Genomic DNA, 144,179 nt, shown 5'->3' with positions numbered 1-144,179 from the left:
AAATTTTCTCGATTATTTTTGGTATGGCTTTACAAAAATTTTACCATCAGCATTTCAATCAATAAAATATTTACATTGAATTATATTTATTTGCTGTAATAATTAAAAAAAAAAACATATAGTTTAGGCTTTTATAATAATAAAAAAAATATATACTTGAACTAAATGTATGCACAGTATAGAAAAAAAAGTAGTTTGTTTAGGCTTTTATAATATAAAAAAGATTTTAAATTAAATTTAAACTATGCACAGTATAGAAAAAAAAAAGTAAAAAACACATTAGAATTAGAATAATAAAAATAAATATACAATGCTCTGATAAAATTTCTATTTTTTATGCAGCAAATTTAAATGTAGCTCTTTTTTTATTATGTGCGACGAACAATTCACAATCAACACCAAATACAAAGATCTTGCCGATGTTTTACAAAAAAAAAAAAACCAAAAAGAGAAATGTCACAATCCTAAGCTCATTGAATTCTAAATACAAGATACAAGCAAAATCAAAACATGTCACACGTTTCCAATTAAAAAATTATTTTCCTCTAGATTTAAACATTAAACACATTATCATTTGGAAGCTTAAACCACTTCTAGAAAATATACAAATATGTATGTATTAATATATACTAATAAAGTTTATATATGAAGTGTGTGTGTGTGTGTTCGTGTATGTGTATTTTTTTTGTGTTTACATGTATGTACGTCTGTAGACATATAGTATTTTTTAAATTTTAAATAAATTACTACCAACCTTTTATTCCAATATATTTAAATCATTTAAGCTGTATCACCATCATACAAATATGTATATTATATATGTATATATATATATATTTATAAATAATAAAATCGGTCAGTAATTATGCTCTCCCTCTTTTTCAACACAATTGTTTAAATGAAAAATTAGACAGACTTTTACGATATATATTTATGCGTATCCTTCGGTTAACATTTCTAATTTGAAAATATAGAATTAAAAATTTAGAAGTACAAATATAATATTTTATATGCTGGCGGTCATCACAATGTGCAAGCCTAAAGTATAATACGATTTTTTTATTAAACAACTTTTGATGGATTTAAAATTAAGTTCCTTGTATTAAAATAACTCACTAAAGTTGTAATATACCATATTAGATTTTGATTATTTCACCTTATCATGACCGCCGCTGTACCTAGTCTTACCGCATATACATGCACATTACGTATAGAGACAACTCTCAACGTAGCCTAGGAATACATTCCGTGAATCCGACGAGAGAGACACATTCATAAAACATTTTTTTTTTTTTAAAAGAAAATTGACACGTCTGATCCCAGACCGTCCTGCATCGGCGCGCGAGCGGTAAGACCAAATACACGCACACACAATATTTCCAAATACAACGTAATATTCGTAACAATAGAATTTCAAAAGGTAAAAATAAAAAACACTTAGGATTAAGAAATGAGAACATAATTAAAATCTAATAAGATCACCTAAACAATTGGTATACTATCAAATCCAATGAAAAACTAACTTTTTTTTATTTTTTTTTTCCAAGTCAAAAGGTAAGAAGTAATCATAATACACACATATATATACACGCACACATATACGTCACGGAGAGATGCGAAAACACACGTGCGAAAACCTCGGGGAATGTGCACATTCACCGGCACACGCAAACACCTCTAAAACATCCAGCAGCTAAATGAAGCCGTCACCCGACAAAAATCTCCCCTTATAAAATATCAATAACTTTAACACTTTAAGCCCCACCCTCCCCTCAAAATATCAATATTTGACGTTAAATACAAACAAATATCAATTATAATAATAAGCAGATAACAATACTTGTCAATTTTACATTAATAATTAAAAAAAAAAAAACTAAACGCAGTTATTTACATTTTGCATACGAGATGCGTGCATCTAAGTATCATATCCACTACGGAAACATTCATCGACCGATTACGGCCGACAAACATCATACATTAATATAATAATATATAGTCACCTTGTGTATGGTATGTATGTATGTATGTATGTATGTATGTATGTATGTATGTATGTATGTATGTATGTATGTGTGTGTGTGTGTGTCTGCTCACATTTCCCATGACGTATATGTGTGTACGTTCTCGTACGTATATATATATATATATATATATCTTATAAGGACATTTTAGCGTGAATATAGTAGATGATAGTCAAGAATGAAAGTAAGTACGTTCAGTTAAAAAACTTGCCAAACAAGAAGCTAAAAATAGCGATAAGCACGGCTGCAGCGATGTATGTCATAGGCACGGGTCCACTTGTGTCGGGAGATCCCAGTTGATACGCCGGCGGTGAATAAGAATGACGCTCGCTATCTTTGCCTGATTTCTGGCGCAACCGAGATATTTCTTCCTGAAAACACATTTCGCAAATTCTATTCAACGTACACGTTACAAGTTTGTCATCGATTTCGTCGATCGTACATCACATGTATATATATGAAAACAACAACAAAAAAAAAAATGCATATTCGTAGTAGTATGAACTCTCACATCGCACGAAAGACATTACACGTCACATTCACACTCTTCCAATGATCGATCAATCTAATATACATATAATTTCGAAACAGACTTTTTATACTGTAAGGAGCATCAAAAACGAATGAAAGGTTGAATATTATTTTTTTTCGATTCAAATAAATTTAATAAAAAAACAAATGAATATTTACTATTAGTTTCGCCATGTTTAAGCTGTTTATATATTACAAATACCGAGCGAAGCCGGGTAAACACTTGTTACATGTATAAAAAAAAATATATATATATATCGATACGCTTTATAAAGAGGCAACATTTCGCATTTCGCAGCAAAAATTACAACGTGTGTGCATACCTGAAGGAAGAAACACAATTAAACATTGAAAATTACGACCAATTTATATTACGCTGAAATATACAATGTAAACGCCACAGCAGCAATTTTATCAACAGGATAAATATATCTCACACGACAACAAAACTAAGATAAACGTATGAACGGAATGGGATACCTTTAGTCCTATATTTTCTTGCCGTAGTTTACTCTCCTCCTCCCGCAACTGTTTGACTTCCGCGGCCACTTTTTGCAACTCTCCACCGTTTCCCATCAACGTCGGCTGAAATCATTCACGTATTCAATTGAAAATCCGAACCACCGCGTCAAATATAAATAATTATTCGTACAGCAAATTCAAGAAATATAAACGGGGATATTTTGCATCGGGCAAAGCTAAATGCAAAGCGTCTCCCGACGGCAGACTATAATTGGATCGAAGTCGTCACGACACCATATGATCGGCAGATCCAGGAGTGTACGTTGGCCGAGTCCAATATTTACATGTGTATACTTTCATATGGGTTCTGGATCCGATATCGTGACAACCTCGATCAGATGAAAATGTCACGAGTTGCTGTCATTACCTTGGAAGTTGTTTTGTTATTATCCACAATCTTCTTGATTTTTTCGTCGGCGGCTGTAGTGTCAACATTATCAGGAGTCGGACCCTAAAAATTCGAATAGAATTTAATATATACAATATTATCTTCTTGTTTGTATGTAGAATAATACAAAATATATTATAATATCATTCATATTTAACCAACAGCATAGCTTAGTGGTAGCGTTAATGATAACCACCGAGAGGTTGTCAAGTTCAATCCTGTGCAATGAAAAGAATTTATTCAGAGTATTGTCTGTAGTGCTGCTGGTCAGACTACAAGTCGATCGTTTCCCATTAGAGTTTGCCAAATTATCTGATTTCATTGTTGAAACAGTTCCTCGAATTGGCAAAAAGCATCCTACCCACTATGTCACCACTATTTGAATATGATTTCAAAAAATTTATACATGTACAAGTTTAATACAATAGACGTCGTTCGAAACCAACCAGATAACGGCATCATGGGAAAATATTAAATTGGGTCCATCGGCTATTCTACCTTTTCCAAAGTATAAATAAGAAAAAAAATTCTGACTCAATTGAAGCTTTTCAAATAACACACAAAGGAATATAAAAAAATATAAAAGCTTGTAGTATTAGTTTGAAAACAGTAGCTTTTACCACTGTTTAATTGAGTTGCAAAGAGATGGTAAAAAGCCATTTATGGATATCTAGCTGTTATCGCTTCGATGTGCCACAACATTCCGATATAAATTTTAATGGGTTCGTTAATGATTAAACTCCTCTAGCTTCCTGTTGGAAACAGCAGCTTACTTCAACAAGATTCAAAATCAGATAACAAATTTTTGACAAACTGGAATTTCATTGAACTAACAGAGTGAAGAAGCTAATAAAAAGAAGACCACCATCTATACATCTTCAAAGAAAACTTTCAACCACTTCACATCTCGGATACCATACATTTTCGACCCTGCTCTTGATGACCCTGGGCTTTCTCCATTACACGTGTACTATATAACCTATCGACAATCTCAGACAAATGTGGCAAAACAAACATATACTAAAAAAAAAGACAAAAGAAAATTTTTTTTCACAAAATATATCAAACCTGAGTTTCATTTCCTGGGAGGCAAGGTTGTTCGAAGACACACTTTAGCTTATAATTCATAATCTTATCCGGGGCAATGCATTTCCACTGCAAAACAAAACGACACATTAGCATTTGGTTGAAGGAAACAACAAAAAAAAAACCCAGAACAAAATTAAAACATAAGCTCACTAATTCATCAGGCGTCATGATCCTTTCCCCTTCCGGCTCGACCATAAATTGAACCATAAACTTATGTTTGTGTTTTTCGGCTGCATTGAAAATGAATGGCTGCAGTACCACTATAGAATAAAAACAAACAAAAAATAATAATCAACACACTTCCAAACGTATCATCGAATTATTAAATCATCAATCCGTACCCTGTACTTCTATTTTGCTCTTAGCCGCTAAGACTCCGGAATTGGGACGGACGCAATACTTCTTCGGGGCTGTTGTCTTTAACTTAAAGTGAATCTTTTTGTCTGAATCGTTTATTAGCTTTATAAACGACACCACTGGTAAATTGAAGGGACCTGAAAACAAAAAAAACCAAACGTTTTGTTATATTTTTTAACAATCAATCTAATAGCAACCGTTTTCAGTTTACACTGCTTGAAAATCAACGATAATTGACTATAATAGAATCAATCAACTGACTCATACCTTGATATTATACTCAATGATAACCGTCAACGAGACGCAATTGAGATGTACACACAGCTTATTAAATAAAATGATGTATGCAGACGTCAATGGGCGCCATTTAAATCAAATAATATACAATGTGTATTACATAACTTGGTTACTTCTTTGTCGAGAACAGTGCAAACATTTGAGATTCATCTTATAGTCTTGCTTTTCAAAAAAAATCATCAATACCGAGACGATTTTTATATTCGTAGTACTATTCGATATATACACACGTAATATTATGGCGTTCGACTCTACAGTCATTATGTAACATTGATAATGACCGGAATCGACTTGAAACCATTATTTCATTTAACCGGCCTTTTATACATTGCATACAATCATGATAATCGCTGCAATGAACGTTCGGATGAAATTCTCAAATCACAAAGAGACACCGAGACAATTGCGGATGATTCACATTATCTTGATTTTGAGTGTGGCTGATAGTCGCCGACAAAATGAACACCGTTGAAATATTTTTGGAAAAGACAGAACAAGGTAGAAAGTACCTCTATAAGTCAACAAATCAACAAACCCAGACAGACACTGCTTACAACTTTTTTCAATATCAATCAATATTTGAACTGTGGACGAGGTCAAATGTTACAAGCTAATTTTATCGATTTTTTTTCTTAAAGTGCAACACTCGAGAGGTGAAATTTTGGCAGAAGTTTTGTTAAGCTGACCTCTTGAAGTGATGAAAATAAACCAAGTCATAATGACAAACTCTCACTAGAGCTGAAGAGCGCGTTCCAGACAAAGGTCGTGTCCAGCATTCCAAACATTCAGGAAATCAGCATATAAGAAATGATCTTGAGCTATAGAAGCTTCTATACATCACATTTTTAAAAATCAGAAGAATCAGCTGCTGAGGAATCACCTATACTGTCATCAGTAAAGATAGGCTTCTGACCACGGCAGTGTCCTTTGCGGGCGGGGCAACTTGCCAACGGGCCTTGTCCTTGTATTGGTTTTATGAATTTAATAATATCTAAAGACTAGCAGAAATACAATAAACAACGTTCTCTTCTTCCACTATCAAACTAAGCAAGTGCTCGGGATATGATTTTTAGATTTAATTAGTCAGAGGGAGAATTTGTGTCCTCAAAGTTCATAGAAAATAATCAAGCCTAATATTAGATGTCCATTGATTTGGTACTAATAATTACAACCAACATAATCATCCCATCTTGTTTAAAAAAGAATTCTTATTTTATAAATTACTAGCTGAACCCGGCATGCATTGCAATGCCACAATAACGCAAATGTACAATGAATGATCAATGTTTTAAAGACAATAAGCAACCAACACAGCACAGCAACTGTAGACATATGTACTTGTAATCAAAGTCCCGAAATGAAATAAATGAAAGATCCAAGTATCGTAATTTATATAATATTGCAAAAAATAACACTTCGAATGGAATAAGAAAGCATAAAAATAAATTTAAAAAAAACTTATATTGCTCATTTTATACATATGTATATAGTACTAAGACGAATCAAGCAGCATGTATACAAAACCCCACTATAGCATATGTTAAAATCAATACAATCTTTTAATTACAGCTCAACTCGATTCAAGCCTTAAAAAATACATAAACCAGAAAACGTAGCCAGAATGTATTCAGATTCCTTTTTTTATTTAAGAATGTGAAAGATGATGTGCTCAATTTACTAGACCCTTTTCCAAAAAGTATCTGATCCGACTATATGAACAGAAACTGACGAGGAACTAAAGTCAGCTACCTGAAAAGATTGTCAATGATCAAACTGAAGTAAAGTTGCAAGTACATGTGCACTCTGACTTAGTCTACAACTGGCCGATCTGTTACGGTGTGAAGATCTTCCTCGAAGTGAGAATCCCTATGAATACAAAACGAAGACAGTAAACTTGAATGAGAACACATCCAAGTTTCGAAATTGACGAGAGGCATTTCACTACTTGTCTACCTTGGCTAATCTGCATCTTAAAGCTCCATTTACACCAGACGAGTATTTGGCCGAGCACTCGTCCAATCTGAGCACAAAGCACAGTACTTGGCCAAGTGTTCAATCGGTCAGTATTAATACTCGGTCAGTAAAACAGTAAAAACATTGAGCTTTTTTTCTTAAACCAGTCACTAAAGGCCAAACTTGTACATATACATGCGTGCTATATAGAGTTCATTATCATTGAAATTCATAATCAAACTGCGGTTGGTTAGCCAATTGTGCGTGGCGGTTACAACAATTAAATCAGATAAATAACCAAACTCTGATAGCAATTAGTTTCAATGCCACAAGCAACACCACAGAAACTCAAACAGCTTACGATTATTTTAAATTAACGTCCAATCAAGCACAGATTCAGAAGGTGGGCATAATATTGACCACCCCTCAAGTATGTGAAAGAAATATTTGCAAATGAATAATTTAAACTTTAAATTTATTGATATTTTGTTCCCGAGTTCTCATTGAGCAGCTCAAAGAGAACATTTGCTCAGAAGTTCAAACGCTAGAGCCTTCAAAATGGATTAATGTTATGAAATACAGGCGGCAACATTTAAAAAGCGCCATCTACTATACCTATTCAATATGCATTTTGTGGGATATCATTAATTAAAATAAATTATCATACTATTATTTCTCAAAATCTTTAATTTTACATCTGACTCATTCTGTAGATAAATGGTCGCGACCCAAAATTAGCATATTTAATGAGTCCAATTGGCATTTTGTATAGTCGAGATAAATTGTTCTCGAGATAATATATATACATACTCCACATAATTGAAACAAATTATAATTATGTATATGCATAGTGTGTACAAGCGCCATTTAATTTAGATTTTCATGAAGATTTTGCTAATACTAATAAGCCAGAAGAGTGTTTCATTGAAACACAAAGTGATGCCACACTTTTAGAAAACGCAGTCATTGTATGCATTCTGGTTGAAATTAAAAAACGAAAAACCAATATTAGTAACATCGTGCATACGTGAGTCAGGGTTTTCAGCTCCAAGAGCCAGGCCTCATCGGTCGACTTGGTCCTCGACTCGGGAGACCAAAAGCGACCAAGAATCCTCTCAATATATGACGATACAGTGACACGTGCCAATAGTTTTTCTGCTGTAGAGCTTTCAATATGTGACTATACGGTCACACTTGTTCATAGTTTTTGCCGCTAGCAACTAATCGAGTGTAGCACCCTTCAATACATTTTAAGGGATAATATTGGTCGCTCAAGCAATAAAATCCCCAAAACCAGACCAGACCAGACATCGCTGGTCAGCCGATTTTATTGCTTGGAAGACTGATGAGTTGCCTGGTGTGGCATGCTTCATATAACTGCATACGTTCGATCTGGTCATGCAACTAGTCGGCCGACCAAGTCGCCCGGTGTGACCCAGCTGTTGCAGTGTATAATGAAACAGACTGCATTCATTAGATCTGGTCGCGCATCTAGTCGGCAAACCAAGCCACACTGGATGACTTGACTTTAAGACCGTGGCCACACTGGTAAGGCGATGACGATGCGATTGCGATTTTACTATGGTCGTCTTTACTAATGTGCGAAAAAATATTTATTCACGTCACCAGTCGCTTTACCAGTGCGGCCACGGCTTTACAATGCATAATGAAGGCCAAATTTCGAAGGCCATCGACTTCAGCCCGAAAAAGGTGTGGCCTGTTTAATACCACACCAAGATTTGATGGTCTCTCAAAACTTAGCATTAATGATATCAAATGTTGTTATTAACACTGTAGTTCTTATTGTTAAAATAAAATAAATGTTTGTTTGTACTTGTCATTTTATTCATATTGTATTGGGTCACAAAACCAAAACGGGGCCACTTTAAATACACCCCACACCGGCAAAAAATGCGTGCTCACGTAAAATGCGTGTTTACGTAAAATGCGTACTTACGTAAAAAAAAAAATATGGTTATTTTTTTTCGCAAGCATCTCATGTTCATTCACATCTTGAGTACATTAGAAATTATATCGTGGCTGATTTAAAAAGAATTTGTCGGTGATACTCCAAATTATCCAGCATGTATCGAAGAAATGTGACTTCACATCTGAAGTGATCGGCAGTATTTGAAGTATCGGTGTGTAAAAATATGGTCTAATCCACGTGACAGAATGAAACCGATTTCAAAAAATTTCTGGTTTCACAACGCCAAAATGAATTTTCTAAAGGTGCTGTTTAGTGCAGGGTGATTCTAACGTTTAGCCACCAAAACTATGAGGTCGTGTCTCAAAAAGGTTAAGAAATGCTGCTGTAAATGTGTATATATATATATGTATATAATAAGTTTCGTATTCATTCTTCGAAATCGTCTTGAAAATTTTTTGTATCTGTCGCTAGGTGTAACTTAGTCTCTAGCAGCGCACGCTAGTGCCTCAAATTGTATATTAGCATAGTGGCTATGCCATGGTGTGAGGTATTGGACCTTTTTTAAAATGGCAATATTATGAGACAGGTGGAGACGACGTCATATGACGATTGTTGACGGTTCAATATGACGTGGCCGCGATGCGTCACATCTTCGCAAAGTCGGATCGGCGCATTGAAAGATCAGGGCCAAGACACGCAGCACGCGGACAGATGCGCCAACATGGATTGCCGACGAAAAAAAGATGGCGGTCAGTCTGGCGTCGAACTCGACGGCCAGGAGACCCAAATAGCGGTTCGGCATGTCACACTGTCGGACATGTGTGCGCACACGTCAATCGGCTGCGTGCGCAATGCGACGAAGAAAAATCGAACGCGGGCGGGGCCCCGTGGGCGTGCGGAGGCAGGGGAGGGGGCGCGGGGCGCAGTCTCGGGGGGCGCGGATCTGCATTGCGATGGCGAAACGCGGGGGGAGGGGGCGCGGGGACGGAGGGGCGGCGGCCTAGGGCCCGAGGCCGCAGCTGCCGCGCCCCGCGCCAAAGGTGACAGACAGTAGGGGAGGGGGGTTTTCGCGCAAAATACCTTCGAACTTGAGCTCGGCGTGCGGCTCGATGATGAGCACGGCCTGCTCGGGCTTAGCCATGACGCGGAGACAAGATGTAGAAGTGGATACGGCGCGACCTCTGATCGGTGCGTACTAACTAGACGGCGATACGGACAAGCGACTGCCCGATCGTTCCAGCGACTGCTGTTTTTTTCCAGCCAGCACTCTTTGGAGCCGTCCGAGCCACGTCGCCGCCGATCGAACACAGGTGGCGCCGCGATCGCGGTTGCGGAACTGGGTTCGTCCGACCAGTGTTGCCATGTGCGAATGAGGACACACGATGCGAAAGTAATATTGGGCGTTTCTAATTTTGGGATGCGACTCAACTCATGCGTGCTCAAGCAATTTTGCACGTTTTTTCCAGCGAAATGGCGCCGTCCACATAAAAGATATCAACTAACGCGGTCTTCGTCACGGGCCCGAATATGAAACGCCCGAAAACGCAAATATCGGAAGGCAAAGATCAAAAATCGAAAGATCAAAAAAAAGGGTGCATGGTAAACGGTACATACTCACCTAATTTGCGCGATCAGGATACAACAGGAACAAGAGGAACAGGCTTTTCCTCCCGTAGTAATGTGCGCGCGCAGAATACGGGAGGAAAAGCCTGTTCCTCTTGTTCTTGTTGCTTCCTGCTCGCGCAAATTAAGTGAGTATGTACCGTTTATCATGCACTCCTTTTTTTATCTTTCGATTTTCGATCGTTGCCTTCCAATATTTGCGTTTTCGGGCGTTTCACATTCGGGCCCGTGAGGTACACCCCAACTTACGATATTTACTAGGTCTAGTAAATACCGTGAATCGAACGTATGAGAGCATGGCTACGTCCACACTACCGATATCTACACCCGATATTCTCGAATTTTCCATATCCAGTTCCCATATTGCAACTTGTGGTTGCTATTTAGGAACTGGTTATGGAAAAATTCGCAAATATCGGGTGTAGATATCGGTAGTGTGGATGTAGCCAATGATGTTATTTTTATTATAATAATAGTGTTGTGCCCGATGAAATATCATCGCATGGGTTATAGCATATCAAGTTAATAAATAATAAAAAATTAAAAGAAATGTGTCGATACTTTTTTCGATCCGCACGTGGTCGTATTTTTTACATACCTCTTATTTCAAATGTCTTCTGAATATATTTATAATTGTACCCAGTGCAGTTCCCAAATAACCACCACAGGTGGCTATGTGGTAATTGGATACAGAAAATATTGTAAGTAATATTGTTGGTGTCGACAGCCCCAATGGGAAGGGGAAAGAGGGGGCGAGACAGCAATATTAATGAACTCTGAACTTTCATTTTTATCGTCTTTTCGTTTGTGATTGTGATTGTGGTAGCGTTGCGATTGTGATTGTGATTGCGGTTGCGATTGTCACGTCGATCGGGTCGGATTTTGGATTTTCTCACAGACACATGGAAAAATTGAATTCTTTAAACTTGGAGCTACAGGTAAAAGACAAACATGTAGCTAAAATGATAGCTTCTGTTAATTCATTTAAAGCAAAACTGGTTTGTGGATATCACATCTGCAGATGAAGTCTCTCGTGCATTTTCCAAATATGTATGAAGGAAATGGCATATGACAGTGAATTCATCAAGTTCTTCAAGAACAGTTTGAAAAGAGATTTCAGCAGTTTACTATCACTAAGCCAATAACACACTATTTTAATTCGACATTAGGACTAACGAAGGAAAGCAAAGAAGGCAAAGGTCCCGATTCTGGAGAAAATCATAACAGTAATATAAAAAAATATATTGAAAACCGATCGCAAATAACGAATCTATACTCGCTGGATATCCTACATTGAAATTTGTATCATTTCAGTATAGTTATTTTTTATCAAAAAATAAACTTTCTTTAAAATATTTTGCCTTTGATGCAACCTAAAAGTATTTAAATTTATTTATAATATATAGATTTGACATTTAAAAAATTGGTCTGGGGCGCATACTTTTTCCTTAATTATTATTTATATATAATGAACGAAGTTCTTGCATAATTTCCCCTACAAAATAGTCCATAATGATTGTTTTGAATAAATAAATAAGTTAAATTTATTATATTTATTGTTTTGTGTAATTATGTATTAATAAATAAATAAAAAAATTTCATCTCATTTAATTAAAAATCACGCAAAGGAAGAGGGAGAGGGCTTTTGCATATTTTTACTTTATATACGTATGCACGTAGAAACGATAGATAAAGCTTTGTGATTGTGCGAGAATTCGAACTCGAGATTTTGACTGATTCGAACTCAGAATCCTAAAAATGTGAGTGTGCATGTGTGTGTCCGTTAGTATGTGTGGCTGTTTGTTTTGGGGATTTTTCAAAAAATTTCATTTACAATTTCGTAAAATACTAATTTTGTTTTATTATGAATAAAATATAAAAAATGCGAATAGCATACAATTTTTTCTGTGGACAACTAAAATATTCTCATGGATCACTAGTGGTCCAATATTTTAGAGAATCGCGGACCACCGGTTGGCAGACATTGAACAACATCAGGGCTTCCAAACCTTTTCTATGGCTACGTCCACACTACGGTAAATGTACTACTAGTCATATGCAAACCAGTCACAGGACAACCGTTCGCTCTTTGATCGGTCATACGTGATCACCCGTCACACTAAAACTGGTGACAATTTTAAATTGGTCACAAAAAACTGGTCACACCCAAAAATTTGACCAATTTTTAATTTTTGGGTGTGACCAGTTTTTTCGTGACCAATTTTTGGGTGTAACCAGTTTTAGTGTGACGGGTGATCACGTGTGACAGATCTAGAGCGACCGGTTGTCCTGTGACCGGTTCACATTTGACTAGTAATCACCGAACCCCACACTACTGATATCTACACCCGATATTTACGAAATTTGCCATAACCAGTTCCTAAATAGCAACCACAGGTTACAATATGGGAACTGGATATGGAATATTTCGTAAATATCGGGTGTAGATATCGGTAGTGTGGACGGTAATTGGATTATTCGTCACATTGGGGTGGTCACAGAGACAATTTTTGCCATGAAAATCGCGAATACACAATATTTGGCACTCAAGTTCTCGTTACTATGATAGTTATCGTTAGTATGATGGACTTTTCGGCTGCCAGATGTTCCGTTATAGAGATTTTAGTGACTTTGTGACGAGTAATTTGTGACCAGTAATCACCGAACCAGTGTGGACGTAGCCTATGACACTCGCTGCGGCCAAATACACGTATTCAAATATTATTAAATATCACAATTTATTTATTTTCTTTTTGGGAAAGTAATGCAACTGGGATAGGTTGATTGGAACAAATCAAATTGTGTCATTTCTGTTGTATGAATGAAAATATTTCAGGCGAGATTGCTCGTACAGGATTTCGATGATGCAATCGTACGCCTTGTGTTTTTTTGGTGTTTAGGATGAAGTTAACGCCCTCGATTTGGGATCTTTGAATTTGTGCCTTTTTTCATGAGATTTTTATTATTACCGACTAGACATATGAACTTCGCATGTTGATACGGACAAACGAGTCCGTAACATTATTTTAGATTTGATAATAATAAAAATCTCAAAAAAAAAGCATATGCTGAGCATTATTTAGGCAATTTTCTGTGCGACAGGAGATCCGTGCGCGCGCGACAGAAGATCCGTGCGCAAAGTGACGGTTATCCTGGTAGCGGTTCACATTTGGGATGAAACCCGTTTCCCATCAGAAACGTCACCGGTAAACACAGTTGTCTTCACAGTGTGCAATCAGCATGATCACATCCGAACCTGCCGCGGGTGGGTTTGTAGTTTATGGTTCACGCTCGCGCACACACTCGACAAGCAGAGTTGGTTAACCTGTCCGGTTTTGTGTGCGGGGTGATCGTGATTGGTGAGTTAGTGTCCCGCCGGGGGGTGGGCATGGCGGTGGCGGGTGGTGCGGTGCGGGCGGCGTAGCGGGGGCGCGAGGCGCGGCCAGGGGGCTGAGCCGTCGCCATGGAGTCGCCGCCGTCCTTCTCGACGCATTCGGAGACTCCCGCGCTCAGCGATGACAGCGGCCTGATAGTCACCAGTGGCTCCTTCTCCAGCGACTCTGTCAGTGGCCTGCTCCACATCCCTTCAGAAGTAAGACCATCCCTCGTCTGCCAACTCCTCATCCGTTGCCTTCTCGCTCCATCGCTCCCACACATCGTCTTCGATTCTCACACCGCTTTTAAATGTCCTCCGTGCGCGATCTTCAAAAGAAATCTCGCTATAATCACTTTGAACTCTTCGCGGAATCTGTCAAAAGTGACAGATGTGTAAAAATTTTACAATGCTACTATTGCACCACATTCTTTCACCCCTGTTTGTGCAATAGACAAAGTTTCAAATTATTAGACGCAGTTTGGCTCAATGGAACCAACCCACAAAGTTTTCAAAATTTATGAGGAAATTTTGCAAATTATTCATAATGTATTTTGAATGATTTTTTTTATTTATAAATTTTATTTTTTCAGTTTATAGGTCTGATTTGAAAATGAATAAAACATATTTAATATTGTTTTTTTTAGGGTTTTTTTTATTTATTATTAAACCATTAAACCATATAATCATATAAAATATTAAGTATTTCGTTATGAAACTTATGATTCACTATATTTTCACTACATACCTGGTTGATATAATGGAAAGATTAAAGAGAATAAAATGAAAATGAACAACCCATAGCCAGAAGAACACAAAAAAAGTTCTCGAACAGTACCTAAGAGATTCTAAAAGGGTACAAGGGAGATGGATTGATGAAATCAGAAAATGTATGGACTGAGATGGATGAGAGTTGCCCAAAGCGTGTTGGAGAAGTTTTCCTCCAGCAACAGACGGTGAATGATAGTAAATGATGATGATACATATACCACAAAGTGAAATTGTCCTGTAAAAGATTATCTCTCGGGTAGTCTCAAACAGAAAATAAATATTGATTTTGGTAGGTAGGTTGAATTTTGAATGGTGTCAATTCTATATGGAATTGTCTCGACAATTAGATATCAAGTTGGATAAAATCATCAAACCATTTGTATTTTACAATCATCTAGACGTAGCGAGTAGCAGTAAACATGCTCAATACATAAACACCAAGAAAATCAATTTTATTCTTTTACAACAGTGAATAGTAATGCTATAATGTACAAGACATTATATGACTTATTTTATTTATATATGTACGGTTGGAATTGAACGAGAATCTAATGTATGGGCTTTGGTTGAGAAAGAGGATGTTATGGGAATGATGAAAGTAGCAGAGATGAAAACGTCAGTAGCAATTAGACTTGATTGAAAACCGAATGTGTTCGGTCTTCATCTCATCCGCCACATCCCAACTGTGGTCCTGGACAGCGTTATCTGCGAAGATTCACACCACATATAATATGCTTAAAGTCACACTCAGAAATTTACGATAAATATCAACATAAATGTTGAGTTTAAAATTAAATATTATTAGGCTTGCCATAATATAACAATTTTGAGAATTGAATCAAAAAAGAAAGTAACTTCTCTATATCAAGTATATGATTGAAAAAGTTAAATAGTGGAGTAATTGCCAAAAAACGATTCTGTCTATTAACTAGAAGTTATTTTCCAGGTTAAATAACCAGGGCAAAATAACAAACTGGCTGGAACCATACCTTAAAATTAAGATAGTCCCGGTCAAATTTGAACGTGTGGTATGTCAAAATATAATAGACTCAAATTTAAGCTAATTCTAGATGATTTTGCTGGGTTGAGTGACGAGCTAATGCAAATGTTTATTCATTTCATTCACACCAGAGTACGACCTCCACTATTGCCTCATGCAGATGATATAACGATCACTTCTCGAGGATCTACCACGGATTTCAAATCTTCATACCAAATCACTTGTAAGAGATTCATAATTCTTGAAAGTATATCCAAAACTAAGGTTTCTGTATCTTGTTAGATCTATGTAACATATAGGACTTGAAAATGTAAGATAATTTTATGAAAACAAGGACAAATGATGCGAATCCTCCCCTATCATGGGCAAGCCGAAAAAATTTCTCAAGTCCGAGTCCATGACCTGATGTTCTGGAGCCAAAAAACCGAATCACAATTTTGAAAACTCATCTAAAATGGAAGAGTGATTTGAATAATTGTGAAAAGTATAAGATTGAATTGGAATTTTAATCCCAAAAAAAAAGATTTTTCATACATAATTATTTATTTATACTTGGGAATGGCGGCTTAGCCGATGGAACCAATTTTACATTTTCCCAAGATGCCATTATCAGGTGGCCCCTGATCGACATCTATGATATTAAACTTGTACAAATACAAATTTATAAATTTTGAAATAATATTCAAATAGTGGTGACACAGTGGATAGGATGGTTTTTGTCTATTTGATAGGGAACCGATTCAGCAATGAAATTAGATGAATTGGCAAACTCCGGTAGGAAACGATCAATTTGAGATTACAAATATCCAAGTCTGACCAGCAGCACTACAGATAATACTCGGAATGAACTGTTTTCAATCGAGGTGAACCCACGGGTTCCATGATGTTCCATTATCGATATTTTTGTGAGTCGCACAAAATCGCTTTTTTCGGAATAATCCGTTTACCATAAAAGTCAAGTGACCCGTGATCCCAATTCATTTGAAAATTCATTTTTAATGTACTTGGATCACGTATTTTTATTAAAAAACATATAAAATATGATTCAAACATTTGAAAACGGATTGAAAATAAATTATATTATTAGTCAATGCTTTTGGTTTGTTGATTCAATTGGCGTCTTCATATTTTACCTCTTGTGACCTGACTTAGAGGTCGAGACCCATAGATTGGAATCCTGCGATCTCGGTTATCAGATATAATATCATTGTTGCTGAAGTTGTAAAAATAAATAACTTGATGGGGTGATTGAGCCACTGGTTTTATATAAATAAAAATAAACATATCTTTAGTATTATTTATTTGTTTTTTAAACCTATAAACATACATGATATATACATATACACAATTTTAATTTAGATTCTGGAGGCCGATAACTTTTTATTGTGACTCGAATACATATTCGAATTCGTTAAATATTAATTTAAATGTTTTTTGTCGTTTATTTCGCCACCCCATATTCGTTTGACGTTTTGGGTGTAAATTATTGATTTTAAAATGACAAAATTTGGCCTCTTCCAGTTCTTATGTCTTCGATGTTTCTATTTCTATTGCTATGTATCCCGAAAGATTCCTCCGAAAATTCACTGTTGAGGAAGCACTCAACCAGTATTGTTCTTCCGCTTGGTGAAAAAGCTCTCAACTATTCAACAATTTGTCCACAGCTTCTGATCTTCTGTTTAGGCTGTTGATTGAGGTACTCGGTGCAGATTTCTCTCATGTAGTTGCTCCGATCAACGATTGTGTTTCTATTCATAGACAATTCCTCTTTGCAAAACTTAATCAATATCAATTCCTTAGCCCAGCAATAGAAGAAGCTAATGGCTGTTACAAACGACAGACGACCAGCAAATATTATATTATGTGTACCGGAACAAATTATCGTTTTTTTTAGTCGGTGAACTTCAACTAAACTTTTTTTTAGTCGGTGAACTAGTGTGTAAACATACAATTTACAATGAATCAATTTGTACCAAGCGGAAAATTTGATGTTATATAATTTTTTGAAGAAGGAGAAGCAACAAGTGCTCCTAAAAATATTTGTATTGTACTGGGGAATTTTTTGACGTTTGCAAGTGTCAGAGATGGTTTTAGAAATTTTGATTTGATGAATAGCCCTGGAAGTGGAAGACAAACTAAAGTGGATGATATCATACTGGCTGCCCAAATTGAAATAATCCAACTTATCAACCGGCTTATTGAAAATAATCCAACTCTATCAATTGAAAATATTGCGAAAAGTCTCGGATACTCATGGTCGAGTGTTCAGGATCGTCTTAAAAAAATCGACAAGGTGTGGAGACAGGAAATGGATACCGCACGAGCTAAGCGAATAAAACCTGAGCGATCGAGTTAAAAAAATTTACGAATGGAATCAGAAACGCCGTTCCTGCAAAATCTGATATATATTATAATCGAGGACGAAAAAAAAAATGGCTATCAGAAGGTCAAGTAGCAAACCCCACACCCGAGCCTCGCCTCTCAACAAAAAACTTAGAATATTTTAATTCCAAGCCCGTCGATTTTTGTTTAAAAAAAAGGCATTCAAATGCTACCAGAAATATGGAAAAACGTTGTTTCAAATAATGGAAAATATATTTTGTAACTATATATGAAAAATAAAAAAATATGAGTATTTATATACAATTTCATTTAAAAAACGACATTCTTTTCCAGTACCCCTATTACTTGAACCAAAGTAGATCTTCATTTCGTGATTACTTTTACAGGACATTCTGTTTGGCAGTATTTCTTTCTTTTGTACAGTAGAAAGCAGAGTGAATTAATAAATCAGCTTTTCTCAACCTTTTTTGGACCTGCCTCCCCCCCCGTATTTTCACGAAAAAAATTATATATATAATACATAAGCGGCTTTACAATTGTCTTCCACCTTACACATAAATTATTTAGTTTACTTTAAAAATTACTGTTTCAGTTCCGATTCCGATTCATTATTACTATTCATATTGTAACTTTATTTTAAATTATGTATCAATCCGAAAGTGCCCGTTATAATTTCAACAAGGCTAAAACTAGTATATATGTATAAACTTTATTTTATAATTACAAATTTGAACATATGTACGTACGTAATATATTTTTTGAACACAATGAATTGAAAATAAGTTTTAAATTGAAATTAATAAATTTTGTATTATAATATAATATTAAGAGACTCGTGTAAACGCCTTCCCAACCTTATTTAAAAATATATTTGGCACATAATTTTTCGATCAGGGGCGTCATTTGGGGCGGGGGGCTAGGGGAGGCAGCTGCCCCCACTAGATTTGAATGAGACTATCCACATTGTTTAATGTATTATTATGAATTAAAATACTAGAATACTAAACCAACAAACCAAATCTATTAATAGAAATTTTAAAATTATTTTACTATTAATTTTATTGATAAAAATATAGAAATAAAAAAATGATGAAAATAAATAGTTCATATACACTCTTTATTTTATTATAATACACCCCCCCCCCCCCCTAGAAAGTCATTCCTTACTGGTCAAAAATTTTGCACCCGCCTGGGAAAAGCTGAAATGACGCCCCTGTATGTGATAAATTCTTGATATTTGCCAACCATTGAAGCAGCCCCATCGATTGCACAAACTATTATATGTATTTTTCGAAATGCAAACGTATGTTCAGTTTGATGACAAATAAATCTAATAATCTAATAATTTAAATATAATGTTTTTATAATTTTATTCTGACTGTGCCTCCCCTAGAGCTCGTTTTGCCTCTACAAAAGAAAAATTTTGGTTTATACCTCCCTTGAAAGGGTCTGGGCCTCCCAAGGGGGGCCATGTGGACCTAGGTTGAGAAACGCTGAATTAAATAATTATTAAATGTGAAAATAATCAAATTACTGATTTTTTTTTTAATATTATTAAAAAAATTACTGGATAACAGGAAAGTACCCACTTTTATACAGTCCACTAAATTTCTGGTAAAATCCAGAAGAGAAAAGAGTGTTACAGCCTCTACCGAGTCCATTGAGATTTCTCTTGAGACTGTTTCATCTCGTTTGGCTTCCTGTCTCGATCGTATGTAAAGCATTTCATTCATGTAAACATATTCCATCGCACGTCTTTTATATATGTATGTTTTATTCCGCATAATCATATGTAAAAATCGCCTTTGAAAAGGGGAATCGTAATGAGTATATAAAATATTTATAAGCTGAATTGGCGACGTTTTCGTTCACCTATCTGTCAACATAACATAAATCACCGCGAGACAGACACACATGAATAAATGACAAATTGGCTAGTCTAAACCATGTTTATTTACATATGAAAATTTTGCAAAATATACGTCAATGCTTACAGGACGTGTTGGAGGTGTTTTGAATGTCACCGATTTGATTAATTTTCAGCGACACGTTCCTCCATGTTGTTCTGTAGAAGTTTGCGCCGAAGCGAAAAGTTTTGAAACGTCGGTGTTTATTTTTAAAGACTTGTTGATAGTATCTAAGGAAATTGTACAGGCCGTGCGCTAGTTTAGGCGTGCAAATATCTAGTATTGGCGTGGATATATTTATTGCTTACGCTTTACATATGTTGTTAATATAGATTGAATAGCGTCAGTCAGAACTCTCCATTCTATGTATGTAGTTATAATGCTGAATTGTTTAGTTGAGCTTTTTTTTGTTTTAGTCCCGTCTCATTTTTTATTTATAAACATTGTATACGTATATAAAATATATAAACATGTGGCCAGATTGAGCATATACATATGTACATATGTATAAATCATTTATCATTTTTGTAACAATGTATACAAAATGCAATCACACCACAAACTAATGACAATGGCCCAAAGTTATTTATGTACATAATATGTATGTATATTTTATTTCTGACTAATTCAATTTTTTCATTTGTGTATATCTAATCCTTTGAGTGCTGACGTCTTTTCTGTTGAAAGCCCGCACGCTGAAAATTTCGCCAACATTTACAACTAGAATTATTTAGAAATCCGATAGAAAGCAGGTATAAAATTGTAGCTAATCCAAACAAACCCTAGATAACCACTGCTGAGGATTTCGAGTTTTGTAAAGGTGTGTTTTCTTCTTTCTCTAATATATCTTGCAACAATATAAAATAAACAAAAGACGTCTATTAATGAATGTATTTGTCAATAACTAGTTCCATCTTCTTCATTGTTGTTAAAATGTAATGCTCATAATCTAAATTCCAAGTCGCAATCTAAAATATTCAGCAGTTGGGGATTTCCATCGGGTAATTCTGCTAAGGTTGTAAATTCAGATATTCCGGTGTAAGCGAGTCTTTATAAACGTGAACAAATGAATGACAAGGATTACACGACCCATGTTCAATGCATTTTTTTTAATGCTACCTTTAAAAGGGCTGTACACCCAAAACCTTAATTTTGTTGCCGTTCCTTTTTTCGATATATATATATTGAGTGAATGCGACAGTTGCGCTTCGACCAGATGAAACGTATTTTAAATTGACAAAATCGAGGTTTCGTATTCTCCTATTTGCTCCTCCGAAACTGGACCAATTTTTAAAAAAATTTCATCATCGGTATGAGAAAGATATTTTCTGTGCAACTATGCGCCTATTTTTTTTTAAATCGACCGTTAAATAAGCACGCTGGACTCTTTTCGTGGGTGTAAAAAAGAGGCGATTTTATTGATGTTTGGCGGCTATAAAAAATAACTAATCAAAAAAATAAAACGATAGATGCAACCCAATCCATAGCATATTAAAAAATAATTTCTCTAGTGCCATAATTGAGGAAGGGAGAAGTGTAATACGTTTGTATGGACAAGGCGCTGGTGTCCATCCTTCTACATGCAAAATTTACAACGCTTATCGGCGTTTTGAAAGCCTATGAAAGTTGTCAGCAAAACGCCGATCCGCGTTGGTCAGTACTCAAAGGGTTAAAGATACAAACAATTTTTATTTGAAATTTTAATTAATACGGATAAAAATTGTTTGTATTTTGTCGAATAATACGATTTTCAATTCCCCAAATTGACTTTTATTGATATTTTTTAATAAACCAAAATACGTATGAAATTAGGATGAAGTGCATTTTTACGCAATTTTTAACTTTACCTGTACGCCAGCGATTTTCAAATTGGTTGAAAAGATTTGACTTGCATAATTTGAAGTCACTTTGATTTGACAGGGATTGATTTGACCCTGCATGCACATGCTTGACACGTGTCATGATGCACGGGAGTTGATGGACGTTTCAGAAATTTCGGTATAATTGATTAAGTGGCAGCCCCAAGTTTGACGATAGGGAGGTGTCAGCCGATGCTTATAACCAGGGCCCGGCCCCCAAGAGGCTTCAGGTCATATATTATAAAATTTAAATTATGTCGAATTTTGCACTAATTGATAACATAAATAAAATTGTCTTACGTATGTGTAATGAAAAACTTAAAAGGCTTTGAATTTTCTTGTCGGTCGATTTATTATTATTTTTATAACCAAGTTCGTCTTATAAAATCATTTTAAATATTGTAAGTTTTATTATAATTTTAATCACATTAAATATTATAAGTTTTGGAAGATCTACGGGACTCGCCCGTGAGACGCTGGCGTACTAGACAAGTCATTGTGCGACTCACGAGTGAGTCGCTGGCGTGCAAAGGGCTAAATTCAAAATGTCATTTTGAATCAGGAAAAAGATCTTCGATCAATGTGTTTTGCTAGCAATGATGTATGGATATGAAGCTTGGACATTGAACGCTAAAATTGTACAGTCTATGGAAAGCTGTAGGTTTGGCATAACGAGGAAATGGAATGCGTGGATGAGAAGTATAAGAAAGCTATAGTTGATTGAGTTGAGATATAGTATTGATTGAAAAATGTTAGAAAATTGAACGAAAGGCAGACAAAAAAAACAGGGGATGTTACCTGAGAGAATGTAGAAGGGTGAAAGAAAGACCGCAATGAAGATGGGTGGATGAAATTAGAAAAATATGTAGGGTGGGATGAATAAGAGTTGCGTAAAAGAGACGAATGAAAGCTTGTTGGAGAGGACTTCATCCAGAAAAGCAGGAAACGGAATACGTCAGTGAAAAATATGTCGAGGGTAGTTTGTACATATAGTGGAGGAAGTGCCAAGATTGAAATGGTAATAGGCGGGTCACGTAGGTATAAGAATAGATGCATGAAACGAAAAAAGTTCTAGAGTGGTACCTGAGAGATTTTAAATTGTTGAAAGGAAGATGTATGGATGAAATTAGGAAAATGTGTAGGGTGAGACGAGAGAGATGAGAGTTTCGCAAAACAGACAAAGAATATTAACAAATATATTTCATTGATCTGATATAATATGGTTATTAACCCGCCCGCGGCAATAAATATAGCGAACAAGCCCTATACGCGGCACCTTTTTCGCGAATTTGGCAATCGAGTTTTCGACCTTAAATACAGATTTTAATATTTACTCAAGTAACCAGATATGTTAATTAACACATAAAGTATTATTTTAAACAATAAAATACAAAATATATCTCGTAGTTTTGGATTAATTGTCAAATAATCATTCTTCATAATTGTATGAAGACGTGACGTCACTTTAATGAGGTTTCAGTATGGTTCCATAAAAAACTAATTTTTGACTGGTATATATTAATTTTAATCAAATTGAATAGATGGCATTCAACTCTCAGTAATATATTCAACCAATTTTGAACCTCACAACAGTTGAAATAGGCGCATATAAGCTTCAAAATCCCATGCAAAGTTCAGAAATTCTATGGAAGACAGCCGCGCTACAGACTTGTCGCCCAAAGCTTCTATAGAAGACGGCTGCGGGCAAACGGTTAAAACTAAATGTAATACAAAGAAATATTTGAAATCGAATAAATTTTTTGCAAAAAAGTGCAACTGATTCATCCCAAACATACACACTCAGACAAAATATTTATTTTTCTAAATCAATATTACTTGTATGATATAATTTTAAAATAAATATAATATTTCCTATTATAACAGACGTGTTTATTTTATATTACATAATACCACCGATATTGACTTACATACATGCATACATAGACTGTTAATATATGTAATAAGTGAATGTTGAATTTCGCCGAAAGTCCGAATTTTCAAAGGGATTGAATTTTGAATTTAAAAAGAATATTTTGCATGATATAAATATCCATGAATTTTTTTCCAGCCAATTTATTTTATTTTATTAGAGTGTCACAACACTCTAATAAAATAAAATAAATTGGCACATTCTAACAGGAGATGGTCAATTTTGATTTATTAACCATCCAGATAATGCTGGCAGCGTTAGTCTTCTTTTTCATAGCCCAGAACCAGATTCGTCCAACGCAAATTTTAAGATAATCAGTAACAAGCTTATGGATTCGTTGAAAAACTTCAATGTTTTAATTTATAATCGAATCCATTATAAAATATTTCTGTTCTGTAAGTTGGACAAGTATGGTTTTGATCCACTTGGGTATACATATGTTTTAGTTCTGAGGTGGTAAGTGTTTCAATCGGTGGGTTTTTGTTTTTCTCGCGTTAGATCGATTTTTCCTTTATTTTTTTTCTGTCTGCTAAACTTCCGTTTAAAATGTTGCAAGTTCAAATCTGCGATTCAATTTATTTATGAGTTTTATCAGCATAAATGCATGTAATTCGATGTGGCTGAATATTTTTGCATCGTAAGGATAAAAAATACGTTTAGTGGTCGTCTTATTACAGAACACGAACACTGGTGTTTAATACAAAGAACGCGATAACACATACTCACATTATTGTCATTATAAATACCAAGCTGCAGCTCTTACTGCTTTTAGTTCAGCTCGGCTTTGCGACAGATACACGTTTACATCTTCGAATTTTCAATGTTTCTTCACCTTTTTCGTTCCTCGACACCTCGATTTCGCAAGGTTTCTGTACTTAAAATACAATATTACTCAAATAACATTTAAAACTTTTATATTTATATATTCGATATGTACTCTGTATGATGCTAATTTTATTTTTCATTCTTGGTTATGTAGACGTTCCTCGAGAGTACGCTCTTCGCACTTCTTCTTTCGCCAATCGATCCATAGTATAGATATGGCTTCGGATTGTTGAATATCAGAACGTTAATGATTTTGGAAACATTTGTTTCTAATATACATTTTCCCCATTGATATTTTATTGATACTGTTAACTTATTATTTACCATCTTCGTTATCATTTTCATCTATGTTCATTGTGGACCTTGTCATTATGATTCACCTTTTGATCTCTCCTTTGCCCCTTGTCATAAACCAACCTAAGGACATAGATATATTAATATAACTTGTTTAATTACCCGGATATGTATAGGTTTATATGTATTAATATATATATTTTATTTTCAGCTTCAAGAAAGCGATTGCGATGAAAAATCTCTGTTGCAGTACGATTTTCAAGATGCTACGGAACACATGTGTGGTGATAATTTCAACACTGTTAAAAAAGGTCCAACTAAAGTACTGACATCTACGATTGAGCCGCCGCTTCAATTTCAAGTAATATTTATATTCAAATTTTGTTTTATTCTTTAACATTGCATACGGTGTATTTTTTAATTTATTTCGTAATTTTATAATTCCAGGATAGTCCGAAACAGCAAAAGCAATCGACGACGTCCGACGACTCTAAAGTGTGGACGAAGTGCAGAGCTTTTCCTGAACAGAATAATTTTTCCTTGTCTTCATTCCGCGATGCGGCCAGTGGATGCACGAAAAAGTGCTGCGATAAGATCTCAGAGTGGCGTCACAGTATACACCGGCCTCGTCTTCTGCAATTGAGTCCGTGCCACGGCAACGTCCGACCCTCTTCGAGGGGTTCGCTCCAGACGTCGCGCCTTTCAAGCAGCCACAACTCCTTGACCACGCAGACCGAAGCCGACATATCGAACTTCATCACGCAAGCGATCTCTCATGATACATTGTCGACGGGCACGTCAGACATCGCCGACATGTACAACGTGCCATTCGACAGCGACATTTACACCATACCGATAGACTCAGTCCGACCGTCTCACAAGATGAAATTCCAAAGAAACCGGCTGCAGAACTCCTTCCACCACACGGGTCAAGTTTTGTATCCGAAAGCTGTAAACAACTTGCCTTTACCACCTAGGATACCGCTTAATAATATTAACAAGAATCTGCACGCATCCAAATCGGATAAGGTAAATGACGCAAAGCGTCATAGCTTGCCGGGTACCAGCTGGAACAACCAACTGCCAGTTGCTGAAGAACCCACACACGTGATGTTTTCGGACATTAAATCTTTCGTGCGCAGCTTGGACACGGACATGGGTGAGACTAAGAATAAGATTGTGCATCCGACGGCGAGGAGCGCAAAGACAATAGCCAGTCCAAAGGATAGTCATAATGTTAATAATAATAATGTAAGTTTTAATTCTCTTGAGGAAAACTTAGATATATTTTGTAATGAGAGTATGGAAAGCAATAATAATAACCTGCGAAAGAACAAGAAGCACATATTCACAATCAAACACAGCAAAAAGTATAAGGAATCTAAAGAGGCTGACGAGGGCAAATCGGACGACGCGTCCAAGCAGACATCCGTCAAGAAGTCGCCAGTGAAGAGTCTGTCTCTGAACTTCAAACAGACTATATGCAACCTGTTCCGATTGAAGCGGATCAACTCAGTCGAGGGCAGCGACGATGAGAACACCGGGTGCAGCCAGGAGAACGGCGCCAATTCTCAGCCGACAACAGTGACGAAGCGAGCTCTGCCCTCGGTGCCGCAGACTCCTCACTCCGACTCGAAGCTGAAGCACGTCGCCGATGACGGAATGGACTTTCCGACTTCCATTCAGATAGTGAAAGACGTGAGTATTCATCGGATGTAAATCGTCTGTCTCTTCGGCGTCGAGCTCTGATCCTTTACGTCTTTACAGCACGGCTGGTATTGGGGGCCCATTTCGGTGGATGCTTCCGAAAAGCTTTTGATGTCAGAACCGGACGGATCCTTCATCTTGCGCGACAGCAGCGACGATCACTATATATTTACGATATCTTTTAAGCTCAACGGCGGAGTGCGTCACGTACGCATCGAACACGATCAAGGTATGGCTCTTTATTCAATTCGAAAATACTATGACTAATTTGGCGTGGTTTTGCGTAATGGAACTGAACCTTGTGAGTCATTTTTTAACATCTGCAAGGCTTAAAACACAGACTCCTAACCCTTTTCCTGAGTGGTGACCGCTTTTTATAAAATCCAAGTGACCTGTGACTCCAATACAATTGAAAATACATTTTTACTGAATACGTAATGCTATTTAAACAACCAAACATGGATTAAAAAAATGAAAATTATATGATAGTCAATATTTTTTTATTTTGTTGATTGAATAATTGCAAGACCCCACAGAAGACCTTTTGCGACCCCATTTGGGGTCGGGACTTGTAGATTGAGAAACTGTGGTTTTAAGTATTCAGCAGTTTATTTGTCTTATTGCTAGCGCGTGTCAAGCGACTGAAAATCACGTTTACGAACCATTAAGCTTCACTTGCATATGAAATATTACAAAATGCATTTCATATTACAAAAAAAAAAGATGTGGATGTTTTGACATTTCTCATGAGGGCTATTTGATGCGATTTGCCGTTTTGATAGAATGACATTTTACATCTGCTCTTTAAGATGTCAGTTTAGAAAGCATGCGGTTAATTGGACTCAAGCCTCCAGATGATGTGACTTTACAGCGATTATGGCGACTACTTTCATACACTTATAATAATCAGTTGGTGTTTTGAGTCTGATGTGACATGTAAGCAAATCTGTAATTGAAAGTGAATTGTTGTACTATCTTAACGGCTAAAACCTACAATGAAATTTAATGTGTTTATTTATTCATTTAATACGAGTATTGCAGTTTTGTTTGTTTGCTTAATCCAAGTATGATGAAATTTTTATTATATTGTGTAATTATATATAGTGCATTTAATTCAAATTATATTTTAGCGATGGATATTATGTTATTTTTAAATGTAAAAAAATCATTGGAAATCATGCCGTATATACATACATATATTGCAAAATAATGCCAAGCGAACATTCTTCCTACGACTTTCATCAAATTTTGTACAGTACATATCCAAACTGTTGGAAGAAAAATATTACAGAAATAATCCTAAGAAAAATGGTTGATTATATGTAATACATATGTATACGATGTGTTGACATTTTCTAGTAGATATCACTTGATGAACATTATCAAAATAAAATTACTATGTAGTTTTATTTTACTTTTCAATCAAATTGTTCATTCTCAAGATAATAATCATTTAATTGTTTCAGTCCCATCTGCACTTTGCAAATGTCAACATGCAAATCATCAACAAATATGAATTGCTTGCTGGTTCTAATCTAGTGTACTAGTTTGCTCTTCTACACGGGATGTTTATATCAAGTGTACCTTATACCCACAATTATAACGCATAAATTACTGGATTAAATTGTGTATTTGTTTTGTCTTTTGCGCGTAGAATATGTACAAATATACTAATGTGTAGTCGTATATACTGTATAATAAAATGTCTGAGATGTGAAACCTGTCTCCGAGGAGTAACGTAAAATCAATTGATTGGTGATGAATTTCAGGAAAGTTCTGTTTCGGCAGCTGCACAATTTTCAAAGCTCGCACCATCGTCGAGTTCATCGAGAACGCCGTAGAGACCTCGCGCAGTGGACGCTATCTGTTCTTTCTTAACCTTAGGCCTGTCTTGGGGCCTGTCCGAGTACAACTTTTATATCCCGTGTCCAGATTTATGAGGGTGCAAAGCTTACAACACACTTGCAGGTAAGATTCTTTCTATTCACTATTTGTTTCATTTTTAGTTGCAACCAATGCGGAGCTACAGTGTAGTTGAGATTGTTTACAAGTTGAGATGAGACTCGGATGATTGAAACGTCAGATCGACCGTCCCCAGTTTGAGTGTATCAAAAGATCATTGTTGAGATGGCGCTATAAAAAAATCCTACCCATCCATCAATCATAACCCACATCCACTGTCCATTATTTCAGTTGCAGAAGGCAACAGGGAGCCATTGGAAGAATGCCTTACTTCCCAGGGTCAAAAATGGCAAATGATATAATTGTTTGAAATGGTGAAGCTTTCTACGCTCGCAATCAAGTTTGCAACAAAAACAAAATGGAGATTTATACCATCGTATGTATTTTTCATTTCACAATAGGGAGAAAATAGAAATAGTCATAGCGTATTTCGAGGTTCGCGGGCTTTCAACGAATAGGAATTGAGTTTTAGAATTTGCCTACTGCAAAGATTGCTGATATGATGAATATGTTACAGTCCATGTATTCACTCCAGCTCGTTCATGAACGTACTAGTTTGTTCATACACGAATTATTGGTTTTAGTTGAAAAATGCTAACAGTCAAAATCTATCTTAAAACAGACTCACTGGATGTCGTATGAAACTTTAAGCTGTCAGAGCGTCAAGTATATAAAAGGGAAATCTTATGAAAATCAATATTAATTTTGCTATAATTCCTGTTCCGGCTAGTATTAAAAAATACTGCAACCTGTGGTAAGCATACATATGTATGTACATACAAACGATTGAGAATACTTAATTAATCCTTTGAACCACTATAGAAGTCATGCGTAGAATGGCGTTGTTACTCACTGTAAATAAAATACTTCAAGTGTGATTTACTATTTGAAAAAATACTTTGGGTGTCAATTGACATATTTGGTCACTTGAATAAATCTTACAATATGTACATATGTATATATTTATGGTCGAAAACCTGATCTACAAATTTGTAATAAAAGTACGGCGAAAGTTGCCGTAGGAAAAGGGTTAAACTTACATATGCCTAATAGTTTGTACATGAATTAGTTCATTCGTCAATTTTTTTCTTTTGTGTAAACTAAAAGCGCAAACACACTGAATCGTACGGTATAGATGGGCTCGTGGTTTCCAGCTGTAATGGGCGTTTCTTCGGGTTATTGTTTATTTGTAGAATCTTGTTATTTTGACAAGTTTCTCATACATTTCTTCAAAAATAGGAATCACCGTTATCGATCACAGTCAAACCTTCAGTCAATATGAGAATAACATCACTGAAAACACTCCAGGGGTCTGGTTTTGCCTTGGATGCGCATAACGATTCTTTGTATCTGGGCAGATTAACAAACTAGTATATTCATGAATGAACGAAATGTACACTTACGTAGACTGTAGCACATACATGTTTATATTCGGTCTACCTCAGGGCACCGAAAGTGAAAAGGTCGAAAAAGCAAATATCGGAAGGCAAAGTTCGAAAATCGAAAGATCTTAAGTCGAAAGATCAAAAAAAAAGGGTGCATGGTAAACGGTACTTTGTATATATAATATGTATATGAGTGGCATGCGGTGAAATTATCTCTCTTTTTGTCATACAGCCTTGTTTAATGTGCGCGCGCAGGATACGGGAGGAAAAGCCTGGTCCTCTTGTTCCTGTTGTATCCTGCTCGCGCAAATTAAGTAAGGATGTACGACGGGGGGAGAGAGACTTTTACCGCACGCCACTGATATATATATATATATATATATATATATATATATATATATATATATATATATATATATATATATATATATATATATATATATATATATATATATATATATATATATATATATATATATATATATATATATATATATATATATATTATATATATATAATATAGTTAGTATATATATATATATATATATATATATATATATATATATATATATATATATATATATATATATATATATATATATATATATATATATATATATATATATATATTATATATATATAATATAGTTATATATATATATATATACTAACCGTTTTTCATATGTAAGCATGATAAACGAATATTTTCGACTTTTTCACGGTCACCCGTTTATATTGTACATATATATATAGATAAGTTCAAAGACAATTCTCGGTTTTGTATGTCGGATTCGAGTTGAATTTATCGTCATTGTTGATGTTTTTCTATTTATTTACCATTTTGTATGTGTTGTTTTCAGATTTATGATTTTGAAACACGTTCGCCGCGATCTCATCGACGAGCTTCCTCTTCCCAGGCGTCTTATTGACTACCTTAGTACACCGCAATATTACTCTGAAATGCTAACCGACTCCTAACATCATCGGAGGTACACACCACTGCCGACCGTGCGTCGTGACGTCACTGATATCTGAATTGTACCGAAACAGGGTTTTACAGTATTTTTCGACTATTTTCTATATTTTTTTTAATTTATTCGTGCTCTCATGGTCCGTTCACATTGGCGGAAACTCCATCGTCGGCGATCTCAGCTCATCACGCGTGTCTATTTTTACGAATATTGATAGTTATAAATGTATATAAATATGCAGTGGTGTCAACTGGAAAGCTTCCGTAAACCTAATGTTAAACTTTTCGCTTGCCTGAAAAGTGCTCTTGGATAACACTGAGCAACAACAAAAAAATATTATCGTAGCGGAGACTAACCAATCCTTACCGAATTTCACCCACTAGAGTCAAATGTGACAATGATTTTTGTTGGTTTGCTCTCGTCTATGAGATATTGGCTTATTGTAATCTTTTTTAAATTGATTGTGATTTTTTATTGCTTTAAAATACTTCTAATTAATTATCTAACAAATTTTAAAAATTAAAAATGTACTTTTTACACATACATATATTAATACATTGAGCACCCCAACACTAAAATTCCTATAAAATTCTTAAGATTTAGGGACAACTCGTTATATAAAGTGATTTAATGCCGTCACGCATGCGAAATCATGCGCCGGGCTGAATGTGTTAATGTATTATACTAATTCGTGCGGTAAATGATTATTATTTGAGTTAAAAAATGCTTTTGTAGATGACCGTGTATGTATGATGAAAGAGCGAGTTGAAGAATGGACAATGCATCATTCGGTCTCACTCGCTCACATTTTATATTGTACTTTAAAATCATTTACCGCTCGATATGGTACGCTTACATAAAATAAAACATATTAAACATTATATATTGAAAACCAATCCTTATATACATAGTGAAATATAGAACTGGCCTAAAGAATCCATAATAGCTCGAGAAAAAAATGTATAAAAACATTTTCATGTCTTCGTATCCATACTTGTCGATAGTATTTTCGAAAAATGATTTTCGTGACTTTTCTTTGTAAACCCTCTGTTACGGAAATCGGATGACACCACTGCGTCTACATATATATATATATATATATATATATATATATATATATATATATATATATATATATATATATATATATATATATATATATATATATATATTATAATATAATGCGAATGTTTGTATTTGTGTGTTTGTCGATGTGAACGATTCATGACGCTTAATATATTTTGTTGTGAATTTTATCTAAAGTTATAGCAGTTTACATATTTAAAACTGTGATAGAGTTTAGTTTGTACACATTTGAATGTGCAAGTATGATACAATCATTACTTATCAAATAATGTTCAATTGTTGAATCGTTTGGTAGCTTTTTATTTTTTATTTTTTACTTTTACCTCTTTAGATGTGTTTTGTTGAATGGATTTATATTATTATGTATATATATATACGTAGTAGATGCATAATTTTTGTGATGAATAAATATTGTCAATGTTGTATCTTTGATACATGTATTTTTTATTATTATTTTCAATTTATATACATAGTAGCAGTTTTTGAACTTTTATGACCGCGGCCCACTTTTTCCATGCGTGTCAAATGTTTTCGTCCGCATGGAATATTTCAGTCGTATAATAATAAAAAGAAAGATGTGCTGCATTTGAAATTTTTTGTAAGGAATGCGCCAAGCTGTCGGCCGGTTGGTTATTGACCGTCGAGATTTTGAAATGTTTAAGTGAGAATTTTGTACTTATAATCGACACTTTTTACTGTGTTAGTTCGAGTGGTCAATATAATTATAAACTGGCCGACGACTGGTCTTTCCCTCGATAGGTTTATTAATTAAGTTTTATTTAAATATATCATTAAAGTATTCACTTCAATGAAAATGTATTAGACAATCCATGTATACATGTCGGTGCTACTCACGTGTAAGTCTTTTTTATTAATTTTTAGCGAAAGTATCCAACTTTGTTAGAGCTAAAATTCTTTTATATACATATATACATATGTTAGTGTGTAAATTCACTTGAATACATTACACCATACGATAGGTTTTAGTTATATTTTGATATCCTGAAGCTTAAATTTTTTTAAATTTATATTTATATTCACTGATCATGAAAATGATTTTTTTAGGTATATAAATAAAAAGATAAAAATAAAATTTTTATCGAAAGATAATGTAGTTTTTCATTTATTTGTTATTTATTATTAAAATTTCCTATTTTTTGATTAATTTTATTATACATACATACATGTTAAAATTAATAAATGTTTTTTTAATTTTTTTTTATATAAGCTTAACAATTTTTTTAATCAAATATATATGCAATAAATGTTAAAACTGTGTGGTATTTTTTTATTTATTTATTAAAAAGTATTAACAAATGTTATCGCAAGCAGAGCTGAACACTTTTGCTAGTATTTTGTAAAGATATTTTGTTAAATACGGTAGCACTGATCTATAACACTGTTTTGTATGGAAAATATGCGCATTGATATATTAAAATTCAAGAAAAGTATTATAATTTTTTTTAATTAAGATAAAATACGGGTTTGCTACAAATGGTTGCTCACCACGCGGGCCACATGCTCATTTCGATTGCATTTTGACTGTTTGAATTTCAGCAAGTACGAAAGACGAGATAATCATGGGGTTGCGCAGATCACATATCGATGTACATTAATGATTGGCAATTCTTAAAATTGAGTTGGATCTTTCTGGCAAGTTTAAAATGGCAAAAGCCGAGACAAGAGTATTAAATGAGCATGCGGCCACGTGGTTTGCAACCATTTGTAGAGGAGCGGTAAAATACATGTACTCTACATATTTTATAAGATGTATTTTGAATTTTTGAATAAGATTTAAAAAAAAAATGTATGTGGGCTGCGGACCGCACTTTGGAAAAACTTGCACCTCTTTAATTTGTATTATTTTTTTTTATCTGTTTACGATTTCATAATGAAATTCGTTGTACTTTTTTAAGGCTGTTGGCAATATTGTATTAGCCGAGAAAATTTTGCACATGATTTGGTTTTTCTCTATTTATTTTTTTAATACATGTATAAATATATATACATATATATGGTTAGCTAGGCAGCTGTCTTTATTTTTCATATCTTTACTTTACAAGGCTGTAAATATTAATATACATATATATATATATATATATATATATATTTTATTTTTTTTAATTATTTTTTATTATTATTTATATGATTTGAAGCAGGCGTTTAAATAAGTGAGACGTGATTGTGTTTTGTGTCAAATGTGCTGAAGCACATGCGTGTATGATCCTTTGGGTGCTGCAAGCGAGCGTATACTTAAACGTAGGACATTACTTTTGCTCAACCCTGGAATGGTCGCGCCGTTGAGTCTATTTTGATTATCAATCACACACACACACACCCTCTACGCTAGTCATTTCATAAATAGTTTATTTATTATGAGCGGTGGTTCACATTTTTATATCCATACTATGATTTGTTTATTATTTTATAATTTAAATATAAATATTTACTTAAAAATATATTCTTTTGTTGGAAATGTTATACAATATACTATATAATATTAGTATTAAAATCGTTGACTTCAAATTTTTGGTATTATAAAGTATTTTTACGATTTGTTTAAGTTAGTTAATTAAAATTTATTGTTATTATGTGTATTTATACGCTTGTAAGTATTTACGTAAAACTCTTCGGGAAAAAAAATACCGTCCATTTTTATCCTGTTTTTTCAGTTATATAGAGACGTGTTTAAATAGACCAATTTCGTGATTAGTCCACGGTTAAAATACTTGCAAATAAAAATAAAAATTAAACATCGAGAGTGACAGATCAAAATGTAGGGGTGTTTATTGTGAAAAAAAAATTGCTTAAATCTGTGTAATTATGTAAAATAAAAGTCAAGCGATCTTCTATATACACATGTAGTATGCATACGTATATATGTAATAAGTATTTCGGTTCGAAATAACGAAATATCAGCTTGACGGCTCTCTAATGTTTCGCTTGTATATTTATAAACGCGCTGTGTAATAGTTTTTTATCTAATATAATCGAATACAATCGCATAAATTCGACAAATGGATTGATTTCATTACAATTTCGATCCATTTCGTTATATGCCAAAAAGTGGATTTATATTATCATAGGAATTTTAACCCAAGTACAACTGGATGTGTTCGCTAGTCTATTACTATTATATTATAACACGTTTTGAGATGATCGATATTCCGTGGTACATTTTGATGTGTGGTCGTTTTTAGATGTTTTCTTCGATATGAATTTTTTAATGTACATAATAAATTGTGTAAAAATCCGAATATACGTCGTGATTTCAGTGTTAGTGTAATACGCCTATCTATCGATTTTGCACCGTTGAATGATTTCCATTCGTGTGGCGAAAATTTCAAACTTTATTAATTATTTATGTAATGATGGATTCTATTCAAACATCGGTTAAAAATGAATCAATTTTGTCGAACATGAATTTCAATCAATAAAATGAGATGAAAATGATAATGATGTTGCAGAACATGATAGAAAAATACCTCAATACAAAAATACAAATACTCTAATCTTCTATTTTTAAAGATTTTATTTATATACAAATGTTAGTCTCGATTTATATGGAAATTTTTCAACATTGATCTATCGTGCAAATCGGGGGATAGGCGTACTGACAAATTTTGTAGTGTTCATGTAGAAGTTGTACAAATTTACTATTATATGTATTTAAAGGTGAGTGTTTGTTTATTGTTCGCTATATAAAGCTATAGTTTTCAATTTAGAACCACCGATTTTGGTATAGTATTTCTCGTTATACTAACTTACATAGGCTAAATTATGAAATTTTCTGAAAAAGTTCAATTGGAAAAGACTTGTTTTCCAACAATCATTTGCTCGAGCAACGCTGGGCAGTTCGGCTAGTATTTTTATAAATTAAATGTGTAATATATGTCTTTGGAATATCCATTCAATCAAATTGACGGAGACTTTGTGTTGCTATTATACAATTATACAAACGTTTTAGCTTAAAAATCATAGTGCTCCAATTTAAATGTAATATATGTATAATAATTGCAATAATGATACTTTTGAATTCTAAAATTTGTTATAAGTACGATTAAATGCTTTATCTTATAGTGAATATAGTATTAAATTAGTAAATAACAAATTAATGTATAGTGAATTGTCATAAAGATTTTCAACTGTGGTCTGTCACTCTTTTTATCGGTTATTAAACTCAATTTTATATTAAAACTGTACTACATATTATACTTTTGGTTCGGGTTTTGTCAAATTGGTGTCGCTGCTATTCAAATTGCGTCTGCGAATGTACGAGAACAATCTACCGGGTTCTCCATCCGATCGTTTGGTATACGGCTCGCTTTAACTATATAATCTTTCTAATAAATCAATGAACTGATAGCTGTGGAAAATAGCAAATCGAGACAGGGCATGTTTAATATCTGAAAATTGACTGATGGTGTTTTTAAAACGCGATAACGGAATCTCTCATCGGCATAATATGTATTTAAAAAAATATAGCATTTTGTATAGATACAAAAAAAAAAAATATATATATATATATATAAATAATAGTGTATTTTACGAAGTGATAGAATTTTGTCAGTACGCTTTTCACTTGTAATCGCTTCCGCTGGACCGGCTGGAGCGATTACTAAAATACTAGTTAACTTAATCGTAGAACTGTACAAAGATGCGAAAGTGCAACTAGGGTTAAATTCTCCTGTCCCCGCGGTCGCCGTTCTGCAATCTACAAATCAGTTGTTAATTTTACTAAAGCTACGTCAACACGGGGCAGTGTCGCCCGTTCGGTGGCTCCAAAACCAATGTCTAGCATTCTCAAATCACAAATGGTACTTGTGAAATCTCAAATAGTACTTAAAATCTTTAACTGTAGCCCAAAAAAGATGCTTAAAATTGAAAAATTCATAACTTCAATGATATTTTTTAAACTGAAACGATCCATTACATTATAGACTACGTACATGTTGATTAAAATCCGATACTGTCGATACTTCAAAACATCCAATAGTAAGTTAAAGCCTTCATTGAGTAAAAGACCTGTACTTTGATTACATATCAATTCTATATTCGCATTCAAAAGCCGCATTTTGATAATTCAAATGTGTCAGATTCCCGCCGAATGTTCACACTGCTCGTGTTAACGTAGCTAAATCAACGTTGTTCCGTTGAATGCGGAATTCAAATACAAATAATAATGGTGCATATCAAAATACAACCATCACATGCAGTTGTTGTATCTTCATGTACTCAATACGCAGAAGGTTTAACGTGTCTTATTATGCATTAAAAATATTTATTGTATGTATTTGCTATTGTAATAATATACATAGAACGTATTATTGTATTTGTATGGAGACGTACTGTTTACTTTATATAGTTTTTTTTTTTTTTAAGGAGATTATGTTATATTTCCATTGTATAATATTTCCTATTCGGGTTTGATTGGTAGAAATAGTACGAAGAATGAATGCGAAGATTAATCGATTTGCAATGATAACTAAGGCAGGCCTGCTTCTAGAACTGTGCTTATAAAGCAAATCGTTACCCTTAACTCGTAAACCTTGTAAATTCATTTTTGGTCGAAAACAATACTCTTATATTATATTTGACACGTGTGAGAATGTCTTCGGCGTGTGATGAATTTAACATGTAATTGATAAAAATTTAGAATAATCGTCTTCAAAAGTCTTCGGAATCGATTTATGAAATGACGTTTTTAAATGTATGAATCGATAAGTTTGTAAAATTAATGTGAAATAGTTACATGCAAGGTTTCCAAGTTAGGGTCGATATAAAAAAAGTTAGACTCACCCTAGCAGACTATCCAAGGCCTTAAATTATAAGTAGGACCAAATTGAATATATGTAAATCAACATAACACCAAACAAAGAGTCCAATTGACAGTTCTGCAAACGGGCCTGCTTTGGTTGAATTTGGTGTATGTAGTATTGAAACGTTTGTAATACGGAAACAGTATGTTTGGATTGAAGATATGAGAGATGTAGCAGAGCTAATGAAAATGTGACGGATGAAAAGATGTACTCGAGTGGAAGGAGATCGAAGAGAGGCCGTGGACGGTGAAAGGCTGATGAATACTTATTTGTAGATAAGTTCGTTCGTATGTATTATCCATTGTGTATTGCCGACGAGGTATATATATATATATATATATATGTGTGTGTATATACTCGTCGATTTGTCTGCATTGAATTGTTAAACCAAAAATATTCTATTTAATGTGTATTTAGAATATTTGCAGGTGGGGCATCGATAATTTGACCGCTTGAAGGACCGAAATAGTATTAAGCAGTTTGGTTTTAATTTTGGATCATAGTATGCGGTTGGAATTATCGACGTTCGACTTGTTCATATGTACATGTATTTGTTTTTTACATGTGAGTGAGTAGGCGAAACAATTGGTTTTCTTGTAATGAAATCTTCAAATATTTGTTTATATTATATAACATCAAAACAGGCAAAAATAGTAAAAAAATTAAATAAAAAAAAACCACTTGTCTTTTATTTCTGTATTATTTATTACTAGCTGTATTACCCGGCTTCGCTCAGTGTTTATAATATAAACCGCTTAAACATGACTAAGCTAATTTAATTAAAAAAAAAACAAATTTTAAAATTTAAAAAAAAAAAAAAAAAATTAAAAAAAAAAAAATCAAAAAAAATTTAAAAAAAAAAATCAAAAAAAAAATTTAAAAAAATCAAAAAAAAAAAATCAAATTTTTTTTTGCCTTCTAGGGCTTCGCCCTCGGCGCCCCCCTGAGCCTTTGCCTTCTAGGGCTTCGCCCCTCCACGCCCCCATGAGCAATTGCCGTTTAGGGCTTCGCCCCCATGATCAGTTGCCTTTTAGGGCTTCGCCCCTCCGCACCCCGATGATTTAATGCCGTCTAGGGCTTCGCCCCCCTTAGTTAATGCCTTTTAGGGCTTCGCCCCTCCGCGCCCCCATGATCATAATGCCGTCTAGGGCTTCGCCCCCATGATTAAATGCCCTCTAGGGCTTCGCCCCCATGATCAGTTGTCGTTTAGGGCTTCGCCTCATAAGGCTGCGCCCCATGGGGCTTCGCCCCATGAGGCTGCCCCCCCTTGTGCCCCGTTCGGGGCGCCATGGGGCTGCGCCCCCTTTGGGGCCCAAAGAGGCTGCGCCCCCTTCGAAGCCCCATGGGGCTGCGCCCCCTTTGGGGCCCAATGAGGCTGCGCCCCCTTCGGGGCCCCATGGGGCTGCGCCCCCTTCGGAGCCCCATGGGGCTGCGCCCCCTTCGGGGCCCCATGCGGCTAAGCTCCATAAGGCGGCACCCCATAAGGCGGCGCCCCATAAGGCAGCGCCCCATAAGACTGCGCCCCCTTAAGGCTACGCCCCATGAGACTGCACCCCCTGCGCCCCCTTCGGGGCCCCATGAGGCTGCGTCCCTAAGGCTGCGCCCCATAAGACAGCGCCCCATAAGGCTGCGCCCCATAAGGCGGTGCCCCATAAGGCATCGCCCCATAAGGCTGCGCCCCATAAGACAGCGCCCCATAAGGCTACGCACCATGAGGCTGCGCTCCCCTTCGGGGCCCCATGGGGCTACGCCCCATGAGGCTGCGCCCCCTTTGGGGCCCCATGGGGCTGCGCCCCATGAGGCTTCGCCCCCTTGTGCCCCCTTCGGGGCCCCATGCGGCTAAGCTCTATAAGACTGCGCCCCATAAGGCTGCGGCCGATAAGGCTGTGCCCCATAAAGCTGCGCCCCCCCGGGCCCCCTTCAGGGCCCCACGGGGCTGCGCCCCTTGTGGCGCCCCTGGCGGGGCCCCATGAAGCTACTCGCTTTGCGCCCCCGCGGGGGTGAATCCATTGAATCGAAAAAAACAAATCGGCGCCCATGGATCGAAAAAAAATCTACGATCTACGGTCACCGATCTACGGACGACGACGACGACGACCAAGGATACATACAAAGTCTCTTTCCAAATTATAGATTAGACTAGCTGTATTACCCGGCTTCGCTCAGTGTTTATAATATAAACCGCTTAAACATGACTAAGCTAATTTAATTAAAAAAAAAAAAAAATTTTAAATTTTAAAAAAAAATTTAAAAAAAAAATTAAAAAAAAAAATAAAAAAAAAATAAAAAAAATCAAAAAAAAAATCAAAAAAAAATTTTTAAAAAATCAAAAAAAAAATCAAATTTTTTTTTTGCCTTCTAGGGCTTCGTCCTCGGCACCCCCCTGAGCCTTTGCCTTCTAGGGCTTCGCCCCTCCACGCCCCATGAGCAATTGCCGTTTAGGGCTTCGCCCCCATGATCAGTTGCCTTTTAGGGCTTCGCCCCTCCGCGCCCCCATGATTCAAAGCCGTCTAGGGCTTCGCCCCCCTTAGTTAATGCCTTTTAGGGCTTCGCCCCCCTTAGTTAATGCCTTTTAGGGCTTCGCCCCTCCGCACCCCCATGATTAAATGTCGTCTAGGGCTTCGCCCCCCCTAGTTAATGCCTTTTAGGGCTTCGCCCCCCGCGCCCCCAAGATTAATTGCCGTTTAGGGCTTCACCCCCTTAGCTAATGCCTTTTAGGGCTTCGCCCCTCCGCGCCCCCATTATTAAATGCCGTTTAGGGCTTCGCCCCCCATAATTAATGCCTTTTGGGGCTTCGCCCCTCCGCACCCTCATGATTATATGCCGCCTAGGGCTTCGCCCCCCTTAGTTAATGCCTATTAGGGCTTCGCCCCTCCGCGCCCCCATGATTAAATGCCGTCAAGGGCTTCGCCCACATGATCAGTTGCCGTTTAGGGCTTCGCCTCATAAGGCTGCGCCCCATGGGGCTTCGCCCCATGAGGCTGCGCCCCCTTCGGGGCCCCATGCGGCTAAGCTCCATAAGGCGGCGCCCCATAAGGCGGCGCCCCATAAGGCAGCGCCCCATAAGGCAGCGCCCCATAAGGCAGCGCCCCATAAGGCGGCGCCCCATATGGCGGCGCCCCATAAGACAGCGCCCCATAAGGCTGCGCCCCATAAGGCGGCGCCCCATGAGGCTGCGCCCCCCTGCGCCCCCTTTGGGGCCCAATGAGGCTGCACCCCCTTCGGGGCCCCATGAGGCTGCGCCCCCTTCGGGGCCGCATGCGGCTAAGCTCCATAAGGCGGCGCCCCATAAGACTGCGCCCCATAAGACAGCGCCCCATAAGGCTACGCCCCATGAGGCTGCGCCCCCCTGCGCCCCCTTCGGGGCCCCATGAGGCTCCGCCCCCCTGCGCCCCCTTCGGGGCCCCATGAGGCTGCACCGCCTTTGGGGCCCCATGGGGCTGCGCCCCATGAGGCTGCGCCCCCTTGCGCCCCCTTCGGGGCCCCATGTGGCTAAGCTCCATAAGGCGGCGCCCCATAAGGCGGCGCCCCATAAGGCTGCGCCCCATAAGACAGCGCCCCATAAGGTTGCGCCCCATAAGGCTGCGGCCGATAAGGCTGTGCCCCATAAAGCTGCGCCCCCTTTTGAGCCCCATGGGGCTGCGCCCCATGAGGCTGCGCCCTCCGGGCCCCTTCGGGGCCCCACGGGGCTGTGCCCCTTTTGGCGCCATTGGCGGGGCCCCATGAAGCTACTCGCGAAACGAATAAAACAAATCGGCGCCCATGGATCGAAAAAAAAAAAATCGAATCACGTGTTCGATGACGTCACCGATCTACGGACGACGACGAAGACGACGACGACCAAGGATATTTACATACAAAGTCTCTTTCCAAATTATAGATTAGAAGAGAGAATACACACATTTGTATATAAAAAACGTTGAAATTTGAAACATTTATTTAAGAAATTAAACATACATAAATGGTACATATATGATTTAAACAATGTTGACGAAAAACGCAGACTCATTTTTCAGCATTAGTTGGTGGTACTTCGATGTTCAAGATCTAAACAAATGAAACAATTGTTATGAATTAATATAAATATATAAAAACAAAAGAATACCGGCAAAGTTGCCAATATAATAATTAGGTTTAAAACAAAATACAGTGTTGAAATTTTAACCTGCCAAACATATGTACATATACTATTCGAATTTCGAATTCTTCGAACAATGCCATATGTTTTGAATCAATTTCTGTTTGAAAAATGGGGTCTATCTGAAGGTTACTAAGGTGAATATATAACCAAGCAAAGTTGAATATTTTAATAACTTTAAGATCACGACGAATGCATTAACTTATGGGCCATAAACACATACACCGTGTTTTTAATAAAATTTCCTTCAAAGGTCAATACAGCTTGTGTTTATAAATCCTCAAACTTCATACAAAAAAAAGTATTATTTAACAGATTTAGTTTCAAACTCCCATCCATAAATACCAGCTTATCTTTATCCAAAATATCGAAAAATATACATATTTCTAAGTTTGACGTTTTTTCCAAGGAATTTTTCGATAATATTTCAAAATAATACTATTTAGAAAAGATTTCAAATCCTCAGATACATACTCGTCTCTCGACGCTCCGTGAGAACGGACGTGCCGAAGACGTACTCTCTGTGCGAGCGCTCATAATACAGCGATACGCCATACCGTCAAAAAACCCACACCTTTTAACATACACCACAAACACCCCCCACAAAACGAACACATGTTGGCACCATGCGAGGATCCAACCTGAAAAAGCGAATTAAGAAGACACTGATAACTACAACCGAAGCTCCTCAACCAGGCTGTTCTCAGACCGCTCAGATGGAGACCGAGTGGCAGTTTCCAAAACATACGGCAAAGAACGTGAAAGATGTTGCTCCTGAATTTAAAATTCAGGAGAAAAACAAATTTGAAGGGCTCTTGGAAGTTTCCGATGTCCCCAGAAGCGGTGGAAGAATCCCGCCCATCATCATGACAGCTACTGGCACTCACGGCAGCATGATCGAGTCGATCAAGAAGTTTATAAAAGACTTCACAATGACTTACATTGGTCAAAATAATGTCAAGATACAATGTAAAAGTCTTGAAGACTTTAAAAAACTTCGGGATGGATTGACACCAGACCGACAATTCCATACCTTTTCCAGGAAGGAGGAAAAGGAAATAAAAAGTGTCGTGCGTGGCTTGCCGAAATTGCCGGAAGCTGATATTAAAGATGACATCATCAGACAGGGATTCCCTGTAACCAAAGTCATACAGATGAAGACGAAGGAGCCTAGGAGCAACGCCACCGAGCTATACTTGGTGTTCTTCGAGCCATCGGTATCGGCAAAGAAGATTAAAGAAATCCGGTACATCTGTTACACAAAGGTCAGTGTCGTTAAATATACTAGTAATTCACAAAATATTACTCAATGTTTCAGATGCCAAGAATATGGACACGCTGCGAAAAACTGCAATCGGCAGGCCAAGTGCGTCAAATGTGCCGGCACTCACCTCACCGCACAATGCAATCAAGGAATAGTTACCCCTGCTGTCTGCTCAGGCTGTTCAGGATCTCACCCCGCTAACTTCAAAGACTGTCCAAAAAGACAGAGCTATCTGAAAATGCTGGAATCGAGGAAGAATCGAGCATCAATTGTCAAAGCCAACCCTTGGAAACTCCCAGTGGCGCAGCCACAAAATATCCCGGTCGTTAACGATCATAACTTCCCAAAGCTACCGACCATTAAAACTCCTTCACCAAATATCCCAAATATCCCTAAAAAACCCCACCAACCAACCAATCCCAACATTCAACCAACAACAGACCTAACTTCCATGGCGTCTATGACGAAGATGTTGAAGATCCTCCAGGAGATTCGTGCCAAGGCCAGCGGTTGCACCGACAAACTAGAGCTGGCACTCATGCTTGTCGAATATCTCGATGTCTTTGATTAACGGGAGGCGACTGAACATTCTAGCTTGGAATGCTCGTGGACTTAAGAATAAGATTGACGAACTAGAGTCGGCGATCGGTGAGTACTGTGTTGACATAGTTTTAATCTCCGAGACCTTCTTAAAACCTCATATCCGTATTAACCTACCTAACTTTAACTGCTATCGCGAAGACCGAGAACAGCATGGAGGGGGAGTTGCCATTTTTATAAAATCGTCAATTAAACATTGTCGCGTAATAACTCCGCCAATAAAAAATTTAGAACTAACCGCCATCGAACTAACAATTAACAACACCCGTCACATAGTAGCATCCGCTTACAATCCTCCCCAAAAACGATTATTGGCATCCGATCTTAACAAAATATTTAACATTGGTAGTTCGGTAGTGGTAGTTGGTGACTTTAATGCCAAACATCCGTTATGGAGTTGCGTAAACACTGACCAACAAGGCACAACTCTTTTTAAATACATTCAACTAACAGATACAATCTTACTTCATCCGGATACATACACACACTATCCCACAAATAACTCACAACCATCCACACTAGATCTTGTCCTCGTCAAGAACTGCCCAAAAATATCGACACCAAATGCCCTTCAAACCCTGTCGTCTGATCATCTCCCGATAATCTTCTCAATCGACGGGAAACCCGAGGAAATCATCAAGCATAGTTGGGATTACGGGAGAGCTAACTGGCGAGAGTTCAAGTCGTACATAAATGACCAAACCAAATTAACTTCTACCACACTCACAAACAAAACCGAAATCGACAGCTCCATAATACACCTAACGGAATCAATAACTCGATCCAAACACCTTCACATACCTAAGACACAATACATTGAACACAAATTAGAGATAACTGACTTTGTTGCAAATCTAATTAAAAGTAAAAATAAACTCCGTAAAATTTGGCAAACATCAAAAAATCCAGCATTGAAAACATTAATTAATAAGCTCACATATCAAATTAAAATTAGAATCAAAGAAATCAAAAATGAAGCTTGGTCTAAAAAATTAGAAAAATTGAGCTCAGTTGATGGCTCTCTATGGAAATTAGCTAAAGCGATTCGCAGGACAAAACACTCGATTCCTCCATTAGATGATGCAGGAATCTCAGTGACGCGTGATTGCGACAAAGCAGAACTATTATCAAAATCCTTCCAAAGACATCACACACTCACACAGCATTACAATCACATACCAACGCATAATAAAGTCAACCGGTCCATTAAAATCATCACAAAAACTCCCACTAACAGTACTAAAAATATAAAATTGGTGCATCCGTGTGAAATCCAAAATATAATACGTAATTTAAAAAATAAAAAGGCACCTGGGCGAGATTCAATAGATAACATCACAATCAAATAACTTCCATTTAAAGCTTTAGTCTCACTATCTAAAATATTCAACGCATGTTTACTCACCGGGTATTTCCCAGAATACTGGAAAACAGCCAACGTAATTCCCATACTTAAGCCCGATAAAAGCTCAAAAAACCCGGCCAATTATCGACCCATTAGCTTACTTTGCACGCTTTCAAAAATTCTGGAAAAAATAATCTACACACGTTTACTTAATGTCGTAAATAAGAAATTAATAAATGAACAATTTGGATTTCGCACTGGACATTCCACGACCCAACAACTAACAAGACTAACTGAACACGTGACGAAGAACTTTAATATGAAGAGAAGTACCGGAATGGTATGTCTCGACATAGAAAAGGCCTTCGACACGGTTTGGCACGATGGACTCATTCATAAGCTCCTTATTAACAAAATACCAAACTACCTAATTCTCATCATCAAATCGTACTTAACTCGTAGAAAGCTAGTGGTTAGCGTAAATAATGAATTATCGTCTCCAAAAATAATCGCAGCTGGCGTTCCGCAGGGGAGCTTGCTTGCCCCACTCTTGTTCTCCATATATATAAATGACATACCTATTCCAAAAAACTGTCACATAGCCCTATATGCAGATGATACAGCTTGCTTCACAAGTAGCAAAAAACCAGACACTATTCTTAAAAATCTTGAATTTGCAATTAAAACAATGACTGAACACTTCACTAAGTGGAAAATTCAAATTAATCAAACCAAAACAGACGCCATATTCTTTAGTGTTAGAAAACATAAGCCAAGTTCAGATCTGAAAATCCCCTCTGGAGAAAGTCTGAAATGGCAGCCAGTAATAAAATATTTAGGAGTAACGTTTGATAAAAGAATGCGATGGGCACCTCACATTGAGGCAGCGAAATGCAAGGCGATGCGGGGTATATCCTCAATATATCCAATATTTAATCGCCATAGTTCTCTATCAACGCTAAATAAAATAAAATTATATCGCGCGCTCATATTACCATTATTAACCTATGCTTCACCTGTATGGAATAACGCCTCGAATACTAACCTTTCCAAGCTCCAAGTAATACAAAATAAATCCCTTAAAATAATTTATAATACACCCATATATACTAACCTGAAAAAACTGCATGCTATATATAATATTCCGTTTGTTACAGACATTACTAACAAACTAACCAGTAGATTCTATGAAAGAATCACTAATAACCATACTAACACACTTGTGAAGAGTCTCGGTGATTACAATAAAATGTCTATACCCTTCAGGTATAAACACAGATTACCTAAACACAATCTGCTTTAGGTCATCGACTTTAGATAGTCTTTAATTAATATTATGTATTAGATGTATTATGAACATTTATAAGGATTGTAAATAGGTTTTTGAGCTCTTTTTCCTATTATGCTTTAGATTAACATTAGAATAATATAATACTGTGATTACTAACCAAATTAAATTAAAATTGTAAAATAGAAAATGATCAGTAGATCAGTAGCTATTAAAATAGATATAAGATGTATTGTGAACATAATTTCGTAATAATAAAAAGCATTTAAAAATAAAAAAAAAATCAAATCCTCAGATACCGAAATTCACTAATTTTTCTTGCGTAGCATACATATGTACTTCTCAAATTTAATTCTTCATTCATTTGAAAACAATGATCAATGATATTATATACATACATACATGGAAATATTTTGAAATGTATATAAAATTTTATACAAAATTGGATACAACAATCACCACTGCTTGAGAAATACTGATCTGACAATTTATTTATACGGTCGAAGACAACTGTAAAGCAGCTGTATTCCAATTTTTAATTTAAATGATAGAAAGGTTTAAGAGCTATGTTTAATTTACAAAACTTATTATTTTTATGGTTACTTTTCAAAAAATACACGGACTCTCACAGTTTCCGGAAAATTCGGGCAGTCTATAATAAATTGATATGTTATAATATTTAAAATTTTACTCAATACCAACATATGTACATACTTTGGTGACATTATCTTAAAAACTCAATGTAATTTGCTATGTACACAACGCAAGCTATGTAATTTGGTTAAATTTTATTGGTGAATGTTCATTTTCAAAGTACTCATATGGTCTAATCTTTTTAAGCCAAATAGGAATATTAAGTAAATACATTCAGATCAGATCAGATTTCCCAGTTTTTAGAACTTTCTAGAAATTACATGAATCATTCGAGATTTCTTTGCGGGGCAAACATAAAAGTGGCAATATTCTGAACCACAGGACTTAATTTGGAGACTCTTGTTCAAATTCTTCCATCCCACTTAATATAGTGGATCCCAACCTTCAAAATGTCCTCGTTGGAGATGTGATCAGCCGGTCCGTCTTGGATGAAATGTTTCAATATCTTCCCGTCCTTGCCGACGATCAGTGCGCCGCCATTTTGTAAGCCGTCACCTTTGAGATCACCGCTGACATCTGATCAAAATAAAATCATGTAATACCTAGATAATATGATATGTACATTGAATTGAATGTCAATTACTCATGGTCTTCGATTTGGAGATTGCGTTCCTTGTTTGAGTCCATATCATGCTCATTGCCACGTTTATGTATGAGAATCTTTTGAATCCTAGATTTTTATAAGCATCCTTATCGGAAAGGTATAGATCTAAAATAATGAGAAAATTTAAAACCGGGTGATTTCGGTAAATCCATATAACAAAATAAAATTGAGAATTACCTCCGTCGAAGAACTTTCCCTCTTTGAATTCTTCAGCACCGATATCCTCCGCACCAATTCCGATTAGTTTGACATTGTTCTGTGTCAATGTTTTAGATATTTCTGATACCTAAAATGTTTCAATCAGGATTATTTATTGTAATTAAACATATAAACAAAACGTGTATGACGAACCTCTTTTGCCCACATGCGACAGAAGACACAGCCCCATCGTCTGAAAAAAATTACAACGCATGCATTGTCCTTGCATAAGTTTCCGAGAGTGGCCGGCTGAAATTAAAGGAAACTAATTAGTTTGGAATTTTTATCTTTAAGATATCTCAATAATCTAAATATATGAATATAAATAATTATTTTATTGTAAGAATTGTTAAGTTATAAATTGATATCAATTTATTTAAACCCAAAATCTAGATTATTATAATGAATGTATCGGAAACTATTTTTCAAGATAATCTACATACGTTGACATTCAAGTGATCTTGAGATTTTTTAAATGAATTCTAAAATCATTCGTTGAATAATTCTGTCGCCAATTCAAATCTGTCAGTTTGATAGACGCTGAACTGTCTACGTGAATTTTCCTCTCGAAAATTACCTTAAGTTCAAATAGAGATAAAGGTCAAATGTACAGAGTATGATTCGATACCATTCATTGAAGCTTTTGCATATACTTTGCCGTTTATTGATCAGATATTCAATTGGCAGGCTTAATGATTGAAAGGTTTGGTGAATGAAATTTTATTAAAAAATAACTTTTGAAACACTCCCGACATCGGAATCACATTCCTTTACCAAAGCCTTTTGCCAAATTTTGAGTTGTTCGATATACACATATGTATATAAAATCTGTTCCTCTGTACAATCCTAAACAACTTTTTGCTAATTTATCCTATCTAGACCAAACCTTGCATATTTAAATTCAATTGTTTAACTCTCTTTGGGATTAGTCAATGCAGAATTAGATCCAAAAATGGATTTTTGTAATTTGAAGTTTAAAAAGGTCTAAAATGTAATATGTATGTAATTGAGTTTTGTTCCTTCTATAATCTATAAGTATTATACATATGTATGTACTTGGGAAAAAAAAATAAAACGTAAAAAAAGTAGTTCACGAGTAGCTGTTCGATATTTAATAGAAGATTATTTAATTATTTATTGTGTAGAAAGGTAAATATAAAAAATAGGTGCTTATAACTTGGATAAAGTTTCCTGAAAATTAACGTGATGTGAGGCTACAAGGACAGAAAAAGAAAAAAAACTTTTTATATCTATTCTATGTAATATATATAATTTGGAAAGAGACTTTGTATATATGTATCCTTGATTAGTTCGTAGATCCGTGACGTTATCGAACAAATGATTCGATTTTTATTTTTCGATTCATGGGCGCTGATTCGTCTTCGCGCCGGGGGCGTAGCCCTAGACGGCAAATGCTCAGGGGGGCACAGAGGGGGAAGCCCTAGACGGCGAATGCTCAGGGGGGAGCAGAGGGCGTAGCCCTTAATGGAAAATGCTCATGGGGGCGCAGAGGACGAAGCCCTAGACGGCAAATGCTCAGGAGGGCAAAGCCCTAGACGGCGAATGCTCAGGGGGCGCAGAGGGCGAATGCTCGGGGGGCGTAGCTAAAGGTGGCGCAGACGCCGGGGGCGTACATATAATTTTTTATAAGCGACTTACTATATATGTTTGTTTGTTCGTGACAGTCAATTTAATAAAAAAAACAAATCATTATTCAAATAAATTTATATAAAATAAAACTATTCAAATAAATTTAATAAAATGTTAACTATTAGATTAGTCACGTTTAAGCGGTTTAGTTTACAAATACCGAGCGTAGCCGGGTAATACAGCTAGTATTATAATATATAAGTATTATTTTTATTCCAAATTTTAATTTTTTGCTCAATTGCAGATAAGTACAAAATTGGCATAATTATAATATATATGGCATAGCCAGCAGCATAGCTTGGTGGTTGCGTTGAAGCTAAACACTGAGAGGTTCCCGGGTTTGAATCCCTGGGTTGACCTCGATCGCAAAATAATTTATTCAGATGCATTTCTGTAGTGCTGCTGGTGAGACTTGAATATTTATGACTCCATGTCGATCATTTCTTATCAGAGTTTGCCGATTTATCTGATTTCATTGTTGAAATGGTTCCTTATCAAATTGGCAAAAACCATCAAATCCACTATATGAATATAATTTCAAATTTATATACATATGTTTAAGTTTAATACCATAGATGGCAATCGGGGTAACGGCATCATGCAAAAATATACATTCTGATAAGGAATACAGGACTGAAAAAATTGAAATGCTTGAAATTTTACTTCTAAGTGTGGAACACGATTAAGAATATTTAAAAATACATGAAAGCAATATGTATATATGTAGTAAGATCAGATATTGCAAGTTAGTGTTAAATAAAAAATTAAAATAAAATAAAATTTAACAAAAAATAAACGTTTCAATATAAATACGAGGTACAAGGTCAACTGAAAAAATAATCAATAACTGTGTAATTTAAAATTCAAAGGCAACTTAATTCCGCCCTCAAAAATAGTTCAATAAATAATTTAGCCTCGCATGTATCTACACAAATTGTTTGGTTATGAAGTACATATATTAATGGCTTTACAGCCTTGACTGAATACATCATTGATTAATTTTCAATGTCAAAAAAATAATTAAATATGTAAAATATTAACTGCACTCTCACTACAATGTATGTAATACTAGAGGGAAATAAACATTTGACCAATTATCGCAACATTATCGCCACGCAAATAAACAATTATGCCATTTATAAATATGACAACTGTGAAGATACAATGTACAACAATGTGATGTTACACAAGGCCCGATTTGTTATCTTTCAGTGCTCAGTATTTGGAAACTCGAATTAGTTACTAACTTGGTATTTGTTAAACATCGAAAATTACTGCTAGTACGTAGTCATTGGTTATATAACAAAAAATATAATTATTTTGAATATAATTACGGTTACATCATTATTGTTGTTGGGTCAAATTTTGTTGATATGAAAGTATCAGTGGCTTCTATCTCGTTGTGGATCAAACTGCATTGTGTACAGATTTTGATGTTTACCATATTGGTTCGGAGAAGAGGTCCAACCAGTCTACATGTTAAGGCTTTTAAATTGCTATAAAAGAAATTGCCAGTGCATATATTCGAAAAGATCCGTCTGGTGCGATCTCTGGTGATTCCCATTGCATTGTATGGAGTCGAGATTAAAAAAAAAGACAGCGACATGTTATATGCCTTCGAGGCGGATGCTGCGTATTTCGTGGACTGAAAGAAGCATGAAAATCTGCATCCTGAAGAGCTAACAGCTTAAGTGAAACTTTCTTCACAACATGTAGAAGAAGGTTTCTTTCTTACTTCGCCCATATTACCAGGAATAATGTGGAGACTAAAGCAGCTGGTAGTCACTGGAACACTCTAGAGGACAGTCTTCCATAAGATGGTCAGACCAAATTAAAGAAATGACGGGACCGTCCCTAAACGCTACTTTCAACTCGGCACAAGACTGGAAGAAGTGGAGGCGGATCGCTCACCATATTGCAGATGTTAGAAATGACTATGACGCTTTGCATTAAGCAGACGAGAAAGAAGAGTAATATCGGAGAAAAAAAAGAAAGAGAAAGTTCACCCACAAGATAAATCGACTCAAAAAGTTTATAATGGTTGAATCATACAGCAAGAACTAGAGAATTTTTCAAGGATTTCTTCGTCTCTGTGGTGAGTCATATGGTTTGATTTGAAGGAGTCATTTTAAGACGATACATATTGTTGGGAATACATGCGTTCAATAGAATGACGTATAGTTTTGATCAAGAAAATCCTGCTAGTCTTTAATTTCAGGTTTGTCAGGAGTATCAAAGTAAGTTGAGAATGTATCAAGGGACAAAAGAACCAGAAAGAGGTGAAAATTAGATTAGCTCAATTTTTAAAAGGCTGGAATTCTGGTAGGAGCAGGTCTTTGTAGCAACCAATTTTTGGAAGAATTTGATTAGTCAATATATTGGTTAAAAAGATTGTTGTATGAAGCGACTTGATGTATCATCCACTGGTTCGAAAGAAATCTTTTCAATATTCTGCACATCTTTCATCCAAGTTTTCCTTAGTCCATTGCTCCGTTGTGGATTAGCCTGTTTTCTTCTATTGTACATGCTCTTGGGTACTATTTAAACACTTTTTTTGTCTTTTTGTCTACCTACATGTACCATTACTTGTCACTTTAATTTTTTTATCTACTTTCCTATCCCTATATACTTTTTTCTGTACCATTCTAGCATTTGAAATTTTTAAAAATAATTGAAAAAATTTATATTAGTTAAATTTGGAAATTTTCTCAAAATCTTACTAAATGGTTTTTTTTATTGGGATTTGACGGGCAATTTTACGAAGTTGGCGTTATTTTTGTTTAGTTTAGTCTAAAGCAGTGGTTCTTAGCCTTGTTGGAGGTACTGACCCCCACCAGTTTCATATGATCATTCACCGAACCCTTCTTAATTGGAATCTTTCTTAATTGGCACCCGAATCATATGAGTCGGGTGTGTGTCTTGACTACCGCCGAACCCCTGAGACTGACTCACCGAACCCTTGGAGTCCGATCGAACCCAGGTTAGAACCACAGGTCTAAAGTCCAAACGTATAATTGAATCTAAAAATTTGAGTCAAGCATTATGATTCTAGTTTCAAGAAAATACAACTATCCTTCTCATAGTAAGAGTTGATGCGATTACGTTTTAATTTAAGTCCATTCAAGTTTAAAAATTAGCATATTAAATTGTATTTTTTTGTAATTTTACAATCTGAAAAAGTACATCAATAAAAATTACACAACAAACGCGCTGCAATATATAATATAAACTCATCGAATTTGTAAAAATTTCGAGACGAATCTCTACATAGAAAACGCAACATGTTGCAACAGTTCGCGGATGCCGGCTATGTAAGACCAAAGACTCCTACCTGCGCCGTGGCCATACTCTTCAAGTGATACGCGTTCAAATCCATGGCTTTCGAAGATCCAGACGAGGCCAGCGAACGAGACAATACCCCTACGACAGTCGGCGATAGACTGAACCTCGCCCCACGACAAACGCGACTCACGTAAGTCAACATCGCACCCAAACTATGACGTCACACCACTTAAGTATGTTTCGTGCTTATCTAAGAATCTGAACCCATGAATCTTATATCCTAGCAGACATGTGCCTAAGCAACTCTATCACCTAAAAGTGACGTCATTATAAGCATAAGCATATTATAGGCATTTTGACAGTTCGGCGCCTGACGTTTCGTATCGACAAATCTGCCAACACACGAGTCCATTGCTTGTAGTGAAAACTACGCTAATTCGAAATTTTTATACTATAATTCGAAGTTTTAAATTTCAATCAGTGGGGTAGCGAAGGAGGGGGGGGGGGGTTCCGGGGGGTCTGGACCCCCCTCTTGGCGGAGCGCAGTCGGCGGCAAAATATCTCACAAATTATCACAAATCCATGACAGATTTTTAGGACATAAACATATACTTGAAAATTTCCAATGTTTGCTTCCCGATGGAAAACGCTCTCAACCATCAAGTGTTTTAAAAAATAAGATAAAGACTTTGGGGGAAATTTACAACCAAGATATATTTTGTGGGCCTTGCATTCTAACTGGAGAGTTGGAAATGTGGTGGCAATATATATATGGAGGATGAACGAATGAGACGACTGGCATGTTAATGCACGTGTTTATTATATGACAGCTGAAGACAGAGTGAGTAGTAGCTCTCCGAACCCAGCCGAGTTGGTTCCCACTCGCAGGAAGGCAACCAAACTCGACCATGTCGTATAAGCGAGCCGCCACATATACATAAGTACTAGTGAAAATCGACCAAAAAACGCACTAGCTGCAATTGCAATTTGCAATCCTTCAATATTCCCCAATATTTACATAATTCTAAAAATTCTAGCAACACTTCCGGTGACAACAGCCACAAGTGAACGGAGCTTTTCCACACGACGACGACTGAAAACATATTTAAGAAATACGATGTCGGAAAATCGACTAAATGGACTTGCTTTATTAAATATTCATAGGGATATAAATATTAGATATGTTTACAATAAAGACGCGAAGATTGGATCTGTGAATTTCGTACTTTTTTAAAGTATTCATAATTTTTATTTTATTTGAATTTTGTTCATACCATATTTTTATTACAAATTTACTCTATTTGTATATGTTGTGATTTTATATTAATTAAATTATGGAGGATGAACGAATGAGACGACTGGCATGTTAATGCACGTGTTTATTATATGACAGCTGAAGACAGAGTGAGTAGTGGCTCTCCGAACCCAGCCGGGTTGGTCCCCACTCGCAGGAAGGCAACCAAACTCGACCATGTCGTATAAGCGAGCCGCCACATCACTCCCCCCCCAGCATCAGCGATACCAAAATTACAAAGAAACAAATTTTACAATAGAAAAAAAAATTATTGTTACACAAAGAAAGAGAAAAAAATTATTGAGTGGGGAGAAAAAAAATTGTTGACGTGGGTCATCCGCTGTGTAGGTGTACCGCCCTGAATGGTCGGTACATTCGAGGGCGGTAACGTCGCGAGCAGGACGGTGGCTGGTCCGATGGTCGCGCGATGCGATGCTGCGCCGGCGCCGCTCTTCCGAGGCTGATGTCGGTTGGTGGGGCGGCAGGGGCATCGATGTGGTTGATGATACTCCGAGCTGGACTGTGAGTCGTTGTGGCTCGTGGAGGTGTTGTAGCGCTACCGCCCGTCTCGGCGTGACGACGCTCGTGGGGACGGACGGGGCCTAGATGATGATGATGATGGTTGATGGTGCTGAGGTGGTGTATGTCTTGTGGTGCTGGATGACCGTTCTATGTGTAGTGGATCGCGCATGACTCCACATCCAGCTGTCAAGATCGTCGTCTCATTCGCTCCCCCATTTTTTTAAAGCACCTGTCATCGACGTTGTGGCTGGACTCCAGTCGATAGGTAGGTAGGTAGGTAGCCGTGTCTGCTCGTTTATTGTCACCCGCGGGCCGCGACGCGTGTTGATGGCGATGGGGGCGCGGCGGGTAGCTTCCCCGCCTGGCTCGGCGAGGCAGGGATGAGCGGCATGTTGAAATTGATCGAGGCTGCGTGACTCGATGTCGGGGGTCACCAGTATGGAGGATGAACGAATGAAACGACTGGCATGTTAATGCACGTGTTTATTATATGACAGCTGAAGACAGAGTGAGTAGTGGCTCTCCGAACCCAGCCGGGTTGGTCCCCACTCGCAGGAAGGCAACCAAACTCGACCATGTCGTATAAGCGAGCCGCCACAAAATATAAATTATCTTGCCTTTTTTCCTGTCAAAACCCCCCCCTTGACAAAATCCTGGCTACGCTTTCAATGGGTAAGAAAAACATCAATCGTCAAGCAAATTGGTTTTCTATTTGATAAATAAAAACTATGTGATATAATATGTCTTTTGTAACCCATTTTCACTACTAACAAATAGCAATACATACATAGATATATTGATTTATCGGCAATTGATTATTTTAATCCAAATGGCCAAAATCTGCTGTGTTTTCCTTATCTAGAATTAATAATATCCGTACCATTATATAACACAAATATCATGTAGGTGACACTCAACCTTTTTGCCCATAATTGAAATGTGAATTTTCCAGGAGCCGGATAATTTTATCTAAAATGGAAAATGCACCTCGATAACTGCACCCCTACTTTGCCGTAATTTATCTTTTACTATGCACCATAAGCTTTATGTGGATGAACGAATGAGACGACTGGCATGTTGATGAACGTGATTTTATTATGAGAGCCAGAGACGAAGTGGTGATAGCGCTCCGAACACGGCCGAGTTGGTCCCAGCTCGCAGGATGGTAACCGAAACTCGACCATGTCGTAGAGCCGCCACAACTTATTTTGTCTCTTTCAAATGTACTACACGGGGGATTTTTTTAAAATTAAATTCGTAAAATTGTTATCAGTTGAAGAGAAACATTCGTCATTTAAATTGCAAAACGAATTTGGTTTCAAGAAGCTACCATGTTTTGACGAAAATCTCACCGCCTTGGTCTAATAATGTGTCTCTTGAATCCTTAGTGAAATGTGCATATTTTTTATTTAATTTGTGCCTGCTGAGAGTTTTATGTGGGTAAATGGAAAGTGATGCCGTACATTTTAAATTCCATGCCTTCCTAAATACCTTTTTATGTATTAAATTATGTAGTTACTTTTAGTAGAAGGCAATATTCATTGTTTTTGTGAATGAAATTAAGTAATGAAATCCAAACGAATCATATGTACATATGTATAGTACGTGGACTAGACCTCTATCAAATATTGTATGTATCGGCGTTTGGACAAACATCGATATGATTTATCCCAAGTGGTCCAAGCTTTGCTTTAAATGTATAGGTACATACAACAAAGCACTGCCAATGCTGAAGTGTATTTCTGGATCGACGCAGCAAGCGAAACCCAGAATAGACCAAAACACCAAACTGAATAGACATGACGGTTAAGCGTCGAAGCGAAAACATATAGAAAAAAAATCAACACAGTCAATTTCGTGAGGATTGAGTCATCAACGCTAAGCTGAAAGGTATTTATCGATACCACTAATCGCAGAATTAATTGCAAACTCAATTCCGACGGATAGCCTGCACTATCACTGACAAACGAGCCTTTGCTTTTCCGCGGCATGTTTATGTGTACGTTTGATCGATATTATATAAAGTGATCAGCCATGGTCGATAAATATTATATTATACACGTATCTTATCGCAAGGTCGTAAATAATTTTGTCGGATATTAAATAGGTGGTTTCAATGAAATTATTTTAAAAATACATACTAAGTACCTATCTATCATAAACACAGTGTTTCGGTAAGACGTATGGGGTTTGTTTTTTAAATAAAATTACATTATTTTTTATCCCATTGCAAAGTAGAGACATGTTATGTGTAAAATAGCGCATCATCCCAAATGGTTACCTCGGTCCTTTTCTAGAAGATTTTTGATTATTTTTTCAGTTCTGTTTCAGAAATAGCGGTGAAAATTGGCATAATCATTGCTGATTTTGATAATCATTGCTGTATCCCAAATAGTTGGTCAACATGTCTTGCACTCCTTCGATGAAACAAAATGATAAAACAATACTATTCAATGATTTATGTACGTAAATGGTAATAGGAGTATATATGTATGTACATAGATGACAACTGCTAAGAAAAAAGTGCAAAATTTTTCCAATTCAAACCCCACATTTCTTGCTGAAATACACTTTTTGTGTTAAGTGCCGTATGCTCGCGTAAACGTGGCTTAAGACTTTCGTATGCTGTTTTCTATTCTGTAATTATGGTCGTAATGGGTCACTATATAATGATATTGTTCGTCTAATTCCATTTATTTTATTTAAATTTTATTACATTTTAGGTTCAATCAACAAAGAAAAATTATTGTACACATTTGTGATTAATAATAAAATAAATATCATACTTGAACACAATTCAAAAGTAAAACTGGCGCACCAATTTTGGATACCGTATACACCTTCCTGTTCAGGTAATAATTATATTAACAACTCACTGTTGCCAAAAAGACTAAAACGCTCTTTCAAGCATCTAAAAAAATGTTCAGATGAATAATAGATATGTACTATATGACTGTACCGTGTGTTTATTTCAGAGATGCAAACCATACACAACAATGTCGGTTCAGATTCTGGTTTGTAGAATGATAAGGAATTTCATAATTTAAATAAAATAATACTGGGTCGAAGTCGTTTGAAATTAGATTTGATTTAAGCCATACAGAGGCAACAAAAGTACACTACTAAATATGTTGTGGATGGCTTATTTAATGCAGTGGTGTAACTACTAATAGGTACAATATGAATATATTACCGCCGTATAAATCTTCTATCGTTCCCGGACCATTTTTTTGGAATGCGACTGTTTATTAATATTTCAAGTCATTAAATAATTTAAGTCAATAACGAATTTTGGTCATTGACGGAGGTCGAGGACCCACAAAATTGTCAAATTAGTAATTTATTTAAAATTCAAATTGATTTATTTATTAAAAATTCCATATTGATTCATTTATTTTCAACCTCAATATTTTGTATTCGATATCGATTACGGTAGGTGCGGGTTTCAATCGATTTACTAATACTTTGTAAGTCAAATTTTCATTCTTATCAGGTTAGTACGGACCGACACGCCTAGATAGACCCCAAATGTGATAGGCGTGTTTTCGTGTCGTTTTTAATTCGTACGGTCTTATTATTTCAACAAATTTTTCCTACATTTCTTCAAATATGGGGACTCACCGTTGTCGATCATTTTATGTCACTTATGTCAATACAAGGATAAAATATCACCGAAAACACTCCAGGGAATGAGTTTAGCAAATGATCGCGATGACATAGATTAGTTGCGCTAACGTTCTTTTGCTTTTGCAACTATCTTAAAAAAAGAACGTGCCGCGTACCAGTCCGTGTGTTTCCATCATCCCCTACTAATACTTAATCCATTTGTAAAATGACACACTTTTTATGGAAAGAAAAGAGTACCTATGTATACATTAATGAGAAAATTATATACTTTATAATCGGGTAGAGTTCATTTTTGCAAAACTTTTAGTTACGCCACTGTTTCAACGTTGACTTTGTCCACACAAAACATAGTAACAATATACTATTATATTATGCATATATTAAGAATCGTGGCTGTTATTTTGTATTTGAATGTATTTCCAACGTATTTTTCTCGGATATGATGATAGATCTTCATTTTTCGTTTGCATCTCTGACATTTTTACACCGGATGTTTTGATGAAACGTCATGATTTCAGGATCCAAGTCCAGTACTGGCGGAGATGATGAGGGTGCACCATTCAGCAAAGAGGAAATTGAACAGCAAAAAGTTGAATACCAAACACAGGTTCAAAAGGTAATAACCCCCCCCCCCCCCACCCCCAGCTTTGCAAGTTTGCATACATCGATATGCGCAATGCGGATTTATTTAAGTTTCAGCTTAATAATGTCATACATAAATACAGATTAGCAAGCACTGTCTAATATACCTGGCGTCGCTTGAATATTTATTCAGGCGACGTATTTAATTTCACTGGGAAATTATAATTACTCTGAGGTTTCATTGAATTCATATCTGATTACGCACTCGCTAGGCTTATTTTCACCTCGGAAATTAGTCAGATTATTGAAATTATAATTTTTGAAAGTCGAATGATTATTTTATCGCCACAATTAATTTATTATTATATATTTATATCAACGCAAACTTTTTTTGCGCTCGAGTAGTTTTCTAATGCCACTATTTTGTATCTATGTATAATAATAAAGAATACAGAAAAATAACAAAAACAATAGAAAATCGTTTTCTATTATAGAGGTCATGAGCCACTGTGCAATTAACTGCAACTAAAATGCACGCCAAATGTTTTCAATACCAAAATCATAAACTGTCACCCCCTAGTGCGGCGGTTCCTAACCTTTTTTGACCCACGTACCACTTGGTAGTATATGTATATGGCGCTAAATTGTACCACCATATAAAAATTATTGTATTTCGTGAAATTTGTTTTTGCAAGTGTAATTATTATATATAGTATTTGCATGGTAAGGAATGTGAAGACAGGATACACGCAATATGTACATATATCTGTTTTGGGAAAAAAAATTGTGGAAAAAAGTTATTTGAGGACTCACAATTATAATATGCTCAAAGTTTAATATATTTATTTAATATTTTGTCATACTTCTTTTATTGATAAATGGTTTTAATAAAAACTATTTATCGCTAATAAGCTCTATGTTAGAAAGCTGTTCATATTCTTCACTAATACTTAGCCAAAAATTAATAACCTTATTTATTTCGAATTCAGTTTTTAAATGCTATAATTTGAAAGTTCAGTCAAGTTCTCCTTTTCCTTGGTAGCTGTTCATTATCAAAGGTGTTTGAAATCCAATTGACGATGACTAATTAAAATAATTTGTATTAATGATATAAAAATATTCTATTTTTATGATTGTAAATCATTCATTCCTGCATGTCCGCCATTACTGATCTTTTTTCGTGTACCACCAACCATCAACCGTGTACCACCAAGTGGTACGCGTACCACAGGTTGGGAAACGCTACCCTAGTGCATCTCACTTGAATGCTCATATTTACAACCACGAAAGAGAGAGAGAGAGAGAGAGAGAGAGAGCTACTAAATATCAGCTTCAAATAAAATGAACAATGAAGTATGGCACGCTCGGCCTATGAAGTATATTAATAAATAATACATTATTTTTTTCTTCATAAAAATTATAAATGTTAGAATTGCTCAAAAGAAATATGGAATGACCTCTCTATTAAGAAAAAAAACGAAAATCCGTCTGGTGCGATCTCTGGTGCTTCCCTTTTCATTATATGGAGTCGAGACATGGACCCTGAAAAATAGAGAAAGGGATTCTAGATTCTTTCGAAAAGTAGTTGGTGCTGAAGACGGACAAAACTTTCGTCAATATGTAGAAAAAAAGTTGTTTCATACTTTGGCCATATGGTCAGGAAGAATGTAGAGTTTGGAGAGGCTGCTAGTCACCGGAACGCTGCAGGGAAAGCGAGCGAGAGTACGTTCCCCAAGAAATGTTCTGACCCCCCCCCCCCCCCCCAGGCACATATATTACAAGAATGATAAAAAAAACGTTGTAAAAAGCGTAATCTTAACAAATTAAATTTAAGATCCTTCTTTTTATTAACTAGTAATTCCTTTATTTTTTTCCAGTTTATTTAGTTATTTTAATATTAAATGAAATTAATAACATATTGCGAAAGAAGATTGAAAAAAAAAAGATTTTCTCAATCTCGCTTTTCTTGCTTTTTTAACCATGGATGTGGATCTATGATAAAATTGAGATTCGAGCAATTTGCAGTTTCATAACTGCAAATTTTTGAACAATGAAAGGTCAATAAGCAGCTATCGAAAAACGAAAAAAAGGTCTCTTTGGGACGCCGGGACGAAATGCTTGAAACTGGGAAAAACCCGGAATACCGGGACGCCTGGCAGCCTTATCAAAGGGTGAAATTAAACGGGAAAGAACAGCACGTCGTGTGCTTGACTCCCCGATGTGGGTGTTCTCCTACATTTCTTCAAATATGGGATACAACGCTATTGATAACTGTCAAGCGTGGATTATTACAAGGATAAAATTTTACCGAAAACACTCCCGGGGGTGATTTTGGGACGGTGTGTGCAGGGCGTGCCATGAATATGTGCAGGGCATGCTACATTTTTTCCGCACGTTTAAAAGTACCTAAAAAAAACCATGTGCCGCGTTCCTTCCTGTGTGATCTCGCCTTAATGTATATATGTATATGTTACACCGAATCCGTGAAATGCTCTATTACACGCATTTGGCAAGAGAATTGCCGAATGCGTGAAAAATGCAAGCACGTTGCCCAGTTCGCGGATTCGGCAAATTCTTTGCCGAATGCGTGTATCTGGCAAGAATTTGTCTGCTCAAAGCGTAGAGTCGGCAGATAGACAGCAGCGCTCTGGTGTTGTTTTTTAGAACAGGACAGCGTGGACAAGTGTCACAGTGACAGCTGAATAAGGATGTTTAATTTACGTATTATTATGTATAATATGACTACATACATATGTTTCGATCATCTCATATGACTTATACATAAATTAATGTTATTTTTAAACATTTTGATCAATATTTTATACCTTGTGAAGAAATCAGTATTATATTATAAATATTTAATTTCATTACCCATTAAAAAATTTAACAATTTTTTCAACTTTTCCCACCGTCACAGATAGAATTTGCTCAAATTTAAATTTGGCGTATTTCATAGGAGTTGTTACAGTGTAAAGAATTGAATAAGGATGTTTAATTTACATATTAGTATGTATAATATGACTACATACATATGTTTCGATCATCTCATATGCCTTATACATAAATTAATGCTATTTTTATACATTTTGATCAATATTTTAACAGTCGGAGTTTTATACCTTGTGAAGAATCAGTATTATATTATAAATATTTAATTTCATTACACATGTCCCAGAACATAGCTCTAGGCTACACCGACCAGACCAATTGTACATATGAAAATGTGAGCGACTAAGAAATTACCCGGTGTGAAACGCTGTATCTAACTGCATACGTTTCTCCGGAGTCCAGAGATGCATTTGTCTTGAGGACCAAAACAGCCCTGCATGTATCCCATTAATTATATATTAGAGTATTGTAATGATATTACTTTGGAAAAAATATGATTTATTAAATATATTTCGAATTGACATACGACGGGCTGAAAACCAGACTGGTACAAGTGACATTTTTAAAAAAATATGGTTTATGTGCTAAAATAATAAATTGAGCATATATGTGAGCATATGGAGGTGGAGAAGCTGTGGCACGTCGGTCGTTAATCACTTGAAACGCGTGACACTCTCGTTATTTAGCTTTGTCAAAGAAAAAACGAACCAAACATTGATTTGTTAAGTAATAAGCGGGATGACCGACAAGTGCTGCATGTTAAATTCATATCGTCGTGTCGTTTCATTCGACGAGGGGCCTTCGACTGTCACACGTCTGTACTAAATCCATTTCTTTTACCGTTAATTATTTTCTAACTGCTTGGTTCAATCATCGGCGGGTCATTTGATCATTAACAAAAGTGTACTAAAAATCCTTCTCTAACATGCCAAACATACCGATCGAGCGCAATATACTATGTCGACCTTTCCATAGCAGAGTTCAGGTATGCATACCTACACATGTATATGTACGTATGTAAATTGTGCTACCGATTAAACGGTAGATTTGAATATTTTTTTATTTATATATGTATTATAATATTGATATTTAGATTGGGTTTTGTTGGTTGTTGTGTATGTAAAGTTCGTTTCATGGTTTTTTGCAGCAGGGAGAAAAATACGAGGTTCCAATTGGTCGGATAAGATGTTCTGATTAGTGGTTCACTGTGCTTTTCAACCAATAGGAATCGAGATTTAGAATTTTCCAACTGCAAAGACTGCTGAAATGAAATATAGTGTAAACGAATTATTTCGCACATTGCGATCGCGCGCACTACAATATCTGGCGCTCGAATTCTCGTTAGTGCAATATTTCGCTGTGTGTGTGTTGATGGAGATTTTGGTTGCCAGATGATCCGTGATCGAGATTTTAGTGAAGTGCGTGAGGTCGCTTTTTGCGGAATAATCAGCGAGCCGAAATACAGAGATGGTGAAATCCGGGAATTTTGACATGACTGTATTAGGAAATTAAATTCTTAATACGAAATTCAACATTATATTTAATTTATTTTCACTCAAAATTCCCGAGAAAAAATCTAGTTGTATATGTGATTGTGTAGTGAAACCTCGATTTAAAAATAATTGATAACTGAACCCCCCACTTGCTATCAGTATAAATTCTTAAAATTATAAGGCGACGGTGTCAATTGCCTTGTGATGGATACCTTACGTTAATTTTAATTTATACTAAAATTCATAAATTACGTTTCTTGATCTGAGAAATTCCCATTTTTGTGTTAATACTAATTCAATCTAGTGTAATAATTTATCCAATCCAATTAAATTTAGTCTAGTAATTTGACTTTTTAATGTTTCATATTATATTTACATAGATATTGAAATGGTAATAGGCCGGTTAAACGGAGCCTGCAAATTTCCAGCTGCCCAGCGGTGACGAATTCTTCGAGAAAATTCGCCATTCAAGTAGTCAAGTACTTCCATATGTATGTTACACCGAATCCATGAAATTGTCTATTACAAGCATTCGGCAAGAGAATTGCCGAATGCGTGAAAAATGCACGCACGTTGCCCAGTTCACGGATTCCGTAAATTCTTTGCCGAATGCGTGAACTGGACAGCGTGTTATATTATAAACAAGTGTCAAAGTGACAGCTGAATAAGGATGTTTAATTTAAATATTATTATGTATAATATGACTACATACATATGTTTCACTGTTAAAATATTGATCAAAATGTATAAAAATGGCATTAATTTATGTATATGTCATATGAGATGATCGAAACATATGTATAAGTCATATGAGATGATCGAAACATATGTATGTAGTCATATTATACATAATAATATGTAAATTAAACTAAATTAAACATCCTCATTCAGCTGTCACTTTGACACTTGTCCACGCTGTCCAGTTCTAAAAAACAACACCGGAGCGCTGCTGTCTATTTGCCGACTCCATGCTTTGAGCAGACAAATTCTTGCCGAATACACGAATTCGCCAAAGAATTTGCCAAATCCGTGAACTGGGCAACATGCTTGCATTTTTCACGCATTCGGCAATTCTCTTGCCGAATGCGTGTAATAGACAATTTCACGGATTCGGTGTAACATGTACATGTACTTGAATTAAATTTTCTCGCGGGCTCACATTTTCTTTCGGCTCCTATGCATATACAGTGGCGGACTGGGACTGAAATTAGTGCATGCCAGGAGTCAAAGGGGGCCCACCCAGGGTTAAAAAAATTTGTCCCCCCCCCCCCCATATAACAAAATTTTCTTCTTTCCATCACGCTAAAAATCAAGGGTAAAAAATAAATAAAATTTAAAAAAAATGGGAATAAACAAATTTAGGTACAAGAAAAATGGCAAAAGCAAAATAGATCCATAAATTACATTGTATATTTCGTTTTAACCCTTGTCCTAGGTAAATAGAATGCATCATAAAAGAATGCGGCATAAAAGCGGCTTTTACTTTTGGTAGAAAACAATCAGAGACGTCATTTCAGCTTTTTCTTGGGGGGGCAGACAAAGATTGGTCAAATTTAATTTTTTTGTACACCTTATTGAGTTATAAAATATGAAAAAAATAAGCTTATTTTTAAAAAAATATTATGTAAAAAGCCAAAAAAGCGCCGCAGGCGAAAATCTTTTTCCAAAAATCTTCACATGGTCAACAAAAATCGACCATCAAACTGTGTCACTAAAAATCAATTAACTTAATTTCTACCGACTATCTATGTACATACTTTAACTATGCACATAATGTACGTTATATTATAACAATAAATAAATAAATAAATTGGGATTATGCGATAATTCGAACTCAGAATCGACCACTGATCACATTTACATAATATAGAAAAATGTGTGTGGCTTTGTGTGCATGTTTCTGTAGTGTATGTTTCTGTGTGTCTTTTTATTATTTTATATATGTATATTAGTGCTTCCAATCCCGGAAGGTTACTTCAGCACCGGGATTGCGGTCCTGGGAATTTCCGATCCCGGGATCCCGGTGCTATCACCGGGATTTCAAATGTATAAGAAAAAAAAGTTCAATTGCATGTTTTCATATTTCAAAAACGTTCAATTGCATTTTGCAAACTCTCCCGATGTTTCACGCAAAAAATACTCCCATATTGGCGTACTAATTTTGGGAGTTTGGCTACATTCTTTAAATTTTCGGTTCGCATCCACACCCATCCACACCCCTGAACGTATCAAGCTGAAAATTTATATTTGTATTCTTTATGTACTAAATTTGATAAGGTTTTGGTCGGAAAGCAATTTTATTAAATAACTAAAACTTTTTCGGACCGAATTCGTTACACATGAAGTTTAAATCCATCTCATTCGTTGTTTAGGGAGAGAATGGACGTCTGCAAATAAAATAAAAATACGAGAAATAAAATCATTTGTTATTGAACCGATTCAGTAAAATATTAATTTAAAACCTTTCCTGAAAACAAAAAATATACGAACTTTCGGAAAAATAAACGTGATACATCTGTTTTTGAGACAAAATAAAGTAAAGGGGACCTTGCTAACGATTTGCTCCATAGGATGAAAAATTTCTAAGAATTTTACCCGAGGCATACCACTTAAAAACCAAAATATACTTGCTTCAAAATAATAAAATATTTTTTTTTTCAAAGCATATAGCAGCGATTATTTTATTAGTTTACCCAAAAGTAACATACATAAGAAATAAACGTATCATTCATAGATTCGTAGTATATCATTAATCATTAAATTCATAATATTTTCTAAATTCACACTATTCCTTAATTTAGGGGGGCGAGTGCCTCCCTATGCCCCCCCCCCAAATTACGTCCCTGAAAACAATGCATTATATTTTCAATTAATGTTAATCGAAAATCTGGATTTTGGGGAGGGGGCCCCTATCGTATATTTCTTTATACATGGACGTGTCTACATAGATTAGGAATAGATTTTATATTCGGAAACTGTTTAAAATTGTGTATTTAAATCTTACTATATCGTTGAAGTATAATCAAATGTTATTTTGAAAGTATGAAGTAAATTTAAATCGAAGGTTGATGATGAATCGTCCTATCAAAATTGTTTTAAGCAATTCAGTTTATATTATTCACGGAAATTTGTTTATTCCCATTTTTATTTCAGTAGGTAGTTGTTACATAGGTATATACATAAACTTGAGGTTGGAAATGGGCCCAGGAAAAGGGCCCACGCAAATATTGAAACTTACATTTCGAGCCTAATAAAAAAAGTTAACCGATCCTTGGTCTGTTAAAGCATGTATTAGTTGTTTGTGTATATCGTAAGAAATTTGTTTTGTTGAAATACCCAAACTTTAGGTCCCAAAGTGCAATATCCTATAAATTTTTACACATGTGAAATAGTTAAAAAGTTATTTAATTTTACTGAGGGCCCATATTTTCCAAGATAGTGGGGCCCACATGCCATCGGGCATGTTCGCTTGTATGGCCAGTCCGCCACTGTGCATATATGTATGTATGTATGTATATATAATATGTATGTATGTATGTATGTATTTATTATGTAAATCTACCATCGTAACTCGTAAGCTCTGGTGTTACCAAACATGTCTACTGCTTTAATGTTTGTCGACTTAGTGCGTCATACCTTTCATTGATTTTTTCCACAGATTTGCAAAATTTTATATAATTGCTGAAACTCTTTATTTCAATCGTAAGTTGCATATACACATTAGTGAAGTTCGACGAGGATGGGGACTCATGCTAATTTGCTATATGCGCTATAATTATATGGTTGTATTATTTTAAAAATGAATAAAACCATATAAAGTCATAAAAAATGTACTCATATAAATTTATAGATTATAAGTTTGAAATCATATTCAAATAGTTGACACGTAGTAATTAGGATGTTTTTTTTTAATTTGACAAGGAACTGTTTCAACAATGAAATCAGATTAATTGGCAAATTCTGATAGTAAACGATGGACTTGGATTCACAAACATAAAGTTTAACTAGCAGCACTGCATAAATTCTCTTCAATCGAGGTCAATCCAGGGCTTGAATCCAAGAACCTCTCGAGGGTTAGCTTTAACGCAACCACCGCGTAACATTGGGGGCTTAATTTTTTTTTTCATATACATACATATGTATATATTCCAGGAAAACCTATCCCAGATAAACCGCAATGCGCTTTCCTCGCCAATTATACCAATTGTAGTTGCTTATAAACCCGAATTTGTTTATATTATAATATGTATGTTGAAAACCATTATCCATATGTATATTATTATATGTGTGTGTAGATTTGAAATGAAACGCAAAAAAATACTGACAATTGTTGCAGCACGGAAAAATTTAATTCGTTTCGCTGCGGAAAATGGTGGAAAAATTGAGAAAAATCATTTTAAGAGTTTCGTATAACAAAAACGGAAAAGACAAAAGAGCTGTTGAATTATGTAATTTCAAGGTTTTAAGTATGACAGCGTGTGCCGATGATCCGTTGAAAATTCATTAAAATTTTGACGATTTCTAAAATTGGTAAAACCGTAACGTTTCACGCTAATTTAAAAAACATGCTTGGCGATTATTATTTCAGGCGAAAGTCGATCAAGCCCAACAGTACATAAAGGACAAGGAGTTGGACAGGGGTTTATTGTATCAGAGGCAAATAGAGAAAGTTCAAGGCGAAAAGGAAAAACAGGTATAGTACTTATAATCAATCACGTGTCGGGTGACTCGACCTTTATCAAATTACAAAGTAATCTTTTGTCTGGCGGGTGAAGGTAAAACGGATAAAAGAATAATTGTGTTTTAATAACTAACTAACTAACATTAATAATATACGCAGCATCTTATTATATAAAATAAATTAACTGAATTTGGGAACAATATATAAGTACATAACTACATACATATAATATAAACAGCTAATGGCGTACGAGCTATTATTACTCAGATTTTTCTTCTTATGAACTTATATGTACAAATGTCAGTGTAAATGCGATTTAATACGATGCATACTCAAGCTTAAGTTCTATGAATATTTATTAAACTTCAAAAATAATAAAGCATGTTTGCTAAGCTGTCAGCAACTAGTGGAGTTTGGAGTAGGTTTATGGCTAAAATATTAGATGGAAAGTAGAAGAGGGAGGGAATACCCAAGAGAATGTAGAAAAACTTAATTGCAAATAAGAATACGGTGTAGATTTGAATGGATGAATATAATTTGAAGTACAGACTAGTTCTTGGGACAAGGATGTTGATAAATATGTACATAATGTAATGAAGAGGGTTGTAGCATATTGTATAGCATTTATATTAAAGTAAATAATGATGATTTCGTTTTTTAAACATAGGATTCGGATAAAAATAAAATCTCGACGATGCACGCGGCGTGGTCCCATCAAAGTACTCAAGATCGACCCAGGAGACCGTCAGGAACCACAGCCGGAATGGTTTTTCCGAGCTGTGGTGATCGCTCCATGTTGGAGGTATGTTGTAGTGATTACTAGTGGTGATAGTTACTATTTTTTTGGCTTTAATTGAATGATTTTCTCAACACGAACAGATGACGGTGAACTTTCAAGCATCAGCTCGTCCTAATCGCGGTCCTCTTAAATTAGGAAGAAGCATTGAAGTTCCTGAAGAGTCTTCTGAAGATACGATACCTATGAGTGACTTTGAAAGGGTTTCCGGTAAGATTTAAAAAAAAAATCTATACGATACACTGAACTTATGTAGATGAAACATGAACCCAGAACTATTTCTCATCTGGTTCAAATTTTGTCGCTAAACTATGCATTAAATCTTCTAATAATGAAGGAATTGATTCTATAATAAACCTCACTCAAAAAAAAAAAACATGTGAAATTGCGCACATGCACTAAACAAAAATACTATTATAATTTCCAGTGTTTTTCAATTTTAAAAATGTAAAAACAATTGATTTAAATTGACTGAAAAACAGCAAAATATTTTAGTATTTTTATATGTATGATCAATTTTCTACACGCTCTTCTTTCGTGTTAATAATTCTTTGTGCCGATTTTTCGTGTCCAATTTTATATCGGGTTGACATGATACGAGTGCACTAATTTGGTCACTTGAACGTTACTCGTAATGTGGCAACGTTCGAGTGACCAAATTGGCGTACTCGGTGAGTATACTCGTAACGTGTCAACCCGGTATTATTCGACTACCAAATAAATGAAAAGGGAGAACCGTAGAACCGTCTCACCAGATCGGAAAAATTGTCGGTTGTTGATATATTCTCAATATATATACATTTGGCAGCTTTTAAACGTATATTCGGTAGCTTTTAAACGTATATTCGGTAGCTTTTAAACGTATATATGTAAGTATGTATGTATGTAATTACTAGAAACATTTTTTTTGGGCATTTTACTATTAATGCTTAATAGATGCTAAAATTCGGAATAGATGCTAATAGATGCTAAATTCGTAAAATATGCGAATAGATGCTAAAATAACAAACAAAAGTGAAATTTGCATAAAATTTATAAAATTAATAGACAATTTAGAAGGGTCTTTCTATCCCTTTGCCCATTTATTATGTGAAGAAATTGAGGGGATGAAACAGAGCTTGCAGTTTACCATAGACGGTGTTTTTCCTGTCAAAACCAAGCAACTGCTTTTGTCTACTACTGTATACAAAAGAAGACAGTTGGAGCTGTGTATCCAAAAGGCTGCTCAAAAAAGCGTCTTAAAACTCGCACTCAAGACTAAATGAGACAAATCTATTCCTCCGAACATTGAGTAAACTATTCAATCCATCTGTGGCAGGTACAAAATCTAATATTAATATTAATGAAACAGTTTTGTTTTTTAGAAACCTGCCATTGTTTAATGTATTAACAGAAGCTCAATGTTTGGAAAGATATCAGCACATTTTAGACAATTAATAGAGAATATAAAAAGTGAATCCACGCCGGATATATTGATATTATTGATGACAACAAAAATTAAATATTAGAGTTTGGTTGTGCAGCTCTAAAATGTATTTGGTGTCTCGTCAATAGTGTGGACGCTGAAAGGTATTTTAGTAAATACAATATAATTGTTATCGATCGTCGCACGAATCTCACAAAAGAATCTGTAGAAATATGCTCCATCTCGAGTTTTAATAAATTTTAATTGGTATTATATCTTTATATTCATATTTTTTGTCTTTGTATTTTTATATTCATTTTTTTTCATTGTAATTTTAATTCCAAAACATTTTTATCATTTAAAATTAAACTCTTCATAAAAATAGATGCTAAAATTGAACATTTTTAATGCCCTATAACGCTAAAATGCAAAATGAAAATGCTTAAAATTGACAAAAATAGATGCCCAAAATACGTGTCTCTAGTAATTACTAATAAGTAAATCATGCTGCTGCACAGTGTGGACGTATGCAGACCAGTCTAGACATTCACGATTTTAATATTTTTTGAAAAACTATCATCGTTTTTTATAGTTAAATACCTATACTTTGATGTACTGTTAATAAAATTTGATTTAGTCGTGTCAAATTTGATCAAATAGATATGTAACGAAATAGATATATGCTATGTAGGTGCGATTGTAATTTCCAGGTTGGAGGTCAATTGTGGTCTAATATTACTCAAAAATTTATACTATATTCTAATATGTTTAAATTCTGATTATAAATAAATTCTGCTAAAAATATAAACTGTTTTTGTATAAATTTTGATTAGAATACCACCCACGAGTTTGATATTTCTTGTAAAAATTAAAAATTTCACGAGAGTTTTTAAAGTAGACCTCTGCTCGACTTCACTATAATGTTAATCAATTTTTATTAAAGTTGAATTATTCAACTGTAAGAAACTGCAAAAATTTACTGCCACATATTGCCAGTCTTATTTTTTTACGTTAAACTTTTATCTTTATTTTGTCAATTGTTACACGGATAAATAAATTTTGACCTATTTGTGTATCATCATTATTGATACGTAACTTTTCTGATATAATTTTTCCCACTGAATACTAATATGATAATTAGAAATATGTATATCAATCGTACTGTTTTGTAATGAAAAATGCAATTTCCCCTTTTTGAAATTGCACAGAATAGGAGTTCGTAAGTTTAAAGAAACCGATTTCGTTATATCACCCATTTTTTTAAAAATGGGAAATCCCTGATGCATTCAACTCTGATATTTTTTTTGCAAATATTTGAAAGTGTGTATACCAATTTATGTAGTTAGCGGACTTAAAGTGAAAACGCTATAACATATATATTATTGTACATTTTTTTATGAGTTTATTTTTTTTATTCTTAATTATATATTACTTTATGAATATTGGTCAAAGTTGAAAAAAAAATGAAAAACTGAATTCTGTATGGAATAACTTCCATACAGAATTCAGTTTTTTTAACACTTCCGGTTCATAGATTTGTATTAAAATCTAATCATATCTGAAGCTTTATATTAATGCAATTTTCAGTTTATTATGTGCTATATATAGTTTTTGATTTATGTACATATATCGTTTTTAAAATAAAAACGAGCGCGTGTCTAGACATATCTGCAAACAGCCACACCGTAGCGGCGTGAGATAAAATACTGCATAGTTCCATTTCGCTGTACTAATGAAGCTTTCCCTTTCAGACAAGGAAAGTTCGCTGAAAGATTTTCCGACCGTGTTGCCGAACCTAAGCATTGAGAAAACGTGAGTGCACTGAATTATTAAAATTATTGTGTTTCCAGGAAAAACCGCACTGACATAGTTTTCCCTCGCAAAATTTGTCGAATCGCAGATTTTGCGCTACTGCGCCACGACGCAGACGCTGTAGTACTATGTTGCAAAAGTCCACATTCAACCCTCAAACGGTCAAACGCACAATACTGCATAGTAATATAAATATTACACAGTTGAAAACAATCGACTTACATACAGAAAAACCATCAATACACCCGTAACAAAATAAGGAAAAATATTCATAGAAAATATCGCATTCATACATATGTTATGTTATATAAAATACATCCCTTCATTTCATGTTTATGTATATCATCATTTATAATGATAGTGTAAAAATCAAACTACATACATAAATACAAACAACGGAATATACATACATAAGTTACAGTAACTCTCAATTGAAAAGGTAGACCTCGAATGAAAAGAATGTATGTACTTGTTGTATGATTTTAACTATTTTTGCGGTGCTTCTGGTCAGATTTGAAAAATTGCGACTTTGCCAAGTTGATAGTTGGGTTTATTGTGCTTCAATTCATTGATTTACTATTTCATCTTCATGAAATTTCCCTCTAAAGTAAAAATAAAAGATGAAACCGATGATGACGCCCGTCAAAATGTCATCTACTGGTTCAAGAAACAGTGACAGAGTTTTTAAAGGTCGGATGTCAACGAATAATATCCGCAGATGACATAAAAGATGAACACGATTCTATGAATAAGATTCCATACTTCTCGGGACGCTGTAAGGCGCAGACACACTGAATCGTACGGCACGGCTTGTCTAAGTAGACTCCAGCTGTGATGGGCGCATCCTCGTATCATTGTTAATTCGTGCGATCTTATTATTTAGACGAGTTTCACCTACATTTATTCAAATATGGGAGTCACAGTTATCAATCGCTTTCAAACCCATGTCATATAACAATAAAATATCACAGAAAACACTGCAGAGATGAGCTCTGGCCTGGCATAGATCAGGCGTGCTAGAGTCATTACTGAAAGGTAATTAATTACCTACAGTTGTATACAGATTTTACACTCCAAATCGAACATTTTACAAATAAAATTGAACATTTTACACTTCAAATTGAACGCTTTACAAATCCAATAAAACATTTTACAAATCAAATTAAACAGTTAAATAATTTATTCATCGGCTATTTATTTACGCACATAATAATTTAATACATAAATATAATTAAGGATTATTCTTAATGAAAAAGAATTAGTTAAATATATAACATAAATTTGTCACACTAAAATAATTAAAAATAGTATTCTTTTCATACATACTGCAAATAAATCTTGATGAATTACAATTTGCATGTAGTATGTCTACATACATAATTAAGGTGATTTTTAAAATTTAATTATACGTGCAAATTTTCACATTGACGGTATCTTATGTACGTATTTCTTAATTTTTTTTTTTTTTACAAAATACTTTAAAATGTTTAATTTGATTTGTAAAGTGTTCAATTTGATTTGTAAAATGTTCAATTTGGAGTGTGAAACCTGTATACTTATTTTGACCTGGGAATTGTGATTCTGAAAGTTCGTTGGTTCGTTGGTTATGGTGGAAATAAAAAACATGTTTATTGAAAAATACGCCAAACCCATTCAGAAACAGGATACTGTGAAGTAACTCTGGCCCAGATACAGGGAATTTTCATGTTTCGTAGAAATTTGTGATTTTTTGTTGGTAAAAATTTACATTTATTTCTAACTGAAACGTTTCCAGGAAAATAAATACATACGTAATACTGAGAAAAGCCATTTTCATATTCACATTCATAATAAGCCCATAAGAATACATTCAATCCCCCACAATGAGCTTTGTCAAAAGCTTTTCATTAATTTATCGTACATTCTGCTTTCGAAAAATATGCGCTTCGGTCGTTTTCGTCATTTTTATATTAGTCATGGAGATATTTTTTTCAACAAATAAAATGTATGAAATTGAAAAAAATCGATACAACCGATATTTATTTTTATAATACTGGTGGCACCGGAGACCGATTCCGGTAGCACTATATATATGTATTGCAATTTACCATCACATTTCATTTACCGGTAAACGATGAACCATTTTTCCCACTTCCGGTATACCGGTATTTACCGGTCAATAACATACCGGTATTTACTTCTCCTAAGGCGTTAGCCTGAATAAAATCATAAATAATCTAATATATAATTTCGAAAAAGACTGCATGCATATAAGTATGTAAGAAAATATGTAATGTTGGTTGGGAACTGTTGGGAAAGTTTTTAGATTCGCCATGTTTAAGCTGTTTATATTATAAATACTGAGCGAAGCCGGGTAAAACAACTAGTTAAAAATAAAAATAAACCGATCAAGCTTGAGATTTACGTAAAATGTACATGTAAAATGTACAAAATCGCATTCACCCCTCCACTCGACCCGCGATGGCCAATTACATTTTGTGTCAGTTTCGCATTGCATTTTGGTCAAGAAATACAACTTTCTTCGTGCGTATAGCGGTCGGTAGAATTTGACTTTTATTTTTTATTAGTTTTGAGTCCGTGTTTCGTATTTTGAAATATTAAGATTAATAAAATTTCAATATAAAATACGTAAGTTGTTGATATTATTAATTCACTCGTGAAATACGTATATCCAATATATAATTTCAAAAGAGTTCCTTTTACAGTTCCGTATTCGGATTATATTTTCAGTTCTGGACCTGGATTGCTTTTATAGTTCCGGAATATGGGACTAAAACAGGAATCCAGTTCCGGATTCCTGTTTCAGTACCGGAATAAAAAAAAACAAATTAATGTTTACTATTACATAGATTAGCTGCACATGTATGTTTAACCCTTTGGCTGCTACGAGGTTTTTCAATGTCCAAGCGAAAAATGCTAACATTTGTAATTATTTTGAAAAAAAATAAATATAATATTTTTTTTTACATACTTACTTCGCCGAACGCGCGTAATTTTTGTAATACTTTATATACATTTTTAAGAAGCAGTTGTGGACTCGTGCTCTCTCTTTCTGTCTTGCTTTTACATGCGTGCGTGCGAAAGAGATACCTACATATATACACTAAATAAGTTTTGACGATTGTTTTCCGACGCATTATTTTTTTCAATAATCTATTTTTAGACATCGATGTATCCTTACAACATGCGATACATTTGAAACAGGTAGCGGTCTTTCTCTCTTTCTTTCTTGGTTTTAATTGTGAACGTGTGAGCGAGACACACAAGGATGCGAAGTTTCTAATAATCAAATAATTTTTCAACATGTATCATAAACATTTTGTAAGCATTTCAGTTGCATTTGATTGATTGCACTAATGCATGACGTCTCGTGACCTATATAATTGAAAGCGGATTTCTATTGTTTTTTGCCATTTATTTTAACTCTGCAAAATGATATCGGACAGTGAAAGTGACGAAAGCGAAATAATAGCTCCTTGCCGAGGAACTCGACAAATCAGCAGCTCTACTGATTCTGAAAATGAATTTATCGACAATAATCAACTCCCAAGTAATAACTCCTTATATGACTTTGACAACGAACCCGAAATTTACTTTGATGATGAACCCGAAATTGAAGAGCTTTTATTTAAAAAATTGATAAATATTTATAAAGCTTGATTGAAAAATAAATATAAATACGTATATGTTTCGTGCCACTGATGCGCTGGCGGCTCAAAGAAAGTAATGAAATACGACAATTAATGACGACAACAACGATCGTCGTAGCAATCTTCGCCGATTTCAAAACAACGATTTATCGTTGTTCTAGCAGTCAAAGGGTTAAGCGGTTTTTATTATAAATACCGCGCGAAGCCGGGTAAAACCACTAGTATTTTATATATTTTAGACGATAAAAGCTTTTGTCGACGTCATGTTATGGACAGAAAAACTTACAGTAATATTATTAAAGACCTTGCAATTAATTATATTGTAATAATATTATATAATTAAATAATAAATAATTAAAAGAAAATAAAAAATTATTTCACGTCCAATAAAATACATACATTAAGTCCAATCGTAATAGTTAATTTTTTTTTTAATGATTTATCATATTTATTGATTTGCCAATCATATTTATTAACTAGTCTGATCGCATTAATTACGATTTGGTTGGTCTGTGTTGCCACTCTTAAGCAAGCATTAACGTTGCCGCTTTTACAAATGCATCTTTTTGGACATTTAAAACAGAAAATAAACAATTTCCAAACTACCTAATTTACCAAAATACGCCATTTGCATCGATTTTTAATGCAAAAATATGACTACATATATGCACTTAATTCGCGATAAAATAATTAACGGTAATTGCTTTTCCAAATTATCCAAATATCCAAATTTTGCTGATTTATCGGTAAACCGATAATTCAGCTACAGCTAATAAATGCTACTGGTCCAAAACGATCGTGCGATTATTAGAGTTTGCCAATTTAATTATTGTTGAAACGATTCCTCACAAATTAGCTACCTACCTTTTATATGTCACCAAGTATGTAGTTAATTTTATCAATTATCTGGTCAACTTTTTATTTATCCCCATATTAATTTGTATTGAAAAAGTCCAACTAAAATTTATTAAATCCTTACGCTACCGTTTTCTTACCTACGCCCATACTACTTACTGTTCCCGATATTTTAAAAATCTTATCCATTAACAATCTTTCTGTCAGGCGACGACTCACCGATGCTCCATTCTTTTTTAAGCTCCTTAATGGTTTGCTTGATTGTTCCGATTTACTGAGTAAGGTTAGTTTCAGGATCCCAGTTAGATATTCTAAGCACGTTGCACTCTTTTCACTTAATCCTTTCAAAACCAATTCCCTAAAATATTCCCATCTACAGCGTGTTTAACGTATGCTTAAGAGGGCTGCACAGCAGCGCCTTGTCCATACAAACGTACTATACTTCTCCCTTCCTCAATTATGGCACTAGAGAAATTATTTTTTAATATGCTATGGATATCCACCATTGGGGTGCATCTATCGCTTTATTTTTTTGATTAATTATTTTTTATAGGAGCTAAGAGCCGCCAAACATCTATAAAATCGCCTCTTTTTTACACCCACGAAACAAGTCCAGCGTGCTTATTTAACGGTCGATTTAAAAAAAAAATACGCCGATAGATGCACAAAAAGTATCTTTCTCATACCGATGATGAATTTTTTTAAAAATTGCTCCTGTTTTGGAGGAGAAAATAGGAGAATACGAAACCTCGATTTTGTCAATTTAAAATACGTTTTATCTGATCGAAGCGCAACTGTCGCATTTACTCAATATATATATTGATATATATTATCGCATTCACTCAATATATACATACACTCAATATATATATATCGAAGAAAGGAACGGTAACAAAATTAAGGTTTCGGGTGTACAGCCCTCTTAACGGGGACCTGAATGAGGTTGATCTATTCGGTATTTCCTTACATTAAATCAGGAGAGCCTCGATTGATTGATCCATTTCTGTTTCTATTTCTATTGTATATTCTTTATCCAATTATATTTTATCACTTTATTTTTAACTATGCATTGTCCTATTTAGTCATATTTTAGTTTTTATTCTTTTCTTTTTCATTTGTTTGTCTATATGTACTAGATATATTATGTATTTTGTGAAAATCTAAAATTGGGTTCAGATGTTATTTTGTTATATGTATTCTTTATTTTTTTGAATGTCTACATCTCAGGCCTGTTGATTTTTCGATAATTAAATAAATTTGATGGCATAAAACTACTACTTATTCTTTGATAGAAAGTTCAAGTTAGGTTAAATTGTTTTTAATGACAAGTTATGTTTGCAAAATTTCAAGAAAGCTTTTCCATACTCCGTTTACACATTTTGTTAAAAATGTTTTGACTGTCCACGAGGAGACGTCCTGATTTTTTAATAATTAAATAGGGGGTATATTCGGGTGGGTCTTGGGACGCTTCAGGGTTGTGCAAGGGCTGGACTGTGCGCATCGGCTTCCCACCACTCGGTGACCGTCCGTCGCACAGTTAGCGCGCCCACACACCCCTCGACTCTCCACGCACGTGCTCCACGACCCCACGACCCCATAGAAAAACATCATAAAGAGTAACCCCACCCCACCCCCCCCACTTAAATCGAACCCTCAGATGATCGCCCTCACCCCGCCGCCGTATTCACCGAGCCGAGAGACAGCCCTGCGCGGCGGCCCTTGACCAGGTGAGTCAACGCCACCCCAAACCCCACCCACCCCCCACCCCACCCCCCACCCCACCCCCCAACCCACCCCCCACCCACCCCCCAACCCACCCCACCCACCACCCCACCCCCTACCCACTTATCACCCTCTTATCACGGTCGATCACCATCGTCGAGTGGTCTTTGTGCGGTTATTGTATTATGTAAGGGCGCGCGTACGCGGACACTATTCGCAAAAATCAATATGGGCGTGCGGGTTGGTGCGGTGCACTTCCCGGCACTTTGTCGACCCACCCCCCCTCCCCCCACCCCCTTCCGCCCGGTTATTTCCTTTGTGAGGGCGCGGGAAAACCAGCTTTTCCGGTTTTCCCGTAGACCACGTGCGCGTCGTTACGAGACGCGCAACCGTAACGTGAAAGTTATTGTAGTGTTATTGTCTCGCGATGACGTATCACGGCTCGCGATAGTAAAATAAGTCATTTTTTGCCTTTTTTGATTCTGAATAAATGTGCAACTTATAGGATTTTTTTACAATCATTAATTGATGTACACACATACATGTATGTATGTTTTTTGTACATTTTAAACCTGCCTAATGTAATATTAACCGTAAAAACTATTTGTAATCGGGTTTTGTTTATTTATGTTCATACATATATACATTCATATTTATGTGTATACATATATATTTTGTTTTTTATTATTATTTATATTGAAGTCGTAAAATTTTTGATTATTATGAACTTTTAAAATCAAAACTTTGCCGATTCGCAAAAAAATGTATTTAATTTTTCGTGTTGTTCTTCGGTGGTTCTTAACGTTTTTCAGTTTACCAGAGATTCTACTAACGTGGGTGAAAACTCGTCTGCTACGAGCGAAAAATCGTATCAATGATTAAATCAACGTATTGAACGGATTTATCGTTTGTGTATTTGTCCACAATGGTTTGAAAAAAACTGTACTGTTTTTTTCGTTATGTTCTTCGGTGGTTCTTAACGTCTATCAGTTTACTAGAGTTCCTACATACCTAAGCGGGTGAATACCCGTCTCCTACGAGCGTAAAATCGTATCAATAAGATGTACAACGTATTTATCGTTTATGTCTTTGTTTGCAAAAATACATAGTTGCGGGTGTTTCAAGGATTAAAAATGTTTTGGTCAAAGCTTGCAAACCCTTGAACAGAGAGCTTCTAATATCTGCATATAGAACAATTCTACGGTTTCATTTAAAATTATACTTAATTTGCTAAGTAAAAATTTTAGGTTCATACAACCGATAGCACAAAGGAAAGTCGTATATAGGGAAGGAGTGAAGATTTTGCTAACCTATACCAATCATTATAACTGCATCCATCATAATGAAGTGTGTATTAAAAAAATTCGCCGATGGAGCATTGTTTAGCATTTTGAATCCTTATTTTGGCACATCGAGTATGGCCGCCATAAATTTCGCGATTGGTATGTACATAAAGCATCCCCGTCCATAGTTATGTACATATGTACATGCATATTGCAACGATGCGCGCGATATGTCTCGCTCCCCCTCCCCTAATTCAATTCCTGGCGATCAATGACAGGATGTGAAATTCCCTTGTTGTCTGGATTGAACTACCAGTTTTAATGAACTTTGGTTTAAAGCTGGTGAAAATCTTAAAACGGTTGATTTCCCAAATTTTCGCAGCGGCTCCAACGCACCAACTTTAACAATCAATATGCGTCGTTTCCATTCAAACTATCGACATATTCAATGCAAGCTAATTTCTAATCAGGGCAGAGCTGGGTGCTTTCGCTAATTCTTAAATGCACTTTATTTAACTTTTTTTTTTACGATTTACAATATAAAATTTTACTTCTTATTAGGGCTGTGGAGTCGCTTCAAAATTTACCGACTCCGACTCCAACTTCGCTTTGACTTTATCATGTGATACGCCTCCGAGTCTAACTCGGACTTAATTGATTTTAGTACGATCGACTTTTCTTTCCAACGTATAAAATTATTAGTTGTTAAAATAATAGCGTTTTTCAAGATATAAAAAAAATCAAAAGTATTAAAAAAAATCAATGAAAATTGTAACCTAATTTATTGAATTATTAGTAATTAAATAAGTATAAATAAAAAGTATATTCATAGTGTATGTGTAGGAATTTCAAACATAAACAAACCAATTTATATGAAAGTACATAGACATATGTCGCAAGTTCGTATTGCTCATACAATGTTGTACAATTCATTGAAAAAAAACCGATGTACATATCTCATAATCTTAAAAATGGCACTTAGATATTTTTTTTTATTTTCGGTACACAATTATGTACTTACCTTGTAAACCCTTGAACAGAGAGCTTCTAATATCTGCATATAGAACAATTCTACGGTTTCATTTAAAATTATACTTAATTTGCTAAGTACAAATTTTAGGTTCATAGAACCAATAGCACAAAGGAAAGTCGTAGACAGGGAAGGGGTGAAGATTTTGCTAACCTATACCAATCATTATAACTGCATCCATCATAATGAAGTTTGTATTAAAAAAATTCGCCGATGGAGCATTGTTTAGCATTTTGAATCCTTATTTTTGCACATCGAGTATGGCCGCCATAAATTTCGCGATTGGTATGTACATAAAGCATCCCCGTCCATAGTTATGTATGTACATACATATTGCAACGATGCGCGCGATATGTCTCGCTCCCCCTCCCCTAATTCAATTCCTGGCGATCAATGACAGGATGTGAAATTCCCTTATTGTCTGGATTGAACTACCAGTTGTAATGAACTTCGGTTTAAAGCTGGCGAAAATCTCAAAACGGTTGATTTACCAACTTTTCGCAGCGGCTCCAACGCACCAACTTTAACAATCAATATGCTGTCGTTTCCATTCAAACTATCGACATATTCAATGCATGCCAATTTATAATCAAGGCAGAGCTGGGTGCTTTCGCTAATTCATAAAGGCACTTTTTTTACATTTTTTTTACGATTTACAATATACAATTGTACTTCTTATTAGGGCTGAGGAATCGCTTCAAAATTTACCGACTCCGGCTCCAACTTCGACTTTGACTTTATCTTGTAATACGACTCCGAGTCTAACTCGGACTTAAGCGATTTTAGTACGATCGACTTTTCTTTCCAACGTATAAAATTATTAGTTGTAAAAATAATAGCGTTTTTCAAGATATAAAAAAAATCACTGAAAATAGTAACCTAATTTATTTAATTACACTGAGCAACAAAAAATCACGTTTTTGAGTTACCAGAGCGGAGACTAGCCAATCTTTACTAAGTTTGACCCACTGAATTCGAATATGATATTGATTTTTGTTGGTGGGCGATCGTTTACGAGATATGAGCGTTCAAAAAAATCCGCGATCTTCACAGTTTTTTGGCTTTTGCGGTCTTTAACTCAAAATTTAGGATTGTTACGCTCAAACTGAGTATTGTAATCAATAGTCAGATATTTTTTCTATTAATTGTTATATTTCATTGCTTTAAAATACTTCTAATTAATTGTCTAGCGAATTTTTAAAGTCAAAAATATATTTTTTTTACGGATTTTTTTTCCGTGCTATTTTTCATTTATTTGGCAAATTTTTTATTTCACCACGTTTATAATTTAAATTGCAATTACCGCTTTAGTTAATACGTTTAGATAAAAAAAAATATTGAGGTAGAAAACCAATCCTTATAAACGTGGTGAAATAAAAAATTTGCCAAATAAATGAAAAATAGCACGGAAAAAAATCCATAAAAAAAATATATTTTTGACTTTTAAAATTCGCTAGACAATTAATTAGAAGTATTTTAAAGCAATAAAATATAACAATTAATAGGAAAAATATCTGACTATTGATTACAATACTCAATTTGAGCGTAACAATCCTAAATTTTGAGTTAAAGACCGCAAAAGCCAAAAAACTGTGAAAATCGCGGATTTTTTTAAACGCTCAGATCTCGTAAACGATCGCCCACCAACAAAAATCAATATCATATTCGAATTCAGTGGGTCAAACTTAGTAAAGATTGGCTAGTCTCCGCTCTGGTATTTTTTTTGTTGCTCAGTGTTATTAGTAATGAAATAAGTATAAATAAAAAATATATTCATAGTGTATGTGTAGGAATTTCAAACATAAACAAACCAATTTATATGAAAGTATGTACATAGACATATATATTGATATTAAAACTACGTCTGCAAGTATTAGTGAATCTTCTATGGAAACGGTCGCAGTGACGTCGATGTTTGCCTCTTCTCCTACATCTGCCTGCTCAAATGGTCCTGATAGTCGTGATTCTGTTGTGACTGTGTTGGCTTATTCTTCTGCTTCCTCTTCCGTTTCGTCTCCATTGGCTCAACCTCCGTTGGCTCAATCAAAACTGCCATTTCTTGTCTCAAAGAAAGTCACGCGCCAAACTGGGAGACCGAAAATTGGTAATTTATTACCAAAATGCACGAGGTCTCAGGACAAAGCTGGCTGCGTTTAATTCAGCCGTTTCTACTACATATTTGTGATGATATGGTAGCACTAACGGAAACATGGTTGACTTCATCATTTTTTGATGCTGAACTTTTTGATTCTTCCTGGAGGCTGCATCGTCGCGATAGAGTAGATCGACGTGGTGGTGGTGTATTATTTGCTTGTCGTGATTGGTTTCGGTCAGTCCGGATGATAAATTTTGAAACTCTATCTGGTGAGGACTTATGGAATTCATAACTTGAAAATCATAATCGAGAAAGAATATTACGAAATACAAAAACCTTGTAAACATTCAAGACGATAAACGATATATAATAATAATAATTATTATTTTTAGTTGTTTGTGTATATATATGTTTTGTTTTTGTTATGTCTAATTTATTATTTTGTTTCTTGTCTTTTCTGTTATATTTTTGACCATTGTGGCGCATTAGGAATTCCTGTAATGCTACAACGGTCCAAACTTTAAATAAATAAATAAATAAATAAATAATAATATATCGCAAGTTTGTATTGCTCATACAATGTTGTACAATTCATTGAAAAAAAAACGATGTATCTCATAATCTTAAAAATGGCACTTAGATCATTTATTATTTACGGTATTCAATTATGTACATACATTTAAAAAAAGGAGAGTAAAAATAAGAATAAAAAAAAATATGAGACGGAGGAAACAAATACGTGTAAGCAAATATCGAAATACGTGGAATTCACGATTTTTATAAATACATTATTAAATTTCTATTTATGAGGGGATTTATTTCAGTAAAATTGGAAATTCTACTTGACACAACCGTAATATTATTTATTAAAGAAAATAATAAAAAAAGTCGGGGCCGGTTAATTTTTAACGACTTCGACTCTGATTTCGCTGAATTTGCGCCAAGTTCAAGGTCGCGTGTTCCAATAGGCACAAAAGTCGATATTACCCACCGTTGTGTTACACAAGATGCACGAAAACTTTGCCGCATTATCTCTATGCGAAAATTCCATTATCATACATACATATCTATGCATGTATTCATATTTTACTAAAAAATATATATTTCTTCATTTTTCTTTAAACATATGAATTGGCATGAAAAGCTCATTTCTATTTCATTCCCTGGAATTAGAATGCCACGATGATGGATCTAGCAGCGGATACACATTTCAGTCACTCGTTAAAAGCTTGCAAGTAACTTGCATGTACCATTCGGTCAAAATGTGGTTGAATCTTATGTTACTGTTTTACAAATATACAAATTAAGTAACTAGAATGTATAGGTATGGTATAAATGCGAGTAAGGGGGGAAATGTTTATATGTAGTTATGAACTGCGCTTATACGTGCACCCAACCGAAAAACTTGCAACATCATACTAAGAAATAAGTTCACGTGAAAGAGCTATAAATTGGTTTAAAATCTTCAAATGAGAGATACATACGTCCCACAGTATCTCTAGTAAGCATATTCTAGCTATTCGTTCAAAGCAATCGAGCTTTCGATTCGAGCTTTGGCGAGCATCGCGAGTGGCTAACTTAAAATTATGCTTTTTTGGGGTTCTATTTATCTCAATTTAAAATTTAAGCCCGGTGTAAATATCAATGGATTCGTAATGATTCCGCAATAATATTAGACATTCCGTATGCAGAAACTTTTTGTTTGTTTAATATACATATGTATGTACATATGTTTAATTGTTTATTACTTGGCCATAGCAAACTAAAGGTGATCATTGATATTCATAGCTATAGGTAGAAACAAGTCACTAGCAATTGTGATGTCGCGCCTGTTTCTCGACGATTAGCAACTTTTCCGCCAACAGATAAGCTTGGTTTTCACAACAAAATCAGTCGGGTGATCCTAGTTGTGTCGTCACCGAAATATTAACAAAAACTCTTTTAACGCATACATATGTATAATTTGCGACAGTAAATTTAGTTTTTCTATTAATACAATCCCAAAAATCGCATTTGATCAAACAATGCTTCGGTCTCTGAAACGAAACTAACAAATGTGTCGTAACAGAGATCGTACGAGAAACTTGTCTATGATTACAACTTTTTTTCGGCAATGAACTTCACGATCTTTTATGTATAAATTTTGTTTTTTCATAAATATGATCGCAGTTGACATAATAATGCTTCGGTCTCAGAAACGACATTGTCAGATTTGTCTCTTTATCCACATATATGTATATCAAATGACGTAGCAAAGATCATACGAGAAACTTGCCTATCAAGAAATTTCCACACGAATGCTCACCTTAAAAGCTAAAAATCATTCTGCACCGATACCTCAAATGTATATCAATGAGTGCCATGCCAATTATAATTGGATAATGTACACAAATTGTTAGGATTTGTTCATTTAGCGTCAAAGATTTGTTATTATATATTAAACCGAAGTCGGGAAGGCTTCGAACATACCAGAAAAAATAATATCGAACATTGATCGTTCTTGTATAACTTTATACACTCGTATATAAGATAAAAGACTCAGGCGATGCCGGTTATACCTATAGCTGGGTATTTATTACATGTGTATACTTATGTCATACGTGGGATTATACAGTATACATATGTAGATATGTCCCTCGTTTTTACGACAAGTACGTACAGCTGTATCGATTTTGAAGCGCCACGTCGCGTCAGTCTGTGATTTGATTTCGGTTCGTGTAATTTTTTTTCACATCCGCATCTGCACCGGAAAAGCGCGTTTGTTTTTTTATATAGTTGAATCGATTTTTTGATTTTGTGCCCGCCGTTCTGCAGCAAAACTCAGACGTGCTAAAAAACAGGGGTGGACAGAGTCAGTCGTCTGGCTGGAAGCTTCGGAATCGGACGAGCGTCGGAACGGTTGCATACATATTTACTTTTGTACATATACAATATGTATGTTTTAGTGCATTCATTCCGCAATAGATCATGGGTGAGAAGCAATTTTGTATTACCATCTTCTTTGCGCGATCGTTCTGCAATTTGACTCAATTGAGTTAGTGGTGCTGTTTGTTCCCATTTTCATATTCGAATATTAATGTACCGTCGCATTTTTATTACTATATCTATGTACATATGTACAATAGATGACGTATCAATTTGTGGCTGTGGGAAAATTTGACGGTTTCTAATAGGTTTCTACCTTTTTTTATTCATTTATCTCCTAAACCGCTCAACGGATCTGTATGCTCTATATGGATCTATATGTGATTTTTATGTTCAATTCATATGAATTACAATGATTTTTTACTAACCTCTTATACGTTTCACATGGTTTTTTAAAGCACTGCTGTGATTTATTGAGTCTTGTAGACTTAATACGTCAAATCATGATATTCGGGCAAGTTAATTGATTTAATTTAATCTATCATTGCACACTCGTCTTTACATATGCGAGTGTTTTATACAGACCAAGAAATGACAATTACAATTATAAACATAAAATCGAATCCGTGATCACTTTGTTCGAAAGCACTATATGCTAACCACTAGTTGCTACTGTTTATCTTATATTTGGTATTTTTTTTCGGATTTGATTATATTTTAAATAGACAAATTTCCATGGAAGTATCGCTTATCAGACTGAGCGACTCATTTAAGTTTGCAATGGGTGAATTTGTAATTTTTTGATATGATGTAACATTTTCAAAATTTTCATTGTTCAATCCAGCCAATTGACAAAATAAAAAAAATTCAAATCGATTTTCCAAAAAACTCCTTTTTATGTCCTTTAATTTGTTTATGTCCTTTGTCTTCAATATTATTTCAAAATTACTTTGTTGACAAAGAACTTAGTTGAACTTAGCGAAAAATAGTTGGGTGATTTATATATCGTTTTGGCATACTACCATGTGAATATCGTAGTTAGAGATCTCTACGAACGACACATACGTATCTTTTATTTTATTGTCTTTCCAAAATTTTGATTTCATATTTAATATATGCAGCACGAATAAAGCTGTCGGCCATTTTGAGACGACATCAAATATTCGAATCGCATCCAGACAGACGCATGGCTGTTGAGTCGCATCCGGGGGTTGCATTTAGCTCTATTGATCGAATCTGCTGTCGTTAGGGATTGCATTTATGTACATACATATAAATATCATATGTATAATAAACCCGTCTACCGATGTACTTTATTAACACGCTCCGCTATACATACATACACTTTGCGGCTTTCGTTTATCGACAAAAATGTATACATATGTAGGTCAAGATTTTGGATAAAATAACGTACTTGATCTACACCCGTCGTGAATCTTTGATACATACACCCATCGTAAATCATTGATACATACCTGTCATCAGTGGCGGACTGGGACTGAAATCAGTGCATGCCAGTAGTCAAAGGGGGCCCACCCAGGGTTAAAAAAAATTGTCCCCCCCCCCCATATAACAAATTTTTCTTCTTTCCATCACGCTACAAATCAAGGGCAAAAAATAAATAAAATTTTCAAAAATGGGAATAAACAAATTTAGGCACAAGAAAAATGGCAAAGGCAAAATAGATCCATAAATTACATTGTATATTTTGTTTTAACCCTTTTCCTAGGTAAATAGAATGCATCATAAAAGAATGCGGCATAAAAGCGGCTTTTACTTTCTAAGAATGTTACCCAAGGCATACCAATTAAAAACCAAAATATACTTGCTTCAAAATAATAAAATCTTTTTTTTTCAAAGCACATAGCAGCGATTATTTTATTAATTACCCCAAAGTAACATATGTACATAAGAAATAAACGCAGCATTCATAGATCCATAGTATCTCATTAATCATTAAATTCATAATATTTTCTAAATTCACACTATTCTTTAATTTAGGGGGGCGAGTGCCCCCCCAAATTACGTCCCTGAAAACTAAAAATGCATGATATTTTCGATTAATGTTAATCAAAAATCGGGATTTTGGGGAGGGGGCCTATGTACTATGTTTCTATATAAACATGGATATGTCTAGATTAGGAATAGATTTTATATTCGGAAACTGTTTAAAATTGTGTATTTAAATATTACTATATCGTCGAAGTATAATCAAATGCTATTTTGAAAGTATGTATGAAGTAAATTTAAATCGCTGGTTGATGATGAATCGTCCTATCAAAATTGTTTTAAGCAATTCAGTTTATATTATTCACGGATATTTGTTTATTCCCATTTTTATTTCAGTAGGTAGTTGTTACATAGGTATTGGTGTATGCATAATCTTGAGGTTGGAAATGGGCCCGGTAAAAAGGCCCACGCAAATGTTAAAATTTACATTTCGAGCCTTGTAAAAAAAGTTAACCGATCCTTGGGCTGTTAAAGCAGGTATTAGTTGTTTTTGTATATCGTAAGAAATTTGTTTTGTTGAAATACCCAGACTCTAGGTCCCAAAGTGCGATATCCTATAAATTTTTACACACGTGAAATAGTTTAAAGTTATTTAATTTTACTGAGGGCCCATATTTTCTAACTGATAGTGTGGCCCACATGCCATCGGGCATGAAGCTTGTATGGCCAGTCCGCCACTGCCTGTCATGAATCATTGATACATAAAACTGCGTTCTTCTTTCAACTTTGAAGCTATAAATCATCGTGTATCTATTACATCTGAATTAATATACTCTTGATCATACCGACCACGTGGTTTTTGAACTTCACTCTTCAAGTAATCCCAAAGAAAGTAATCTAAAGTTAAATTACACGATGCACAGTGTGGCCGTTTGTAAATCTGGTCACATTTTTTTTTAAAAACGCTATATTTCAAAAACTGTAGCACATAATAAGCTGAAAATCTACTTTCGATGAATTAATATAAGGGTTCAGATATTTGGAGATTTCAATTCAAAGGCATGAACCGGAACTGTAGTTACTTACTTCTTTCTGCACATAATTGAGTTTGCATTGCATTTTGCATAGAAAAGTATACGATTGGTAAATATTTAATTATCAATTCGTAACACCGCCGTTTCGGAGAACTCCTTCAATGTAGTTGCATTGAGAACATCATAGCTGCACCGATTCCAGAAATCAGACACACGACGATCCAGCCGCAACTTTAACAACTTCAACAACATAGCCGCTACGAGAACTTCCACAACTCTAGCCAAGCCCCATAAGTATACACATAGTTTCTTCACCACGATATTACCCAATTAAAATGGATTACGAAGACGACGATGACGATGACGTCGTCTCTTATCATGACGATGAGGAATATACCGCTGATAGACATTCGAATTATTCGGTTAGTGTTGGGAGTGACAGTGACAGTGACAATATTATGGATTTTGAAAGTGACTCTGACGAAAACAGTGAAATTATTCCTCTGAGAGCCCATGCTCAGATATTACGACCGAAATATTAACAAAAACTCTTTAAACGCAATGAACTTTGTGTGAACTTTTGATAGTAAATTTAGTTTTTTCATCAATACGATCTCAAAATTGCATTTTATTATATATTATAATATTTCAGTTTCGGAGACAAAATTAACAGATTTGTCATACTATCCAAAGCAGAGATCGTACGAGAAATGAAAAAAGTCTTTATTTATAACTACTTTCATTATACTACATACATATGTATGTATAATTTGCCACAGTAAATTTAGTTTTTCCATTAAATGTAATCCCAAAAATCGCATTTGATCAAATAATGCTTCGGTCTCTGAAACGAAACTAACAAATGTGTCGTAACAGAGATCATACGAGAAACTTGTCTATGATTACAATTCTTTTTCGACAAAGAACTTCACGATCTTTTATGTATAAATTTTGTTTTTTCATAAATATGATCGCAGTTGACATAATAATGCTTCGGTCTCAGAAACGACATTTTCAGATTTGTCTCTCTATCTACATACAAATGTACATATGTCAAATGTCGTAGCAAAGATCATACAGTCGCAAAGATCGCGTCAGTCTGTGATTTGATTTCGGTTCGTGTAATTTTTTTTTCACATCCGCATCTGCACCGGAAAAGCGCGTTTATTTTTTTATATAGTTGAATCGATTTTTTGATTGTGTGCCCGCCGTTTTGCAGCAAAACTCAGACGTGCTAAAAAACAGGGGTGGACAGAGTCAGTCGGCTGCCTGGAAGCTTCGGAATCGGACGAGCGTCGGAACGGTTGCATACATATTTACTTTTGTACATATACAATATGTATGTTTTAGTGCATTCATTCCGCAATAGATCATGGGTGAGAAGCAATTTTGTATTACCATCTTCTTTGCGCGATCGTTCTGCAATTTGACTCAATTGAGTTAGTGGTGCTGTTTGTTCCCATTTTCATATTCGAATATTAATATACCGTCGCATTTTTATTACTATATATATCTATGTACATACAACAGATGACGTATCAATTTGTGGCTGTGGGAAAATTTAACTGATTTTTATCTAGTCTCGATCCCTGATCGCGATTTCGTGGTTTTTAAAAACGTGCGTGTATTTTGGAGATAATTCAAACTTTGTTAATGCCATGACCTGAAATTTTATTTCAAAATTTCAGGTTGAACGCAAGTGGTTCCTACCATTATAGGTTTCTACCTTTTTTTATTCATTTATCTCCTAAACCGCTCAACCGATCTGTATGCTCCGTATGATATGTGATTTTTATGTTCAATTCATATGAATTACAATGATTTTTTACTAACCTCTTATACGTTTCACATGTTTTTTTTTTAAGCACTGCTGTGATTTATTGAGTGTTGTAGACTTAATACGTCAAATCATGATATTTGGGCAAGTTAATTGATTTAATTTAATCGATCATTGCACACTCGTCTTTACATATGCGAGTGTATTATACAGACCAAGAAATTACAATTACAATTATAAACATAAAATCGAATCCGTGATCACTTTGTTCGAAAGCACTATATGCTAACCACTAGTTGCTAGTGTTTATCTTATATTCGGTATTTTTTTTCGGTTTTGATTATATTTTAAATAGAAAAATTTCCTTGGAAGAAGCAATTTCTTGAAATATTAAAATAACATCAAATATCTATGGGAACTTGGTGCAAAAGAGTGATTTTGAATTTTCGCTTATCAGACTGAGTGACTCATTTAAGTTTGCAATGGGTGAATTTGTAATTTTTTGATATGATGTAACATTTTCAAAATTTTCATTGTTCAATCCAGCCAATTGACAAAATAAAAAAAATTCAAATCGATTTTCCAAAAAACTCTTTTTTATGTACTTTAATTTGTTTATGTCCTTTGTCTTCAATATTATTTCAAAATTACTTTGTTGACAAAGAACTTGTGCGAAAAATAGTTGGGTGATTTATATATCGTTTTGGCATACTACCATGTGAATATCGTAGTTAGAGATCTCTACGAACGACACATACGTATCTTTTATTTTATTGTCTGTCATAATTTTGATTTCATATTTAATATATGCAGCACGAATAAAGCTGTCGGCCATTTTGAGACGACATCAAATATTCGAATCGCATCCAGACAGACGCATGGCTGTTCCGTTGCATCCGGGGGTTGCATTTAGCTCTATCGATCGAATCTGCTGTCGTCAGGGCTTGCATCTACATACATATAAATATCATAAAATAGTATACACCTGCAAATGGCTGCCGCGCAAAACCCGTCTACCGATGTACATACTATAATAACACGCTCCGTTATTACATATAGAAATACATACACTTTGCAAGTTGCAGTATCGTTCGCGTGGCTATTGCGGCTTTCGTTTATTGACAAAAATGTATATATATGTAGGTCAAGATTTTGGATAAAATAACGTAATTGATCTACACCTGTCGTGAATCTTTGATACACACTTCTTCTTCTTCTAATGCCGAATCCGTATTCGGACGTAGACAACTACCATGGGCAGACATCGTTTATGGCCCGTGCGAATTCTTCCCTATCATGGGCAAGCCGAAATAACTTTTCGAGACCGAGTCCCATCCATGACCTGATGTTCTGGAGCCAAGAGAGCTTTTTTCTCCCAAGCCACCGTTTGCCTTCTATTTTCCCTTCTATGATTGTTTGTAGAAGGCGATATTTGGGGCCGCGAATAATGTGGCCAAAGTATTCCATCTTACGACTCTTCAACGTGTCAAGAAACTCTCTCTTTTTACTTACCTCTTATTATGAAGAAGCTGGAGGATTGTTTCGTTTTTTACATGCTCCTTCCACGAGATAAAAAATAAAAAAAATTCAAATCGATTTTCCAAAAAACTCCATGTCCTTTAATTTGTTTATGTCCTTTGTCTTCAATATTATTTCAAAATTACTTTGTTGACAAAGAACTTGTGCGAAAAACAGTTGGGTGATTTATATATCGTATATTTATATATAGTTGAATCGATTTTTTGATTGTGTGCCCGCCGTTCTGCAGCAAAACTCAGACGTGCTAAAAAACAGGGGTGGACAGAGTCAGTCGGCTGCCTGGAAGCTTCGGAATCGGACGAGCGTCGGAACGGTTGCATACATATTTACTTTTGTACATATACAATATGTATGTTTTAGTGCATTCATCACGCAATAGATCATGGGTGAGAAGCAATTTTGTATTACCATCTTCTTTCGTTCTGCAATTTGACTCAATTGAGTTAGTGGTGCAGCTTTGTTCCCATTTTCATATTCAAATATTAGTATACCGTCGCATTTTTATTACTATATCTACATATGTACATACAACAGATGACGTATCAATTTGTGGCTGTGGGAAAATTTGACTGATTTTTATCTAGTCTCGATCCCTAGTGCGTGTATTTTGGAGATAATTCAAACTTTGTTAATGCCATCACTTACGGTGAAATTTTATTTCAAAATTTCAGGTTGAACGCAAGTGGTTCCTACCATTATAGGTTTCTACCTTTTTTTATTCATTTATCTCCTTAACCGCTCAACCGATCTGTATGCTCCGTATGATATATGATTTTTATGTTCAATTCATATGAATTACAATGATTTTTTACTAACCTCTTATACGTTTCACATGGTTTTTTATAGCACTGCTGGATTTATTGAGTCTTGTAGACTTACATAATACGTCAAATCATGATATTTGGGCAAGTTAATTGATTTAATTTAATCGATCATTGCACACTCGTCTTTACATATGCGAATGTATTATACAGACCAAGAAATGATAATTACAATTATAAACATAAAATCGAATCCGTGATCACTTCGTTCGAAAGCACTATATGCTAACCACTAGTTGCTACTGTTTATCTTATATTCGGTATTTTTTTTTCGGTGTTGATTATATTTTAAATAGAAAAATTTCCTTGGAAGTAGCAATTTCTTGAAATATTAAAATAACATCAAATATCTATGGGAACTTGGTGCAAAAGAGTGATTTTGAATTTTCGCTTATCAGACTGAGCGACTCATTTAAGTTTGCAATGGGTGAATTTGTAATTTTTTGATATGATGTAACATTTTCAAAATTTTCATTGTTCAATCCAGCCAATTGACAAAATAAAAAAAATTCAAATCGATTTTCCAAAAAACTCTTTTTTATGTCCTTTAATTTGTTTATGTCCTTTGTCTTCAATATTATTTCAAAATTACTTTGTTGACAAAGAACTTGTGCGAAAAATAGTTGGGTGATTTATATATCGTTTCGGCACACTACCATGTGAATATCGTAGTTAGAGATCTCTACGAACGACACATACGTATCTTTTATGTTATTGTCTGTCATAATTTTGATTTCATATTTAATATATGCAGCACGAATAAAGCTGTCGGCCATTTTGAGACGACATCAAATATTCGAATCGCATCCAGACAGACGCATGGCTGTTCCGTTGCATCCGGGGGTTGCATTTAGCTCTATCGATCGAATCTGCTGTCGTCAGGGCTTGCATCTACATACATATAAATATCATAAAATAGTATACACCTGCAAATGGCTGCCGCGCAAAACCCGTCTACCGATTTACATACTATAATAACACGCTCCGTTATTACATATAGAAATACATACACTTTGCAAGTTGCAGTATCGTTCGCGTGGCTATTGCGGCTTTCGTTTATTGACAAAAATGTATATATATGTAGGTCAAGATTTTGGATAAAATAACGTAATTGATCTACACCTGTCCGGAATCTTTGATACACACTTCTTCTTCTTCTAATGCCGAATTCGTATTCGGACGTAGACGACTACCATGGGCAAACATCGTTTATGGCCCGTGCGAATTCTTCCCTATCATGGGCAAGCCGAAATAACTTTTCGAGACCGAGTCCCATCCATGACCTGATGTTCCGGAGCCAAGAGAGCTTTTTTCTCCCAAGCCACCGTTTGCCTTCTATTTTCCCTTCTATGATTGTTTGTAGAAGGCGATATTTGGGGCCGCGAATTATGTGGCCAAAGTATTCCATCTTACGGCGCTTCACCGTGTCAAGAAGCTCTCTCTTTTTATTTACCTCTTATTATGAAGAAGCTGGAGGATTGTTTCGTTTCTTACATGCTCCTTCCACGAGATCTCTAGCATCCTCCGGTAACACCACATTTCAAAGGACTCGATCCTGTTCATAGATGCCACTAACTGCGTCCACGTTTCGCATCCGTACAGCAAAACTGACCAAACATAGGAGTGCAGGACGCTTAAGCGCAATTTCATAGACAACCTTCAACAACACAAAACATTTTTCATGCTGCCGAAGGCATTTCTTGGTATTTCGATCCTTCTTCTTATCTCCATTTCGGAACTGACGTCCGTATTGATCATTGCTCCTAGGTATTTGTATTGTTCGACCTGTTCAATCATTTGTCCGCGCACACTCAGGTTTAATGAATCCGTTTTTTCTTTACATATGACCATTGATTTTGTCTTGTTGATATTAATAGACAGACCCCATTTTTGACATGAATGATCAATTGCGATCAATAACGATTGCAGGTCTTCGGCACTCTCAGTCAATGTTGCCGTATCATTAGCGAAACGGATATTATTTATAATTTCGCCGCCTATTTTTACTCCTATTCGACTATCGACTGCCTGGTTCAACACCATTTCCGAATACAGATTGAAGAGCATGGGCGACAATACACATCCCTGCCGTACCCCTCGACTAATTTCTACTTTTTCAGTTTCCAAGTCTTCAACCTTCACGACAGCAGATTGGTTCCAATATATGTAGGTTCTTCAAAAGGGCGATATCCTTTGCATCTATCCCAGTTTGGTTTAGTGCATGGATTAATTTGTCATGTTCCACTCTATCAAATGCCTTTTCAAAGTCGATGAAACAGAAGTATATCCTCTTTTTGAAATCCCTACACTTTTGTAGGAGTACGTTCATGCAGAACAACGCTTCTCTTGTTCCCAATCCTCTTCTGAAACCAAATTGCGAATCGCTTATCATACTTTCGCACTTACGCCTTATTCTCTCTTGGATGATTTTGAGAAGTATTTTAAGGGTGTGGCTCATTAAACTTATCAATCTATAGTCATTGCAGCCGGTTGGCTTATTTTTTTTTGCTAAGGGGATAAATATTGACTGTAACCATTCTTGCGGGATTTTACCAGTTTCATATATTTGATTGAAAAGTTTCGTCAGTATTCAAATGCCTTCTTCATCCAATAATTTTAATAATTCTACAGGAATAGAATCCTTTCCTGAAGCTTTTTTATTTTTGGCCTTTTTGGTCTCTATTTCATGGCATTTTTCTTCCAAGTCCTTCTCTTTCAAGGACTTGGAATCAAGCGGTGGATATCTTTATATCGAGCGTTGTCTGTATTTTTAAATGTTCTTCGGCGGTCCATTAAGTCTAGAATTTCTTCCGTCATCCATTCATGTTTTTTTGTTAAATTGGTATCTTTGACTAATATTTCCTTACTAGGTTCATCGATAGCCTTTTTAATTTTATACCAATTGTCATCTACTGTGTCTTCTGTCATTGTATTGTAGTCTACGTTTTTCATTCCGTTGTTAATATTACGAGAAAGGTTTTTAGACGTCTCTGGTATATTAAGTAGTTCAAGATTTAAGCGCTTATTGGATTCCTTTTTTTATGTATATTTTTTAGGCGCAACTTTATTTTTGCTCCCAATAAGCAATGATCTGAATTAGCATCCGCTCCAGGGTTCGTTTTCACCGCATGTATAGCGTTGCGAAACCTTTTATTTATAATAATATAATCAATTTGGTTACGAATTATCCTGTCATTGTAACCGTCTTGTGGTGACTTCCAAGTATATAATCTCTGTTTAGGAAGATCGAACCACGTATTCGTTACGATAAGATTGTTTTCTTGGCAAAATGCTATTAAACGGTCTCCTCTTTCATTCCTTTCACCCAAGCCAAATTTCCCAGTGACATCTGTTTGGATGTTTTCTACCTCCGCATTGAAGTCACCCAATATACATAAAATTTCCTGTTTTTTAATATGAGTTATTGCCACTTTCAAATTTTCATAGAATTTTTCAATTTGTTCTTCGTTAGCGTCGGCTGTAGGCGCATATACTTGTATTATATTTAGGTTTATTGGATGTGCTTCTATCTGTAATAGCATCACTCTTTCAGATATTGGAATTTTGTAATTTCAATATTTGTAATTTTAGTCTTGACATTTATTTTAAGACATTGTGTAACTTCCCTTGTCACTAGTTGCTACTGTTTATCTTATATTTGGTATTTTTTATTCGGTGTTGATTATATTTTAAATAGACAAATTTCCTTGGAAGTAACAATTTCTTTAATTATTAAAATAAGATCAAATATCTATGGGAACTTGGTGCAAAAGACTGATTTTGAATTATCGCTTATCAGACTGAACGACTCATTTAAGTTTGCAATGGGTAAATTTGTAATTTTTTGATATGATGTAACATTTTCAAAATTTTCATTGTTCAATCCAGCCAATTGATTGATTTTCCAAAAAACTCCATTTTATGTCCTTTAATTTGTTTATGTCCTTTGTCTTCAATATTATTTCAAAATTACTTTGTTGACAAAGAACTTGTGCGAAAAACAGTTGGGTGATTTATATATCGTATATTTATATATAGTTAAATCGATTTTTTGATTTTGTGCCCGCCGTTTTGCTGCAAAACACAGACGCGCTGAAAAACAGGGGTGGACAGAGTCAGTCGTCTGGCTGGAAGCTTCGGAATCGGACGAGCGTCGGAACGGTTGCATACATATTTACTTTTGTACATATACAATATGTATGTTTTAGTGCATTCATTCCGCAATAGATCATGGGTGAGAAGCAATTTTGTATTACCATCTTATTTGCGCGATCGTTCTGCAATTTGACTCAATTGAGTTAGTGGTGCAGCTTTGTTCCCATTTTCATATTCGAATATTAATATACCGTCGCATTTTTATTACTCTATCTATGTACACATGTACAATAGATGACGTATCAATTTGTGGCTGTGGGAAAATTTGACGGTTTCTAATAGGTTTCTACCTTTTTTTATTCATTTATCTCCTAAACCGCTCAACGGATCTGTATGCTCCGTACGATATGTGATTTTTATGTTCAATTCATATGAATTACAATGATTTCTTACTAACCTCTTATACGTTTCACATGGTTTTTAAAGCACTGCTGTGATTTATTGAGTCTTGTAGACTTAATACGTCAAATCATGATATTTGGGCAAGTTAATTGATTTAATTTAATCTATCATTGCACACTCGTCTTTACATATGCGAGTGTATTATACAGACCAAGAAATGACAATTACAATTATAAACATAAAATCGAATCCGTGATCACTTTGTTCGAAAGCACTATATGCTAACCACTAGTTGCTACTGTTTATCTTATATTTGGTATTTTTTTTCGGTGTTGATTATATTTTAAATAGACAAATTTCCATGGAAGTAGCAATTTCTTGAAATATTAAAATAACATCAAATATCTATGGGAACTTGGTGCAAAAGAGTGATTTTGAATTTTCGCTTATCAGACTGAGCGACTCATTTAAGTTTGCAATGGGTGAATTTGTAATTTTTTGATATGATGTAACATTTTCAAAATTTTCATTGTTCAATCCAGCCAATTGACAAAATAAAAAAAGTGCAAATCGATTTTCCAAAAAACTCTTTTTAATGTCCTTTAATTTGTTTATGTCCTTTGTCTTCAATATTATTTCAAAACTACTTTGTTGACAAAGAACTTGTGCGAAAAACAGTTGGGTGATTTATATATCGTTTTGGCATACTACCATGCGAATATCGTAGTTAGCGATCTCTACGAACAACACATACGTATCTTTTATTTTATTGTCTGTCATAATTTTGAATTCATATTTAATATATGGAGCACGAAGAAAGCTGTCGGCCATTTTGAGACGACATCAAATATTCGAATCGAATCCAGACAGACGCATTTCTGTTGCGTTGCATCCGGGGGTTGCATTTAGCTCTATTGATCGAATCTGCTGTCGTTAGGGCTTGCACCTACATATATTTTATTTTATTTTATTTATTTGGAAAATTTACAGTTTACAGTTTATTAGATTGATAGTAAAAAAAATATAATTATGTTAAGTAAATCATTAATAATTTTCACATATAGGTAAAAAAAGAAAAGCTCAAACATTTAAAATAAGAAACAAAAATGATAATAGAGTAAGATAGTTAAAGAAAACAAAAAAAGAAAAAAAATAGAAATAACAGTATAATAAAAATATCAGAATAATAAGAATAATAATATGATAAAAATTATGAAATAATATAAAAAATATAATATATAACAAAAAACAAAAAGACAAAATAAATACATCAAAATAAAAATTCATAATCATAATCATAAACTTTCATTAAAATTAATCATCGAAAAATAAATTTGCAATAATTACTCTAGCTTGTATAGCATTAATATTAAATAAGTCAAACATAGAAATTGTTAAGATTAGTGTGTTGACGGTGGAGCTTGCACGCCAGATGAATGAGCTTCTTCCATAATTAGAAAAAGTATTAGGTATGTAAAGGAGCTCATTACATCTAGTCATTCTATTTGGTACACGCAATGATAGTCTGCTCAATAATTGAGGACAGTCAATCGAGCCGTTAAGGATGTTCAAAATTGTTGAGATGTCAGCTATCTCCCTTCTTTTGACAAGAGGAAGTAGATGCTGACACCTACAAGCATCTTCATAGGAAGTATAGGTTAATCCAAAACGGCTACTGACGTACCTCAGGAATCTCTTCTGAATGCGCTCCAATCTGTCTCTTGCACCAGAGTAATCTGGGTTCCAAACTTGGGATGCAAACTCAACAATACTTCTTACGTATGCACAATATAGTATTTTGTATGATTTTATAGAAGTAAAGCATTTGGAGGACCGGATGACGAACCCGAGGGCCTTCGACGCCCGAGCTACAACATTATACCTATTTTATATATATAAATATCATAAAATAGTATACACCTGCAAATGGCAGCCGCGCAAAACCCGTCTACGGATGTACATACTATATGAACACGCTCCGTATACATACACTTTGCAAGTTGCAGTATCGTTCGCGTGGCTATTGCGGCTTTCGTTTATCGACAAAAATGTATACATATGTTGGTCAAGATTTTGGATAAAATAACGTAATTGATCTACATATGTCGTGAATCTTTGATACATACACCCGTCGTAAATCATAAAACTGAGTTCTTCTTTCAACTTTGAACCTATAAATCATCGTGTATCTATTACATCTGAATTAATAAACTCTTGATCATACCGACCACGTGGTTTTTGAACTTTACTCTTCAAATAATCCCAAAGAAAGTAATCTAAAGTTAAATTACACGATGCACAGTGTGGCCGTTTGTAAATCTGGTCACATCTTTTTTTAAAAACGCTATATTTCAAAAACTGTAGCACATAATAAGCTGAAAATCTAATTTCGATGATTTAATATAAGGGTTCAGATATTTGGAGATTTCATTTCAAAGGCATGAACCGGAACTGTAGTTACTTACTTCTGCTCATAATTGAGTTTGCATTGCATTTTGCATAGAAAAGTATACGATTGGTAAATATTTAATTATCAATTCGTAACACCGCCGTTTCGGAGAACTCCTTCAACATAACTGCTTCGAGAACACCGTCGTTTCGGAGAACTCCTTCAACGTAGTTGTATTGAGAACATCATAGCTGCACCGATTCCAGAGATCAGACACACGACGATCCAGCCGCAACTTTAACAACTTCAACAACATAGCCGCTACGAGAACTTCCACAACTCTAGCCAGGCCCCATAAGTATATACATAGTTTCTTCACCACGATATTACCCAATTAAAATGGATTACGATGATGACGACGACGTCGTCTCTTATCATGACGATGAGGAATATACCGCTGATAGACATTCGAAATATTCGGTTAGTGTTGGGAGTAACAGTGACAGTGACAATATTATGGTTTTTGAAAGCGACTCTGACGAAAACAGTGAAATTATTCCTCTGAGAGCCCATCCTCAGATATTACGACCGAAATATTAACAAAAACTCTTTTAACGCGATGAACTTTGTGTGAACTTTTGATAGTAAATTTAGTTTTTTCATCAATACAATCTCAAAATTGCATTTTATTATATATTATAATATTTCAGTTTCGGAGACAAAATTAACAGATTTGTCATACTATCCAAAGCAGAGATCGTTCGAGAAAGGAAAAAAGTCTTTATTTATAACTACTTTCATTATACTACATACATATGTATGTATAATTTGCCACAGTAAATTTAGTTTTTCCATTAAATGTAATCCCAAAAATCGCATTTGATCAAATAATGCTTCGGTCTCTGAAACGAAACTAACAAATGTGTTGTAACAGAGATCATACGAGAAACTTGTTTATGATTATAACTCTTTTTCGGCAATGAACTTCACGATCTTTTATGTATAAATTTTGTGTTTTCATAAATATGATCGCAGTTGACATAATAATGCTTCGGTCTCAGAAACGACATTGTTAGATTTGTCTCTTTATCTACATATGTATTTCAAATGTCGTAGCAAAGATCATACAGTCGCAAAGATTGCGTCAGTCTGTGATTTGATTTCGGTTCGTGTTATTTTTTTTTCACATCCGCATCTGCACCGGAAAAGCGCGTTTGTTTTTTTATATAGTTGAATCGATTTTTTGATTTTGTGCCCGCCGTTCTGCAGCAAAACGCAGACGTGCTGAAAAACAGGGGTGGACAGAGTCAGTCGGCTGGCTGGAAGCTTCGGAATCGGACGAGCGTCGGAACCGTTGCATACATATTTACTTTTGTACATATACATATATGTATGTATTAGTGCATTCATTCCGCAATAGATTATGGGTGAGAAGCAATTTTGTATTACCATCTTCTTTGCGCGATCGTTCTGCAATTTTTCGGTGTTGATTATATTTTAAATAGACAAATTTCCTTGGAAGTAGCAATTTCTTGAAATATTAAAATAACATCAAATATCTATGGGAACTTGGTGCAAAAGAGTGATTTTGAATTTTCGCTTATCAGACTGAGCGACTCATTTAAGTTTGCAATGGGTGAGTTCGTAATTTTTTGATATGATGTAAAATTTTCAAAATTTTCATTGTTCAATCCAGCCAATTGACAAAATAAAAAAAATTCAAATCGATTTTCCAAAAAACTCTTTTTAATGTCCTTTAATTTGTTTATGTCCTTTGTCTTCAATATTATTTCAAAATTACTTTTTTGACAAAGAACTTGTGCGAAAAATAGTTGGGTGATTTATATATCGTTTTAGCATACTACCATGTGAATATCGTAGTTAGAGATCTCTACGAACGACACATACGTATCTTTTATTTTATTGTCTTTCCATAATTTTGATTTCATATTTAATATATGCAGCACGAATAAAGCTGTCGGCCATTTTGAGACGACATCAAATATTCGAATCGCATCCAGACAGACGCATGGCTGTTCCGTTGCATCCGGGGGTTGCATTTAGCTCTATTGATCGAATCTGCTGTCGTCAGGGCTTGCATCTACATACATATAAATATCATAAAATAGTATACACCTGCAAATGGCTGCCGCGCAAAACCCGTCTACCGATGTACATACTATAATAACACGCTCCGTTATTACATATAGAAATACATACACTTTGCAAGTTGCAGTATCGTTCGCGTGGCTATTGCGGCTTTCGTTTATTGACAAAAATGTATATATATGTAGGTCAAGATTTTGGATAAAATAACGTAATTGATCTACACCTGTCGTGAATCTTTGATACACACTTCTTCTTCTTCTAATGCCGAATCCGTATTCGGACGTAGACAACTACCATGGGCAGACATCGTTTATGGCCCGTGCGAATTCTTCCCTATCATGGGCAAGCCGAAATAACTTTTCGAGACCGAGTCCCATCCATGACCTGATGTTCCGGAGCCAAGAAAGCTTCTTTCTCCCAAGCCACCGTATTTGATCTACACCTGTCGTGAATCTTTGATACTTACACCTGTCGTAAATTATTGATACATACCTGTCATGAATCATTGATACATAAAACTGCGTTCTTCTTTCAACTTTGAAGCTATAAATCATCGTGTATGTATTACATCTGAATTAATAAACTCTTTATCATACCGAACACGTGGTTTTTGAACTTCACTCTTCAAATAATCCCAAAGAAAGTAATCTAAAGTTAAATTACACGATGCACCGTGTGGCCGTTTGTAAATCTGGTCACATTTTTTTTTTAAATGCTATATTTCAAAAACTGTAGCACATAATAAGCTGAAAATCTAATTTCGATGATTTAATATAAGGGTTCAGATATTTGGAGATTTCATTTCAAAGGCATGAACCGGAACTGTAGTTACTTACTTCTGCACATAATTGAGTTTGCATTGCATTTTGCATAGAAAAGTATACGATTGGTAAATACAATTTATAATAGTTATATAGTTCAAATTTAATAATTGATTAAAATCATTGCGAAGTTGAGCGGAAATTTACCTTAAAATGCTTTGTGAAATTTTAAAAATTTACAAATAATATCAAACTTGAGGGGTGGGTATTCTAATCAAAATGTCTGAAAAGTTAATTATATTTCTGACAGAATTTTATTTAAATATTAGAGCATACCTTTTTGAGAAATATTTAATCAAAAATGTATCAATAAAGCTTTTGATCAAACCACAATTGACATCCAATCTGGAAGTATCAAACGCACTCAGTACAAATCTATTTCGTTTCATTTCACAGTTTGATCAAATTTGACACGACTTAATAACATTTTATTAACAATACATTAAAGTATAGATATTCAACAATATAAAACGATTATAGTTTGATACATCTAGATAGTTTTTCGTAAAATAATAATATCGAGACTGTCTAGACAGAAAACAGATCTACAAACGGCCATACTGCGGTCATTAAACTACGAATGAAGTAAAGCGATGCTTTGCGACTCGTATGGGATGTGACGCCATCTTGCTAAAACCAAAAGCGGTTTACATCTACATATATACATATATCAAATAACTATAATAAATAATAAACTTTCAAATATAATAAACATTTTTGATGTTCAAAATATCTGCTTTCCATATTAACTTTGAGATCACCGCTTATATGTATATCTACAATACATATATTTACGCATTTTTTCGTTTCCTATATAGGAAAGAGTGTGGATATTACCCATATACATACATATCTACCCTACTCTTTTTCTTTTGGGCATGCTTGGGTAAAATTCCCTTGAATTTTTGAGAAACTTCTTATTAATTCGGTTTGTTCTCCTGGTTCTACGTAGTACTCGTAATACGTCATGCTCGTCGTTGGCTAGAACAATTGGAACTTTATGTTCTTAATTATGTACTTCATCCTCATAATTTGATTGCGCCTTCTGCCACAGTACTTTATCGGATGGCTTTTATTCCTAAAGCTATCCGACTTATTAATGAAATCGTTGCTGCCGTACATGAATGTGATATTTTCCTTCTCACTGAGCGTAGGCTTTCAGGGATTATTTTAACCTATTTGTCTGATAGCCTGTGCTTATCGTTAATTTCATAATTGGATGTGATGTATTATATGAGTGAATCTTGATCTTCTCTCTTCCATTAGCGCCTCATACGAATGTTTTGTAAGAGTTTACTTCGTTCCACCAACTTGCAATATCTCAGGACTCGTTTTCCCAACTTTTTCGGTGTATTTCACCGTCGAGTTTATATATACAACCGCACCGGTTTTGTATTTTTGGCGAGTTCTTATATATGTAATATATTGTTGCTGACTGTTGATACAAGAAATTTTCTATTATTCTCCCTCTATTTAAATATTATTATATTTTTAGTGACTGCTTCCAATGTTGTTTAAATTTTTGCTTGAGGGTTCAAATCCAAGCCAAAATCGATTAATTATTTGATTTAAATATTATATACGCTGCTGGAAAGTTCTGGATGGTTATTAAATCCAGATCGACCGTCTCCTGTCAGAGTTTACCATTTTTTCTGACTGAATTGTTTGCGACGGAACCAATAAAATTGGCATCCTCTCCCTCCCGCCCCCCCTTTCGTGAATTCGTCACAAATCCGATTTTGTTGATTGTTAAATATTCCTACATTGTAGAGTGTGTTTGGTATTCATGTACCAGTTTGGTCAAAGGTGTCGTTTTGGAGCAACCTATGGTAAAAATGAAATCTATAAAAATATGTACATATGTAATCTATCTACATACATTGTATTTAGTTGTTAAAGTGTATTTAGTTATTAAAGTACATACATATATATAAACATATATATATGTTATTTTGTTTTTTTTTGTGTTATAGTTTGTGACCATTGTGGCGCTTTAGGAATTCCTGTTATGCCACAATGGTCTGTTTAGAATAAATAAATAAATAATAAAGTACAATGTGAGAACAAAACAAATGTACATGATAAATTATACGCCGCATTGTACTTACGCATTATGCTAGGCGACCAAATACGCCAAAATCCAAAGAGAGCTCGAGTTGACCCAATTTTTGCAACCAGCTTTCGCAAATTCAGTCCTTTGGCTACGCAGTTGCAACTTGCTCTCGCCGGAAGTGCGGTCTCTCTGCTTTACGGAAAACGTACGTTTCCGGAATGAACTGAGTGTAATAAAAGACACGTGTGTACATACATATGTACCAGTGGCGTGCGGTGACTTTTCAAACAAGGGATGCTGTCTCTTGTTTGAAAAAAAAAACCGACCAATTTATTTTTTAAAATTTTATTTTATTCTTCGTTCCTTTTTACAAAATTCATCGATAACCGCATCATAGAATTTTTTATTGTTTTTTAAATTTGACATTATTTTCTTTTCGATTGCAATTTTAGTAAGACCAGAGAGTCTTTCTTCACTTTGACTACTTCTGGTGAACGTTTTAATTCTTTTCATAGTCGAAAATGATCGTTCAGCCGATGCGCTCGTGGAAGGTATCGTACAAATTAATTGTATTAAACTAAATACTTGTTCCAAAACTTCTATTAGATCATCTTTCACAATTAATTCCTTTACGTCATTTATAGATTTCAAATGAAAATCTTGCGTTGAGTACATGTAAATTAATTCGCTTTTTAATTTCATCAAATCAAATTATTTTCCATAAGTTAGGTGGAGTGATTTAAATAGGATATCTGGAAAATTTTTTTCATATTCTTTAAATTTTTTGACGTTAAAAAAAATTAAAAGAAATTTTAAATTTTCGATATCTCGAAATCGATTGGTTGTATTTACTGAAAGAGTTTCTAAAATTTCAGAATAGTGAAGTTTATACGTTGTTTTCACATCTTCTTCACATTCAGCATATTTTCTTTTTCTATTAAAATTTTTAGTTATTACTTTGTTCCACAATGAATCAAAATCGTCTTTTTTGTTATCTAAATATTTTACAAATTTTTTAATTTCACTTACGCAATACGATATGTCAAAGGTTTTTTTTTGTAAAATTTCAAATAAAAAATCTGCCGAATTAAATATTGCAGAAAATAAATGCAAATTGAAATTGAATTCAAACTCTTTTAAATAACGATGAAGGACTTCAGCATTTATGACAGCATCAGTATCCCATTCGTCTTCATCATTAATTATTTGATTAAATATTTCCATTAATTCTGTTTGATATTCTAATACCATATTTAAAATTTTGCTATTGTAGTTCCATCGTGTAGGGGCAGCAGTGGGAAATCGTTTTTTTATTTGACAATCGAGAAGGGAAATTCTTCTTGAAGACTTACAAAAAAAAGTTGAAAATGACAACATACGGCTGAAAAAACGTTTGCATCCGGATATATGGTTAACAGATTGCGACAAAACTAAATTCAATCTCTGAGCGTAACAATGGACAAATAAATAATTAGGACAAATATCTCGAATTTTTCGTTGCACTCCATTATGCTCCCCGGACATTACAGCCGCTCCATCATACGTTTGTGCAATTAATTTGTCCAAACAACCAAATTCTTCCAAGGTCTCACGTATGTGCTGAAAAAGAGAATTAGCTGTTCTATTGGGACTAACATCGACAAATCCAACTAATCTCTCCTGAATTTCATTGTTTTCATCTACATATCTAAAAATAGTAGATAGCTGAGCTTTGCGACTGATATCTGTAGATTCGTCCACAATTATGGAAACAAATTTTGATGCACGTATTTCAGTTTTAATCTCATCTAGCAAGACTTTTGATATTGCGGATACCAAGTCATTTTGTATATGGTTCGATAATCCAGTAAACACCGGAGAGTTATCTAAATGAGTTTTCAATTTTATGTCTGATTCACTCAACAGATACAGCAATTCAATATAATTCCCTCTATTTTACGATTCCTGGTGTTCAAAATGTCCTCGTAAAGGTTGTTCTTGTTTTGCTAAAAAACAGATCGCGCTTATTAATTTCGACAAAATGTATCTATTTGCAGTAACTTCTTTGTTGTGCATTTCAATATTTGCTTTAAATTGAGCACTTAAAAAATTTTCTATACGAGGTCCCTTTCCAAATTTTTTTAATTGAGCAGCAGAACATATGTGAGCTTGAGAACATTCATGTCTCTTGCGCGATTTACTTAAATTGTTTAGGTCAGAAAATCCAAATTTACTCCAGACATTCACTTCTTGAGAAAATAAAATACATGGCCAACAGAATAATTTCGTTAAGTGAGCACATCCACAAATCCATGAAATTTTTTCGTATGTTTCTGTGTTAAAATACCTTTTAAATGTTTTTGTTTTAGACTGAATATTTAATATTGGTGTGGGTTTGGGGCTCTTAACAATAATCTCCTTTTCATTAAATGGGAGAGAAGCAAATCTTCTTTTCAGCACATTTTCAATTAAACAATTGCAATTATTATTGATCTCGACGACAAGTCCACTCTCATTGTTATTTTCGATATCCATATTAAAGGCAATAATGAAAACTCGTAAGTAGTGGAACAGTAAACTAAAAATAAAGTTAGACGAAACTAATTAAAATGAAAACTTAATTCAAAAGTAAAAAATAACCAACTTACAGTATAAATGATTAACTTCGTCTAAAGAAATGAATCGGCTAGCTTTTTGATAAATAACTTGGGGCGTAGCGTGCGGAAATATCGATCAACAGCGGCTTCCAAGTGAAACTCAATAGATAAGCAAACAGAGAAACCGAATCCACCGTAGAGGTTAAACAAGTGTCAACGCGTCCGCGCGAATAAGACAGCCTCATAGTGCGCATGCGCAAATGGGATCGGTATCGACTCCGAATCCATGACGCGGGCGCACTTCACTCAGCGTCTACTCGCCAGCGTCACTCGCCTGTGGCCGGCCGGCCGCCCGCCCGCCTATGCGAATCCTTAATAAAAATTATCAAAAGATCCTATATAATGCATCATGTAACAAAAAACACGTGATATGTGAAATATATATATATATATACTCATAAACTACATCATAATCACGTACATCACTAAGAATACATCGAAGCGAAATTCAAATATTTATTAAAAATACTCTTGGCTTTTTAAAGTTATAGGGGATGCGCCGCATCCACCGCATCCATGGACCGCACGCCACTGATATGTACATATGTACATACATAAAAGTGTGCGATTACCCGAAGGCGGAAATCCAATAGACCGTGAAGACTTTATTGGGAGTTTTGAATGGGCATAAATTTTCAATAATACTACGAATTAAATAGCGTTTTAGAATATATTAGGGTGGGCTCTCTACTTAATTCGCGATAAAACAATATCATTAATTATCGATGGCCAAATAATGCCGATTTACTGGTAAACCGGTATACTGGTTTTGCAATCTGTAATTCGGATATTTTTATACCATGTACCAGACTAATGTCTTAAAAATATTTGGATTTTTCTAAAATTGTATTTAACATTTTTAATATAACATACTAGAATAATTTAGCAAATATTAACATACTAGAATAATTTAAATATTTGTAGGCTTTAATATGTTGGTACATATTGGGTTTTACTTTTTAGCGTAATTTCCATTACGCTAAAAAGGTTACCGGTATTCCTATAATTTTTTAGCAATTACCGGTTTACCTATATATAAATTACATGATTTTTCAATTTCAAAAATAAACTACTTTTTTTTTGTGCCAAATATTAAAAGTGCTATTTAACCAACGCCAATAAACATTATTTATTATTACTAAGATATACATATTGCCCAAAATAAAGTTATGAGTGGTAATGAATTCTTTATAAATTAATATTATATTTGGAACTAAATTTTTTTTTTATTTAAGAAAACATAATTTATTCACACTATCGTCCGATAGTTGTGATATAATTTATCAAATATTTTTTCCATCAAAAAAGTCATTACTCATAATTTTTTTTTCTCTTTTGGGTTCCTTTGACCCAAAATGACTACTCTACTATTATACATGTTTTTCTCCAGAGTCGTAGCAATGTTTGTGGCGCCCTTGGCACATACATATCTGATTTGGCGGCCCTTTTTTAATTTTATTAAAAAAATTAAAAATTATTACTAAAAATTTTATTATTAAAAATGAACAATCAAAACAAAATTACAAGAACTAAAAAAAACTTTTTTTTACATACATAATTGCTGTATTACCCGGCTTCGCTCTAATGACTAATCTAATAGTAAAAATTTTAAAATTTATTTATTATCGCCCTCGGCGCCCTCCTGAGCCTTTGTCTTCTAGGGCTTCGCCCTCGGTGCCCCCCTAAGTCTTTGCCTTCTATGGCTTCGCCCTCCGCGCCCCACTGAGCCTTTGCCTTCTAGGACTTCGCCCTCCACGTCCCCTGAGCCTTTGCACTTTAAAAAATCAATCGAATCGGCACCTATGAATCGAAAAAAAAATAAATCGAATCATTTGTTCGATGACGGCTGCGCTTCATTAGCTATTGCTATTGCCGTTTAGGGCTTCACCCCTCTCTGCCCCCCTTAGCTATTGCCGTTTAAGGCTTCGCCCCTCTGCGCCCCCATGATCAATTGCCAATTAGGGCTTCACCCCTCTGCGCCCCCATGAGCAATTGCCGTTTTGGGCTTCGCCCCTCTGCGCCCCCCTTAGCTATTGCCGTTTAGGGCTTCGCCCCTCTGCGGCCCTATGAGCAATTGCCGTTTAGGGCTTCACCCCTCTGCGCCCTCCTTAGCCATTGCCGATTAGGGCTTCGCCCCTCTGCGCCCCCATGAGCAATTGCCGTTTAGGGCTTCGGCGAAAAATCGAATCGGCGCCTATGAATCGAAAAAAAAAATCGAATCATTTGTTCGACGACGGCTTTTTGCCCCTTGCGCCCCCCACGGGGACTGAATCCATTGAATCGAAACAAATCAAATCGGCGCCTATCAATCGAAAAAATAAATAAATCGAAATTGGCTTTGCTGAAATTAAAATTAAAACTAAAATTGATTAAAATAAGATTATAATTAAAATTGAAATCGGCGAAATTAAAATTGGCTAGAATTGATTTTTCAAAACTTTTTTTGAAAAGTTTTGTGAAAGTCAAAATAAATTTATATTGGATATTATAACGGTATATTTTATTTTTAATTTATTTATTATTCGTAAAAAGTGAAGAAAAGAAGCGCCATTGGCGGAAAGTTATTTTCTAACTTAAAAAATATTTCATAAAGTGATAAGCTAGCTACAAAAATCGTATAACGAAAGCATCGAATTGATGTTGAAACAGCCCCGTTGCCAATGCGTTGCTAATACACTGTTTATCTGAAATAAATATACATGTACATATGTATATTTGAGATAAAAGTAATCCAGTCTCTCAAGTGTACGGCTTACTCGATTTTCAATACAAGTGTGTACATAATACGTATTTCAAAAAGATTAGATAAGGTATTATCGTATTCGAAATTCCATTTATTTTGTATAATATTCACGTGCGACTAAGCCCGTCAAAGGAAATTATGTAGGCGTATATAATATTTTCAAATTTGTTTTTGCTCAATGTTGTATTTATTTAACGTATAAATCCTAAAACCTAAATAAATACTGTAGCAATTTTCAATTAGTTTGAAAATATTCTGTATATTATGTGTACAAACACAGCGTGCGGCCGTGTTTTTGACATGCCCAAATTGCGCAATTACAAATTACATTATCGGTGGTTTTCAGACGATGTTTTTCACTTGAAAAAATCTCAATTTAAAATAATATATTATTTTTATGAAACATAAAAAGATTCACGACACATTATTTGTAACTTCACATACATACATAAGTGCTTCTATTGAGTTAACAAATTAGCTTAATTTATACAAATCACTGTTTAATTGTAAATCGTAATATAACCATTTATGTACATACATATGTAATTAAGCATAGTATAGTTTGAACGGTAAATTTTTCATCAAGTGATCGGACCTTCTATCGAAAGTTGTTCTCATTTGTCGTCTACATACATATTTTATATACGCATTTATGTATATAAAAACCGTTGTATTTATTTAAGAAATTGCAAAAAATGTATCTCTCACTTATGTATGTATTTTCCTTAAGAAAATCGCTTTTATTATAATTCCCACAAGAAATTATGTTATTGATATTTTTTAGCTCAATTCGGCTGAAAGATAAATAGGTGCAAATTTGAAAAATTGAGCAGACAATGAATTTGTTCAACCTCCCTCCTTCCCCCGCACACTTCTCCCCTCACGTATACTTGAAAATACATTTGGATATCAAATTATTTTTTAAATGACAGCCTATCTGTAAATATTTCAATGTCTATAATTGAATTTATATTTGCACCTCTTCTTTGAAATTTGAAATTTTTATGTATGTATATATGTATATATACATATATGTATATATTTTAAATAATATTTATTTATATATCTTACTATAATTTTTTTACTTATAGTAATATTGATTTTTTGTTTTTTGAAGTTTTCACATTAGAGATATAGTCCTCGGACACGTGGAAACTTGTTCCATTTGATATCTGTTTCCCTGTGCATGGTTGCACATATGTATGTACAAGAGATGGATTTTTGTCGTGTAACGTAGGATATGTATGTATGTATGTTTCTGTGTGCCCGAGGGCATATTTAGGAAAACTTCCTGTATAATCCATGTCCCGAAAATGGAATTCAATTCCCATTCCAGCCAATCGGTCACAGTTGGCAACCCTATTTTATTATTGGTGGATATACATATTTCCAGCACTATAGATCGGTGCTTGCGTTAATATTAAATACCAAGCGGTTCCCGGGTTCAATCCTGTAAGCTGACCTCGATTGAAAAGAATTTATTCCGAAGTATTTCTGTAGTGCTGCCTATCAGATTTGGATATTTGTGACTCAAAGTCGATCGTTTCCTATCAGAGTTTGCTAATTTATCTGATTTCATTGTTGAAACGGTTCCTTATAAAATTGGCAAAACCATCCTACCCACTATTTTAATATGATTTCAAAAATTTACAATCTATAAATATATGCAGGGCTTTTTTTTGAAAAAAAAAGGGACTTACTTGTCAAATTTTTATTGGAAAAGATTACATTTAAATTATATTATATAGAATATTCGTTTGAAACATAAAAAAATGTTGAGACAAAGAGGTGCCGGAACGCCGTTCCACCGCGTTACATGGGAAAAAAAGCGCTGAATATATGTACAAATTTAATACCACAGGTGTCCTCAGGGGGCAACCTGTAATGACATCATAAGGAAGATATTTTTTTTTTTAAAAAGAAAAGAATTTGTTTATTACTTTTACACAAAACAAATAGATGCAATTTGTTTGCACTTATTTTGAAGTTGTTTTTTCATGCATATTTTATACACGTGTACATTTTTCTGAATAAATTTAAATTTAAATGAATTTTATATCTTAATTTATTGTAAGGAGTATTCCATAATTGACGTCACATGGTTTTGCATATTTTTTACATTTCATATTTTTGACATCCGTAGAGTGAGCGGGGATTCTCATGAAAAATATGTGTATATTTTATGGTGTCAAATTTTCTACAGCTCCTACTTCCCATTAGAACGCAACCAATTGAAAAAATGATTAAATTCAGAATTTTTTGTGAAATATATGCTGGCAAACTTGTAAGAGTTTATCTCATGCCAAAATGTGGAAAACACACTGTGACTTTGACTATGTACATACATATGTATCAGCAGTGCGCCATGAAAATCTCTCTATGTGCGATTTTCTGGCGAGATTTTCTCTATGTGTTGTGCGATAAAAATGTTTTTGTACTTATGATAAAATTTGTACTTGTGCACGAGCAGGATGGATGCGGTGCATCCGCTCTAAAATCGCCAGACAAATTGAATGACAGATTAACGGACGGCTGCTTTAAACGCAATTCTCATCTTCTCGAATGATAGATTGCACATCAGATGACGGGTAACCTATCGATGTGCACAGATGCAATTATTAAAATGGTAATTATTAAAATTGAGTTGGATCTTTCAGGCGAGTTTAATAAGGCAAGATTCAATAAGTTCCGAATTTTGCCTTATTAAACTCACCAGAAAGATCCAACTCAATTTTAATAATTGCATCTGTGCACATCGAAAGGTTACTCGTCATCTGATGTGCAATATATCATTCGAGAAAACGAGAATTACGTTTAAAGCTGCCGTTCTGTTAATCTGGCGATTTTAGAGCGGATGCACCAAACCCGAGCAGGATACATGGGGACTCGGTAAGACGTCACCTAGTCCCCTTGTATTCTTCTCCCGCACACGTAAGTAAGATTGTACGATAAAAACAAGGAAATTTCCACGGCATGCTACTTCAAAGGTGCTGTTTCTGTATTAATAATAATTTTATATATGTATATAAACAATAATTTAATTTATTTTCAATTATAAATTAAGCAATACATGAGAAAATAGCTGCGAAACATTCAGCGGACGGACTATTGGTCGAATGGACACTTGATCGATGGACGCTTGGCCAAACAGACATTTGCCCGAATGAAATTTTTAATTGCTTAAATTTATCAATTTTATTGAGGTCGTAGTGATTTCTGAATTATGTATTTGTTTTCAGTAAGCTTTGTGTAATTTCGATACACAATCAAAGTCAAATGTCCGTTCAACTAAGCGTCCGTCGGCCTAATGTTCGTTCGGCCAAATGTCCACACGGCTAAACGTCCATTGGCCTAATGTCCGTTCTGCCCAATGTCCGTCGGTCAAATGTTCGTTCGTTCAAGCGTCCGTCGGCAAGTATCCATCCCGCCAAAAGTCCGCGCACGAAAAATTCACAAAAAAATGTCGAATATTTGTGAAAATAAGTGAAAACCTACCCCTACTCTACGAAACGTATCCGAGGAGTAGGGTGGGCCATCGTAAATGAAGCTCTACTTTACAAGTTGTAAATCGTCAAACGGCCGCATTTGAGAACCACTGATCTACATATATACAAATCTCACAGAGCTTTCTGTACCTACGCACTTACCGTCGACGGTCATCCACCAGCCCCAACACGAATTGTTCAAATTTCATTTTGTGTGTTTGTTTGCAGGACGACATATACAGTGAACCGTTAAAAAACAAAAACAAAAAAAATCACATACATAAGGGAAAGTCAATCAAAGTAGTAATCTGCGACGGAGCATATAAGTGTTTTTTTGAGGAGTAAAAATTTTACTAGATTTTTTTAAAAATGGCGTGCATAATGCACGGAAGCGACGCCCTTGTCGCCGGCGCCCCGACGCCCCGCTGAGCCCCCACTCGTGTCTACACCCCCCCGACAGGAGTTATGATAAACATCTGCCTGAACACATCGCCGACGACATCCAGCCATCAACACCACCAGCATCATCAGCATCATCATCCGCATCCGCACCATCAGCATCAACATCACCACCGCAAGATGTCGCAGGCGGTGGTGTGCAACCATGTTGCGGTGGTGGCGCCCCCCCCTGCCCCGGTGCCACTAGCAAACGCCAACTCGGCGTCTGCTGCCACCATTACAGCCATAGCCCAGCCTCATCACAACGAAAACAACGCCGACAACACTAGCGAAGACTCCAACTTGGCGCCTACCATCTATCGGTAACCCCTAATCCAAAACTTGCCACATCACCAACCACTCAACCCCCCCCCCCCTCTCACCCACCCAACCACCGCTCAGTTAAATCCAAAAAAAATCCACCGCACCACACCCACATAATATCCCCTTCAAAAAAAAAAAAAACAACACCAAAACACAGACAAAACGGTTGAAAAACACCCAGGAATGAGCTTCGTCAGCTTCAAAATACAATAGTTTATTGCACATTGCACGCACATCAGCTTCAAAAAAAAATTTTTTTAAAAAAACAAAAAAATCAAAAACACAACCCTTGTTCCTATTTTTGTATCATTGTTCTTGTCTATCATCATTTTTGTGTCGAACACGCCTAGAGACGGTCGATTGTGTGTAGTTTTTGGGTATGATCTGCATGTTGGTCCAGTTCGATGAAAAGTCAAAAAGTGTTAATACATAGCGTATTATTAAATAGCGTATTTATATACTTTTCGGTTTTGTTTCAATTGCACGCGTATGTAGATTTTATTTTCGTATTTTATTCGTTTGTTTATTTTTTTCTGTATATATTTTTTTGGCCGACAGTGTGATGGAGTGACGTCGACAGCCCTAGATCTCTCTCGAAAGTGTATGGTAAATCGGAGTAAAATCACCAACACTATCACTCAAATTAATTTGTGACATGTCCATCGAGTCAAACCAGTAGCGTTCGGTCAACTCGCTCGAGTCGCGCCCCCCACCACTACGAAACACTTTTTTCACACGCACCTAAATATCACCGAGCTTGAACAATTAACCGTATTAGATGAATGCATAAATTCATGAAAGCTTACTGTTAAAAAAACTAATGAAAATCTTACATGAACTTATGCAATTATCCAATGTACTGTGTAATACTGAAAGTTGTATCACCTTACAGCACTGTAAACGATGCAAGTCATGTTTGCCAACTGAATATACTTAAAATTCAGTTTTTAATATCGGTTAAATTAAGCTGATCGATCGACGCGCGGTCTACTCGCTTAAGTCGCACCCCCTAAACCAAAGGTTGAATTAGTTAAGAAATTTGCGTATTCTTTCAATACAACTTGAACTTTAATGCAATTCCACCTACTTGCGTCACACACTTATACATCACTGCATAGGTAAGTTGGTAGTTTGAATCCGATTTATCGTATGTTTTCGTCTAGGATCAGGCCTGGTATTGGATATGAATTCACTCTTTTAACACTGCCTCTGATTTTATTGCACTTTTTTTGTTAAAATTTAGTGTGTGGTATAATTTGAACTACATATATATATTTATATGCTATTTTTATTGGTGTTTTTTGTATGAAAGAATTATACTGATAGTGGTAAGCCGCAAGTCTATATTAGTTTTGGGTACCATTTATCGGCCCGGCAAATAAAAATAGTGCCCCTATCTAAATTAGCTCGCACGACAGATTCGGTATTCGCCCGGAAAATCAAACGTCAAATCGGTTGCCAGTAATAAAAATTTGACAAAAATAAATACCAACCCTAACAACCTAATCTTAAATGAATAGGGTCAACCTTAACTTAACTTAACGTAACCTAACCCTTACATAAATAAGTGTTGGCTGCTAAGATATTACGATTACCCAGTGAAAATGTACATAACTGGTTATGTCAAATTTTATTTTTGTTACTGGTAGCCCGTTTGGCGTTTGATTTGCCGGGTGAACGCTGATTCTGTCGTGCGAGCTATTTTAGAGATGTTGATTTGACATTAAATGTCGTTTTGACATTTGTCGTGTCATTTTTTCTACATATTTTTGCCATGCCAAAAATATTATCCCATTAGTTTTTTAAAATAGTTTGATGATTCTAGTCAACGTGCGGTGAGCTTTAAAAATACCAAAAAATATTAGATATATATACAAGTAATAACAAAAAAAAAAATCAAAATATTGTATTATATAATCTAGTGCCGCACGTTAGGCTCAATAGTTTGATCGTTGATGTTTTTTTTTTTGAATATTGTATTTAAAAATGAATGTGTTTTTTAGTTTTCCGTTTTCGTTTAAATATAAATGTGTTCTTCAGTTGGTCCTTTTAGCTGATTAGTTTAAATTTAACTGTATAGATACACATACATATAATATACTTTAGAATAACCCGAAACTCGGTTCTATTGTTCTATTATTATTATTCTATTGAAACTATTGTTCGTTGTTTGAGCGACGCTCTAAGCAACACATGGCCCTAGAATACGAATACTGTTATATTATTCATAAATAATACATATTATACATAGTTTAACTACCGACGAACGTCGTTTGCTCTTAGTGGGTTTAGATCAATTTTAGTACTTGAGTGCAATGTATATTTTTATATACATAGACTTTTTTTACTGAACCTCCTCCATTCTGTCCCGTTCGTAATCCTCCGGTGGAAGAGAAACACGTCGTTAAGCGAGAAAAGCGTAACCAACGGGGAAAATGATTTCACAATAGAAGCGATTACAGAGAGTACATAGAAAATGGAAAGAAATGTTTTTTGAATTCCAAACATGCGTAGTAGCGTATAAATGTATCAAGCATACCCGGCGAAAACCAGCAGATTTACAAAATATATATGTAGAATAATAAAATAAAAATATCTGTTTATATATATACATATATATATTATATATTAAATATAATATGTATCAAGATGGCTCCACTACAACCACGCAAATTCATGTGCAAAATAATACATTGTTTATTATATATTATTTGATGTTTTTTGTTCATATATATTTTTTCTTTGATGGCTTATCACAGTTGTGTTTAATTTTTTATTATACATTATAAATACATAAAACAGTGTATCATTGAAAATGATCTATAAATATATATTTTTTTCTGTGAATAAATGACTGAATTTACATTTTCAACTATAGCGTGTTTCAATCTATTTATTTATTTTGATACGGTCCGATAATGAAATAATTTCTTACGACATTCATTCTCAGTGACTCCCTATATATACATGTGTATATATTTATATATTTTATCGAAGTTTATACTATGTATATATTTTTTTAAATTTTATATATATACATATTTAAAAGAAACATATAAAAAAAAACTGTTTGTATTATATTGTTAAATTTTTACAAAAAAATATATATTAAATTATATTGTTTCAAAAATGTAAAATAATTTGTCATAAAAATCATGGGGCTTATATAATATTATGTTGTATTTATACATGACACAAACACTTACCCACTTTTAAATAATTATTTGATTTATTTTTTGGTTTTTTGTGTGCAATTTAAACATACTCTGTGAAACCTGAGAAGATCTTTTTTGATAAATGTATGATCGGAATACTTCTTTCATAACACAAATAGGAAGGTTTGTATGTTACGATCGACGTGCGAAATTTTGCAAACGGGCTGCATCACATTCGTACTTTTGTGTCACGTAACATTGCGCAATAATGGAATCGTTGAATCTTAGGTAACTAAACGCACAGTTAATTTTGAAGAAATATACATTAAAGTACGTAATTTTTTTCGAAAGCTCACGCCTACTAAAAGTAACAAATCTGACTGCTTTTGCATTTGAAAAATCAAAATCGTATCGCACCGCTTACGCACCCCTTTTCCAAAGCACCAATATGTCAGCAATCTTCGCGTTCTACTTAATTATTATAATATTATGTTAAATTAGGAAGAGAGAGAACACGCATGGTAAAGTTAATTAAATTCTGCTAATTTATGAACACAAACACACACCCACAGCTACAATTTGTCAAATTGAAAACGGCGTTTGAATTTACCGCTTGAAGCGTCGAGGCGCGTCCATAGTGCGTAAGTCGAATCGACCCAATGACTTGAAACGTATCGTCATCAATATTAAATGGTCTGTTTAAACGTGTACGCGTGTCACATCTACAACAAACAAAAAAATCAATATTGGGACGAGCCGCTTGCCCCTGCAGCATTTTACTGTTACAACTTTTTAATTTAAAAAAAAAGCTTTTTAAAAAACTGTTGTGTGAAATGCGCGTTATTAACGCTACACGACTGTAGATGGCAAATTATTCACATGTTATTTGCGTTCGTCGATTGCAAATGTGACATACATAGTTATCAATTTTTTTTAATAAATGGAACTTTGCACTCGGCGAACAATTTTGTTACACACAGTATCACCATTTATGTATAATGTATGTCACTCGTATGCAGGCTAAGTGAAAATCGGATCGCATATTCGCAAATGGTGTTTTTAGTTCATTTTAATGGCGACTGAATTGTAACATAATGTCAAAAAGTACTAAGTTTGAATTGTTTTAGTATTCTTTGATTTCAAATTTCCTTGTTGCAATGGTTAAACTCGGCATTTTTAACCAGGGCTGTGGATTCGTTTAAAAATTTACCGACTCCGACTCCGACTCTAAGCTCCCGTCTCCAACTTTAACAATTTTACTAAAATCGTTCAAGTTGTAGAAAAGTCGATGTTACTACAATCATTTTAGTAGCATCGACTTTTCTTTTCAACGTATAAAATTGTTTGTAATGATAATAATAGCAATATTCAATATAAAAAATCATAAAATTGACATGTAGCCCAATTTATTGAATTATTGGTAATGAAATGGGTGTAAATTAAAAGTAAATACATACATAATGTATGTATGTATATAAATTTCATACACAAACAAGTCAATTTTATTAAAAAAATGAGTGAAAAAAGAAGTATGGGTTGGAGGAAACAATTGGTCTTAGCCACAGCACATCAAAATATGTGCAATTCAACGATTTTATTTATAATTTAATTTAAATTCATGATTTTTATAAAGAAATTATTAAATTTAAATTAATTAGTGGATAAGAAAATAATAAAAAAGGAGTTGGAGTCGGTTGATTTTTTTATTACGACTCCGACTCCAACTCCATAGCCCTGTTTTTAACAATGCGGGAATTCTTTATTGTTTTATTGTTTAATTGTTTAATAGTTTAACAAGTCAGTCGCCACCTTTGGGCTTTTGGTTTCGAAGTTGTAAAGTGATAGTCTTGATTGTAGTCGTATTATATGTATACGAACAAAATATATTTATTATGTTTTTCGTAATGAACTGCTAAAAATGTACTAGACTTGAATTTTATTGACTTCCATGACTTATATGTTTAAAATTTTGAATCAAGATAGTAAAAAAAAAACATAGTGTGTGAATTTGCGTCGATGCTCTCTTAGCCTTGTTCTTGTGTATTTTGACCACTTAAATAGCAATTAATTCGCGGTTTACCAATTCATACAATTGTGTCTGTCCGTCTCAACGTCGACACATCCTTCGCGACCAATTTCGAGTGATTTCGATTTTGATCGGCGTTGGACAAGTGTCGTTCGTTCACCGTTTGTCTCACTTGCATACAATATTATTGTTTCGTCTGGTGTGGCCGGAGTATTGTCGACGAGGGACAACAATTCGACCACTTGACCACTTTTCCGGCCTCCTTCATGTGTTGCGACGTCTTTTTGCAGGTGCCGAGCTCCAATAGCCTCCCTGGACTGCATGGATGACTTCAGTGCCACTTCTCAGCAGATGTTAGATCAAGGTTAGTCCGATTTCAAATCCCCTCCCATATAAATTCCAAGCCCAACACTCTAGGGTCAAATATAGTGCTTGAAAGTTTCGGTTTAATTGATGGTGGTTGGAATTTGATGAATGTACGCATGTGGTCAACATACGTCAACGATGTTATGGAATGGCTTAAAACTTCTGAAATTTCTTATGTGCCGAATGTTTTTATCTTAAGATGTCGTATATATCGGTTCTAATAAAATGAGTAAATCTGAAAAAAAATTCTCAATATATAAGATTGGTCACTAATTAAAATTGTATATATGCATACACAAATCAATCCAACAGAATGTTTAAAATACGCTCTTTTAAAGTGATTGAAGCGAATGTTTTTTTTTCAAATTTCATCCGCTCGAGCAACGCTAATCATTGACCTATAGTTTTTTTAATAAACAGTTTATCATCCTGTTTTCAAATAAAGTTATATTATATGTATGTACGCATTATATTTTCAATTGAATGAAATGTGTTTTTACAAGACGATGGTCCTCAATTGATGAATCATGGTTGTTAGGTATTTTCATATTATATGTATTGGTCCATAAAAGACGGATGGTTTTAAATTAAACAGTATTTCGTCATTTTTTCGTATAAAAACTATTTATTTTCATAGAAATAAAGGTAAATTATGCCGTGTTGAAATGTTTATGTATAAAAAATTATAAAACTTAAAATGATAAATCGTTTTTACGTTTGGAGCCGTTTTTTTCTCCATTCTTCGCAGTGTTTCCATTTGTTCGATTTGATTTTGCTTTGCAATCTTCAGTTCTTCCAATGTGGGTGACTTTTTTTGTACACGTGTGCTTTTAGATCCTTGTGCTATCCACAATTAAAAATCATACATGGAAAGGTTAGGTGAACGGGCAGGCCAGTCGACATCACCAAAGTGTGAAATTAACTTATTTATATTAATCATACATTTTCCCTGTTGATTATTCTTTTTCAAAGTTTTCGTTATATTCATTATTATTAGCATGACATCAAAATTGCATAGAGTGAGAAGTCAAAAAACTATCATTATAGGTTTTTTTTCCCTCTAAACACCGAGTACTACTCACTACAATAAAAACGTCCGTTTCTTATGGAGCACTTGTATAACGGATAACACATTTTTCAGATAGAATTTTGAAAAATTTACATTCTGAGATGAAATTGATTTTTAATAATATTCATTTGAAATTACAATTCCACTTAATCTAATTCAAAGTACATGCCTATAGTTACAACGCTGGAGACGATTTTTCCACTTTTCATAGCAGTGCTAGAATTCAGATACTGCAATAGTTTTCAGCATATCGGTTATGACCTTTTCTCAATGTTCCAATGTCCCACAAGTGTGTCCTTTGGCGGAAAAATCTTCTCAAAATGGAAAAGTCATGTATGGTGAATTGTGGGACTAAGGAGCGACGGGGATGTTTCTACTTGCTAGAAAATCATCAATTGAAATCGCGTGTGGCAAAGCGCATTGTCGTTTTGCATTACCCAAGTGCTCTTAATGTTCGGTCTCGGCGTTGAATGGATGCTTTTTAAATCAGAATAAACCGATCCATTAGTGTTCAAAACAAAAAAGCAAAAAAAGCATGGTTTTTCTAAGAAATTGACAATAGTGAATAATTTCTTGTTCGAAAATCATCTTACGAACGCCGAACTTGACATATGTACATACATACATCTAAGAAATTTTCGGCAAATATGCTGATTTACCGTCTGACTTTGAGGCACAAATTCCTTAAGGATGATCCCCTGGATACTGGCATGCTTTTGATGTTGGATTTGCTCATTTTGCTATGTTAACCTTCAATCAAGCCTCGGCCTTCCAAGAATTCACTTGAAAATCTGGGGGCCTTTGACAAAGCACTATCTTCATAGACCCGTTGAAGTTTGTGCCCAAGTCAAAAAATCTAAAATTTTGTAGTCTGAAAATCATATGTATTGAAAAACATATAATACAAATATGATAAAAGACCTTTTTTGTATCAAAAAAATAACATTTTACGATACGAACTTTTTCTCAATTCTTTGAATTTCTTTTTACCTTTTTATATACTGTTATATTTTTAAAGGATTATTTTTTTTCATAAGGTATGAATGTATGTTCACAACACGCTTTATTCAAATAATGATAGTAAATAAATATTAAATTAATGCTTAGTGATGCCTTCTTTCAAAAATATACCATAAATAAAAATTGTTATTTAAAGAATGAAACCAAATTCAAACGGCTTATTCACAACGGAATTCATTTACATAAATATTTTTTTAATAACGTTTACATTTTATTGATATTCAATTTTACGTGTATGTATGTATGTATGTACGTATTTAATTATAAAATACCGTATGTGTTATGTGTATGTATAAAGATCACAAAAAAAAAACATTAAAAAACCCATGTGCAGACTGTTAGCCGAATGGATACTTGGCCGACGGACGTTTGAACGAATGGAGATTTGGCCGATTGTGTATCAAAACTACTCAAAACGGATACATTATTTAGAAATTACCTCGACCATCATTAAAATTTGATATTTTCGATAAATTTAAGCAATTAAAAATTTCATTCGGCCAAGTGTCCGTTCGATCCAGTGTCCGTCAGCTTAGTATCCGTCGGTCTAATGTCCGTCGGCCTAATGTCCATTCGGTGGTGTCGCGACAAATCACTCACGGATTTTACACTCAACTTAAATATGGATAAACTGTTGTCGTCACTAGGGATTACAATACCGAAAGTACTGATACCGGTGGAATCGGTATTTGACCGAAAACAAGTTTGTGGTACTACCGGTACTATAAACTAAATAAAAGCTTTTAAAAATCCGCAGATTTATCAAAATAATAGATCTGACTTAGATTGCAGTGATCATAATTTACACGTTAATTTGAACTCTATATGATTTGATACATGTGTCATTGCATCGATCAAAAACTATAAATCGTTGAGTGTAAAATCCGTGAGTGATTTGTCGCGGAACCCCATTCGGCCAAGCGTCCGTTGGCCTAGTCTCCATTCGAACAACAGTCCGTCAACCAAAAAACCACATACATACATATGTACAATTGTATAATTTGAATTAATTTATTATAATTATATATCCCTTAAAATTAAATAATTCATGGAAAAATATATGTTAAGTATACTTTACCTCCCTTACATATGTACCAAAATCTTGATTTTGATTTTTAAATGCTTCTTATATATATTTTAATAGCTACTGATATACTGATCATTTTCTATTTTACAATTTTAAATTAATTTTGTTATTAATCATAGTATTATATTATTATAATGTTAATATGTACAGCGTAATAGGAAAAAGAGCTCAAAAACCTATTTACAATCCTTATAAATGCTAATAAATTATGAGTCATAATACAATACATAATATTAATTAAAGATTCTCTTAATCTTTAGGTAATCTGTGTTTATACCTGAAGGGTATAGACATTTTGTTGTAATCACCGAGACTCTTCACAATGTATGGTGTAAATATATATAAGTCTATTTGGAAACCACTCAAAAAAGCCACACACCAATTATTCATGTTCATAATTGTATTGCGATGTATCACGTGTAATCAATTCGACGCGTTCAAAGGTTGAATTTGCACGGCACATGCGAATAATGAAGCATTTCATCTATGAATTTATTATATGAAATGGTCATTTCATCGCATCGATGATTGTTCGTGCAAGCTTTAAGCCGGGTGCTCATTTGTTATTAAGTATGCGAATGCGTGCACTTGGTTCGTTATTTGTAACACATTTTCGATGCACCGAGCTGGAAAGCTCTGGAAAGGTCTAACGTCCATACATAAACTTATGGAAAATTGCACCTGCGCGTTAAAGATAGTACATGCGCGCGGTCATCGGTTATTATTCAAATGGATATCACGAAGGGCCGCAGGCTGAGCCCTTCCACATCACAGTGTCCGTTTGTCTGGCGAACCGTTCGGATGTGGAATTAGTTCCATCTCCATACGTACACATGTACACTCAGCAAGCACACCAGAGCTCTTCGTACCCTGGTGCGGTTTGTACAAGACAATTCAATTCAATTCGATTGGTGTAACAAAGATTTAAAATAAATTGATTATCATATATGATAAATAATATTTCCGTTTCAATATTTATATTTAAAATTTTTACATACATATACATTAAATCATAAAAAAAAAATTCAATTTGTGTTTCAAATTATACCTACATGCATACATACATACATAAAGTCGTTTTTTGATACTAAAATACTATAAACAATCTTTAATTAGAAATAATATCGTTTTACTGGTAAATTACAATCAATATTTAGCGTTGTTTCTTAACCCGACATTTTTTTATACATATGTACATATATTACATGCTTGCAATATTTATTTATATTATTTTAAAAAATATATTCATTTTCGACTTATCTTTAAATTTTACGTTTTTTTTTTTCAATTTCTGTTGTATTGATTTTATGCATAAGGACCACTATTTTTAGAATTCATATATATTTTTTTAATTTTAGCATTTTTTTAGCGTCTACATATTGTCTCTAAACAAAAATCACAATTTTTCAATACACAGTATCAAATTCTTGGTAAACTTTTTTATCTTTCTTCAGTCTCCTAGAGCTCTTGGCATAGATCAATTACACAATGAAGACGATTTAACAATTTTTTTATTTTTATGAAATATTCATTTTTGACTTATATGATACAGATATAATGGGCAGAAAATTTCAACGTTTTTAACATCTCAAACTCAATTACTGATCCTGTTGTATTAATTTTATGAATAACAACCGGTATTTTTAGCATCCGTCTTTTTTTTTTTTTTTTTCAACATATTAAAAAAAATAATGCACTTAATGCAGTGACACTATTGTTATAAAGGTACGATATGTTTGTAAGACATATGTACATGTACATATGTAATTGTGACAATAGAGAATACATTTTTCAATTCTTTGTGACACAATATATTATATTTAAAATATAAAATTACAATTGTAAGGAAATAGTAATATGATAAAATACACAAATAAGCGCTATGTGTAATATTTTTTTACATTATATAATGATATGATTTTGAAGTTTTTAAATTGCATTTTTTTTTTAATTAGCAAACTTTTAAAAACCGGTCGAATATCTGGATTTATTACAATATGCCTATATATATTTTTTTTTTTTTTTGAAATATTGAAAATGTGTACTGTGACTTTGATGAAAGTTGAAAGTTATCAATATATGTATGTATAATAGAAAAATTTCTCAAGTTGTATCTGACCAAATAGAAAATCTTCACCATCTTTTTCGTGATTAGGTTCGAATTTCCGCAGCAATTTTTAGAAATATGAAGTAAACTTTGCACAAAAAGGTGTTGTTGAAAATTTGCATACATTGATACTGTCTCCGTATTTTGGCCCTGCATAAAGAATAATCCAAAATGAATTTTACAGCTACCCGATTAGGATCATCCTACGTTGGAAACCATCTCAGCATGCACGCCTCAGTGACCCCCGGATTGCGCTACAAGAACTTGGGAAAATCTGGACTTCGCGTATCCAATGTGGGACTTGGCACATGGGCCGTCTTCGGACCAACAGTTGCGGAGGAGACTTCGGAGGAGATAATCAATTTGGCACTGGACAGCGGCATAAATCTTTTCGACTTATCCGAAGCTCATTCAGGTAAGCTTACCTAATTAAGTATGCAATTGCTGCTCTCGATATTATTGTGTCGATTTTATACGCGTTATTCTATTTACATAGTTGGCCTATCTAACCAGTTACGAAAAAAATACATATATAGAGAAATTACGGATTTTTATCAAATTAGACAACAAAGGGTTATCTTTTCGCTCACCTTACGACTTACATATGTGCATACATAGACTACGTGCACAATGGCGTGACATCTTGTGACCCGAAAAACTTACTGTAATTATTCCGATTACAATTTATTATGAAAAACATGTTGCTGGGGTCATTATAACGCTCGAGAGACGTGGCAACGTCTCGAATATATGTATGCGAGATGCACATATAGGATGCGTTTAAAACGCATTTTATTCATTTTAGGTTGCTTTATATTTTTCTGTTCTAAAAATAGGTCGACTGATGCTGACATAATTAAAGCAATAGATTTGTAGGTTTTTAAATGATCAAGTCTTTTTTTATTTATTTTTTAAGACTTATTTCTTATTTCATTTTTCTAAGTGTCCAAATATAATATTAAAGATATTAAATAAAAATATTTTTTATGTGTTCTTTTGTTTTATAATCTAATCATATATTTTCTATTGCTGTTATTTTTTAATATATTAGAAAATATTTTTAAATTATACATTTATATTTTTAAATGATGAAATATATACTTTTTATTTCACACAAATTTTATGAAATGCTTACGATAAATGCGCATTTAAATTGTCCCCTTCTCTTAATGCCATATCGCATCGCGTTGCGTCTATGGCAACAGTACGAGGAAGCTTTATTCGATTAAAGTCGGTCGTGTCGCGTAGTCTCGCCTCATGTCGTACCACTTAAGGTCAATTGTAATTTTCTTGTATAAATGGCGGAAAAATATTAAATCAGTTTATTAAAATGGTATAGTTTAATTTTTTTTTTGCGAGTGACTCTGAAATGTATATAATTAAGATCTTATTGATTTTTTGCGCGATAATTTGCATCAGCGGCAGTATTGATTGCGCGTTTGGCCTTAAGAAGGCTCTGAAATTTAAACTTTGTAACTGAAACACACAGGAACGAGAGCCGAAACAGAACTGGGCAGGATCTTGCAGCGCAGAAGCTTCAAGCGATCCAGCATCATCATAACGACGAAGATTTACTGGAGCACCAAGTAAGTCCAATTATATGTATTATACAGTGTCATAAATCATCTTTATAATTCGAACTTTCGCCCCCCGACACGGGAAAAGTTTCGAGACAGTGACAAATTATTTATCACTCGTCCTTTATCCATTCGTTTCTTATACATATTATATTACGAGTAAATATAGATTCTTGTTATTGGCATTTGTACAAAAGTGCCCCAATCAAATATGGTGGAAAATTACAGGGTAATTTATGAGCTAAGTATCTTCAGAAAATTTTCCGAACCCGATATCACTTTCTCCCATCCCCTAAGCCCCCGCTGTCAAACGAATTGAACATAATTAACTTAAATAGGAATATTTATTTATATATTTGACTAGTAAAAAACACGCAAATCTATCACCATATATTTAATGTACTTTTTTAATGTACATTTTTTAAGACAATGCGCCACAATTGAATTTTTTGAGATGATAGAGCATTCAAGCATATCATAAATTAAGTCTCGCAGGGTCGTTTATGTTAACAAATTTACTGTGGAATTGAGAGGTGAATATTTCAACTTCGTTTCTGAAAATTTTCGGGCAATAATCGAACCAATCGTATTGTATTGATTTGACCAATAAATATATAGCCGAAGTGAGCTGCTTAGTTATTAAACTCCCTTTTTATTATTTATACACATATGGTACATATGTATTTCTTGTATGGTAGATGGTTAAAATATACATCAAATATCAATATTATCAAATTCGAATATTCTGCTTTTATACAATTCGAAAAATTGATATGCATCGTTCTTATATACATAAATATATACCAATATACATATATATTTCTACACTTTTTGAAATCCAAATGCAAAGTATTGTAATTGCCGCTAAAAAGTCTAACCAAACATTTTTAATCAGACACTCACATCCAATGTCCAATTTAAATTCGATAATTTGCCTCTCCAACTCTTTTGAACGATCAATATTGGATATGTAATTTAGACACATTGCAAAAAATTGCACATCGGAAATAGTCCACAAAAAATTCTATAGGTTTCTCTACTTTAAAATGTACGGAAACTATATTTATACCTACATACACATATATATTAAATCCCTTCGCTATATCCATTCAAATTCATATGGGGATTTACAGGTTTAAATAGTCTGAAATCTCGTCGTCGTATATTATTATTATTACGACACATGTTTTGTACTTTGTGGAGATATCAATAATCTGAAAAGCTTCGAAGGATTTCGTTATTTACGCACACATTATTTTGGAATACGTAAACACTTGTTATTTTTGCCTATTGAAGCGAGGTCGAGAATTGCCAAGTCGAGCGTTCTCTTTTATTCTCCAATAAACATATCCACGGGCTAATTTGAATCATTTGACATAAACATCTTCAATATTTCTTATTTTCACATGTTGTTTTTCCGTAAAAGATTTTGAATGTCCTCTTATTATCTTTTGTGTTACTTTTCTTTTTAATACTTCCCATGATGTTTTTCGTTTTGATATTATAAATGGGTGTACAACTGTATTAAATAAATACATGTTTAAATTTATTTATAGATACTATTTTGTTATTAACACATATAGACTAATTCAATGCGCAATTAAAAAAGTTCGTACGTGCCAACCCATGACTTTTTCTATGTATTCAAATAATATAAGAAGTATAAAAAGTAAAACTCGATAATGACGCACACATACTGGCAATGAAAGCAATTTCGATACAATAATATAGGGAAACTCACACAAGACAAACTTTCTACTTCCGGTAGTCGTATATTGCTTACATTTTTTTTACTATTTAATATTGCTATAAATATTAAAAGCATAAAACATCAAGGAGATAAAAATAGCTTAGAGGGTAAAAATAAAATAATGAATTATTGTTTTAAGTACTTAAAAATACAATTTTGAAGCTTCATTCTGTAGTACGGAAAAATTATGTGGTCACAAAAATTTTGACTCTTCCATCGGAAGTGGAAAAAAATGCCACTTCCGGTTGATTGACTTTGGTGATTTTTTATTTTCATTATATTGATTTTAGGATTATACTTGAAAGGGTAAACTGCCACTTCGGTAGACGGAGCTTCACTAAATTGCGTTGGAAGAAAACTCAAAACAACTTGAAACTCTATATTAAGTAGGAGTAAAGACATTCAAAAAATGCTATTTTATGAAAATTTTTATACTTATTACATGAAAAAAGTTTCAGCCCAGTTTGTTGGTTAGATTAGCTCGTTACCAACAACCCAATCTTTTATTTGATTGTATGTTCATATGTATTTTACATACATATATAAATACATATAATTTTTTATTTTATTTCAAGATGCGATGAACGAGGTCTGTCACGAAAGCACATAATCGAAAGCGTAAAGGGATCCTTGGAGCGATTACAAGTTGATTATGTTGACATTGTAATGTTGCACAAAGTTGATCACATGTGTCCTATGGAAGGTAAAACAAAAACCTAATCTTTTATTTATTTTAATGTATTCCTTGAAATTATTAATGCGGAAAATTCAAATCGAATTTAACCCTTTGCTGCCGATCGGCGACACATTTTCGATCGCAGTGAAATCGAGGACTGCGCATATCGTCTTTAGATAAAAGATAAAAAATATTTCAAACACAGTAAATGGTCCTAAAAATATAATTACACATGATCTGGCGATTTCCATGTCAGTCTTGGATAGGGAATTCGACACACATAAATTTCTATATTTTATTATCCAACACTGAACGACAACAGCCCGGCACAGAAAAGACTACTTATATTCATACTATACAGCAGTGCACGATTTATTGCGTTCAAACTGAATTTGACCGAGTGGAAGGCAAAATCGGCTTACATATGTACATATATATGTATGTACATACATTACAATATTACGGCGCAATATTTCTTGCGTTGTAATATTGTCGCAATATGACATTTCCGAAAACACTCTTATGCAATGCGTGAATATTTCCACAGTGGCTGAAGAAAAACGGGTTTTCTTGATACGTTACGGTAACATGTACTGCTGTATAATACATATGCTACGTCTATGCCACGTACATATTACGGAACATATGAATGTATCCATATAGAACAGGCATCGGCAACTTTTGACCCGCGGGTCACAAAAGTTAAGAGTGATCCACTAAAGTTAACGGGTTAAGACTTCACTTGTCAGACACAAATGTGGCGTGGACGTGTGGAGGATTTTCCAAGATCAAAGTGAAAGACGCACAGTAGTGGTCGAGGTAGTTTATTGTTCTTGAGCCGTCGGTCTTCCAGCTCCGAATGAAGCACGGACTAAAACCGCCGAATATTTATACACATCGGGTACTCTCTACACGAAAAGATCATTGGTCGATGAGTCACGAGACCTTATTGGTTGTTTTATACAGCTTGTCTATTCGCTGAGGCCTTTTCGGCGCGAACTCGACATCAGCGCTAGTAGACCAGTGGTCAACGAGCACCAATCATCTAATCTCTACGTTACACTATTATTCACTAAAATACTCGAAACATCTTCTTAATCACATATTGACAACGATTTTGACTTGCAACTAAAAAACGTTACTGACGCCTCATATAGATACATAGAATGTACTAAATAATATTTTTCGTACTGCTGTTTACGTGCAGTTGTTGATCTGTGCTGTTCCAGTATAGACAGACCATAAAGGGCTAATATAATTTAATTTTCAGAACTAGTGAGAGCCATGAATCACATCATCAATAAGGGATGGGCTATGTATTGGGGAACGGCACGCTGGTCCGCAGCAGAGGTTGTACATTTTTACATATATTTCATTCAGATTATCATTCCTCGATTACCACTTTCACTCCCTTTCTACATACATACATACATATATCCGTCAACTATGTACATATGTCATACCAAGTGTTAAAACTTCTCAGGTAATGGAGGCGTATACAAACTGTCGCCAGTTCAACTGTGTAACACCGATCGTCGAGCAAACCGAGTATCACATGTTCTGCAGGGAAAAACCCGAATTGTACATGCCAGAATTATATAATAAAATTGGCGTTGGTAAGTGCTGAAAAACTTGAGATGGCCATTGACGTGAAGATCTGTCTGCAGACAAGTACTAATCTTTTGTTCGCCATACAATAGGATTTGTCTTTCGATATGTATGTACGTATAGTCTGTCGTAGTCAGATACGCCACGAGAGGTTTGTTTGGAGATACATCCCGAAGTCAATGGCCATCTTCACCATAATATAACCGTCGATATGATTTCTGACGGCTTTGTTCTGTGTAGGTATGATGGTTTGGTCAGCAATCACTACAGGTAAGGGATTGTCGCGTGAAGATGTGCCCAGTATATTCGCTCGTTCCAGATTCAATCGAAAGTACAGCTCCTTCAGCTGGGCTGAAGACGAAACAGCAGGAGACGTTAGAATGATTATAATAATGTAATGTAAATGTTCGAGTGGCTTTTTTTTTAATGTGTTTTTATTATGTTTTAGAGCACGGCAACAAGGGAAAGGGGACAGGTCGACGAATCTAGGAGGCATTGTGAAAAGCTTCGTGAGATATCAGATATGGCTGCAAACTTAAGTGTGTATCTACTAATTAAATATTTTTTTATTACTGACCTTTTATTTAATAAGTTGATGTATATTTTAAGATTGCACTGTGTCCCAATTGGCTGTTGCTTGGTGTCTTAAAAACGAATCCGTCCATTGCTTACTCTTGGGTGCTGTAACCGTCGAGCAATTGTACGAAAACATCCACGCATTGCAAGTAAGATTTAACAAAACTCCAAAAAAACACAATCGAAGAAAGTAGTAGATTCTAACACTTTCTAGAGTTGTGGAATCGCTAAAAACTCCGACTCCTTTATCGTATATGAAAAAATATACAACATCCGTTTTATTTTCAGATACTACCACAACTGTCTCCAATGGCCATGGCAGAGATTGAACGCATTCTGGAAAATAAACCGCAAAGGCCTCCCGTAGTATCGACTCTAGCCCTGAGAAGTCAAGCGCAACCAGGAGCGACTCCACACCTCGACAGGTCTGACATCGCCAATACTATTTCAAAACACTATTTCATACGAAACGGATAGGGTCATAATTGATCGTAATATTTGCATTTTCAGTCCGAAAGATGTAACAGTGGAATGTGGGGATGCTGCCGCCGAGACCCCCACCAAGGAGCACAAGTCGAATGCCTTTTGTGAGCTCCAGTGACTGTTGTGGCGCGGCAGTGGAGACACCGCATCGCAAAAATCCGCAGAAAAAAAATCAAAAGTGAGTGAAAAGAAGCGTTTTCCATATAAGGAAGCAAACTTTAAGTCCCCGATAAATTTTTAAGCGTGGTCTTGTAACAAAAATTATTAAAAAAAAATAGTATTCAGGTTCTTTTCCAACATATTGGGGGGTAGAACGTCTGCTTCCAGCAACTCTTGTAGATAGACTGTCTGGTAGGAGAGCATCTGGATCTGTTTGGTTCTCATTTTGAGGAATTGATCGGCGTCTTAAGATTCAACATAAGCTTCAGGGAGGTCATTTAGAGATTTAGGTTGGGTTAGTGGAGATTCTGCATTGCAAAAATCCGCAGAAAAAAATCAAAAGTGAGCGTAGAGAAGCTTTTTCCGAATTAGGAAGCAAACTAGAAGTCCTTGATAGAATTTGAAGCGTGGTCTTGTAACAAAATGTCTTTGGTGGATGTCTGGTAGGAGAGCGTCTGGACCTTCGATTGTCGTGTTGAGGAATTCATAGGATTCAACATACGTTTCAGGAACCTCATTTGAAAGTTTAGGGCGGGTAGAACGTCTCCTTTTAGCACCTTTTGTGGAAGCTATCTGGCTTTCCAACGTAATAGGAGAGCACCTGGACCTGTTAGATTGCCGTGTTGAGGAATTAATCAACTTGGAGGCGAGAAGAATAAGAGGGAGCTTAATCGAAGTCTTTAAAATACTAAATAATCATTATAAATGTCATATGTCCAATCTTTTTACATTTAACGAAAACACTCTCCTTAGAGGTCACTCGCTTAGACTCCAAAAAAAAATCTAATAAATTGATCAGAGATTACTTCTTTTCAAACAGAGTGGTTTCAGTTTGGATTAGCCTTTCCAATGAAATTGTAACTTCCCAATTGAAATTGAAATTGTAATTACAAATACCGATCGAAGCCGGGTAAAAACCGGCTTCGATCAAAATGATTGCAATGTAAGCTTGTGCATTATAAATTTGTATTACTTTAATGATGTATTTGCTCATTGCAGGAATCAATAGCCTCAAAAGAAGGTAAGACGCAGTATTTCCTCAACAATGCCGGTGTGGTTGTGTGCCGCAAAGCTTCATCTCACACTGACATCGAAAAAGGTGAGATTTTTCTTTAATTATAATTGCTTTAAAAAAGGTTGAGTCGTTGAATATGTTTTACTTGCTATGTATGTATATAGATCAATTTATCATATATGTTATATATTATAAATCTCTCTTATAGTAGTATATTTATATTATATAATGACTGAAATACGCAGGGCCTCTCACAGGATGAATGACTTTTAATTGTTACAAGAGCATAAATCTTTTTTGTATCGGATGACGATCGATTTTTGACAGTAATTTTTCATAATTTTCGTAAGATTTAAATATTTCATCGTTTGAAGTATCAAAATCGACCGAAAGATTTCTGTGGTGGTTAATTAACATTTATATCTTTTGCGAAAATTTTACCCACAATTATTTGTCATAATTTTGCTAGAAATACACTTTCCCACATGTGTCTTTTATTAACGTCATCAATTTTATATCGTACAATATAAAAGTCATGAAGTTCATTGTCCGCTGTTGTCTATTTTTCATCATATTTGTCTGTACATATGTATGTACAGATAAATTTTGCTATAAAAGATTCAAGAAATACTATAAATTACCCATACAGGTTGGTTCCATTAGACAAAACTACGTATATTCCCAATTAATGTTATGTGTTATTTCTCACTATTGTTCTATGTTCACATTGCAAATGTTTTTGTTTTATATATAATTTATATCTTAAACATGTATTATTGTAAATGTTATATAAATAGGATGAGCTACTAAGAATGCGAGAATATTGCATAAAATGCGTTTTTTATCTTCGTTTATTCTATAAATTTTGCGTGCCCTCTGACATTTTCTCTCGTGCCACTTCGTGGCACTCTACATACTACAGCTAGGTTATATATTATATTATATAAATAGACCAAATAACGTTTTTGTATTAAAAAAGCAGATATTTTTATAAATTTTACATATGATGCTATATGTATTACAGAGGTCATCTTTAAATGACAATTGTTTTCAATACAAATTCAGAACTACATATATTCTTTTTGGATTTAAACATTGCGGAACTTTTAAAAAATATCTTTTAAAAACTTTATTCGTTTATGTTTTCCTCGCTTTCAATTTCACGGATTTTCTTTTTTATGGGAAAAAAATATAAAATTAATTTCTCCCCTCGCCCTTCCTCCCCCTGTGATAGACCCTGAATAATATGTAAAAATAAAGTTTGAAAATCAATGGTCAAATTATAATTTATTGTTTTATTCTCAAAAGCAGCTGGGAATTAATGTGAATTTATTTATAGTAGTTCTTTTATAATTTCTTTTCTATTTATTATCCTATTTTAGTCGCTTCCGATTGACACAATGGTGGTTCTCAAAGAATTTCGATATCAGGTTAATAATGGTTTTCAAACTTTTTTAAAATTAAATAATACAATTTCGTTCTAAATATGGTACGGTGTGTTTTAAATTTTTTATTTCACAGTAATGTTTATGATTCACTTTCTAATTTTTATTTATTTTTTATACATACAATAATCTCACTCACCGTTACTTTTGGCGGGCAATCATTTCGTTGATATAGTGAAACTCCTCAGAGCTGGAGCTCCAGTAAACCGGAACTAGCCGGAGATCCGGAAATTTCGCGAATGGTTTCGATAAATTCTTAAAATTGGAATCGCGTGAGTCGAAAGTAGAATTAAAATCATTTTCAAAATTCATAGTGATACTTTACATGCATTGAGAACTTAATTTTTTTTTAACTAACCAAGCATACATATTATATAGGCGTGAAATGTTTTTGAGGGAGAGTATGGTAATAACGGGTATTTGATTTATCTAATATGTATATGTATATGATAACAACGAACTTAGACCTGCTCCTTGAGTTGTCATTTTAGAAAAACGGACTCAAATCAACTACTTGGATCAATTCAATCAGCTACTGTTTTGATTTCATCTTGGATCCAGCTTATGAAACTTGTTGTTTTTTTTAAAATAATCAATTAAAAAGTATCCAATACAGTCATTTTGTCAAAGTTGTTTGGTTACTGACCGTTTTGAATACGTATTATATATTGCACGTTATACTTGTGAATGTGAAATGTACAAAGCTACTTGACTCTCCCCCGAACTACTCACGCATTGTTTGTGTTTATGAACTTAAAATCATATTGAATCATTATCATCGTCATCATCTTCATCAACAACCTTTTTCCGTTCGCTGTTGAACGAAAGGCCGCCTCGATCATCATTGCTTTTCATACGTTTTCCGTTGGTACGTCGTTTGGCCTTGATTCCTTTCTTCTATGTACACCCTCTTGGGTATCATTCAGGCACTTCCTTTGATCATCTTGCATTAAATGCAGCCCACCGCACCGTGACTTCAGCCTTTTTACTCGCTCCATTAGATGTCTCCAATATTGACGGCAATTTTTCAAATATGAAACGTTTACGGAAAAGGGATCAAATAATTTCTCAACCATGTCACGATGCCCGTTAAAAATTTGTATATGCTTTCATGGAAAGTAATTTATGTAAAAATGTTGCTTTTAAAATCGATTTAAGGTCTATTCATACTATCCAGCACTGCAAGTCAACGGCATTGCACAGCAGTGTACGGAAAAGACTACTTTTATTCATACTATACAGCAGCGCACGTTCAGACAAGTTTTAGCAAGGCAAAATCGACTTACATATATGTACATGACAGGGCGCGACGATACGACGTAATATTGCTTGCGTCGTGTCGTCGAGTCAATATTGTCACAATATGACGTTTCCGAATATATTATATGCACATGCGCACTTTCATTAGTACGCATTCACTCCCTACTATGATGCGTGCTTCTCAATGGCCAAATAAAACCTTTTGCTTCGTACGTTACTGATGTATAATACGAATAGATTTTGTCGGCTACTGTTGTTACATCTACGCCACGTATACATTACGGAACAAATTAATGTATCCATATATAATTTACCAAAGAATACTTTTTGTACTGGTGCTTACGTGCAGTTGCAGTCTGTGCTGTACCGGTATGAATGGACATTTAATAGTATTAAAAATAAAATAACAGAATAAAACGCTATTTATAGATATGTCAGAAAGTGAATACTTATTGTATTGTCAAAATAATGTCATGGAAACAAATATTAAATATTTTATAGAGCATGATTTGACATGATTGAAAAATTACAAACTCACTTTTGGCGTAATGATTTCTTCATAATATCTACATATGTTTAAAACAGTTACACTTAATTCGGGGGTGGTTTGAAAATTTTGGTAGAAAAATAACTAAAAAATATTTTTAATTTTTAACATTAGCGTTCAGACTTGACCATGCATAAATTTATTTATCAAAAAATAGTCTTAAACATCGATGAATATAAAATATAAATATAGCATGATGACTCTTTTACCAAACTTCTCATACGACACTCGTATTTTGTGTTTCTCCTGTCTAGTATGGAACTATTGGCACCCAAAGTCACATACATACATATATATGATCACATTATGGGCAAGATTCAACTCATCTTGGCCCAAAATTTGTCATTCGAATGTGATGCTGGCTACCAATAGTCCGTATGTTAAGGCCAATATAGCCATATGTACATCCCCTTGAATGATTTTCATTTTCGATCACTTGATATGTTTGATATTATACTTATTTTTTTTACATGTCGTCCAAGTTTAGCATCCAAATATTAATCGAAAACTATCTTCTTCAAGCATAAAAAAAATCATTAGATTTGAAAACATACATACATACATACATAGCTCATCCTTTCAAAATTTCGAACATTTTGCAAAACGGAGAATGTGTATGTTGAATTTCTTCATATAAATCGCACGCCCAATTTGACATTTACGACAAGTCAAATTTATTTATTAATTTATTTTTCTTGATATTAAAATATTTTGTATACATAAATATATACATATATATGTATATGTATATAAGTGTATATATTTATATATATATATACATATATATATATGCATGTATATATACATATATCCTCAGAGACGGAAACTCCTCAGTGCCGGATATTTTTAAGTCACTTGGAGTTTCGGCTTTTGAGGAGTTTCACTGTAGTTTATTTTAAAATAGAAAGATTTTGTTAATAGTTCACTTTCAAGTCGACATAGTATAGGTTGGCCATAAGTAGCGAAATAGTTTGTTTCTATAGAACTGAATGTCTATTAGGCGAAAAATATGAATTTTAGATTTCCCACGATAGACGTTAATTTAAAAAAAAAATCATCAAATTTAAACAATGTCCTATACTTCCAAAAAGTTGATTCATATCGACAAAGTTTTCAAATTCTTTCATAATTTTTTTTTTTGAATAATAAACATTTTTTTTTAATAAAACATCATAAGTCATCTGTTTTAGTTTAATTAAGTCGATTATGATTAGTTTTAACTGATTGAAGAGAGTTGAAAGTCACCGTTTTGCCAGAAACTATAATACAAAGCGCGCTACGTCCACAACAGGCACTTGTATTCAATAAAATCATGTATTTTTTCGGCGTTTTTTGTATTTCAACACATTTAATATTCAAAATAGTGACGGGAACATAAAAAAGTTGTCAATTTTTTTAAAGACCACTTCCGCCATATAAACATGGCGCGCTTTGTATGGTTGAAGTTTCTGACAAAACGACGAGTTTATATTCTAGTTAATGGTCATAATCGAATCAATTAAAATGTAATAGGTGACTATTGAGCGTTTATTTTTTTTAAATAGTAAATTTGTTTTTTTTAAATCCACTTTTTCTAAAATCAATCAATTGGTTGTTAACTCAAGATTTTTTTTATTTAACGTTCCTTTGGTACGATGCAAATTTTCCACTAGATCTTTCGTGGGAAATCCAAAATTTTCATTCCCCCTCCCTCGACTTCATTGACATACAATTAAAAATGATCGTCGGGCAATAAACGCTTTAGGAACGATGTAAGATTAAGAGACAGTGAAAACGGATCTTTTCTCACCGGTTGGCAACTGTCTGTACATACTGTCCTTGTTTAGCTGTCGACGTCAAATCCGAAACAAATCGTTCCGCTACTTACGGTCCACCCTGTGCATCTGAAAACAATCGGTGTTAATTATTTTTCAATGCGCAGCTGAAGGAACGAGCCAAGCGAAGGAAGGCAAAGGCAAGGCTTCGGCGACCGGAGACAGCAAAGTCAAGAAGTCAAAATCGGAGAGCGGCCGCTTGCGTGCAGGATCCTTGCAAAGATCCCTCTCAAGCCAAGCCTTGGCTCTCAAGGATCGTCGGGTCTCCCGAGCCGAAGCATCCAGTCCTTGCGATGTCTAAACACCCCACAACAAACAACACAAAAAGGAAAACTAAAAAAAAGCCAAATAAAAAAAAGTTTTTTCAACACGATCAACATCACCGCGCGACTTCCTTCACTCACATATTTTTGACATATGTTGATTGCTATTATATACATTATATCCATATATATAAAAAAATGTGTTTCCACTGCCACGCTTGACACTACCAAACAATTCTACTATATACATATATAAATTATAATAATATAAAATAATCCCGAGATAAAATCCAAAAACAAGACACTCGCTTATTTAGCTTGATGATTATTGTGCCGCTTGCATGCATGTTACCAACTTGAGCAGAGCGCTTGAGCGCGCGCGGCCACGTACGTCCAAGCAAATTGTTTTTTGGAACTTTTGTAATTTTTAAGGCTTTCTGTGCAAGTTTATTGTACGTGTGTATGTACTACGGACTGTGAAAGACTGGATACGAATCGGATACAATACATAGAATTTAACATGGAAACAATCCATGAAAATTCCACTTCAAATGCCTACATGGTATGGTTTATAACTAACGTATTCGATTAGAAATTGTTTGACCGAGAACACTTTAAATTTATCTAAAATATATACATACACGCACGCACATACATATATACATGTATTTGTATATGTGTATGTGTGTGTGTGTGTGTGTGTGTCACATGTACTTTGCATTAAGTGTGTATACATATATTATTGTCTATGAAATAACCAATATTATAACATAAATATTTAACCAATATTATAACAAATATTTAACCAATATTATAACATAAATATTTAACCAATATTATAACAAATATTTAACCAATATTATAACATAAATATTTAACCAAATATAATATATGTACATATGTACATACATATACATAGGGCTAGGACGACTCGTTTGTGCAACAATGTCAAATCGGCGAAGACTTTTTATTGTTTTATGTAATTTTAGCAAATATGGTCGGCATACCACTGACATATTTTAAATATGTACTATTATATAAATCTAATTGTATATATATATTTACATATATTCAAATATGGGGTACGCTACAGTTGTTGGTCGGTGTATATATGTATATATATATGTACATTGATATATCACCTTCATCATTTACAGCTATTCATCATTCACAAGTTTTTTATTATGTAACTTCACTCTATCAGTTCAGTGACATTCCTGTCCGTCAAAAAATGTCGATCTGAACTTAATGTTTTGAACCACTTCCACTCTTCAGGTCGCTTTGATATCTTACCGAAATTACTAAATATACTGCGCATTGAATAATTAGACAGCTTTAAATTAAGTGGCATAACATTTCAACTCTTCAGGTCGCTTTGATATCGTATCGAAATTACTAAATATACTGCGCATTGGAGAATTAGACTGCTCTAAATTAAGTGACATAACACTTCAACTCTTCAGGTCGCTTTGATATCGTATTGAAATTACTAAATATACTGCGCATTGAATAATTAGACTGCTCTATATTATTGACAAAACATTTCAACTCTTCAGGTCTATTTGATATTTTACTAACATTAATTACTAAATGTACTGCGCATTGAAGAATTAGGCTGCTCTAAATTAATTGACAAAAGTCGTCAACTCTTCAGGTTGATTTCACATCTTACCAGCATTCAGGGGTTAACTAACATTTAAGTAAGTTAATGATTCCGACATTAAGATGGAGGATCTTAATACCGGAATTTTATGTCAAATCAAAGCGATGACAACTAGTTATCCAAACACGTATTTCTACCGCCCCATTAACCGTTATAGCAGTTACTTTTTTCACCCTCATTTTTTTCTAATTTCATTTACCCATCTTCTTTTCACCCTTTTACATTCTCTCGGGTAACATTCTAGCATTTATTTTGCCTACCTGTCATCTATTCTTCTAGCTATGTGACCCGCCCATTGCCATTTCAACTTCTTCACTCTAACCATTACATCAATCACCTTTATCATGCTTTTAATACACTATCTTCGTTATGCTAGTATGCCTAATAAGGCAAGTGTTGTAAAAAATAATATATTGTATAGATAATTAGATTTTTTATTGATATTCAAGTAGCCGATAGCTCGGAAATTGGCCAACAACTGTAGAATTGATTTATTGAGTAGTAAAATTGTCATTTCAGTATATCAAAATGGTTAGGTGATTTTATAGATACACCTATGTATGTAGATGCGTTATACAGTGTTTTAAAAATATGGACATGAACAACGCTTAGTCTCAGTTATCTTACAAATGACTGAGACTAGGGGCTGCTTATGCTCTGGGAAAGCGGTGCGGTGCAAGCGCTCGACAATCACCAGACAGACTGAACGACAGATAAATAAGGCAAGATTCGATAAGTTTATCCAAATCTTTCCCTATTAAACTCGCCAGAAAGATCCAACTCAATTTTAATAATTACCATTTTAATAATTGCATCTGTGCACATCGAAAGGTTACTCGTCGTCTGATGTGCAATCTATCATTCGAGAAGACGAGGATTGCGTTTAAAGCTGCCATCCAGTTTATCTGTCGTTCAGTCTGTCTGGTGATTGTCGAGCGCTTGCACCAAACCCCTGGGAAAGTCATCTAGAGGTCATCATTTGAAACTTGATTGTGGAAGGTGTTTGATACAGGGACAATTTGGTGATTTCAAATCTGTTTCATATTTTTGAAATACCCGTATAGCGAACTGTTTTTACTGTAAATTTTTTAAAAACATTACTTTAATTTTCGTCAAATGCCTGCGATATGATACTTAAATATTATTTAGATGAATTAAATTTTAATTTTAGAAACATGTATATTTTATTATAAAATAATGATAAGCTAGATCAGTTTGTAGCGTACGAATAAGTTCGTTTGTAAGTTTGGCCCTGGTTTAGAATTTCGTCGGTGACGTTGCCCAACCGAGGGGTCCTAGCTCTAATTATCATCAGTGATGTAGTGTAGAGAGAGAGGCCGTCGCGATGACTGGCACGAACGGCTCCTAGTATTAACAGTAGGCATCTGAAAGCTTACGACTTCATATGTAATATGTGTCATGAATACTTTCAGGTATCCAAGTGTATGAGTCATTGCGACGGTGAATCGTTTTCATTTACTTCGAACATAATGAAAAATAGTGTTATTTCGGAATGGAATTCGACTGATTTTCATTTTTGTTTGTGAAAAAATGTGCCCGAGGCGCATTATTTTGCACGTTATTTTTATTTCCGTAGTGATGTCACTGTTTACTATAATCTATAACATATTATAATCTCTAAAAAACGATACTATTATATTATAGTACGATTGTACATATGATTTAATCCGACGTAGGGTAAATACACCAATGAATGTACGTTTAAAAAACGAATTATTTTTTAAAATAGTTGTATTTATATTAATTTGATTATCATTTGTTTAAAAATAGATTTAAGCTTCAATTTGAAGACCATTTATTTGATTTAAAATATTGATACTATCAATATATATCATGTGTATTACAATTAGGAAACATCAGTGAATGACCGACAGGCTTAGATCCAGTAAATGACCAGTAAATGACTGCTACTTTTTAAAAGCTTTTTTATTGTTTTGCATTAGCTAACTATTAAGTAAAATATTTAAGAGATACAGTGTTAACAGTTAGTTCAAGAATTCAGTAATTGTATGATATAGGCTTACTGATAGATTTATATGCATACTGATTTGATAGGCAATGAAATGTAAACATTGACCGGTAGAAGCATACGTTTTCACATCCGACTTAGAATAAGTATGCACAAATCAAAATGCAAGTATCTAAATTAATATCTATATATATATATATATATATATATATATATATATAGTATGTACATATATTTTTACTAGTAAATGTGTGCACAGCACGTAACCTATACATAAATTTAATCAAATTGTTCTTCAAGAACTATTTATTTCTTAAGTTAGATTAGACACGTGGATTATAATAGCAATATCATGTAAATAAACATTGTCAAAGGACATATATATTTAAAGATGTTTTTATAACTAAAAATAGGTTTTTGATAAAAATGCCCATTTTATATGCATTACATATGTATGTATAATTTGTTTTTTTTTTTACTATTATTATTGACTTAATTTTGAATACATTTTAACCAAATTAAATTTAAAATGAATCGATCCGAATTATGTAAATGTACTTGAACTTTTGATATTATACTACTAAATGTGTAAATAAAAATACGAAAATAAAATCAATTGATTAAAATGTCATTATAATAAAATCATTTACACAAATATACATACATATATGTTTTTATAATATGTGCCAGCAGTCATTTACTGAGGAAAGGTAGGAGGGAGTGGGAGGAGGATTTGTCAATCACTGGTGCAGTAATTATTCAACGTTATACTTTGTAATCGATGTTTTATATGTTGTGCGTGTAATCGTTGTCAAGTATATATTGTAGCAGGGGTTGGCTTAACATTACAGTGCCCATAATAATATCGGAAATTTGTCGTTGAACCTGGTTTCGGGTCTGAAGCTAAAGCGTATGTTCGTAGCTAGGACCCTACGAGAGAATCTTGTCAATATTTTTTCATCAAATACAATTTTGAGATCATATTAACCCTTTGAAAGCTAAACAACTACATATATATCGCTGTTTATGAAAACGGCGAGAATTGCTAACAACGATCGTTGTTGACGTTATAATGGTCGTATTTGAATACATACATATGAGCCAGTGCACCCATTGATATGAAACATTTTATATATGTATATATTTATATTAATTTATTATTATATATTTATATCACCGCAAACTTTTTCTTTGTGCAAAATTTTCTAATTCCACTATTTTGCATCAATTCAAATGTTCACAATACCCTTTTGAAAATATATCACAAGATTATAAATTGTCACACCCTATTGCATCTCACTCGCATGCTCGCACTGGCGACCATGAAATAAAGAGAGAGAGAGAGAGGGGGAGCTACAGAATACCCGATTTACATATATTCATTACACCAATATATATACGGTGCTAGTCCAATAATCTCAAAAAAATCCCAATTTGGTATCCATATCTCACTTGCACGCCCGTATATAAAAACAAAAAGGAAAAAAGAAAAAGCGATAGCAAGCATACCTTTCAAATAAAATGTACAATGAAGTATATTTAAATAATACACAAATTTTTTTTTCAAAAAAATTTAAATGTTGGCATTTCTCGCTAGGATTTTGAAAAACATCGTAGCAGCAAAGGGTTAATAAAAGGTCCAGCGCTGAGTCAGTATGATGTTCAGTGTGTGTGTGTGTGTGTGTGTGTGTATGTGTGTGTGTCTGTGTGTGTCTGTGTCTGTCTGTGTCTGTCTGTGTCTGTCTGTGTCTGTCTGTGTCTGTCTGTGTCTGTCTGTGTCTGTCTGTGTCTGTCTGTGTCTGTCTGTGTCTGTCTGTGTCTGTCTGTGTCTGTCTGTGTCTGTATGTGTCTGTCTGTGTCTGTCTGTGTCTGTCTGTGTCTGTCTGTCTGTGTCTGTCTGTGTCTGTCTGTCTGTGTCTGTCTGTGTCTGTCTGTGTCTGTGTGTGTCTGTGTATGTCTGTGTCTGTGTGTGTATGTGTCTGTGTGTGTCTGTGTGTGTCTGTGTGTGTCTGTCTGTGTCTGTGTCTGTGTGTGTCTGTGTGTCTGTGTGTGTCTGTGTGTGTCTGTGTGTGTATGTGTGTGTCTATGTGTGTCCGTGTGTATGTATGTGTGTGTCTGTGTCTGTCTGTGTCTGTCTGTCTGTGTATGTCTGTGTCTGTCTGTGTCTGTCTGTGTCTGTCTGTGTCTGTCTGTGTCTGTCTGTGTCTGTCTGTGTCTGTGTGTGTCTGTGTATGTCTGTGTCTGTGTGTGTCTGTGTCTGTGTGTATCTGTGTGTGTCTGTGTGTGTCTGTCTGTGTGTGTCTGTGTGTGTCTGTGTGTGTCTGTGTTTGTCAGTGT

General features: G+C 34.6%; 4 protein-coding genes across 24 annotated transcripts; 2 read left to right on the top strand and 2 right to left on the bottom strand.

Annotated features, from left to right (window-relative positions):
- Positions 1 to 913: 913 nt before the first annotated feature.
- LOC143922562 (vesicle-associated membrane protein-associated protein A-like) lies at positions 914 to 10,462 on the bottom strand. Of its 2 annotated transcripts, XR_013261591.1 has the most exons (8): positions 10,172 to 10,449; positions 4,896 to 5,048; positions 4,705 to 4,814; positions 4,534 to 4,620; positions 3,445 to 3,528; positions 3,036 to 3,140; positions 2,148 to 2,395; positions 914 to 1,602 (listed from the first exon to the last, which is right to left on the bottom strand). XR_013261591.1 is itself a non-coding variant. In XM_077445857.1 (7 exons), exons 1-7 carry the CDS (start codon positions 10,230 to 10,232, stop codon positions 2,219 to 2,221), a joined length of 777 nt encoding a protein of 258 aa, XP_077301983.1. In that variant the 5' UTR covers positions 10,233 to 10,462; the 3' UTR covers positions 914 to 2,218. The 2 variants fall into 2 exon arrangements, 1 of the variants encoding a protein (XP_077301983.1); XM_077445857.1 differs by having other exon boundaries at positions 914 to 2,395; positions 10,172 to 10,462.
- A 3,589-nt stretch (positions 10,463 to 14,051) lies between these two features.
- LOC143922525 (uncharacterized) lies at positions 14,052 to 31,993 on the top strand. Its single transcript, XM_077445793.1, has 6 exons — positions 14,052 to 14,306; positions 25,228 to 25,377; positions 25,464 to 26,714; positions 26,784 to 26,952; positions 28,493 to 28,691; positions 30,931 to 31,993. The coding sequence occupies exons 1-6, from the start codon at positions 14,178 to 14,180 to the stop codon at positions 31,046 to 31,048; spliced, it is 2,016 nt and encodes a 671-aa protein (XP_077301919.1). The 5' UTR covers positions 14,052 to 14,177; the 3' UTR covers positions 31,049 to 31,993.
- Positions 31,994 to 41,851: 9,858 nt separating this feature from the next.
- Positions 41,852 to 54,537, bottom strand: LOC143922563 (prostamide/prostaglandin F synthase-like). The gene is made up of 6 exons (XM_077445859.1): positions 53,019 to 54,537; positions 48,191 to 48,286; positions 48,017 to 48,125; positions 47,819 to 47,944; positions 47,618 to 47,751; positions 41,852 to 41,993 (listed from the first exon to the last, which is right to left on the bottom strand). The coding sequence occupies exons 1-6, from the start codon at positions 53,169 to 53,171 to the stop codon at positions 41,952 to 41,954; spliced, it is 660 nt and encodes a 219-aa protein (XP_077301985.1). The 5' UTR covers positions 53,172 to 54,537; the 3' UTR covers positions 41,852 to 41,951.
- A 1,967-nt stretch (positions 54,538 to 56,504) lies between these two features.
- Hk (potassium voltage-gated channel subfamily A regulatory beta subunit hyperkinetic) lies at positions 56,505 to 138,380 on the top strand. Of its 20 annotated transcripts, none has more exons than XM_077445852.1 (22): positions 56,554 to 56,675; positions 57,117 to 57,424; positions 57,509 to 57,637; positions 57,761 to 57,958; positions 58,931 to 59,028; positions 67,965 to 68,069; positions 68,725 to 68,859; positions 68,937 to 69,063; positions 72,010 to 72,070; positions 119,658 to 119,731; positions 125,201 to 125,431; positions 126,506 to 126,602; positions 128,919 to 129,046; positions 130,290 to 130,369; positions 130,503 to 130,635; positions 130,868 to 131,001; positions 131,076 to 131,166; positions 131,237 to 131,352; positions 131,492 to 131,628; positions 131,714 to 131,864; positions 132,845 to 132,944; positions 138,034 to 138,380. In XM_077445852.1, the coding sequence occupies exons 7-20, from the start codon at positions 68,752 to 68,754 to the stop codon at positions 131,802 to 131,804; spliced, it is 1,608 nt and encodes a 535-aa protein (XP_077301978.1). In that variant the 5' UTR covers positions 56,554 to 56,675; positions 57,117 to 57,424; positions 57,509 to 57,637; positions 57,761 to 57,958; positions 58,931 to 59,028; positions 67,965 to 68,069; positions 68,725 to 68,751; the 3' UTR covers positions 131,805 to 131,864; positions 132,845 to 132,944; positions 138,034 to 138,380. The 20 variants fall into 20 exon arrangements, with proteins under 20 accessions (XP_077301970.1, XP_077301961.1, XP_077301975.1 ...); XM_077445839.1 differs by having other exon boundaries at positions 57,117 to 57,433; positions 57,761 to 57,799; XM_077445837.1 differs by having other exon boundaries at positions 57,106 to 57,424; positions 57,761 to 57,799.
- Positions 138,381 to 144,179: the final 5,799 nt, after the last annotated feature.

This window comes from Arctopsyche grandis, chromosome 2, assembly GCF_051622035.1.
Source record: "Arctopsyche grandis isolate Sample6627 chromosome 2, ASM5162203v2, whole genome shotgun sequence".
Taxonomy (NCBI): Eukaryota; Metazoa; Arthropoda; class Insecta; order Trichoptera; family Hydropsychidae; genus Arctopsyche; species Arctopsyche grandis.
The sequence above is the reverse complement of the archived record's forward strand: the minus strand, read 5'-3'. Positions and strand labels throughout refer to the sequence as shown.

Excerpts from the sequence above, each read along its gene's own strand:
- LOC143922562 (XM_077445857.1), bottom strand. The coding sequence starts at position 10,232 with ATGGCTAAGCCCGAGCAGGCCGTGCTCATCATCGAGCCGCACGCCGAG. Across the intron at positions 4,621-4,704 it reads TCATGACGCCTGATGAATTA|TGGAAATGCATTGCCCCGGA; the intron begins GTGAGCTTATGT and ends TTTGTTTTGCAG. Across the intron at positions 3,529-4,533 it reads TCCCAGGAAATGAAACTCAG|GGTCCGACTCCTGATAATGT; the intron begins GTTTGATATATT and ends TCGAATTTTTAG.
- LOC143922525 (XM_077445793.1), top strand. The coding sequence starts at position 14,178 with ATGGAGTCGCCGCCGTCCTTCTCGACGCATTCGGAGACTCCCGCGCTC. Across the intron at positions 14,307-25,227 it reads TGCTCCACATCCCTTCAGAA|CTTCAAGAAAGCGATTGCGA; the intron begins GTAAGACCATCC and ends TTTTATTTTCAG. Across the intron at positions 26,953-28,492 it reads ACGCATCGAACACGATCAAG|GAAAGTTCTGTTTCGGCAGC; the intron begins GTATGGCTCTTT and ends GATGAATTTCAG.
- LOC143922563 (XM_077445859.1), bottom strand. The coding sequence starts at position 53,171 with ATGTTGACTTACGTGAGTCGCGTTTGTCGTGGGGCGAGGTTCAGTCTA. Across the intron at positions 48,287-53,018 it reads AGAGTATGGCCACGGCGCAG|CCGGCCACTCTCGGAAACTT; the intron begins GTAGGAGTCTTT and ends CTTTAATTTCAG. Across the intron at positions 48,126-48,190 it reads GTCGCATGTGGGCAAAAGAG|GTATCAGAAATATCTAAAAC; the intron begins GTTCGTCATACA and ends GAAACATTTTAG.
- Hk (XM_077445835.1), top strand. The coding sequence starts at position 57,763 with ATGCAAACCATACACAACAATGTCGGTTCAGATTCTG. Across the intron at positions 119,732-125,200 it reads TCAGCAGATGTTAGATCAAG|CTACCCGATTAGGATCATCC; the intron begins GTTAGTCCGATT and ends TGAATTTTACAG. Across the intron at positions 126,603-128,918 it reads AAGATTTACTGGAGCACCAA|ATGCGATGAACGAGGTCTGT; the intron begins GTAAGTCCAATT and ends TTTTATTTCAAG.